The following is a 144179-nucleotide window of genomic DNA, read 5'->3' as shown; positions in this document are numbered from 1 at the left end:
CGTGTAAACCAACTTGGCAATAAACCCAACTCTGATGCTGATTTCCAAATACATTTACAGCCACTAAACTTACGTCCTGCCGTGTTCATCGGGAGCGAGCAGTACGGCGTTTGAGACGTCCATGAGCTGGCTCTCCTCTTTCTTAAGCTGAGCCAGGAAATAAGAGGAGTTGTTCAGGTTCCAGTCTTGGTTCTGGGGGTCGACACACTCCTCTCTTCTTCCAAAGTTTCCCATGCTGGAAGGCTGGAGGCTGGTGTGCATGATGCCATCAGGGGACAAGGTATGCTGGTAGTCCATTGGGAGGGGGGAGTAGCTCATGTAGGACTGGGGGCTGGGGATCATCTCATCAGAATCATCACTGTTATAGCCTGGGAAACGGTGAGAGGATGTGGCATGTAAGGGCTGGTAATAGATGCAGTTATTATTCGACTTAGTTGAATATTCAATGCTGATTGGTCAACTTTAAACATTCGGAGGTCTGCTATTTTTCGCTAGACTGTTGCTAAGGAGGATTAAGTGACTATGTGCAGTCATATCAATCCACAAAGAGAAGTCGGGTCAATTTAAAATACATTTGTTTCCTCCGTCAGAAACACCTTGGAATTCTTCTCAATATTATTTTGTATTTGTGGAGAGCACAAACCTTTGGATTCATGGTTTAACTATCCCGCAGATGAAAAGAAGGGAAAAAGAGCGCAAGAGAAGGAAAGAGGTTAAATGACAGAGTGCTGGACATCAGAGAAATCAACAGAAGAAGGTAAACACTAAAGGGAATGGCAGAAGAAGACAGACAGGAACACTATGGGCTCTGGCAGTGTTAGAAGACGGGTTAATGGAAAAGAAAATGTGAACAGACTTGAACAGTTGCAGAAAAAGCTTGATCAGTTCTGCCATCATTTTATTTTATGTTCCTGTGCCGCAGCAGAATGGACTACTTCTTCATAGCGAAACAGTACGATCATTTTAAAATCAATCAAAGTAATTAGAAAATCAATATTGTAAGTAGCAGGGTAATAATAGCATGTTTATCAAGGTTTCCATGACTTACCAGTTGTAGAGGACAAAAGAGGTGGCGGGGAGTGGCAGATGCTGCCAGTCCTGAGGTCCTCCTCCAGCACCTCCACGATAATTGCCAGCTCCTCCAGGCTCTGTGTGGAGCCTTTTCTCTGCGAGTGGTATGCACAGTTATATAAACGGCTTCTTAAAACTGGCACGTGGTTTACAGCTTTCCATAAACCTGCTTCGTACACTCAACACTCACCTTGGCGGTTCGGCGTCCCCTGCGAGTTTTGACTCGTTGCTTGCCTCCTGTTGAAGAAAATGTCAAGTTCAGGATTGAGAGGACTTTACAATGTTTTCCATCAAAGAAGAGTGGAATATATTTGGCCTACCAAAGGTTTTTGTTCCTTCCTGTTGGTTTATTAGCCAAACTACCTATTCATACAGAATATACACATTTTGGTTTATACGTTCATAATTCCAGAGTTGATTTGATGTTTTTACTTTTTACTCACATCTGTAATTTCCTATTAAACCAAGATTAAAATAAATATATTTACTATATATATTTAAGTTAGACACCAAAAGTTGTTTTGGCTCCTGAAGAATTTATTCCCCACAAATGATTTCAAATTTCAAATTGTTTTCCAGTCCAGAAACGCGTAAGTTCCCTTTAGTCATCATTGAACCCCAACGGAGCTATGTGGCTTTATATGTTGAGATTTCTGTTTTCCTTTGAGCCCTTGCAACTTCTCACGGTTAGATTGAAGACGTTTAAACTGTCATTTGGCAGGTTATGATGTAATCAGCTGCTATTTAAAAATAGTACTAACCCTCAAACTTCTACTCCTATTGTGAATTTCAGCTTATTAAAAGCATTTTGGTGAACTTGGCACTGAAACTGTAAGCTGTTCCTATTCAAATTTGCACACATTTTGAGGCTTAAGCTTCCAGTTATTTAGCAATGACCAGCCATTTCAGTTTTTTCTAATTTAAATGTTACTCATAAGTATTTTTGGGAGAGAAACTCCCTCTGGAGCGAACTTTGGGATTTTAGCCTTTGCAGACCATTTACATGCACACAAACGTATAACACACATTAAGATCATTCAGACACATTTGCTCTCAGACATCTCACTATACCAAATCAAGCTATTTGCTAGCAGTGTAGATAAAGAAGGAACAAACAATCCCGACACCACACCTACAGTACATTACTAACTTTAATAGATCTGGTTTTTACTGACCTTTGACTGTTTTGCTGCATATCTCCTGTGTTCACACCAAAAGAAACAACAACAGTAGCATCAGTGGTAGTTTTATGATTCAGATTTTTGAGACACAAACATAGGAGTTCCCCGCTGACAGGTATGAAAGTACAGATTTTTAATAGGCAAAACGACATTGCCTGAGGTCAGGAGTTTGTTAACATCTCAAGTTATATCGCTCAGCATATTTAAGCAGATAAAAAAACAAAGATTTCCTTTAAGCAAAACTGGACTGTCGCTTATCATGTACATATAGTTTCTTGGTGGATATTCAATCACAAAAAGGCACATTTTATAATCCAAATAAAAATGTGTGATAAATAAATCAAAAACATTCATAAGCCCATGTCTTCTGTGTATCAAATGCAAATCGATTTTGGTGAAACTTTAAACCCAAAGTTCAAATGGCTGATTTGTAAGAATTGTAACTCATTCTCTGAAGAAGTTGTGGCAAAAAAAGGGAGACGGACAGAAAGAGAGACAACATATTTGGCTATAATGCTCATCAGAAGTAATAGGAACCATATCCAAATAGGCCACTTAAACATATCAAAAACGTCTTCAAATATGGGTTATTTTTGATGTAACTTTTGTATCTCTTTACACTTTATGTATATAAGACCTGCAGCAAACAATGAAGAAACCAACTTTAAAATGCATTACAGAATGAAATTAAGCTCAGCGCAAGTTCTTTCAGGAAGACTGGTATACATTCACTCCACAGCTGCTTATAATCAGCTCATCACAGGCTTTCTTTTCAACCCATTACATTTCACCGCAATCTCCAGCAGCCAATCATCGTGCGGCAGCCAAACTTTAAAATGGTTCTCCTCTCTCCTGCAGTCAGCTGTGATTTCAGGAGTTCATGCTGCCGACCTCCCCATCCACCTCCTTTCATCTTATCCAGTGCCAGGAGAGCTAATCCAAAGACCTCATCACACCTCCTCTTCATCCCATCTCCTCATCAAATCCAGATCTTCATCACCAGTGTCTAGACCCCGGGGGGGTTCCCTATATGCTCACGGCTGTATTTCCCCCTTTAGATATACGATTTCAGGATTGGGGTCTAATTGCCAAAGACTTAACATTTATCATAGCATGTGTCAATAAATGTTCTTTAAACAAAATGAAGTCTCTCCTGATTGAAATGTTATTTTAGTATTAATGATTGTCTAAATGTTTACTGAAAATCCCTATCTGGATGAATATCTTAACCAATATCAGTTTTTTATTTGTTTCACTGAGCTAAGTACACCTGGGCAAAACAAAAGATTACCTGTAAGTCTTTATCTTCCCAGCCTTGGTCTATGCGGATTTTTTTCAGTAGATCCCTTACTGGCATTTTGACACGGACCCCAAGGTAGACCTTGCCACCATCATAACTGGAACATTTTTCACCTGTTAAGGTAACAATGGATGATTAATTGCAGGATCCAACTATACATAATTGACAGACCAACATATTTAACACTTCAATTGGAGGTCATTATCAGACTATACACATGTATAGCATTTAGATCAGCATAGTTATTTTGCCGTCAGAAAAAATAATTATTAATATGAAACACACACTCTTTAAATACACTGTTTTCTCTGACTTGAGAGTAAACATAACAGATTTGGATTGAACAAGCTTTAACTAGCTTCAAATAGCTCTGATAGTACAACGTCATGTGGCACTGCCCAGTGCATATTTATTTCCTCGGCCTGTTACTGTCTGTTACCAAAAATGGCAAAAGCAGTCAGATACCTCAAAAGCCAACAGCTTTCCATCTGTGGTGGAAAGTAACTAATAGTAGTTAGTTAATAGTAGAATGTTGAGGCTTGTAGCCTACAAACTTGAGTATTTCCATTTTATGCAATTTGATTGACTACATAAAAGATGTTGTGAAAATGTATAAAACTTTAGACTACTTGACAGGTTGTTACTTTACAGCAGAGGTGGAACAAGTACCGAGATGTTGTACTTAAGTAAAAGTACAAAAGTATTAGCAACAAAATATACTTAAAAGTTAAATGAATAATTATGCATATTTGTTATAATTATTGATGCATTCATGTGTTTATCACAGCTGGTAAAGGTGCAGCTTATTAATGACTTTTTATACTGCAGGGTAGCTTGTGAATTTACTCCAGGTGTAACTAAAGTCTTATCTCAAGTAAAGTAAAAGTCTCTAAAAATTGAACTCAAGAACAGTAGCCTACTTGAGTAAATGTTTAGTTAGTTTACACACCTGCTTTACAGTTTATACATTTACATATTTCATACACTCAGTTAGCAGTTCATGCATCCTCACTTCATGAAGGTAATGACTGAATGTTCAGTATATGTTTTTAATTGCTTTTAGAATCAAAACCTACCATTTAGTGCCTCTCTAAAGTTGAGAATTAAAGGAATTGTTAGCATACCGTTTAGGAATAGGTCTACTGAGTTTAACAACCAGTTAAAACCGGCCAAAACCGGCTTACACTGAAACTGAACGAGTAAAGTTCTTTGTTAAATAAGTTGTTCTACCTTTTCGTTTACCGCCCACATCCTGGAAAGTCCTGCCGTGAACAGGTGAGTCTGGCTCGGGTATACCCGCCGCGGTTTCCCCTGGCGGAGGAGAGAGCCCTGCCCCAATGTCGGCTGTTTCATAACCCCTTTCTTCGAGCTCCTCTAGTTTGCACCGTCCTCCCATGTTGTACAACTACTGAAAATTAAATTAAAATGTCAGAAAACGTTATTGAGCTCAATGTAGTTCAAAAATACACATTAAAAAGCCTACCCAATTCCTGTGGCTGGACGAAGCTCGAACCGCTCACCGAGTTGACTGCACCTGTTTGTCAGGTAGACGCTCAGTCTGCCATCATAATAGGATGACGACCACGCCCACTGCCCGGGGGAAACGTGCTCTCCACTCCAACGCGACCTGTCAGAATCAGTTGGACATGTGGCTGCATCTCAGGTCTGTTAAATGGAATCGTTAGAGGTTTCTCAATACTCTAATTTCCCCTCCTCGACTCCTTTCCTCGACTCCTATCCTCGATACTTATTCCCGCCCACAGGAGATGCGAGCGACTGAGGAGGGGAACCGAGGAGAGAGGAGGGGAAGCAGCAGGCGGTTAGAGAAATGAGAACTCCTCTCCTCTGAGCAGTCATTTTAAAGAGACGTCCATCAATGATGACAGGAGGCACATCAGCCCTCTGTCTGATGGACAGATGTGTTCATGACGACTTATATATTTACTTTAAATTAATTGACAGTGCGGTATAATGAGACAATAACAGGCTGATGCTGACATATACACATACATATATTTATATAAATATATACCATTTCAGAATCAAACAAGTATGAGAGCACTCTCATAATAACGTAACACAATCAGAGACTGGATATATATATATCCCCCCTATGGTCGCTGAAATGGGGAATTGAAATTACGGGCCAAAAGTTGTATTTACAAGTATTAAAAGTAAGCATAGGACACCAAACCAACTGAGACCCGTCTGTCCGCCGCATCTACGCATTGTACAACACACACACCTACACACTGTACTGTACCACACACACACCTACACACTGTACCACACACACCTACAGCCAGGGGCGGACTGGGACTACAAATCAGCCCGGGACTCTCGACCGGCCCACTTCGATACCGCCGGCCCACCGCAGTGCTAGTGAATTACCGCAGAGGTAGACATTAAGGGTAAAATGCCACTGGCATTATATCATCACTGGCCCCACCATTGTAACCACTGGCCCGGAGCATTCGTCCAAAAAAAAAAATCGACTAATAATGAAGAAAATTAACACATTTGTTGCAATAGTAATGTATGCACAAACTACATTACTACTTGTACTACAACATTTGAATCATCAGTTCTTCCTCATATTCCTCAATTGTTCATATTTGGTTTATTAAAATAATGATATTGTGGTCATTGTTAAAAAATGTCTGCTATTATTATGAGTATTATTATTTGTATAATGCACTTTCTGCCTTCCTGTCATGAGGAGTTAGACAGTGGCGGCTGGTGAAAATATGTTTGGTGGGGCTGTTGATATAGTGAGTAAAACATTTTTTGGGGGAGGAAATGACCCCTTCAATTGGGACTTCTGGTGATGTAATGGCCCCATAAAATCGTGGTTCTAGGGCCAGGAACAACCAGGCTGAGTCGGGCTGAGTATGCTAAACTGACTGCGGTCAAGCCAGCCTCCACTCGGGAAAACCTAGTCAAGCCAGCCCTCACGTGATATTGCGGTGTGCGAATATCCTATGCATTACGGTAGAGTCAAAAAAAATCATCCCTCTGTGTTTAGATGAGAATAAAACAAAAACTGTCCAGTATCAAAGACTCATTTCACTTCAGGGTGATACCAGGAAATCCCATCTAGTCACTCAGAAAAAATCAAGACATTCTGATGTAGAGTTTCAAAATAAAAGACTTTTGAAATCTCTATTGTATGAGCTATCATCCCTGTTTTTAGATGAGAATAAAACAAAAACTGTCCAGTATCATAGATCCATCTCACTCCAGGGTGATAGCAGGACACCCCATCTAGTCACTCAGACAAAATCAGGACATTCTGATGTACAGTTTCAAAATAAAAGACCTTTGAAGTCTCATATATGAGCTATCATTCCTGTTTTTAGATGAGAATAAAAAAAAAACTGTCCAGTATCATAGATCCATCTCACTCCAGGGTGATAGCAGGACACCCCATCTAGTCACTCAGACAAAATCAGGACATTCTGATGTACAGTTTCAAAATAAAAGAACTTTGAAGTCTCATATATGAGCTATCATCCCTGTCCCCAAAGGTCTTTTATTTTGAGAATGTCCTGATTTTTTCTGAGTGACTACATGGGGGGTCCTGCTATCACCCTGGAGTGAGATGGATCTATGATACTGGACAGTTTTTGTTTTATTCTCATCTAAAAACAGGAATGATAGCTCATATATGAGACTTCAAAGGTCTTTTATTTTGAAACTGTACATCAGAATGTCCTGATTTTGTCTGAGTGACTAGATGGGGTGTCCTGCTATCAACCTGGAGTGAGATGGATCTATGATACTGGACAGTTTTTGTTTTATTCTCATCTAAAAACATGGATGATAACTCATACAATAGAGATTTCAAAGGTCTTTTATTTTGAAACTCTACATCAGAATGTCCTGATTTTTTCTGAGTGACTAGATGGGATGTCTGCTATCACCCTGAAGTGAAATGAGTCTTTGATACCGGACAGTTTTTGTTTTATTCTCATCTAAACACAGAGGGAGGATTTTTTTTTGGAGGCTGGCTTGACCGCAGTCTAAACTAGAGGGAGAATCGCTGTCAAGGGGGCTACAACTACAACAAGATGAACATATTTGACCGTGATTTAATTGTAATACACGTTTCAAAATGATGCCGAAGTAACAACATACTGATACCGGATAGTAAAAACCATGAATTAAGGCTTGGACAAGTCTGCAGACAGACGGCAGGCGAAAAACTTTTTAAAATGCGTGTTTTCTAATGGAGATTTGGCTAAGCTAACGTTGTAAGTGCTCCGACCGTCCACACTCACAACAACGGGCTATACAGACATAAATAAACCAGCGACTGTATTCGCCATGACACAGACAGTATGTGGTTTGTACTTGTTTAACTTTTGTCTAGTTTCTGAACAGATATGAAGAGCTGTGAGCTCTGAGTGCTAAGAGCTAAGAGCTAATGGCTGTGTTGTTTTTCTGGGGAGCTCATTGAATATGACGTCACGGCTCTGCCTACACTGCGTTACTATAGATACTACCCCAGTTCCTCACGAGTCGAAAAAACAACTCACGTCAACGCACGTAAGCAACGTGGGCACCAACGTGAGCGCTCCCGTGACCAAAATATTTGACGGCGCTGATTGGCTGAAATTATGTTTCGGCGGCAGAGTTTACTATTGAGACTTTTGCAACGTGCTGGTTGCTGCTGTTTGGCTCGGGGGCAGCGCCCCGTAATGATAAACTAATGCCAAGGGCAAGGCCAGGCAGGAAACATGTGACTTATCAGTAACTTTAGACATCGTAACACAATTTTAAACAAGATTTTATTGTAGATTATACATTTTACTGATACCAATTGTATGATATTTACCTTGTTCATTAAAAATAAAAAATATATATATTTTGAAATATAGGCCTATATATTTTGAAATATATATATTTTTTATTTAATATTTTTTTAAATGTTTTTTTTTGTATGTGGGAAGAGGTGGGGCGGCGCCCCTAGCGCCCCTATGGGCCGGCCGCCACTGGAGTTAGACATGTAATGGCTATGTAATTGATTTGATTAGAACCTTCATTATCCTAAACTGCTGGGACATTTCGCCAATACCTTTATATTGTCTACTCTTCACTTACTTGTCAGCATAGGTCGGCATTGATGTACAGAGCCGACAGAAGACCTTGTTTATATTGGCATCATATTGAGAGGTGCAGCCAGTGACGCGTCCTAAACCAGGAAGTAAGCTGCTGGTTCCCTCGACAAAAAGCAACGGGATTTCTCAAAAGGGTTTTGGAAAATAACTGGAAATAAGGTTTGTGGAAAACAAACCTGTTTGATAAATGCACGTTTTGTTCAGCCGGATAATCTCCACATGTCTACCCTACTTTTATAATGTTCAAATCATAAATCTAATCGATAGATTATAAAAGGGTTTTAGGACGCGTCACTGCACCACTAGAAGCCAACTCCATCAATCAAGCTGGCTGAAACTTTCTCTCCCTCTTCTTCTCATGCTCCCTGTCACTCTCCTTTAACTCCTCCGGTAACTTTCTTTTATTTGAAGATTGTTTTTTGCCCGGCGCTTGGCCGGTTACCGCTGGTATTAAAAACATTTTGGCGAATGGTTAGGTGGCGCGATAGTCTGTAGTGAATGAGCGCGCTCCCGCTCACGGGAGCCTGCTCGCGCTGCGCTCCGCAGCAAACAGCTGTTTGCTTTTCACCCAACAACGACAACCGACTCACGGAATTCTATGTTGTAGCGTTGATAAACGAAACAATTTAACTAAATTGCTTGTCAAAATACCAATACCACAGGACAATTATTTTAAAGCAATATTTTTAGTGGCCCGAGCGGGCAAGTGGAAAGTACGTTATGCTGGCCCGGGGTGTCTAAATAGTGCTTCCGGGCCAGCGGGCCATTTAAAATGTCGAGCCCTGCTGGTTACTGGCCGGCCCGCATCGTCCGACCGGCCCACTTCAGTACCGGCCCATCGGGATTCGTCCCGATGGCCAGTCCGCCCCTGCCTACAGCTCGTAAAGCATAATCAGGCTACAGCCGTTGTGTATTTTATTATGTGAAGCACTAAATGGTCTTGGAAAAATATCGACTCTTTGTTTGTCTACTTAACTACAGCATACAAATACAGAGAGTAATGTGGGCCTGTTATACTGAGTGATATATATTTTGCACACTGCTCTGCTTTCTGCACGGACCTCACAGCTGTTCTCTCTGAGGGGAAATTAGAGTATTGAGAAACCTCTCTAGTTTCTCTCCACCGGCTGCGGAAGCGAAATGCTTGATGGGAAACGACTCGCTGTTATCTCGGGCTGAGCGCTCATTTCTGTTTTTTACCACACGTGCTGGTGATGAAACTCTCCAATTGGCTTGGCAAAAGTTTGTTAGTTTTACGTCGCCACTTCCATTCACATTTTTCATCATTGTTCCACAATGTTTATCATCATGAAATTAATATCTATATATTTTATAGGCTACTATACTTTCACTGCTTACCGTTTTCATACTTTATATATCTTAGCATATTCATACACACTGTTCATACTGCTCACAGGCTGCTGTGTATATCTAGTATATTCATACCCCTCACTTTTTATTCATCATTCAATTCATTCTATATTTTATTCTGGAGATTGTGTACATTACTTTTCACTTTACTGCTTGTTGCACTCCTGGTTAGAAGCTAAACTGCATTTCGTAGTCTCAGTACCTGTAATATGTGCAATAACAATAAAGTTGAATCTACTCTTGAGCAGGAACAAATGTATTTTCTTTGTACATATCTGACATTAACGATTAAACACGTGTGCATTCTTTATAAATGCAAACCGAGTCAAGCCGATTCCGAAGGTGGCGGTATGCACCTTTAGAGATGTTTGCAATCCGCCAAAAAACCGAGAGAAGAAGAAGAAGAAGAAGAAGAAGAAGAAGAAGAAGCCGACTCCGAGCTTTCCGTCTTCAGGCAAGCTTTTTGAGACCTCCCACGGCTGCGATCGGCTAATCTCGTCTACTTTCGAGGCGAGCCGCAGCTCGTCTCAAACGAGCCTAATATCCAGGGCAGAGCCCTAAGAGGTTTCTCAATACTCAAATTTCCCCTCCTCGACTCCTCTCCTCGAGACTTGGTGCCGCCCACAGGAGATGCGAGCGGAGGACTGAGGAGGGGAACCGAGGAGAGAGGAGTGGAGGCAGCAGGCGGTTAGAGAAATGAGAACTCCTCTCCTCTGAGCGGTCATTTTAAAGAGACGTCCATTAATGATGACAGGAGGCACAGCAGCACTCTGATGGACAGATTTGTTCATGACGACTTATATGTATTTACTTTTAATGCATTGACAGTGCGGTATAATGAGACAATAACAGGCTACAGATGCGGACATATACACCACATATATTTATATAAATAAATATATACAATTTCAGAATCAAACAAGTATGAGAGCACTCTCATAATAACGTAACACAATCAGAGACCCCCTCTCTCTCTCTCTGGTCGCTCAAATGGGGATTTGAAATTACGGGCCAAAAGTTGTACAAGTATTAAAAGTAAGCATAGGACACCAAACCAACTGAGACCCGTCTGTCCGCCGCATCTACGCACTGTACAACACACACCTACACACTGTACCACACACACCTACTGCTCCTAAAGCATAATCAGGCTACAGCCGTTGTGTATTTTATTATGTGAAGCACTAAATGGTCTTAGAAAAAGATCGACTCTTTGTTTTTAGATATCTACTAAACTAAAGCATACAAATACAGAAAGTAATGTAGGCCTGTTATACTGAGTGATATATATTTTACACACTGTTCTGCTTTCTGCACAGACCTCACAGCTGTTCTCACTGTAAACATCGCGTTGCGATGAAAGCAGACAGTTACTAAAATTATATCCAAGGGATGCATGCAGAGCTGTCATTGGCTGAGATAAGTCCGGCCGTGCGTCACGCCTCCATCGTTCCCGGAAATGCATCCGCGGAGGAGCCGTGGAGGAACCATCAGTGTATCCTCGGTTATAGCTCCTCCAGAGAGCCTCCTTGATGCTCGATGCTCGGTCCTCAATGTGCATTTAGAGAAATGAGATGTCCTTCCACATGGCGCGCTGAAATTAATTTCCGGGTCACTACCGGAGGACCGAGGAGTCGAGGAAGGGAAATTTAAGAATTGAGAAGCCTCTAAGGAAACCACGAGAAGCAGGGAAATTAGTTCTAAGAGCAATAGAGAACCGCAGTGACGCGCCGTAAAACCCGGAAGTAAGTTAGCATTTTTAGCACTTCCGGTTCCTTCCTCAAAAAGCAATGCATTTTTTCCATAGGGTTTTGGAAAATAGCTCGAAATAAGGTCTGTGGTTGACACAAATTTAAGAGATAAATCACGTTTTGTTCTACGACATTAAATACATCAGCAGTGACCCCACTGGGGATTTTTGAAAAACGATGGTTGTTACCGAATGGCTGAATAGGACTACAGAAATTGTCGAGGCCATTGTACGTCATTACGCCGAACACGTAAACACTCCCGCTAAGTTTGTTTTCCCCTGTGTTCTGCTTGAAAGCAAGTACCTGCCTATCTTTAGTATCTGTATATCTATATCTGACCATTAGAATCTGTATTTTTGAAATTGTCGTTTTTAACACGGTAGTTTTACAAATGATTAATTAATTACCAGTGTTTTCCAATTTTACTCGGCAGTTCGTTTCGTTAGCTAACGTTAGCTAAAGCTAGCGCTACTAGTTAGCTACGCAATGGTTTGTTGCTTTGCTCCGGGTTGCAGCCAAAGGTCTTCGCATGAAACGTGCTTGTTCTATCGTTTCCCGGCCAATGTTTTCCAAAGGAGAGTCTGGATTCGTGCCATGAGGTAAGCTGACGTTATATTTTTGTCCATGTCACGGTGAAATTTAAATAATGGGTTGTGACTGTATCGCCATTTTAGAGATGGCGCTGCTGAAAAGACCGCAACATAAGTAAAGATAATGAATACATCCTCTTAAAACCTGTGTGGCTTATATGATAAGTCTATTTAGTATAAGCAGCATAACGTTTCACCATGTAACTAAAGATTGTAGTCAGGGAAATCAGTTTGACATATTGAACTAATAACAAATCACCTCTGGCTTGCAGAGAACTCTCTGCTCCATAGCTTCTCTTGGACGTAAAATCACATGTACATTTTACATTTATATTCAATTTAATATTCCATCCCTCACATAATTTTGTATATAATAACTTATATTTTGTTTTTCTTGTTATGCTGCTGCAACACAAACATTTCCCAAATTGGGATCAATACAGTAATATCTTATCTTAATTAATTAGGAAATATAACTATTATAATTAGTGTAGCAGCTGACACCTATTTTCAATATGGATTCATCTACCATTTATTTCTTTAGTTCAATTGTCATCTATAAAAATGTCAAAATAGTGAAAATGTTCACGAGACTTATCAAAGTGCAAGGTTATATCTTTAGATGTTTTGTTTTAGCCTATGTACTGTATGTCTTAATGCTCTTACAGTATATGTGACGGTGTGACTTCCATGAAACTAATATTTTATATCTTCCAAACAGACGAGCTGACAGGAAACCTAACACTCTAACAACCACAACATTGCAAAGGCGAGTAAATGTAAATTAAAAACAATTCACAATTTTTTTATTTCTTCTTCCTTGCAGTGAGGCGAAGCTGACCTTGCACTTGGTGCCAGTAAGGATTTTCCTCACGCAGGCTGAATGTTTCTCCTTCCTTACCGACACAGAAGCCCTTGATTTGCAATGCTTCACTAATTGTCATTTCCCTGGCTCCGTAAGGACACTTTACCTCCAGCAAAACGGAAGACCCTACCAGACCATCTGGAGATGCCCCCAACAATCCTGATAGGGAGAGCCACAAATCTGACTCATGGACCTGCATCTGGGTTGCAGTGGTGAATGCCCTGACGCCCTCACATACATTCATAGTCCCCCACTGTACAGACAAAACACCATCAAGGGCCTGTTGTTGCCCTAGCACCCTGGCAATAAAGGAAGCAGTCACACGCTTTGACCTCAGGACAGCTCCAAAGTTGCTGGCAGTCAACCTTCCTTTCCTGAACAAATGCCAGTTTGGGTTGGTTCGCTGACCAGTGGTAGCCACCTGAATTGCCCTCTGTTGCTCTTCAGACAATGCCATGCTTGCCACAATTGCCTCAGGTCCCTGATGCCCAACAGATTTGATAATTTCAGGAACTGTAAGTGTTTCCAAGCTGTAGTGTTCCTCTTCTGGCTCGGGGGAGAGAAGCCAAGAAATTCCTGAGAACCTGCCCCCAAGTCTGTCCCTCAGCCAGTCACGATCTTCGGAGGTGGGCTCTCTTGTCAGCGGGTTAAATTAGTTATTGGTTTCAACAGTCACATTAAAACAGTTACTAAATCAGCTTACTATCACCTAAAGAACATATCTAGGATTAAAAGACTAATGTCAAAGCAGGATTTGGAAAAACGTGTCCATGCTTTTATCTTCAGTAGACTGGACTACTGCAATGGTGTCTTCACAGGTCTCACTAAAAAATATATTAGAAAGCTGCAGCTGATTCAGAACACCGCTGCTCGAGTCCTTACCAACACTAAGAAAGTGGATCACATCGCTCCAGTTCTGAAGTCTTTACACTGGCTTCCTGTGTGTCAAAGAATAGATTTCAAAATACTGCTGCTGTTTATAAAGCACTGAATGGTTTAGGGCCAAAATGCATTTCTGACCTCCTGCTAAATGTTGAACCATCCAGATCTCTCAGGTCTTCAGGGACTGGTCAGCTTTCTGTCCCCAGAGTCAGAACTAAACATGGTATCGCAGCTTACAGTTATTATGCTCCAAATATCTGGAACAAACTCCCAGAAACCTGCAGGTCCGCTGCAACTCTTACTACTTTAAATCCAGGCTGAAGACTTTTCTTTTTGTCGCTGCTTTTAATTGAACTATTCATATCTTAGATTGCACTGTAACTTTTATCCATGTATTTTTTCTTTTAATGTTTATTTTATTAGCTTTTCTTTTTAATGACTGATTTTAAATGCCATTTTCTGTAAAGCACTTTGAATTTCCTTGTGTTGAAAAGTGCTATATAAATAAACTTGCCTTGCCTAATAAAGATTTCATGTGACATATACAATTGATTTGTTGATGGGAATTAATGTGAATAAATTAACTCTAGGTTAACGGTACTCTTGCTATCACTACTCACCGACACTATAAACCTTGTCCCTCATGCTAGCCCTGACAACACCGGTAAGCACACCTTCATCTAGGCTGCACTGTAACGTGTCCTGACTTGTAGTGGTTCTCTCCTCTATCTACACTCTTCTTGTCATCTTTGTAAAACGATATCAGACTGGTAATTGACACAGCCATGACTTCTAGTTAAATTCAGTGTTGCTAAAATGAAAAGCTTTGTTAAAATATGCAAGCACGCGAAAGTCAAATTCAGCTTTATTGTCAAAAATTCTACATGTGTTATATATCCAGAAATATCGTTTCCCACAGTGTGACATGTATACATAAAACAAAACAAAAAGGACCTAGATAAACGTGGTATACATTAAACAAAACGGGCCTAGATAACTGGGGTATACCGTTTAAAATGTTAATATATTTAAAGTGTTCAAAGTGCAGTTTTAGTGCAAGTCAGTTGAAACGATCTTAAGTTGGTGTGACGTTGAAGTCGTGCGACCCTGCTGCTGTACTGGCTTGTAGTTCGTTTATAGCATAACGTTAGCATTTTGCTTTTGGCGACTAGATTTATGATTCAAAAATTATAAAAGTAGAGTTGACATGTGGAGATCATCCGGCTGAACAAAACGTGATCCCTCTCTTAAATGTGTGTCAACCACAGACCTTATTTCGAGCTATTTTCCAAAATCCTATGGAGAATTTGCATTTTTTTTCCGCAAAGGAACCGGAAGAAATGTACTTCCGGGTTTTACGACGCGTCACTGCGGTTCTCTATGGGAAGTCCTTTCCTCCGGAGCGTCACGTGAAGCCACGTCCGTTTGTGATGACCCCGCTGTTTTCACAAACACTCCTGCAGCTGTTAGTACACATTTACTGACATAAACATTTGTATCATCTGTTGTAGACCCAAATACATTAAATACAATAAGAACTCATTCTCAAAAAAGATAAACGCAATTCTTAAAAGGTATAAACGAACAATAGTTAGATTAATATTGATTAGAGTGCACAAAAGAAATAAAATAATTGTGAGAAGAAAAAGAGATATGTTATCTATCAAAAACCAGTTAGATTAACATTCATTGGATATCACACTGTGTTTGTTTGTGTGAATAGTTAGCAAATTAACATGTTAAATAGCACTTAATGACTGACTGAATGGAAATGACAATAAATGAAAATGTAAAACGAAAAAAGCGATCATGAAAATGTTTCCAATAAATGAATAAAATGATTTTTGACCACTTTGTTGTTCAGATATATCACATATTTGTAACTAAATGATACATTAATTTAAACAAAACACAGTATAAACTGAGCTGTTAAACTGCTCTCATGTCAAGAAGCATCAGATCAGTGCATGCGGTGCATCTTCCAATCAGTGAGCAAGGCAAGGCAAGTTTATTTATATAGCACTTTTCAACACAAGGCAATTCAAAGTGCTTTACAAAAAATGAAAGACATTAAGAAAATGGCATTTAAAATCAGTCATTAAAAAGAAACGCTAATAAAATAAACATTAAAAGAAAAAATACATGGATAAAAGTTACAGTGCAGTCTAAGATATGAATAGTTCAATTAAAAGCAGCGACAAAAAGAAAAGTCTTCAGCCTGGATTTGAAAGTAGTGAGAGTTGCAGCAGACCAGCAGGTTTCTGGGAGTTTGTTCCAGATATTTGGAGCATAATAACTGAACGCTGCTTTACCATGTTTAGTTCTGACTCTGGGGACAGAAAGCTGACCAGTCCCTGAAGACCTGAGAGATCTGGATGGTTCATAATTTAGCAGTAGGTCAGAAATGTATTTTGGGCCTAAACCATTCAGTGCTTTATAAACCAGCAGCAGTATTTTGAAATCTATTATTTGACACACAGGAAGCCAGTGTAAAGACTTCAGAACAGGAGTGATGTGATCCACTTTCTTAGTGTTAGTGAGGAATTGAGCAGCGGCGTTCTGAATCAGCTGCAGCTTTCTAATAGATTTTTTAGTGAGACCTGTAAAGACACCATTACAGTAGTCGAGTCTACTGAAGATAAAAGCATGAACAAGTTTTTCCAAATCCTGCTTTGACATTAGTCTTTTAATCCTAGATATGTTCTTTAGGTGATAGTAAGCTGATTTAGTAACTGTTTTAATGTGACTGTTGAAACTCAGGTCAGAGTCCATGACTACACCTAGATTTCTGGCTTTATCTGTTGTTTTGAACATTGCAGACTGAAGCTCAGCGCTAACTTTTAAACGTTCTGCCTTGGCTCCAAAAACCATTCCCTCAGTTTTATCTTTGTTCAATTGGAGAAAGTTCTGACACATCCAGTCATTGATTTGTTCAATACACTTACTCAGTGTTTGAATTGGAGTATAGTCTCCTGGTGAAATTGTTAAATACATTTGTGTGTCATCTGCATAGCTATTGTAACTTATTTTGTTGTTCTTCATTTTCTGAGCCAGTGGTAGCATGTAGACGTTAAAGAGAAGCGGCCCCAAGATGGAGCCTTGAGGTACCCCACATGTCATATTTGTCAACTCAGATGTGTATTTACCTATAGAAACAAAGTTGCTTCTGTCCTTTAAGTAGGATTCAAATCAATTTAGAACTGTTTCCGAAAGTCCCACCCAGTTTTCCAGTCGGTCTAGTAATATGTTGTTACACAGTAAGGGGGCGGGGCGCGTATCTGAAGATTTCACCATCCTCCGGTGGTTACTCGATTATCGCTCCTCCATTAACGCTAACGGCAGAAACAAGCGCCATGGAACGCTACCAGTGGCGGAATTAGGATTGTAGGAGATCCGCGGCTTAGCCCAGGATTTGTTGGGGGGGGGGGGGGGGTGGACCGAACATCCTTTTGGATTGGAATACGTTATTTTAGTGTCTTAAAAGTAGACTGAGGTATGAAGGGTTAACGTTACATTTTAGGATAATTTTTAGCCATGTTCTGTATACATACTAACATATAAGGGTATACTTAGTGTGGTTTCTCCATGTTTACTAGCTATAACATTAACATTACTGTACATCACTCTCGCAGATATCACCATTAGATTCACAAACCGGAAACATCATCCATTTCTTCACTGCTGGTGATGAAATTGTTGTCAGCTGCTGATACTGCTGCTGCTGCAGCTTGTGGTGCCTGCTTCGAGGAAAATAACTTTCTAATATCCATAACTTTATAGGCTATTAGCTTAAAACTAGTCAGGCACTAGGAAGGATCACTTCTTATTCAGGGCAGGGAAGGCTACGCAGTACGCAGGCTAATTTCCCGCAGCGGCTGCCTCTCTGGTGGACTCCGGTACTGCACATTACTCAAGAGATGGGGCTTGAGCCCAAGTAGCCACCCCCTAGCGCCGCCACTGGACACTACTCAAGATGGCAAAGACAAATCAACTTCCGGTGATACCGAGGAGCGAGGAGCGAGGAAATGAAAGTAACCGACCTGAGATGCTGCCACAGCAACACAAGAGGAGGACCCAACCAGTGGTGTAAACTAAAGTAACTAGTATATTTACTCAAGTGCTATACTGGAGTACAATTTGAAAGACTTGTACTTTACTTAAGTTTTTCCTAATTTGTACTTCTACCCCACTACAATTCGGAGGTAAATAGTGTACTTTTACTCCACTACATTTATATAATAACTTTAGTTACTTTGCACATTTGGATTAATAATGCAAAATATAATCAAAACTAAAATAAGACTATAGTTACACCTGGAGTAAATTCACAAGCTACCCTGCAGTATACAAAGTCATTAAAACTAGCTGCACCTTTACCAGCTGTGATAACACTTGAATGCATCAATAATTACAATCAAAACATATAGTATTCTGAAATAGGCCAATCAGCCCAATGAGTACTTTATGTTTTGGTACTATAAGTACACTTCGATGATAATACCTTTGTAATTGGTACTTGGTACTTGTACTCTGGTAGTTCTAATTTTACTTAAGTACAAGATCTGGGTTCTTCAATTAACTAAGCACATTTACTCATGTACTGTACTTAAGTACAATGTTGAGGTACTTGAACTTTACTTTGTTTTATGCTACTTTATACTTCTACTCCACTAAACTTAAAAGGGAAATAATGTAATTTTACTAAACTACATTTATTTAAGCCTTAGCGACTTTTAACAAAATGCATCTTTAAAAATTAAACTAGTGGACTTACTATTTAAGTCGCAAAAGAGTAAAATTATTTAAATATTTATAAAAAATCAATAAGACTGTTTGTCTTGAACTGTAAAATGCTACTTGATGCAACAGTATTATCTAGAAATGTATAAATATAGTTACATACGACATAAAGGCAATTTTTCTGCACAATGATTACTTGTTATACTTTAAGTACATTTAGCTGATAATACTTTTGTACTTTTACTTAAGTAAGATTTTGAATGCAGGACTTTTACTTGTAATGACGTTTTTTGACACTAACGTATACTGGTACTTTTACTCAAGTAAAGCATCTGGATACTTCTCCCACCGTTGTTTATCTCCATCGCCAGGTGATACAGTGGTAATCTTCTAACGTACAATGATCTGTGCCCTTTACAGTTTATCTTTATTTCTTCTATCTTTTTTCACTGCTGAGTAATTTGGAAATCCTGAATATATCTTTCAAACACATATTGTTGATTATTTTGTATACCTCTGTGAAATGGCTCTTTCATAAGTTGATCAGGGACTGCAGTTTCTGACATGGTAGCTCCGACAGTTTGATGTCTGGGGATCGGCAAAGAGCCATTTGCCAGAATGTTCTCAACACAGAGTATCACCTGTGTGAAACTATGCAGTAAAAGTCAAATGTTGCATTTCAAATTGTAAAACTCTGTCATTATCTGGTGATGTATCTGTTCAAAGTCCTTGCTGTAATACAGATACAAGAGACACACATTGTCTGGGAAAATGCCATGAGTTCCAAACTGTTGATGGACTACCTTGAATAATTCCATCCCTCCTCATGCTGAACTCTTTATGATAAGAATGTCACCTTAGGCTGTCACGCATGTGTCTCTCAGGTACACTCCAACAACTTCATACTCAACATTTGCACGATCAGAGGTCAATATTTTGTCTTCTGGCTTTCTAAGTAGGTTCCCCAAACAGTAAGGGGCTTTAAAAGCTGATACATTGCCCATTGTCAGCATCTTAAAGGGTAGTAAATGACTAATCTCAGAGTTGAATAGTTTAACTGGAAACAGAGAAAAAATAGTCCCTCCGTAATTCACTTATTTCCCCACAGAATGAGCGGAATAATTCTGATAATAATGACCAAGTCCAATGCTTGGTTGAAATGACTGCCTCACCCCATCAGTCCGGTGGTCAGAAAGTTCCAGCCTGGCTGTGATTTATGCCCGACACGGTGCATTTACATGGAGCAGAGAAAACAGCGCTTCATCCAATTCAAAGCAAGTTGTCATTCCACTCACTGCAATTTTGCTTTTAGCGTCACACAAAATATTTCCAACTCAATCAAGCATCACATATATGTATATATTTTTCAATGCGCCGCTGATTTCCGATCTGTCTTTTTCAAGTATAGTTACATAGTATAGTTACATAGATACATTTTCATTATATATTTTACAACTGATTTAGATGTATGAAAAAATGAGTCAGGTAGAAAGTCCAAATATGTGGTAATATAATACATATTGCCATCAGTGTAATGTAACTAAGTCCATTTACTAAATTACTGTTACAAAATAGGTATGCACATGTTGCTACTTTATACTCCATTACATTTTTTTTTAACTTATTAGGTATCTATCAGATTTAGGGTTATTAATACAAAATATGAATCGACACACATTGTAATATAGGTTAAGCTACCCAGTGGTTTGTAAAGCAGTTCAAGGCAACCCCACTTGAACCAAGTGCAACAGTGAAGTGATTAACACATTAATCATTTAACACATTTAATAAAATAATAAAACTTATCTGATGCTAGAAATGTTGCACAACAATTACTTAAAGTATTTTTTAAAGCGTATTACTTTGTTACTTTAACTTGAGTATTTGTATTGCTACTTTTACTAAAGTAATTAATCTGAGTACTTAAATGTGTTCCTTTGTTAATTGCTACCCGATCAAATACAAAAAATGGTCTAGGTTTTGTTTGACTTATTAGTTAGTCCAACCAACTCTTGACCAAAGAAAAGTTCAGATGAAAATGTCATCTCTAGTCAATATCCCTTTTTATGACCAGTGCAGGGTGTTTGGATATGCGTGGGTCTCACATCAAGTGGGTAGTATTTATCTTTATTTTATTTATAAAGCACCATTCATGCAAGGATGCAGCCCTAATGCAGTAATGCAGTAATATTACGAATACATTAATAAGATAAGTCTTCAATTTATTTTCTGCTTTTCTAAGATCCAAAGGTAGGCTGGGGTCACAGTTTAGGGCCACGAAAACAGAACGCAGCCTCGTCATATTTCTTGTGTGACACATTAGGAACTTCAGAAGAAAAAAGCAGTGGAAGATCATAGTGTCTTGTTTGGATGTAACATGATATTCAGTTACTGATATATGAAAGTGCTAAAATATTTAAGGCTTTGTAGATTAGTCAAATTAATCAGAGGCCCTATTATGCCTTTTTAGGTTTTCACTTTCCTGCAGTGAGTAATATCAACACATTCTCACTCCCAACTCGGCCTATATTGACGTTATGTCAGGGTCCCCGTCATCACTTTCCAACGCAAGGGGGGCCGTTTAGCGTCGAGTTTCAACTATCAGGGAGTCCCATTGACTTGCATAGAGCTCCCTGAACGTTGGTATAGATCAGGGGTTCCCAAAGTGGGGGTCGTGACCCCCCGGGGGGTCGCAAGACCCCGAGTGGGGGTCGCGAGATGATTACAAAATAAAAATGGAAAATTAAAAAAAAAAAAAAAAAAAGATTTTTGCATTGTTTCTCAAATTTTTTCATACCAAGGACCACTTAACCAATAAAAAACACTCATGGACCACCTAACTCCACAAATATCCAAAAACAATAGGCCTGCTTACCCATTCCAACAGTATATAACAAATTACAGCCTAATAATGACAGTAGTGATAGTAGTAGTAATAGTATTAGTAGTAGTGATAGTAGTGAGACAATAATGACACTCCCGCGAGAATGCGGTCGCCAGTCTCTGGCACTGTTATTTTGGGGGTCGCGGGCTGAAAAGTTTGGGAACCCCTGGTATAGATGAGTTGGGATCGCGGCAAAATGCTCTCCACAGATCCATTCTCACAGCATTTATCAACCTTTTTCTTACTCAATTTCAAGCCACACGTATTGTTTTTACTTCTTTATTTTAATAATTAATAATAATTAATTGTATGATGTCGGACTTTTGTTGCTGTCAGTTAGGGGGAGAGTAGGGGCTCCGAGTACTGAAATCTGTATTGTTTCATCGTCTTTTCCTTCTAATTTTGTATTATTTTCTAAACCACACACTGTTATTTACTCAACAATAAGACACAATTATCCTTGCGTTTATTTATTTGTTTGATTAATAAACACAAGTTGGAGTCCGTCAGGACCGAGGGTCGGAGTAGCTCATAGTAGTTGCTTTAGAGAATTTTACACCCGGAAGTAAGTATTCTCTCCGCTTCACTTGACAAACCCAAACCCTGTGATAGTCCTCAAGCTCTGTGATTGGATGTTTGAGTGGCAGTGCGCCGGGGGTTACGCCGAGCGTCAAACAGCACTTTGAAATGGGATGGAACCACGGCAGACTGTCCGAAACTGGATTTGAACGGGTCCACCCCGTTAAAATAAGTGCTTCAACATAGTTAACATCGCAGGAAAGTTGATTGTCAAGTCCCAAAACAAATTATGCAATATATTAGACGTTAAGTACTTTGTCAGGCTTAATATTTATCTGTAGATACCCCCAAAGCTTTTTTCTTATTCAAAAGAAGACCTAAACCTAAAGTATTCTTTAATGTTTAAATAAAGCCTAATTAGTTTGTCTGTTTTGCACATCCTCCTATTAATATCTTTGGACATCCGGCACTAAACTGTTTTATTGTAGAGATCACTTACAGTATCTTATTGATATTTTCTATTCTATATTTCTATCATTGACCTTCTACTTTCCCCCTATGAAAGTATGTACTCTTAATATTTTTATGTTTTCATCAAATATAAGTTATCAACAAAAAATTTCAATAATGTGCTTTAACCGCTAGGCGGTTAAAGCACTGCTGTTTCCAGTTTAGTTTATGATGGATGTATTTTGTTATCCACACATATATTGTTTTTACATTTGTAAAACCAAACCGAGAGAAATGATGGTCTTAACATGACCCAGTGGTCTAGTTAATACAAAAATATATTATCAAACATAATATTAAAATGAACTCTTATTTTGAAAATACAGCTTCCTGTGTTTGTATGAGCTGCTCCGACCCTCGGTCCTGACCATGGATGTATAATAAGAGGTCCTGAACAGTCTATGGTCCTGACGGACTCCAAAGGTCCGACATTATACAATCAAACAAATAAATAAACACAAGGATAATTGTGTCTTACTGTTGAGTAAATAACAGTGTGTGGTTTAGAAAAGAATACAAAATTAGATGGAAAAAACGATGAAACAATACAGATGTCAGTATCCTGAGCCCCTACTCTCCCCCTAACTGACAGCAACAAAATACTGACATCATACAATTAATTATTATTAATTATTAAAATAAAGAAGTACAAACAATAAGTGTGGCTTGACAGTTATAGTCAGTTTTCTGGTGCGCACCAGACGACAGTTCATAGCCGCGGGAAGTCATTTTGCTCAGGGGGTGCTGCCAAAAGTAGGGAGGGGGTCCGCTTAAAAAAAAGAAGAAAAAAGGCGGTGCCGGTGTCGGTACCAGATGTGTTCGGGGTACCATATGTGTTCGGGGGCCGTCTCTTACCAATGACGTCACGCATTGCACGCATTGTGATTCGCTGTACGGTAATTTACCCAGGGGTGCTCGGGGGCAAATCACATCTACAGATCATGACGAACCGAATTGAATTATTCCTATGCTCCTAGCGTGTGAAAATGTTTGTGAAAAACATGTTAAAAAAACATGAAAACGGAGCAATGGCTATACGCCATTGGCTGTACGGCAACTCAAGAGGACCATCATACACGGTCAAATTCCGAACATTTAAACATAGCCTACACTTCATTCTTTACTTTGTCCGTTATTATATGTAGAAGATGAACTACCTCTCTGAAAGGTCCCAATGTGTTAATTTTGATGGGCTGTCTTCTGAGTGGTTAAACATCACTAAAGATTTTCTGACTTCTGACTGCTTTGGATATATAATTACACCACAATAAGGTTTTACTATCACAGTGCACTGAGATTTGCGACAAACTGTAAAGCACTTACATTACTGTACACTGTAAACCAAGGCGGTTTTGCCATCACTTACTGTACTGAGGCTCAGTCACTGGTACATTTTCATTTACAAAGCCATGTTGGATAAAGTACCATCTTATATCTGCTCCCTGATCTCTCGGCAAATTGAAAGTACTTATTGCCTGAGATCTCATGCTGTGGTTTTATTAAATGTGCCAAGTGCTAGGACTGTCTTAGGGAAGAAAGCTTTTAGATGTGCAGCTCCACTAACTTGGAACAGTCTGCAAAAAGAATGTAAAATTACCAAGCTGGTACCACTACATGTTTTTAAAGCTCGGTTGGATGCTCCACAGTCAGATGCTGTTGGTACCTGTACATGTGGATAGATATGTAAATTGTAATCCCTGTATTTTTTGCTGTATGATGTCCTTTTGTTGTTCTGTTGTTTAAGTTTTTATGTCTTCATGTGGAACCTACTGCTGCAGGTCTCCCTTGAAAAATAGATCATTGATCTCAATGGGATTTTACCTGTATAAATAAAGGTTTTGAATTGAATGTCGAGCATTAACTGCAAGTCACTCAAATGCATAAACTGGAGAATAATTATGTTACAAGTGTTACAGAAAACATATCCAAGTGTAACAAACATCCAGTATTAACCTTACTGTTTTTTTACTAACAGTAACCAACTAATAATTTTCATGAAGTGCATATTTATTCCAAACTCACAATATATATATTATATATATATGTAATAAAACATAATGCACAATGGTACACAGTATCCAAACTCTTTAGGCACTGGTCAGAGGCATTCATGTAAAGCAGATCACCAGAATCCAATACTGGTAAAAACGTTGCAGAGATCAAATGTTTCCTTGTCTGAAAGGAGAAACCTAATTTTAAAACAACATTTTCAGTGTGTGACTTGAAAGATAAGTTCTGATCAATAATAAAACCTAGATATGTGTATGTAGTGACCCTTTCAATGTCAATGTCAGTCCCTTGAACAGTACAAATGTTGGGGAGAAAATAAGTTAACTTTTTGCGATTTGAGAATATCATGAGTTTGGAGTTGTCTGCATTTAATACTAACTTGAGTTGAGATAAATGGGATGGAATAACATCAAAGGCAGACTGGAGGAAATCAAGACTTGCTCTATAGAAGAGGATCAACAATAAATAACAGTATCATCTGCATAGAAATAGAAAGCAGCATTTGAAAGATTATTCGAGATTATTTACATACAGTATATGGTGAAATTATTGGTCCTAATATGGAACCTTGGCGCACACCCTTTCAAATCAAATCAATCAAATCAAGTTTTATTTATATAGCACATTTATAAACGATTTTTGGTCGAGCCAAAGTGCTGTACAAATAATAAAAATACCCTACAGTAAAGACATTTTACAGCTAATACAACAGCAATTTGTTCAGAATATCAGTATGAGAAGAAAACGACACCCTTTGTCCTTAGACCCTCACATCGTACAAGGAAAAACTTCAAGAGAAAACCCACAGTTTAAAGGGAAAAATGGGAGAAACCTCGGGGAGAGCAACAGAGGAGGGATCCCTCTCCCAGGACGGACAGACGTGCAATAGATGCCGTGTGTAAATCGAAGAGATAATACATTTGCAACATAGGTAGACCGTATGTTAGGAAATGCATGCTTCTATAATAATAGGATGAATCCACGAAGATGTCAACAATCCTGTGGGAGCCTTCAGGGAGGCAGCACGACGAGACCCAGGCAGGACCGCAGAGACAGGTTCAGCCACGACCCGAAGTCCACGACTTAATCCAGAACTCAGGATAGAGGATCCAGGATGCGGGACCACAGCAAGAGGATCAGCCTCGACTCAAGATCACATCAAGACACAAAAGAAGAAAAATTTGGCTGGGTTAATCGGAACATGAGAATACACAGATTCAGACAGACAGAAGGAAGAACAAGCACTCCCTTTGGAGTGATTTTTTAAAATATTGAAGTTAAATGCATCAATCTGGTGCACTTTGAGAGCAAAATGAAGAGATATATGGATACCTCTCAACATCCATATGAAACAACTGTAAACAGATTTACTTTGTCTTTATGGATTCGATTGTGGACTTGATTGTGATTGCTGCACATTATCCCTTACTTAATAAATACTTTTTTTGATAATCTATTATATAGAAAAGTATATCATATTGATATATAATATATAATTTATTGATAATATATAATATAATCAAATATAACAATCAAAACGAAATAAGTAGTATTAAGTATTAGGGCTAAGAAAATATTGTACATGTGAAATAGTTGTATGTATTGATTTAAATTGACATGCATACGCTAAGAAAAATAGTCCGTTGTTACTGTTTGAACTAACGTACCAACGGCACTGAACATATTACATATTACCTACCATATTACGTTATATACTTCTTACCTTCGATTTCTCTTGTTCTTCTCCTCATTCGTCTTTGTTTTTCTTCAAGTTTTATTGTATTTCTTCAAGTTTTTATCTTGTTGGTCGAATGCACTTAAGCGTCAGCTAAATACAATGTAATGTAATGATCAAAAAAACCCTCTATACTAGTCTAGACAGCGTGGGTAAATTACCGTACAGCCAATCACAATGCGTGACGTCATTACGTCGTGACGTCGTGACGTCACTGGTAAGAGACGGACCCCGAACACATATGGTACCCCGAACACATCTGGTACCGACACCGGCCCGGCCTGGCTGTTAGCGATACGAGCAGCATAAATTGTTTATTAAAGGCGAGACACGGCAGGCAAAAACATCCTTTTTCATGCACTGGTACATTTTGAGATGTTGTGCTATTTTGATTCCGCATAACATGTTTTCTTTCAGGCTTTTGGAAGGAAAACGTACAAAATACACACTTAAGTGTTTATTTTACTATAGTTTGTCTATTTGCGTCTGTATATTTCTCCTAAATTCACCAAAAGTTAGCATTCTAACGTAACATAAACCGCGACATCTGTTTGCACCATGTCATCAGAGATATCGTTGGAAAGCTCCGTCTCTCCTGCACAAGCTCATCGGATCCAAATATGGTCATTTCCTTTGCATCAGCAACCAATCGTGAAAGTACAAAAGGGTCTTAAACCAAGAAACGAAATTTCATTGGCTGGTGTCAACTTCTGACAACGTGATTCGTTCAGATGCGTCACGTGGTGTGCTAAAACACTTCCTGGTTAGCTTTCCGCTAGAAATTTAAATCTCAAAATGGCAAAAGAACGGTGAAAAAACGTTCACAGAGAAGACAACAACAATTGTCGCTTGCACGAAGCAAGATTATACAAAAAACAAATGACCCCGAACATGAAATACATTCACGGAGAGCGTCAAGGCGCAAGCTGTCATCCAAAGAACAGGAGGGTTTAGCTAGCGCCACACTGCAATCTTTAAAGGTCGTTTTCTCAAAATGAGTTTTTTCTCCTACTCTCCGAAATGTCCACTTCAGTTGCACTTACATACACCAAGCCTTCCAGTTATATTCCTATCAACATTATGAAGGCTTTTACTAAAGGGTTTGTTCATATATCATTCATAGCCTGAATTATATAAGATTGTATACCTAAAAACATGGCGAAAATTGATATTTTAGGGCTGTTAACAGTATTTTCTGATTTATGGAGTGATAAAAAGAGATATCCAAAATCCCTTCTGTAAAAGCCTTGGATGATACTATGAATACAAAATGAAACAATAATTTTGAACCTGGCTTTATCCAAAGTTCAGATTTCTGTTCCTGAAATGTGTTAAAAATATGCGCATATTTAATGAGATAATGGCTCATTTGTATATTCAGAAAACTTGTAATACAAGAAACAATTGCCTTATTGTAGGTAATTAACTGGAGAAATGTCTAGCTGATATCTTTAAGTAAAAAAAAATTACCCTATTCACCTGGGGTGTCTCGTCTTAACTTTTATGCTTAATAAACCATTATAGACCTACATCACTTAGCAACAGCTGCACATTCCCACACGCTAACTATGGGTCTTACAAACCTACATAACATTACAAATAGTCAGAAAATATTATTTACAATATTAATAAAACTATGAATTCAATTTTAACTGATTGACAAGGCAAAACACTGCACAGCGGCAGCAGCATTAAAGGAAAATATCGTCTTACCTCATGTGTTGGGGCTTCACAAAACCCCAAATGTAGCCTTCCTCTCTGGGGTGGCACTAATGAAGACCCTCATTAGAGCAGATACATCCACATTGTCCAAAATGTTACTATGGACATGCATCAAAGTCAGATGTGGCAGTCTCTTCTGTGTCATATTACTCTAGTTGGAGTAGCTGGTCCACTCTTTTTATTGAGTGGTTTGTTGGAGAAAAAAATCCCAAATCCTTTTTTGCGCCATTCTAAAAAGTTGTCACTCTGCAGTGTGTGTGTCGCGTCAATTACGTCACTATCCCACGACCTACGACCTCGATGACTCGGATTTTATTTATTTGGAAAAGAAATTCAAGCCACCTGACTGATAAAAATATATACTATGACTATTATATGCTACTGTATACAGCAAATTTTATTTTAAGTAAAATCATAACTATTTTATGTAATTTAATCATTTTTATTTAGGTGGTCACTCAGTTTTTAAATGTACACCACTCGCCAACAGGGGGTGCTACAGCACCCCCAGCACCCCTACTTCCCGCGGCTATGCGACAGTTTGTTACATTGTTTCATTTTTCAGAAGGTTCGGTTTGCGTTCACACGGGCAAAACTCAAATGGACTATAAACTTTAAACACAAGTCATAAGGGGGTAAAAGCCATAGGTAAAAACGCAAAATCCCGCAATTTCTACCGGAGCCTCCGCCATGGAGCATCGGCATCGGCACTTTCGGGAGGTTATTCTCATGCTGCTGTTAATCTGGAGATCAACAGACACTATCGGCCCGCGCATATGATTATACAATCAGACAAAGTCCGTTAAAAAACATTATAACACGAGACGTTCTGCAGTCAGGAGGGGCGTTTCACCGACGACAGGTGTTCTTACTTTTATGTAGCTGACGGAGAATTTTTACTTTACACGAACCTGTTCAACACTTCATTCTGATTCACTCTTTAACTAAACAACCACGGATGTCTTGAAAGACTCTTTCGCTAAAGATATCCGCGTTCTTGTGACACGTAAATACTACGCTTCCTATGTTTTGGTGCGGACTGCGTTCACACTAGCAATTAACCGCTCCAGAGTTCACAAGCAAGCGTTCCGAAACCACCTATTTTAGCGGACCAGAGTCCGGTTGTTTAGTTCACTTCAGAGTTCTCGGATTGTGTTCACACCGACCCAAATGAACCACACCAGCTAAACGCACCAGGGTTCGATTCAACCGGACTATACAAGGCAGGTGTGAACGCGCCCGATACATTCTTAAAATACCTGAAGGAGTAAGGGTGTTTGGCAGGCTTTCTTTTATGGATTCCTATATTGTTGTTATTCTTTATGTTTTTAAATACATCATTCAGTAAGATGCAACATTGTTATAGACATAAAACAAATACAAATAAATACAAATTAAAGAGCAACTTGCAGGTTTTTTTTTTAACTTCATTTATGCTTAACCTTGCCTGAAAATTATGGGCTCAGAACATTCTCATAATACACACATGCACACAGAAGGATTCACACTTGTATTTCATGATCCGCAAAAGGATTCACACTTGTATGTTCGGATCCACACTTCAATGCACACACAAATGTGTTCCATTTCATATACATGTAAATAAAATCCTAATACAGAAAAAAGTTTTAAATGTGTATTTTTGATCCACACATATTTGTTTTCCGTTTGAAACCTCTGAACCTGCAAACACAAACCGCTTTCTGTGCATGGATCGCTGTGCATTCGTGTGTGGGGTTTTTGAGACTCCCCTGACAGTCAGCCGATTCGTACTTGTAATTTTTCTATCTATAGCCAATCAGATGTCTCCTCAATTCTAAGCCAATTACATGAGCGTGCCCCCACGAGGGTAGATTTATTGCGTTCATGACGTAGCGCTTCATGTACGCATTTTGCGCAGTCCGGAGCTGACAGGTCCATGGAGCCTGCAGGCGCTAATCTCAGGACACCTCCATTCTCAGTACATTGCCACTTTCCGAACAGGAAATGCACGCAAATACAAGCCTTTGTATTATTAAGGTACAGCTCCACTTTCCGAACCATTGATGAATGCTTGTGTACACAAAAAACGGCAGGCAAAACCGTTTTAAATGTGTGTTTCCTGTATGGCGAATACAGCTGCTTTATGTATGTCTGTATGAAGTGTTGTGAGTTTGGAGGGAGCAGCTACAGGTTAGCTTAGCCTAATCGATCAGCGCACTACGAAACCAGTGCTAGACAGTGAACTGTCAACGGGGGGAGCCCCACCGGTCATTATTAACAGGAAAGCTGGATCTGATTGATATGGACATAAACGCGAGTGAAGTATAACCGGACGCGAGAGAGAGATCAGATCAGCTGCTGAGTCTGACGGAGAGACGCAGCTCTGCATGATCACCTGATGCTCCGCCCTCTGTTTAGCAGCTGACCGGACTGCGCAAAATGCGTATATGAAGTGTCATGAAGGCAAGAAATCCTACCCACGTGGGGGCGCGCTCATGTGATTGGCTTAGACTATAGGAGACATCTGATTGGCTATATATGAGATAAATTACAAGTACGAATCGGGTGAGCGTCAGGGGAGTCTCAAAAAACCCACACACGAATGTACAGCGATCCGTGCACAGAAAGCAGTTTGTGTTTGCAGGTTCAAGGGATTTAAACGGAAAACAAATATGTGTGGATCAAAAATACATCTGTCAAACCTTTTCCTGTGTTTGGATTTTATTTACATGCATATGAAACGGAACACATTTGTGTGTGCATTGAAAAACACAAGTGTGGATCCGGAAATACAAGTGTGAATCCTTTTGCGGATCATGAAATACAAGTGTGAATCCTTTTGCGGATCATGAAATACAAGTGTGAATCCTTCTGTGTGCATGTGTGTATTATGAGACTGTTCTGAGCCCATAGAAAATTACAATTAAAAATGTTAATGCAGGATTTGATATGTTTTACAAGATATAAGGGCAGGAATTCAGAGGAAAAGGAGCCGTTTTGACCTCTGCTACTAAAAACTGCTTTTTTTAACGTCATACGTCAAACGTGTCATATTACGTCACATGGGGGAGTTAACTTTCTCGGACTCGTTCTCTGCCCAATCCGCGGTAGTAGTTTGTAGTTGGTTATTTTTTCGGTAATTTTACATTGCATTTCACCATTTGTAATCATGGTGAGCTTGTGTTTGTGATGGTTGCACAAACTCAAGCCTGTCAGGGCATCGAGTCCAGAGTTTCCCTCACGGGAAAAGGACCGGAGCTAGCGTTCGTTCCTGGGTGCGTTGTGCATCCACCTCCCTGCAGCGCATACTCTCCACAGCTTTATCAAGAAACCGTATTACATCTCTCTCTCCCCCCTTCGCTGCTCTCTCTCCCCTCCGGTACACGGCACCGTAAGACGTAGTGTGGAGTTGCATTAGGTAACGCTATGGTCGCTGTACTGCTCCAGCCGTCTCCTTTGTGTTTGTTTGTTTCCCCCCTGTCTGTGTTGTTTGTTTCTCCCTGTCTGTGTTGTTTGTGTGTGATGGTGGCTGTCACTCCTTGCTCCCGGCTCAACCTCCACTCACCTGCTGCAATCAGCTGTGCACCCTCCCCGACTACACAACTGCTTTCCATCAAGCAATTTACAACGGCATATCAACAGAGGCTCCACAACCTTTCTCCGCCAGATCGTCAAGTATCAGCCGTATCTCGCTTCTCCCCTCCGGTCAGCACCGTAGTGTGGAGTTGCATTAGGTAACGCGAGATACGGCTGATACTTACTAGTTTCTGTTATGGATCAGTATCAACAGTCCTGCCAGTAACGTTACTATATTATCAATACTACTTTAGTTATAGCATGATATATGATTGCTAACTTTACAATGTTGTGATGTGACTGACGTTAGCTAACATGCTAACGCCGCTCACTCACCAAGACAGCTGCTCTGTTTTCCACTGGTTCTCCACACACCAAAGCTCCATTTCTCTCCGATGGCCATTATTTTTTGTAATCCTTGGCTGCTCCTGGTCTCTTGGACGCCTAGCAGGCTCATAATTATAATCATATGCATTTGAATATATATTTTCAACCTCTTCTGTGTCAAAACTAGCATTCTGATCCATGTTTATTCATACGTTAGACCGGCCGCTCTCCCCCTTGTTTCCCCCATGTTACGTCACACGCGGGAGGTCACGTGCGGAGGCTTTTTTATGCGGAAGTGAAAATGTCTTACTAAAACAACGCCAGATGTCACTGTAGTGTATATTTCTGTATATTTTTTGGAAAATCTAGTGTATTCATCATTTCCCTACACATTTATTCACTGGTGTCTCTAACCTGCAAGTTGCTCTTTAAATAAAAAGCATAGCTCTCTGAGCAAGTATCAGTAAGTCTGAAGCCATTGCATACGTCAATGAAATGTATATTGCTCTTTTTGCAGCCTTGTGCCATTTCCCCTTAATTAACCCCTAAATGGATTCTGTATCCTCGGGGATACTGTCATTTGAAAGGCTGTGTCCATGTGTAAAATGGGTTTAATATGGGTGTAATATTCAAGATTCAAGGCTTTATTGTCATTTGTACATTTATAGTGTAGATATGTCAATTTAAAACTTAGGTTACAGGTTGGTGTTACATGGGTGTAATATGGGTCAAATAATAGGTGAAATAACACTGTAATAAGGTTGTAACATATGGGTGCAATAATGGTGTAACAATGGTGAAATAGAGGTGTATTAATGTGTAATGTGGGTGTAATAACAGTCTTATATGGGTGTATTAGGAGTATAAAAACAGTGTAATTATGGTTTAATATTGATGCTACATTGTTGTAATATGGGTCTAACAACAAATAATACTAGAAAATGCATTTCCTGCAGAAAATGCATACGAATGCTGTAAACAGTGAACATTTGTGGCTGAATTTAGCTGAGAATGCAGAAAAAGCTGAATATTTGATTAGTTAAATGGTCTCTGTAGCTGCTTTTAGCTATGAAAACCAAGTAAGTGTGTTGTTGAACTTAGCGGAGAAATGCATAAAAGTGAAATGATTTGAATCAAATTGTTACTGCTCAAATGCATTGCAATGACTTTGTTGAAAACTTCAATGTGAAATGTTAATCTTGAAGAGTAGGGAAAATAGTGAAGAAGGTTAATGTTTAAAATAAACATGTATAGCCTCAATGTCCTGAAATAGCTGAATAATTTAATAGTTTAATGGTTTCTGTGGCTGAAAGTAGGCTGAAGGAGTTAGATATTAAATGTAAGTAGTAGTAAATAATGTTTACAAACACCTGTGTGTGTAAGCCCAGAGACCAAAGGTTACCGTGGTGACAACGTTATCAAACACCTGTTTGTGAGCCCAGAGATCAAAGGTTTCCATGGAGATGTGCTGTGAAAGGAGTGCCTTTCCATTTTTGTGAAGGAGAAATAAACCTCTTACATTTATAACTATAGTTTAAAAACGATAGCTGCTTTTGGTAAAATGTCAACGTGTGTGTGTGTGTGTATGTGTGTGTGTGTGTGTGTGTGTGTGTGTGTGTGTGTGTGTGTGTGTGTGTGTGTGTGTGTGTGTGTGTGTGTGTGAGAGAGAGTGAGTGTGTGATTGTGTTGCGTTGTGTGTGTGTGTGTCAGTCTGTCTCTGTGTGTGTTTTTGTGTCTGTGTGTGTACCAGTCTGTCTGTGGGCGTGTCTGCTCTGTTTAGATCAGCGTTTCTCAAAGTGTGGGTCACGAAATACAAAAAAATAAATAAAAATGTTTTTCACACTGGTGGAATATCAAAACAACGGCCCGCCCGGGGTGCAAGAAGCATCAATGAAAGCGACCCTCTACCACACAAAACAACACCTGTAAATAAACCAATTTGTGTTCTTTGAAATTGAAAAGGATATTGTATTGTGTTTGTTACTTTCGTTGCAGTTGTATGTCTTAAGTGTAATTTGGCATGCTTTTATTTTGAAGGCGAGTTTACGCTGGTGACAGTTGTTGTTGCTATGGAAACAAGACCATTACTCTCTCGTTCAGTTACTATAGCTGGCCCTCTGTGAATTCATAGCTGGACGTCCAATCAGCTCCTGTCATCACCTCGCAGAGACAAGCTTCTTTAATTTAACACTTCACATTCAAACATAAACTGAATAGGCAGATTCAAAGGATTTATTTCTTTGGAAATGTTATTTTAAATACAATTTAATCAAGTTATTTTTGGTAAAACTAATGACAAATATTACTAAAAACATATTTAAAAAAAATATATAAAGCAAAATATAATTTGTTTTAATTTTTTTAAATATTATTTTGTAGAATATATTAGGCCCTCAGAGACAGGCTCGCCACTGGTAAAAATCTCTCATACACACATGTGAAACGCTCTCACAGATACACACAACAGCGTTGGAGTCGGGAAGAAAAGCAATGTGGAGCGAGAGAGAGAGAGAGAGCAAGAAAGAGAGCACATCTTTATCTATTTAATAAAGTTATAAAAAATAAAGTAAGAAATCATTCCAATGTGTACTATAGGACAGTAAAAAGTTTAAAAGGGGAGGGATTAGTCAATTATGCATAAATAAAAAGAAAGAATGCTAACTAGGTAACATAAGATAAGAATAAACCAGTTTAAATTATTTGTTGTGATCATATTCTAAAGATGTTTGGATCATTGAAAAGTATACAGCTCCCTTTCATCTGAGTGTTGAGAGCTGTATCCATAAATTCATGTTGGGCTCAAGGTAGGGCTGCTCGATTATGGCAAAAATCATAATCTCGATTATTTGGGTCAAAAATGTATATCACGATTATTAAAAACGATTAACCATTTACTTTGAAAACATCAATTTATTGAAGAAAATAATTAGAAAAGTATGTTTTTAACAGTTGATTACCCTGAACTTTAAGTATAATTCAACTGAAAAAAATTAAATTGTTTTATTTCGATTATGTTGTTTTCATAATCGTTGCAAGCCAAAATCGTAATTGCAATTCAAATATGATTAATTTAGCAGCCCTAGCTCAAAGTGCACTAGATTGATGCATTTAACTTCCACATTTAAAAAACATCTTCCTGGGGGTGCATACCCCCGGACCCTAGACTAGAGGATGTGACGTCTACCACCAAATAAAGCAGGTTAAAATAATTAAATTGAATACATTTTATTTTAGTAAACACTGAAAACGGGTCCCACAGACCCAAACAGCAAACAAGGGTTAAAGGTAGCATATAATAATGTTAAAATGTGCTAAATATATACACTGCAAAAAAACAAAAAAGAGGAGTAAAAGTAGCTCACGACTTGTTTTATTTTTTGAAAGTAGCTCTCATCCTAAAAAAGGTTGGAGACCCCTGTTATAGAACGATACATTTGACAATTTTAAGCTTGGCCTACCATTTTATTGGAGCGATGAGGAACAGGTGGGGCTTAAAAAGGCACACCTGTTCAAAGTGGGGAATGACAGAAAAAGTTTGAGAACCACTGGTTTAGAGGATGTCACTCAGGTTTGTGGCCCCAATCCGCCCAGCAACACCATGGTAACCAACTGCAGAACTGAGTCCCATTAAGAATGCATTGAGGATTATATCTGACAACTTTGCCACCTGTTCAAAACAAGAGCATCATGGAACCCCAATGAACTGATATATGTTTTTTTTTGGGGTCTTGTGTGTAAAATATGGGAGCAGTTTGTTTAAAGTTTACTTCTCTCTGTTCTGAAGAAAGAACTGGACACATTTAACATGGGAGTCTACTGGGAGCTAGGTGGACTTTTTCATGAGTTTTTGTCTCTTCATGCCCTCAAGAGGCATTTTTTTCTTAATCTTTTTTAATTTCCCCCTACATTTGTCATGAAAAATGATGTCCAAGAAGTGTAGGGTTTGGGAATTATGGTAGGTTTAAAACATTTCTTTGGGCGAATTTCAAGAACTCCTCCAATCTGTTTTGAGATCAAAGCACTCTAGATTTAACGACCTGCTCAATACACACTAATGTTGATTTGACTGCATTATTATTGTTTACGCAGTATCAGATACTACCTTTGGACACCTTTGTGACAAAAAAACACAAACAAATGTCATCTCCACTTTCAGAGGAAGGGTCAGAGGAACTCAAATAAATGCTGGACTCCAGGGAGCATTCAGTGTCAGAACCCCCCTCGATCCTTGTTTCTTCTTCAGATGAGTCCTGCAGCTCGCTGGCAGATGAAGGCTGCAAGATTATTTCTGATCACTCTCGGGGTCCTGGCCTGGTAGTCACACGGCTCCATAATATGACTGGCAAAAACGTAAGAATTTCATGCATCGGCCTACAGTGAGAAAATGGTTTAATGTGGAATAGAGTAGAAATATCAAATATCACTACTTTTTTTTTTTTTAAATGAAATGCTGACATTACAAAATGCATGGTTTTATACTGCAATGGCAGTGAGATCAAACAATGTGGTCTGAATGGAAGTCAATGAGGCATTTTTGAGAAAAATTAAATAATTAAAATAATGAAACAGGCATTTAAAGGGTTAAAATCCTGAAAATTATTGATTGTTTGGTAGTTTTGAGTACGTTAGAAGTTGTTTAAGTGATTAATGGAAAAATAAGTAAAAATACATTTTGATATATGATGATTTAAGAGCAGTTTTTTGGGGAGTGTACATTTTTGCCACGAAGGTGTCCAGAGGGTGCAAAATGCATCACAAGAGTATACAAAACTTGTAAGAGTAAACGACATTGGATTTAAAAAATGTGACTCAAAAGAAGACTTCTTGCAAAAATCCATGTCAAAAGCTGGAACACAGCTGAAATGATTACCAAATAAATAAATAAAAGTCAGGAAAAGTGTACAAAAATGCCCGAGGAGGGCACAAGGGTTAAATAAAAAGGTACATTTACAAGAAACACCCAAAAACTAATAAATAATATAAGTCAATATACAGACTCCCTTGTTGCAGTCAGTATTTGCTGTGATCTCCAAATACCCATTATAACGTAAGGCAAGGATTGAAATTATATGCACTACAGTCACTACGTGTTTAAGCTCCTTAAGGCTTAAGGCTGGAGACCGAGATCAAAACTCTAAACACTTTGTCAATGCTTCCTGTGATATTTTGAAAAGTGTTCAACTTCACCCCCTGTGTTCCTGTTTTTACTTCCTGTCTCTGTGTTTTCCCTCCCTTTTGATTACCTGATTCCATTGACCTGGTGCCTTTGTGTTTTTCCTTCCCTTCCCTTCTGCGTATTATCCTTGTGATTAATTCAGCCTGTATTTAAGTTCTGGTTTTCTGTTGGTGTTTGTAGGATCCTTGATTTTCTTCCATGGGAGAGGTCCAGTCTGGTCTGGTCCGGATGGGTCTGTTTGTTGTACCTTGGAGAATTCTGTTCTGCTTGCAATATCCTAACTGGGAATATAAAATATTTTCCCGTAAAACCGTTGTTCGTCCTGCTCTGCTCGCCTATGACACACTTAATTGTTTGGTATTGAAGTGCTTAAGTTGTAGGCGGTGATGCTGGGCCCAGTAATCTTATAATTATGAGGCCACAATTTATGTGGGACAAAAGATAATTATTTTCTTAAAGTGCACAATTAAACATTATATGAAATACTTTGTTACATCATTTGTTTCAATAACCAATTTACAATGTGTTATTACATTTCAATAACTAAAATAAAAAACACGTTGACACCACTTTGGTTCAAATTAAAGCCAAGTTTTTTCTGCCACACTATTACAATTGGTAGACTCTAGTTTCCTAGGAGGGCCACTCGCGGTTCCAGTTCAGTGTTACAGGGACACTGGGCCCTGTTGGCCCCCCTAGAACTGCACATGCTCCAATGGCTGTATAACTAAACTTCAACTTCCCTTGCATCATCTTTTTTCATCAGGATCCAGTTTAAGATATACTGTATATGTTTTTTAGGAGCAGAGCACACAGTTTATGTCTAGCCCTCTAGCACCACTTAGTGTTTAGTTGCCTTCTAACATGGTCTTTGTTTGCATGATTCGTAGTAATGACAGTTTACCACTAGGTGGCAGTAGTGTATAAGAATGAACCCCATCTCTCCAGCTGTGTGCTGGCTCCTCTGACAGTTTGTTCCTCTGCTTTTTGGTTAGGTGAAACTTCAGGACACATTGTGTGTGTGCGTGTGTTTATGTGTGTGTGTGTGTGTGTGTGTGTGTGTGTGTGTGTGTGTGTGTGTGTGTGTGTGTGTGTGTGTGTGTGTGTGTGTGTGTGTGTGTGTGTGTGTGTGTGTGTGTGTGGGTCAATAATGTGGCATTTTAGGCAGATTTACTAAAGGTGGGCAGCTGCTGCTCTGGTGAAAGATCAGGCTGAATTTACAATGGGCCTTAATGGAGACATGTGGAAAGTCTTTGTCATGAATAATGATGTCCAAGGTGTGTATGGTTTGGGAATTATGGCAGGTTTTAAAAAAAGTGTGTGTGTGTGTGTGTGTGTGTGTGTGTGTGTGTGTGTGTGTGTGTGTGTGTGTGTGTGTGTGTGTGTGTGTGTGTGTGTGTGTGTATGAAGCCAGGGTTGACTTTGTTTCCTACTGTAGAAACTGTGCAAGTCCCCACATGTGTAGAGGTGGAGGTAGCTCATTAGAGGAGTTTCAGTGCAGCATGAATACTTTCACTGCAGCTCACGGCGATGCTTTTGAGTCAAAGGCGGTTAAAAGATACTTCACTGTGATAGAGGAGAACTCACACAGTGCTGCACCCTTAGTAACTGGATCCATTGCTGATGGGATCAAAGAATATTATCACAAAACATCAGTGAAAATATAATATTTAGTTATTAATTATTGCCATTGCCAAAACTGCTATGCAACTTCTAAACTTTAAATATTGTCTAAAAGTATAAAGCATAGAGCATTCAGAGTGTCTGCATATACACACTTTTGTGGGGAAACCTGATCATTTCCTTATATAAGTCCTTGTTGTTTGTATTAAAATAATATTAATAGATCATTTGGGGTACCCATAAAATTTTTGCGGAATTAACCTTTGTTTGACACACAAAATGAAGTGACTGGTGCAACCAAGTATTTGTTGTGTTTGCATTAGTAGCTTAGTCAAGGGCTTTCTGTTAGTCTTTTGTTGAGAAAAACTTATAGATTTGGTCAAGGTTTTGTGTAATACTTTTTTGGCACAATATCCTTGTCCCTTTTTCCCCGTTAGAGTTTTTTGGTATTTTTTTCCCTCAATTTATTGGTTTTCTTGTTAATGTCGCTGTTCTCCCCTTGATACACCTCTGGATTTTAACATGAAACACAGCTTTTTGCACGTGGCAAAAGTCTAATAAATTAATGATAAACCATCCACCATTGAGTCACTCTGAAAAAAAGACTTTTACGCATAATTAAAACCTGTTTAATGTTTGATCCGTCTGTTAAAACGTACCCAACCTGCAAATAATGTATAACCTTTTATATGGTTGTTTTGTTATGAGTGCTCATAAAAGTCAGTTTTCCCGAGGTTCAGTTTTCCTCTTTAAGACAAGTGGAACGAGTTTACGCAGTGTGCCGACAGCCTGTCTGTCTGCCCCGTTCATGAGAGAGGTGATTTGGCCAGTTCTGAGGGAAGCTGATGTTTAACTAAGATAAACTGTAAAAGCACCTGGCACAGTTACCCATGCCCCTGCTCAGAAACTGAAAAGGGAAGTTCCCTAACTTCCTGAATATGGCTGCCATGCTGAGCAAAGTCTTCAAGAGATCAGAAAATGGGCAAAGAATTCATGTTTTATTTTTTATTTAAATGAATACTTTTGACCACAATCCCTACATTCCACGGAGCCCCGCCCCTTACTTTCCTTTAGTATAAATGTTTAATCAACCAACCCAATTTTTCTTTCATGTGCAATTGTTATTTTTTAGAGCAGTGAACCCCAGCAGTGTTTTTATGAACAGTATTTACAGTAGGCTACAGTTTTTCTTTTTACTTTTTGCAACAGGATGGGAGTTCATTAGTTTCTTGTCTCGACTAGGATCACACTAGTTGAGAATCCTTCACTCATGTGAAAGTAGCAATACAGCAGAGTAAATAGTATACCATGAAATTCTTAGAATACAATTTTTACGGGTAAACATTTTTAGAAAAGTATTTTGAGTAAAATCGTGGTTAGAAGACAGCAGTCGCAAGAAAAAAAAGCTTGTATAAATACGATACTGCAGATCCACAGATGTCGCTCCAAGTCAATGTTCTAAACCCAAAATACTGTCAATAAATACTTAATGTGTGCACATGTAAAAATGTGTCTTTTGACTGTGTATATACATACATATTGCACACATATTTCTTTCTATATACATTGTTTTTATATTCGGGATCGTGGGAAACAGTATTTCGACCTCTCTGTCTGTACACACTAACTGGAAGATTGACATTACAGTTGACTTTTTGACTTTGACTTTTAACATCATCCTCCTATCATGCTAACAGAAACGCACATGCAACGTGGCTAAGGTTGTGAAATCGGTGAGATTAACGCATCCTACACACGGTTCCACGCTTCCCATTCACTTTGAATGGGGTGACGTCACGCTTTGCTGAACTGAATTGTGGTTCCGTTGCTTCGTTTTGCCTCCGTTGTTTGCGCTGAAAGTTGAGAAAAGTTAAACTTTTTCAAGCATTGATGGAAGCGCCAGCCAATTAAATCATATGCCAGTACAAGCAATAGCCAATCAAACCACCTGCTTGTGTGTCCGGGGCGGGAGATTAATGTGATTGGTTGTTGGTTGTGCCAGACACGGAACCGTGTGTACTTTACGTAAGGGACCAAAATATACTTAATAGAGAACCGCAGTGGCGCGTCGTAAAACCCGGAAGTAAGTTAGCATTTTTAGCACTTCCGGTTCCTTCCTCAAAAAGCAATGCATTTTTTCCATAGGGTTTTGGAAAATAGCTCGAAATAAGGTCTGTGGTTGACACAAATTTAAGAGATAAATCACGTTTTGTTCTACGACATTAAATACATCAGCAGTGACCCCACTGGGGATTTTTTAAGAGTTTACGTGTCTGAAAAACGACGGTTGTTACCGAGTGGCTGAATAGGACTACAGAAATTGTCGAGGCCGTTGTACGTCATTACGCCGAACACGTAAACACTCCTGCTAAGTTTGTTTTCCCCTGTGTTCTGCTTGAAAGCAAGTACCTGCCTATCTTTAGTATCTGTATATCTATATCTGCCATTAGAATCTGTATTTTTGAAATTGTCGTTTTTAACAACGTAGTTTTACAAATGATAGAATAATTAATTACCATTGTTTTCCAATTTTACTCGGCAGTTCGTTTCGTTAGCTAACGTTAGCTAAAGCTAGCGCTACTAGTTAGCTACGCAATGGTTTGTTGCTTTGCTCCGGGTTGCAGCCACAGGTCTTCGCATGAAACGTGCTTGTTCTATCGTTTCCCGGCCAATGTTTTCCAAAGGAGAGTCTGGATTCGTGCCATGAGGTAAGCTGACGTTACCTTTTTTTCCATGTCACGGTGAAATATAAATGATGGGTAGTGACTGTATCGCCGTTTTAGAGATGGCGCTGCTGAAAAGACTGCAACATAAGTAAAGATAATGAATACATCCTATTAAAACCTGTGTGGCTTATATGATAAGTCTAATTAGTACAAGCAGCATAACGTTTCACCATGTAACGAAAGATTGTAGTCAGGGAAATCAGTTTGACATATTGAACTAATAACAAATCACCTCTGGCTGGCAGAGAACTCTCTGCTCCATAGCTTCGCTTGGACGTAAAATCACATGTACATTTTACATTTATATTCAATTTAATATTGCATCCCTCACATACTTTTGTATATATAATAACTTATATTTTGTTTTTCTTATTATGCTGCTGCAACACAAAAATTACCCAAATTGGGATCAATACAGCAGTGGCGAACCGTCGGGGCCTTCAAGGTATTCAGAGAATACCCTGATAACTCAGATAAAAAAAATACATTTATCGATTTAATTATATAAATACAATTTAATAAAATGTAATAAAATGTAATAAAATGTAAATACATTTTATAAATGACAATCGTATCTGTGTTGTTGATCTGTAATAAACAGTGTTACGTTGATTTGTTTGTCCTTCTCGGACCTTGCACTACGCATTTTAGAAAATAAATGCAACCAATCAGATCTGTTTCTGCGTCTGTGGGTATTCTGTATCCTTGATAGAAGGCCCTGGTCGTTGAAATGAATGAGAGCGAACACTCTGATTGACAATTTGATCAACCAATCATATATTGATTTGTAGCCAATGGGCGTATTCTTTCGGAGTTTCCCACGGTGCAGGGTATGCTAGAAGGCCCGTTAGTTCTGACAGTTGCGAGACACAGGATATAGATGGGACGTAACAATTCATTTTCTGTTTTATTCGTTTTAACGTTGACATGGCAACAGGTGAAGAAGATGTTGTTGCGGAATTATTGTCGGTTCCTTTTTCAAGACGACAATTCACTGAAAAGACGGACATTGTAAAAAAAGGGCGCCCAACGCCTGAAAATCTGGAGCTGAATCAAGTTGCTAAAGGCTATGTTCGCCATTTCCAGGCTAGCAACTGGGAAAGATACCCGTGGCTTACGGGTTCAGTTAGTCACAAAAGGCTCTACTGCTGGGAGTGCTTGCTTTTTGGGACCGAAAAGGGGGCATGGAATTGGAAAGGCTACGATAATCTGAGCTGTTTAACCAAGGCTGCACAAAAACACCAAAACACAGTAGGGCATTTTAAGGCAACGGTCACCATGAAGACTTTTGGAGACACAAGGATTGATCTACAGCTGGACGAACAGAGACGTAGAGAAACGATCATTCACAACGAAAAGGTGAACAAAAATCGGGAGATTTTGAAACGTCTGATCCACTGTGTGATTTTCCTTGGGAAACAGGAGTTACCTTTCAGGGGCCATGATGAGAGCAGAGAATCAGCCAATCGAGGTAATTACCTGGAGCTGCTTACATTCATAGCAGAATATGATCCAGACTTGCACTAGCCTACCATTTGTCCACTTCTCTGTGTTCATTGGAACCTTGAGTCAAATACAGAACGACTTGATAAGTGCTGTGGCCGAAGTGATGGGTGAGACCATCAAAGAGGAAATAATTAAAGCACCCTTCGTAGCTTTAATGCTGGATGAAACAACAGATGTCAGCAATGCTGCACAGTTATCGTTTGTTCTTCGGTTTGTAACAGACAGTGGCGTAAAAGAGAGGTTCATCAAATTTGAGGATGTGACAGGGAAGAAACGGGCAGAGGATGTAGCAGCCATGGCCCTCGGTTTCTTTGAGGAACATGGATGCATGGACAAACTTGTAGCCCAGTGCTATGACGTTGCTGCCGTTATGGCATCGGGGCTGAACGAAGTCCAAGCCAAGGTCAAGGAAAAGATCCCACAGGCACTTTTCATACACTGTTATGCACATGCCCTTAATTTGGTTTTTATTAAAAATTCATTCAAAAGGACAGGAGGATGGATTTCGTCTTGAAGTGATGATGACCATTGGTGAGTGAGACTACTTTTTATTCGCTGGTTATGCATCTCGTTGAGCTGGTTGCATTTTGTTTCCACACACTTTTTGATGAATGGTTCGTTAATGTCTGTCTTGAGTGTAGTACGCGTTGTTGTGCATTTAAATCTGACAAGAGCGGCTGCGGCGGCTGCTGCTGCGGCGTGCGTGGTGGGGGGCGGGGGGGCGTTTGTGTCTACAGAAGGTCCAGTTGTGATAGACACGCTTCGCCACTGCAATACAGTAATATCTTATCTTAATTAATTAAGAAATATAACTATTATAATTAGTGTAGCAGCTGACACCTATTTTCAATATGTATTAATCTACCATTTATTTCTTTAGTTCAATTTTCATCTATAAAAATGTCAAAATAGTGAAAATGTTCACGAGACTTATCAAAGTGCAAGGTTATATCTTTAGATGTTTTGTTTTAGCCTATGTACTGTATGTCTTAATGCTCTTACAGTATATGTGACGGTGTGACTTCCATGAAACTAATATTTTATATCTTCCCAACAGACGAGCTGACAGGAAACCTAACACTCTAACAACCACAACATTGCAAAGGCGAGTAAATGTAAATTAAAAACAATTCACAATTTTTTTATTTCTTCTTCCTTGCAGTGAGGTGAAGCTGACCTTGCACTTAGTGCCAGTAAGGATGTTCCTCACGCAGGCTGAATGTTTCTCCTTCCTTACTGAAACAGAAGCCCTTGATTTGCAATGCTTCACTAATTGTCATTTCCCTGGCTCCGTAGGGACACTTTACCTCCAGCACAGCGGAAGACCCTACCAGACCATCTGGAGATGCCCCCAACAATCCTGATAGGGAAAGCCACAAATCTGACTCATGGACCTGCATCTGGGTTGCAGTGGTGAATGCCCTGACGCCCTCACATTCATTCATAGTCCCCCACTGTACATACAAAACACCATCAAGGGCCTGTTGTTGCCCTAGCACCCTGGCAATAAAGGAAGCAGTCACACGCTTTGACCTCAGGACAGCTCCAAAGTTGCTGGCAGTCAACCTTCCTTTCCTGAACAAATGCCAGTTTGGGTTGGTTCGCTGACCAGTGGTAGCCACCTGAATTGCCCTCTGTTGCTCTTCAGACAATGCCATTCTTGCCACAATTGCCTCAGGTCCCTGATGCATAACAGATTTGATCATTTCAGGAACAGTAAGTGTTTCCAAGCTGTAGTGTTCCTCTTCTGGCTCGGGGGAGAGAAGCCAAGAAATTCCTGAAAACCTGCCCCCGAGTCTGTCCCTCAGCCAGTCACGATCTTCGGAGGTGGGCTCTCTTGTCAGCGGGTTAAATTAGTTATTGGTTTCAACAGTCACATTAAAACAGTTACTAAATCAGCTTACTATCACCTAAAGAACATATCTAGGATTAAAAGACTAATGTCACAGCAGGATTTGGAAAAACGTGTCCATGCTTTTATCTTCAGTAGACTGGACTACTGCAATGGTGTCTTCACAGGTCTCACTAAAAAATATATTAGAAAGCTGCAGCTGATTCAGAACACCGCTGCTCGAGTCCTCACCAACACTAAGAAACATCACATCGCTCCATTTCTGAAGTTTTTACACTGGCTTCCTGTGTGTCAAAGAATAGATTTCAAAATACTGCTGCTGTTTATAAAGCACTGAATGGTTCAGGACCAAAATGCATTTCTGACCTCCTGCTAAATTATGAACCATCCAGATCTCTCAGGTCTTCAGGGACTGGTCAGCTTTCTGTCCCCAGAGTCAGAACTAAACATGGTAAAGCAGCGTTCAGTTATTATGCTCCAAATATCTGGAACAAACTTCCAGAAACCTGCAGGTCCGCTGCAACTCTTACTACTTTTAAATCCAGGCTGAAGACTTTTAATTTTGTCGCTGCTTTTAATTGAACTATTCATATCTTAGACTGCACTGTAACTTTTATCCATGTATTTTTTCTTTTAATGTTTATTTTATTAGCTTTTCTTTTTAATGACTGATTTTAAATGCCATTTTCTTAATGTCTTTCATTTTTTGTAAAGCACTTTGAATTGCCTTGTGTTGAAAAGTGCTATATAAATAAACTTGCCTTGCCTTGCCTAATAAAGATTTCATGTGACACATACGATTGATTTATTGATGGGAATTAATGTGAATAAATTAACTCTAGGTTAACGGTACTCTTGCTATCACTACTCACCGACACTATAAACCTTGTCCCTCATGCTAGCCCTGACAACACCGGTAAGCACACCTTCATCTAGGCTGCTCTGTTACGTGTTCTGACTTGTAGTGGTTCTCTCCTCTATCTACACTCTTCTTGTCATCTTTGTAAAACGATATCAGACTGGTAATTGACACAGCCTTGACTTCTAGTTAAATTCAGTGTGGCTAAAATGAAAAGCTTTGTTAAAATATGCAAGCGCGCGAAAGTCAAATTCAGCTTTATTGTCAAAAATTCTACATGTGTTATACATCCAGAAATATCGAAATATCGTTTCCCACAGTGTGACATGTATACATAAAACAAAACAAAAAGGGCCTAGATAAACGTGGTATACATTAAACAAAACAAAAAGGGCCTAGATAACCGGGGTATACAGTTTAAAATGTTAATATATTTAAAGTGTTCAAAGTGCAGTTTCAGTGCAAGTCAGTTGAAACGATCTTAAGTTGGCGTGACGTTGAAGTTGTGCGACCCTGCTGCTGTACTGGCTTGTAGTTCGTTTATGTTTATAGTATAACGTTAGCATTTTGCTTTTGGCGACTAGATTTATGATTCAAAAATTATAAAAGTAGGGTTAACATGTGGAGATTATCCGGCTGAACAAAACGTGATCCCTCTCTTAAATGTGTGTCAACCACAGACCTTATTTCGAGCTATTTTCCAAAATCCTATGGAGAATTTGCATTGGTTTTTCACGAAGTAACCGGAAGAAGTTTACTTCCGGGTTTTACGACGCGTCACTGCGGTTCTCTATAAGGCCACACCCCCAATCTGCAGCGCCATCGCCGATCTTGGCTCCATCAAATTTATAGAAAGACGGAAAATAACTCTGGGTTTGGCTGTGACTTTTAGACCCTTATGATTTAAATAAGTACTGTAAAAGTGTTCCTACTCGTTAGTTTATTTAGCTCCAAAGAAATTCTTCTCTCTTTCCAAATGTAAGTCACTGGGGAAAAGTATTTTTGGGCCCAACGATGTCACAAACTAACGCAGAAGTTTTAGTACCGCCGTTTGGCGTTAATGTGACTCAGTGATGTATCATCACAGGATTTGTAGTCTACTTGTTGGACCATGCCAAGGTGACGGTTGCTCAATTATTTAATTTTGAAGAGGGCTTTTTTATTTGAGATATCTTTAACGTCATCTGCTTATAGCAAAATAGACATTTTACTTAATCATTTATTGGGTAAATTGCTCTCTTTGTCGGCATTTTCAATCAAAACAGAAAAAAGTCTATGAATGATTGAGGTAATTGAGCAACGAGATTTTAATATATTACTTAACATAAGTCATTCCACTGCACCTGAGGTAAATATTAATCTAAATCAACTCAGAGAACTATTGATCTTAATCAACTCAGAGAACTTCCCAGAAGTGTTTCCTATGTTTTAAAGAACGTAAAGCCTCAACACTGCACTGCTACAAACATTGGCGGTTTTCTGTCTTTACTAAGTAATGTGAACTTGCGTGTGACAACAGAATATTATCTGCTGGATAATCCTTCGTGCTTTCTCACTGTTTGACCATTTAATCAATGGGAGCAGCTGTGCAAGCACTATTTCCTTTCTAAATGTTTGTTTCAGGCGCTCTGAGATCAAGACTGGATTCTCTGCACAGGTGAAGGGCAAGCCAGCACTGTGAACCCACTCTCTGTGTGTGTGTGTGTGTGTGTGTGTGTGTGTGTGTGTGTGTGTGTGTGTGTGTGTGTGTGTGTGTGTGTGTGTGTGTGTGTGTGTGTGTGTGTGTGTGTGTGTGTGTGTGTGTGTGTGTGTGTGTGTGTGGGTGTGCATGCCAGGCTGATTGGTCTTGACCTGTGTGAACTTGCCAAGCCTTAAAGGGCCTGAAACACGCCCAGACCTGCAGAGCAAATAAATCTGCTCCAGGGGCTATGGCTCCACTTTCACCTTTCACTCACTGATTTGCAATCTCTCTTTCTCACACACACACACACACACACACACACACACACACACACACACACACACACACACACACACACACACACACACACACACACACACACACACACACACACACACACACACACACACCCACACACACACACACACACACACACACACACACACACATTTTTTTAAACCTGCCATAATTCCCAAACTATACACACCGTGGACATCATTTTTCATGACAAAAACTTTCCACATGTCTCCATTAAGGCCCATTGTGAATTCAGCCTGATCTTTCATCAGAGCAGCAGCTGCCCACCTTTAGTAAATCTGCCTAAAATGCCACATTATTGACCCGGAATTACACAAACAGCAGACTCAGACGCTCGTCAGGGTCCTGACATGCTGCACGCATTGACATTTTACCGACATCAGCTACCATTTTTAAACTATAGTTAGAAATGTAAGAGGTTTATCTCTTTCACTGCACATCTGAATGGTAACCTTTGATCTCTGCCCACAGGTGTTTGATAACGTCGTCACCATGGTAACCTTTGATTACATTACATTGCATTTAGCTGATGCTTTTATCCAAAGCGACTTACAATAAGTGCATTCGACCAAGAAGATACCAACTTGAAGAAAACAGAATCATATAAGTACATCAGGTTTCATAGAGCCAAAACATATCAAGTGCTACTCAACTAGGTTTAGATAAGCCATTCCTTTATTAGTATATAAGTGCTTTGTTAGTCATTTTATTGCTCTGAGTGGAGTCGAGAGAGATGAGTATTTAGTCTCCCCCGGAAGATGTGTAAGCTTTCTGCTGTCCTGATGTCAATGGGGAGCTCATTCCACCATGTTGGAGCCAGGATAGCAAACCCACGTGTTTTTGCTGATGGGAACTTGGGTCCCCCTTGCAGTGCGGGTGCAGAGAGCCGTTTGAAGTGCACATGCTGGGGTGTATGGTTTAACCATGTCCTGGATGTAGGAATGGCCAGATCCATTCACAGCATGGTACGCTCGTAAAGACTATCTGCAGCAGTGGGTTGTTGCAGCGATGTTTGCAGTGAAGGACAGATTGTTATCTAGGGTCACATCCAGATTCCTTGCAGTCTGAGTCAGGGAAACAACAGAGGTGCCGATGTTGATTGTTAGGTCAAGAGTGGGACACTCTTTTCTTGGAAGAAAAAGCAGTTCAGTCTTGTCAAGGATGAGCTTGAGGTGGTGAGCAGACATCCACCGAGAGATGTCTGCTAGACAAGCAGAGATGCGTGTGACAACCTGGGTTTCAGAGCGGGGAAAGGACAGAATTAATTGGGTGTTGTCAGCGTAGCAATGGTATGAAAAACCAAGCGGGCTAATGACTGATCCGAGCGAGTTTGTGTACAGAGAGACGAGGAGGGGACCAAGGACAGAGCCATGAGGGACCCCTGTAGTTAACTGACAAGGGTCGGACTCGGACCCTCTCCAAGTTACCCTGTATGTACGGTCTTTGAGGTATGAGGTGAGGAGGGAAAGTGCAGAGCCTGAAACTCCAAGTTCTTGGAGAGTGCGAAGGAGGATCTGATGATTCACTGTGTCGAATGCAGCAGACAGGTCCAGAAGGATGATGACAGAGGAGAGGGAGGCTGCTTTAGCCGTGTGCAGTTCCTCAGAGACAGCAAGGAGGGCAGTTTCTGTTGAGTGACCTGCCTTGAAACCAGACTGGTGCGGATCCAGAAGGTTGTTCTGATGGAGTTAACAGGAGAGTTGTTTAAAGACAGCGCGTTCAAGTGTTTTAGACAGGAATGGGAGGAGAGAGACAGGCCTGTAGTTTATAACATTAGACGGGTTGAGAGTGGGTTTCTTTAGGAGAGGGTTTACTTTTGCCTCCTTGAGACTGTTTGGAAAGGGACCAGAAGTTAGAGAAGTGTTGATGAAATGGGTGAGAAATGGTAGAATATCAGGAGCGATAGTCTGAAAGAGGTTTGAGGGGATAGGGTCCAGAGGACAGGTGGTAGGGCGGGCAGAGGTAATGAGGGCAAGAACCTCACTTGGAGAGAGAGGGGAGAAGGAGGTCAGTGTGTGGGTGAAAGGAGGGTCAGAAAGGTGAGTCAGAAAAAGAAGAGCGAATATCATCAACCTTTTTTTCAAAGTAGTTAACAAAGTCGCTTGGAAGAAGGGAGGAGGGGGAAGGGGTTCTGGGGGGGTCCAGGAGGGTGGATAAGATAGAAAATAGTTTGTTGGGATTGGAATAGGAAGATTGGATCTTATCTTGAAAGAAAGTGCTTTTTTCCTGAGAGATTGAAGATGAGAAAGAGGATAGGAGAGATTGATAGAGTAGGAGGTTGTCAGGGTGTTTGGATGGTGGATTTCCACCATTTCTGCTGCAGAAGGATGGTTCTATTAGCACGCAGTGCGTCATTAAGCCAGCGAGCAGGAGGGGACTGACGAGCCTGCCGAGATGTGATCATCTCATCTTGAAGCAGAGGCTAGTCAGTATTGGCATATCCAGCCATGCAGTGGGGTGGTTTGTGAACTACCTGGCTGAAATGATGGGCTCACTTCTGAGTGGTTAAACACTACAAATGGTGTACTTTGTTTTAGGTCCACTTTTATTCTCCATCTATATCAACAGTTTAGGTGAAAATGTCAATGGAGCAACCTTAAATTTTTATGCGGACGATACCGTGATGTATTGTGCAGGTCCCTCCATAAAGGAGGCTGTTGTTAAATTACAGGCTGTTTTTAAAATTATTCAGACTCAGCTCTCTGAACGAAAGCATCTTTTAAATGTTGGTAAAACGGGGGGTTACGTATTGTAACCATGGTTATATAAGCACAGGCGGAGCCCTCTGGACTCTATGGGTACTACTCTCTATCATGCTGTGCGTGCTTTCACCTACTGAGTTACGCAAACGTAGCGGGCCAATCGGGGCGAGCCTACCTGAATGCACGCGCAGGCCCACAGTATATAAGGCGGCTAAGCCCTCCGCCTGCCATCCTACACCCCCTTCAGCGAGCGGCCTAGGAAAGACAGGGCCCCCAGGTAGAAGGCTCCGCCTTTGCTTATATAACCAGGGTTACAATACGTAACCCCCCGTTATATTTCAAAGCCCCCCCCCGGTCATGCGTTGCCCCGGCAAGCACAGACAACAAGAAGGAGCCAGACATGTCCAGGAGATAACATTTTATTAAGGGGCCTGGCGTAGACCAAGATGCCGCCCTGCACATATCTTCTACATTCAAGCCGCTGAATAAGGCTGTTGACATAGCCACAGCCCGTGTAGAATGTACACGGACCCCAGTGGGGAGGGCTCTCCCTGCCCGTCCATAGTCATGTATAATGCATTCGCATAGCCATCCTGTTAGGCGCTTCTTGGAGAGAGTTTTTCCAGCCACACCATCATTTCTGACACTTGTGCAAATCCAAAATAGCTAAGAATGTACATTTAAGGCAAAATGTGGCTAGCTTACCTCTGCTGTATAGACAGGCCACAGGGTGCACGTCTTCTTAGCCTCCTGCAAGTAAGGATGGGTATTGTTTGGATTGTATATATATCGATACCAATACTGGTTGTCGATACAGGTCGATACTCTTATCGATACTACTCTCTATAATTTTGTGCAAATAACAAAGACATTTAATGTCTCCCGGGCTGCATGTTTCTCATTAAATCATAATGTAACACAAATAAATGATAACAGCACGGTTTAGCCAGTGTATTGGTCGGTTCTGACCAATTAGATACCAGTACAAATTAAGTACTTGCTCTGGATACCCCATCCTTACCTGCAAGTCCATATATTTCATGAAGTCTATTGTGAACTTATGCTGGTGGTTGCTAGTATTTATTTGAACTGTACTGATGTAACTATACAAATCTCTGCCACCAAACGAACTTCAAGCCTTGAAGCTTTCAAACAAAACTTAATTGACAGTTGTCAATAGCCATACAAGTCCATAGGGTCGACAAGCCGTTTCATTTTGCAATTCACACGTAAAGCAGGTTGTGGCTTGATGATTGGAATTTACAGTGAGAGACCATAATACATGAGCTAACATCGCAGACCATTTACAATACAGATGGAGTTGGAATTAAACATTTTTTCATTTAAAATTTGAAAGTGTATGCCTAGCTTATTTTATCTGACTTTACATGTGTATTCTTTTAAATGTTAAAGCTAGATTGGGTACCCTTGCAATTCACTATGGTCTGTCGGGGTTGCTAACTGATTTAGCGACTTTTGACGCTAGTGCTGCTAGCTACTTTGGTGAAGAGTTGTCTACTTAAACTAGGTTTTTCTGTTGGATAATTTCAAATCTACCCTAATCTTGCAGGTTTGTTCAACCTTACCAACCCCTGCTTTGAGTAAATATTTTCCCTTTGTGGCTGTCAAGTTAACGCGTTAATAATGCACTAACGCAAAAAAAATTACGCCACTAATTATTTTAACGCGATTAACGCATGTGTATTTTTTGTCCTCGGCCGCCCCGTGGTTTCAGAGCGCATCGAGTTTAAAATACCATCTACAAGCTGATGCTGACAGCCCCGCTCCTGCCGTCCTCTTGCGGCAGACCACACTTCCACGCTCACCGGCAGGCCCTGACTGGCCATCGGGAGGACCGGGAGGGCGTGTGTATGTGTGGCGCGAGCGAGCAAGAGAGAGACCTTACCTGTATTGTTGTTGTTAGCATCTGGTACTAGCTAGCAGCGCTAACGGATATAAGGAGCTGTTTCAATGAAAACAGAGGAGCGATATTTCGCCGACAACTGCGCCGAGCACTTGACTTTATGCAGGTAGCCAGACAATGGGAAATTGTACGAAAAGTCAGCACACTCAGCGCGGATAGTGCGCGCAACATAATTGCAGCGTCCAGGCAGCTCCCGTTCGAGCATATGCCTGGAGTTGCACATAGCTCCAACGATCCATCACACACACACACACACACACACACACACACACACACACACACACACACACACACACACACACACACACACACACACACACACACACACACACACACACACACACACACACACACACACACACACACACACACACACACACACACACACACACACACACACACACACACACACACTTTGTATTGTATTATTGTATGAGAGAGGTTCCAGGTTGAATTGAGGCGAATGTTCAGAGGTTGTTGTGTTTAATATTCATGAGAATATTTTTCATTGATCGAATGATAATAAACAAACATTTTCATAAAGCATATCTGTCCACTCATATGTTGATAAGAGTATTAAAAACTTGAAAAATATTCCTCTAAGGTACATTTAGAACAGATACAAAATGTGCGATTAATTTGCGATTAATCGCGGTTAACTATGGACAATCATGCAATTAATCGTGATTAAATATTTTAATCGACTGACAGCCCTAGTTTTAATCTGATGTTCAAAGAACCTTTTTAGGATGTTTATTTTTTCAAATAAGGTTCCTATAAGGTTTAAGGTTAACTAAGACATAACGTTTTAACTGCAACATTCAGAGGATGTTTTGAGGATGTTATTAAGGCCTGAGATGAAAGAAAGTGTTTTTATAAAATGTTCCTTTAATGTGATATGTTAACAAAGGTGGAACTTTTTGCCTGCAATATTCTAAGGATGTGTTTTGGACGTTGTTGGGTAAAACATTAAAGATGTTCTTTATAAAACGTTCCCTGAATGTTACATGATAACAAATGAAGAACATTCTCCAAGAACATTCTGAAAATGTTTTCAGGATGTTATTCTTTTTTTATAAAACGTTCCTGTTATGGCAAATATTAACACGGTCATGGTCAACGTCAAATTGATTTCTATAGCGCTTGAAAAAACAAACCTGTTTCATCTGTTTGAAAAGGATGTTTTAAAAAAAATCTGATCACCATATTTTCCTTTTGAAAAAAACAAACAAGCACGTAATTCATGATAAGCTGTAAGCAGATATTGCATGTGGCATGTGAGTTCCCAGCTATAAATGTTTGTTACCATTCGTTGTTCTAAGAATGTTTTCAGAGGGGGACGTTTTATTTTGGTTCCCAGAATGTTCTTCTGAAAGGTAGGATAACGTTCTTTAAAACATTCTGGAAATGTTTGGTGATAATCTTCTTAAGATGTTTTTGATAAGTAAGTAAGTAAAACTTTATTTATATAGCACCCTTCTCAACACGGATGTACAAAGTGCTTTACAGCACAGTACACAGGACACAATACAAAGTACAACTATAAAAGGCATAAAACAGCAGCAGGTAATACATAGGATAAAACATACGATAAAACACCAATAAAAAAGACGGCCACTTACTCACCTCCTCCCAAAGACCCAAAGGCCTGTCGGAACAGGTGGGTCTTTAACTGCCCCTTAAAAATGTCTATTGAGGCCGAGGTTTTTATTATCTGGGGGAGTTTGTTCCAAAACCTTGGGGCCACCACCTCAAAGGCACGATCCCCCTTAGTCTTTAGCCTGGTTCGGGGCACCCTTAAGAGGCATTGTTCAGAGGACCTCAGGGCCCGGTATGTGGTGAGAGGGTGGATCAGGTCATTGATGTAGGCTTGGGCTTGGCCATGGACAGCTCTATATGTGAAGACCAGTACCTTGAATTGGGTTCTGAGATGGACAGGGAGCCAGTGCAGGGCAGAAAGAATCGGAGTGATGTGGCATGTTTTTTTGGATCGAGTCAGTAATCTGGCTGCAGCATTTTGGACCTGTTGTAACCGGTTTATACAGTAGATGTTTTGTTGAGGCAGGAGAACCGAGCATTACAATAATCAACCCGGGATGAAATAAAGGCATGGATAGCCATCTCCAGTTCTGCATTGGATAGAAAGTCCCTGAGCTTGGCAATGTTCCTGAGATGGAAAAAACAGGTACGGGTAAGAAGTTGTATGTGTTTGTCTAGTACAGGGGTCTCCAACCTTTTTCTAACCGGGAGCTACTTTTAAAAAAAGAAAGTGCCAAGAGCTACTCATGTTATTTCATATAGATTTCAGTGCACATATCACATTCGTGACTCAAGAGCAGAAACATTAACATGAATAAACTTGACTTTCTCATGAAGAGAAAAAAAGACAAATAATCACCATGCAATACTGAGTTCTGCTTTAACATCAATAACTACAGTAAACAGTTTTACAGATAAGAGTGCAAAGTTCCTAATTGTAATAATAACATTTCTAGCTCTATAATTTAAATTATTTCAAGCATTTCACAAATTTGTTTCACATGTAAAAGGGGAATATGGCTTGTGCTTTTCTCAACTTGCATCAAGCAAACATATGTCTTCAAACATTCAGTCTGTCACTGCATTGTTGTCTTTCTCCTGACTCAGCTAATGTGACACCTGGCACTGCATAGCATCCACCAGAGCACTGTACTGGGGTGTGTATCCTGACAAATTCACTCTGATTGAGTCATTGAGGTGTTCATCAGTAAGTCTTGTCCTGAATTTGGATTTGATAAAGTTCATATCAGAGAATGCTGATTCACAGCGATATGTTGACCCAAATAAGCAGGACAGTTTCAGTGCAGCAGTTTGAATGTTTTTGAATTTCTCTGGGTCCAATAGCTTCCAGAAATCTTTGTCCATCTGATGTGCTTTCAGCTGAATGTCATTCTGGAGATTGATTATCTCCAGCTCCAACTCTGAAGCACTGAGACTGAAAAGGCTGGCCAGTTGCTCAGACATGTCAGTAACATCCACGATGTTGAATGGGTTAGCAAGGAAACTTGCACAGGGCTCAAGCTGTTTAAAGTCAAGAAACCTGTCCTCAAATTCCTGCCCAAGCTTAGTTAAGCAGTCACAGTACTTTGATAAGTCAAGAAAGCCAGCAGCAGCTTTATTCTCCTGCAGTACTTTTTGAACAGAGGGGAAATGATGCAATTTATTTCCCTTTACTTGCTGGAGATATAGACACAGATTTGCTTTAAAGGCCTTTACAGCACTAATCATGTCACATACTGTTTTGCCATTGCCTTGTAGCTGGAGGTTAAGCTGGTTTAATTTTCCTGTCAGATCAGTCAAAAAGGCCAGGTCAAGTACCCAACCAGCATCAGATAAGATGGAGGTGTCCTCCCCCCTCTCTTCCATGAAGAGCTTTACCTCATTCAGCAAGGAGAGGAAGCGCTGTAGGATTTCCCCTCTACTCAACCACCTCACCTCAGCATGGAGAAGGAGATCTCCATATTCAGCTGTCAGTTCCTCAAGAAAAACTTTGAAGCTCCTGTGTTGCTTTGCCTTCGCTCGGATAGAGTTTATTATTTGTATCACAGGTTTCATGACGTGATTGAAGTCCATAACTTTGGCACAAAGTGCTTCTTGGTGAATGATGCAATAGTAACTCAGGAAACGTGGGAAATATGGATCTGACTTACAATTTGCGATAAAACCGTTGTGGCGACCTCTCATAGCCGGGGCTCCATCAGTTGTTATGGATACAAGCTTCTCCATTTGCATGCCTTTATTTATGAAATAATTCTTAATAGAATTATACACGTCCACACCTCTTGTTGTTGTTTTGAGTGGAAGCAGTGTCAGAAATTCCTCTTTCGCCGTAAAATCCTCAAACACCATCCGGATGAACACAGACAGCTGAGCTGTGTCGCTCGCATCCACCGACTCGTCGCACTGTATGGAGAACCACTTGCACCTGACCATGTCCCGCTCCAACTGTCCCATGGCATCCACTGACAGCGCCGACACTCTCCTCGCCACAGTGTTGTTTCCCAGTTGCACATCGTCAATGGCAGACATTATCTCCGACTTGCTCTTGTGGTCTCTGAACAAAGTCTCTGCCATAACAGACATCGCTCCCTTAAGAACACCGCCATCAGTGAAAGCTTTTTTGTTCTTTGCCAAATACTGAGCGACTCGGAACGATGCTTCTGTAGCTAGGCTAGCTTTCTTGGCAGGCTTCGTGAACAATGACTGCTGCCTTTGTAGCGTAGCTTTTAATTGTTGTACCTTCTCAACGCGAAGGCAACTGCCGGCGGGATACTCCTTTGAAAAGTTTTCGTGAAGTTTTGTGAAGTGCCGCTCGACATTTCCCTTCTTCCCCACCGCAACACTCGAGCCACAAATTAAACACACACACTTGTCTTTGATGCTCGTAAATAAAAATTCATGTTCCCACTCGTCATGAAAGTAGTATATTTTAGATTTCTTCTTTGACGGACCTTCCTCAGTTGTCATGACTGCATCTTACATCTCTTTTTCTCTATCTTTCTTACTCTCAAAATATACTACATAAATAAATATGTCTCAACATGTCAACTGCACTTTAGCGCCCTCTGGTGAGCTACTCGGAAAACCTCCGCGAGCTACTGGTAGCTCGCGATCGACGTGTTGGCAACCCCTGGTCTAGTAGCATAGACTGATCGAAAATTACACCAAGGTTTTTTATGTTTGCCCTTATGTTACCACTGAATGAACCCAGGTGGCTTGCTACCTTACGGCCCGTCTACACTACAGGCATCAAAAAATCTTGAAGCTGGGCGTGTCTGAAGCTTGGCGATTTTTTGCGAGCAACGCGACCAACAACCAATCACATGAATCTCCCGCCCCCGACATACAAAGCAATAGCAATGTTAAAACGAAGTAAACTGGATATAAACTCTCCAAACAGGCGAAAAACCTACCAGTTTCACCCACTGTCTCTGCCACCTCCCTCCATGCCTGGTTCCTCCGGTTTGTATCCCGGTAAATAGTTCTGGTCGTAAAGAACCGGGTGATTTGCTACCGTAATATCTCGTTTGGAATATGAGGAAATTAACTGCGGTCTGGCTCTCCCAGCTTGCACGCGGTTTGATTGGCTGCGCTTGCACTGGCGGGATTTGCATAAACAGGATTTGATTGGCTGATGCTAAGCATCGAGCCTCAAAAGTTGAACATTGTTCAACTTTTGATGCCGATAGATGCTCGTGATGCTTGCAAAGCCATGCCATGCTCCCCACAATGCAGTTCGGCGAAGATTAAAAATCTTCTACGTCACCCCATTCAAGTGAATGGACGAAGCGTTGAAAGCATTTTTCGATGCCTGTAGTGTAGACGGGCCGTTAGAGGTGATGTTATCAACCGCTAAGATCAAGACTTCCGTTTTTGATGCATTGAGCTGTAGGAAGTTGCTTGACATCCACTCCTCAATTGCAGACAGACATGTGATGAGGGTGTTTACTTTTTCCATTTTGACAGGTTTGAAGGAGAAGTATATCTGGATATCATCTGCGTAGCAGTGATACGAGACACCCTCAAATTGGCTAATTAAGCGGCCCAATGGGAGCATGTACAGGGCAAAAAGAAGGGGGGCTAAAACAGAACCCTGGGGCAGGCCGCAGGATAGGGGAGTGCTATGTGATGAGAACGGGCCCACCGCCACAGAGAAACTTCTCCCACTGAGGTACGAGGCAAACCACTGGAGGGCAGACCCTGAGCTGCCTACCCACTCCCTGAGTCTATCTAGCATGATGGCGTGGTCCACTGTGTCAAACGCTGCACTCAGGTCCAACAACACCAGAACCACGCAATCGCCTTCATCCGATGCCATCATGAGGTCATTGGAGACCCTGAGGAGAGCTGATTCTGTGGAGAGGTGTTTTCTGAAACCTGATTGGAATTTGTCATGGATTTTATTGTCATTCAGAAATGTATTGAGTTGATTAGCAACAACTTTTTCAAAAACTTTTGACACAAATGGGAGCTTTGAGATCGGCCTGTAATTATTCGGGAGGGAGGGATCTAGATTGTTTTTTTTGAGAAGGGGCTGAACAACCGCCTGCTTAAAAAATGATGGGACGGAGCCAGAGACAATGGAGATGTTTATAATGTGGAGCAAGGGTGGAGCGACACATGAAAACACTTATTTTAGCATGGACGTTGGTAAAGCATCCAGAGGGCTTGAGGAAGATTTCATAGTTCTCACTACAGTGGTCAGGTCGGCTATGGTGATGCAGGAGAAATTACTCAGCGTGGCCTGCCTAACTGGACAGATAGGGAGAGGGGAGTGGGAGGGGGTGGTGCTCGACCTCACATCAGCTACCTTGTTTATAAAGAAGGTGAGAAAACGGTCGCAGTCGTCGTTTGAATAAATAGGAACTGAAAGGGTGGACAGGTTTACAATGGTATTTATGGTTTTAAATAGTACTCTGGGTTTGTGCTTACTAGAGGAGATGAGATTAGAAAAATAAGTAGCCCGGGCATCTTTTACCAAATTGTTGTAATCACAGTAAAGGTCCTTCAGATGGAGGCGGTGTACCTGGAGATTTGTGGTTTTCCACAGCCGCTCAACTTTGCGACAAAGCCGTTTCAGTATACGGGTGTCCTCTGTTAACCAGGGGGATGTGTTTACGGCTAGGGAGCTGCGTGTCACCATGGGAGCGACGTCATCTAAAATGGCGGAGCAGTGTGTATTGAAAGCGTTGACTAGACAATCAACATCATCAACATGCGACACCAAAACATTGTTGTCAAAAGCTGTTACAAATTTCTCAACCGCAGCGCCATTTAAAATACGCAAGGTTTTTACAAGCTTCCCCTGAACATAAGCGTTATCTAACGATAGCGATAGCGAGTGAAGACGATTAGCAGCCAACATAGGCGCAGCCATCATGCTCTGACACTCAGAGAAACCAGTCAGCTGTCCCAACTGCGGGTACAATATCAGTAAATATCCGTACAATGATAAACTTCTTAAGATGTTTATGATAACCTTCTTAAGATGTTTTTGATAACATTGTTAGAACATTATGCCCTACTGTTCTTAAAACGTTTTCAGCGGGACGTTTTATTTTGGTTCCCAGAATGTTCTTCTGAAAGGTAGGATAACTTTCTCTAAAAACATTCTTAACATTTTTGGTGATAACTTTCTTAAGATGTATGAGCGCATTGAGACAATGAATAGGACGTATAAAAACAAATGTATGCATGCCAATATTCACTCACATGCACTTATAATCACACTAAGGTATTTAGGCCCACAGTATTCATAATTTCATGTGTAAAATATCAGAAAATAATCACACTTTTTTCTGACTATAAAGGTTGTGTCTTGTATGTAGGTTCTAACTGTTCGATAAGCTATCTGCGTATTAACAGTAACCGCTATTTATGCATATTGGATACAAATCGTTATTGCACCCTTTAGATTTGAGACCGAAAGACATATAGAGGAACGGACCGACTGTCACTGCCCGTCCCTGAAACCCCTGTTAGTGTTTGTTTGTATGTGTTTGTTTCTACTGTGTGTGTGTCTCTCTCTCTGCCTGCTGGTCTGCTTGACACGGCTGGGAGCAATCTCCAATCAACCACACCTGCAACCTGCTCATCAGCCACACTATGAAATCCTGCAGCCTGCACTCATTCAAGGGATGGGAATTTGAAAGCAAATGTATATTCGAATATTCGACCCCCCAAAAAACGGTTAACCGGTTAACCGAAATGTACATATCCTATAAAAAGAAAATTGGGTAAAAAAAAAGATGTAAAAAAAAATGTTTTCCAACACATTTTTTTCAATAATTTATGGAAATAAATACATACATGTTCAAATAAGTGTAGAAACCAAGTTGAATTTGTCAAATGTATTGAACTGGTGATCACAGTTTGACAGCTATAGGCCTACAGCTTTCATGTGCGGAGGCGATTCACAATCAGCCCAGCTGATTCACAATCAGCCCAGCTGTAGAGAAGACCCTCTCAGCTGGAACGGAGGAAGGTATAGGTATAAGGTATAGCAAGGTATAGTATATATAGTGGTGATTGACATTATTCCCCCACGGATCTATGGGTTGGGGTATTGTTCTGCACGGACAATTTAGTGAACCGGACTTCCTGTTTCCGCCGGTCTTCCCTTCCCGGGCAACCGAGCATGGCAAGTAACGCCGTTTTTTTCCAACTGCCGGAGTTTTGGGAGACATCTGTGGCTGCATTGTTCGCTCAGGCGGAGGCTCAGTTCGCCCTAGGCGGAGTGACTGACGACGCAGCACGCTATTTTCACGTTGTTTCGGCGCTGGGGAGCTCCACTGCGACCCGGACGGTGGGCTTTATTACATCTCCTCCTGCCCAGGATAAATATGCAGCGTTCAAGGCTTTCCTGCTAAAGACTTTCGAGCTGTCACGGTCGGAACGGGCCCGACGCCTGCTCGCTATTCATAGCCTGGGGGACAACAAGCCATTCGACCACATGGAGATGATGCTCACCCTGCTGGGTGCGGAAGAACCACATTTTTTGTCCATAGAACTGTTTCTTCGGCACATGCCGCTGCATGTACAGACAGCACTCGCTAATACGGCTATTACTGAGCCCCGCGCTTTGGCTGAAGAAGCCGACCGGTTCTTCCTGGCAACACAGCGTTTTGCCCCGGAGGTGCTGGCTCCGACACGCAGCGGCACCTTCCAGGTACAGGCATGCCACCTAGCATAAGGTCCTGGGCCAACGTCAGCAACTCCAGCCCTGGCCTATGTTATTACCATGCACGCTACGGGGCGAAAGCGAAGATGTGCCGTCCCCTCTGCACCTACAAGGTAACGGGAAACGCCAAGGCCTGCGCTCGGTAGTGGCCGCGAGCGTGGGCACATCCAACCAGCTCCTGTTCATCAGGGACACCTTCTCTGGTCGCAGACTCCTTTGTGACACAGGAGCCCAGCGGAGCATCCTGCCGGCTACCGTGGAGGACGCCGCCGGTGAAGGCCACGGCCCACCTTTAACGTCCGCTAACGACACCCCTATTCGCACATATGGCACAAAGACAGTGGACCTGTGCTTCGAGGGTCAGCGGTTTAAGTGGGATTTCGTCACGGCTGACATCTCCTTCGCCCTCCTTGCGGCGAGGCCTCATTCAACGGGCTCTCCAGCTCACTCTCACAGGGCGACAAGTTCCAGCACCTTCTCAGTGAGTTTCCCGACTTGACGCAGTCCACCTTTTTCGCTGCCACTACCAAACACGGGGTAGAGCACCACATTGACACTGACGGCCCCTCTGTCTACGCTAGGGCCCGGTGGCTCAACCCTGACATGCTGGCAGTCGCCAAGTCGGAGTTCGTCATCATGGAGCGTCTGGGCATCATCCGCCGCTCAGACAGCCCTTGGGCTTTGCCACTTCACATGGTCCCTAAATCAGCCGGTGGCTGGCGACCGTGTGGTGACTACCGCCGCCTTAACGACGCCACTACGCCAGACCGCTACCCGGTCCCTCACATCCAGGACTTCTCTGCACACCTGGCGGGCAAGCTGGTTTTCTCCAAGGTGGATCTGGTGCGGGGCTACCACCAGGTGCCGGTGCACCCCTCGGACGTCCCCAAAACTGCGGTAATTACGCTGTTTGGGCTTTTCGAGTTCCTGCGTATGCCGTTTGGACTTAAGAACGCAGCTCAGTCCTTTCAGCGGCTGATGGATTCAGCGCTCAGAGATATGTCATTCATCTTCGTCTATTTAGACGACATCCTGGTTGCCAGCTCCTCCTCCGAAGAGCACCAGGCAAATCTCCGGGTCCTTTTCGCGAGGCTCAACCAACACGGCCTGATTATCAACCCGGCGAAGTGTCAGTTCGGGTTGTCCTCCATCCATTTCCTCGGGCACCTCATCAGCAAGGATGGGGCCGCCCCCCTCCTGTCGAAAGTTGAGGCCGTGTCTGCCTTTCCACGACCGCCTACAGCTCAGGCGCTCCAAGAATTCCTCGGGATGGTGACGTTTTATCACCGGTTAATCCGCCGGGCGGCCCACACCATGCGCCCGCTGTACGAGGCCCTCAAGGACAAGTCCCCCGGCCGGGCCATAGACTGGATGGCTGAAAGGTAGGTCGCTTTCAACGCCACTAAAGCCGCCCTGAGCGAAGCCGCCATGTTTGCTCACCCGTCACACAGGGCCCCCATCGCTATCACCACCGACGCGTCAGACTACGCAGTGGGCACGGTGCATGAACAGTGGGTCGACGGCGCCTGGCAACCGCTCGCTTTTTTCAGCCGCCAGTTGACTCCCAGGGAGCGCAAGTACAGCGCTTTCGACAGAGAACTCCTTGGTCTCTATTTGGCGGTTCGTCACTTCCGTTTCCTGCTGGAAGGCCGGGAGTTTGTGGCGTTCGTGGATCACAAGCCACTAACGTGGTCGCGAACTGCCTCTCCAGAGCGGTCATCGGAGCTGTGCAGCTGGGCCTCGATTACCTCCGCTGACCACGGGGTCCAGACCCTCAAGGCCTCGGTCACGGATTATCCCTGGAGGAGGTCACGGTCGGTGACTCTGGCGCAAAGCTGTGGTGTGACGTCTCCATGGACCAGCCTCGACCGCTGGTCCCTGCGGACTGGCGCCAACTCGTTTTTGAGGCGGTTCATAATCTTTCCCACCCCGGTAGGAAGCCGTCCGTGAAGTTGTTGTCACAGAAGTTCGTGTGGCAGGGGCTTAAGAAGGATGTGAGGTCCTGGGTCGACTCTTGCGTAGCCTGTCAATGGGCCAAAGTCCACCGCCATACTAGGGCCCCTTTTGAACTTTTTGCGGTTCCTGAGAGGAGGTTTGACCATGTCAATGTCGACCTTGTGGGTCCGCTTTATATATTCAAATTTCTTTATTAGGATAAACCCCTTGAGGTGAATCACCTCGTTTTCAAGGGGGTCCCAAGAAAACAAATAACAAACAAGTACAACATACAAACAACATTCACACACATACATCGGAAGAAATAACCAAGAAATTACAAACATTCAGCCTAAGCATACAGCACATGGTAATACATTATAGGCGGTTACATTGAATGCATATCATTGGGTAGAGTAAAGTAGAGTAGCTGTACTATATATACAAAATCATAACAATAAAGACTTAGAAATAAAGACTTAGAAATGGGCAATAGGTGGGTCATCTCATGAGGAGATGGTGAAATAAGATGGAGCCTCAACAACCCTTAAACAATAAATAAAGTACTTCAGGTCATACAAAAACATTCAACCTTGAGGTGAGACGACAATGCACGCTTGAACAAAGTCAGAGTAGGGAGAGATCTGATGGTAGCAGGTAAGTTATTCCAATCAGCAGGAGCTTTAAATTTGAAGGCTCTTTTGCCAATGTCCTTTTTAACTAGAGGAACGGTGAAGAAGAGCTGAGAGGTATGTCTAACTTGGTGGGTTGATGTAAAACGAAAGAGATACTGTTTCAAATATGGGGGATAATTAAAGTTGAAACTTTTATAAATGAACTCAAGCCAGTGCTTATGTCTTCTCAAATCAGGAGAAGGGAGATTGAGGTTTAGGTACAGTGCACAGTGGTGTGTATGGAAATCACAACCGAGAATAAATCTACACATTCTATTGTAAGCAATGTTTAGCGGGGCTAGAACAGATTTCGGAGCATTGAGATAAACAACGTCACAATAGTCTAATAAGGGAAATAGCAGTTGGGTAGCAAGTTTTTTCCTAACTTTTAAGGTAAAACAGTGCCGAGAGCGGTAAAGAGTACCGAGACCAAAGTTTACTTTATGCAGTATATGATCAATATGAGGTTTGAATGAAAGGTTAGAGTCAAGCCATACCCCTAAATATTTAAAACTGTCAACTCTATGCAGAATTGTACCATCATTGCAAGAAATATCACATGAGCCAGTCAAAGATTTGAGTTTGTGTCGGGTACCAAAGATCATAGAGAAGGATTTAGTTTTGTTCAAAAGTAACTTGTTCTGGAATAGCCAGTCTTGCAGGAGGGTGAAATCTGACTGGAGTGAAACTTGAATTTGAGAGAGATTTGGTTTTGATGTGTAATCCCCTCTCACGGTTTCACCTACCTGTTTACGATGGTGGACAGGACGACCCGCTGGCCCGAGGCCGTTCCCCTCGCCTCGACGTCAGCTTCCGACGTCGCCCGCGCTTTCATCGGCACGTGGGTGGCGCGCTTTGGGACCCCGTCTAATCTCTCCTCTGAGCGCGGTTCTCAGTTTACCTCGGAGCTGTGGAACGCTGTTGCTGTGGGTTTGGGGGTCAAGCTGCACCGCACCACCGCATATCACCCCCAGGCTAACGGATTGTGTGAGCGGTTTCACCGGTCCATGAAGGCGTCACTGCGTGCCGGCTTGACAGACGGCAACTGGGTGGATAAGCTCCCGTGGGTTATGCTCGGCCTCAGGTGTGCCCCCAAAGAAGACCTGCAGTCCTCGTCGGCGGAGCTCGTCTATGGCCAGACGCTACGGATCACCGGGGAATTCATTCCCACCACCACTGTGCCCTGGTCTGTGGCCGGGCAGCGCTCCTCCCTGCTGGAGACCGCCGGGATATTCGCGCCCGTCCCAACGTCGCAGCACAGCAACCCAGCTTTCCGGGTATCCCCCGGATTACGGTCGGCGGATTTCGTTTTTATTCGCCACAACGCCCACTGCAGTCCCCTGCAGCCCCCTTACGACGGTCCATTCAGCGTCATACGTCATGGGGACAAGAGCCTGGTGGTGGACGTTGGTGGCAGGCCTGAGACTGTGTCCGTTGATCCGATTAAGCCTGCTCACGTGGACGTTTCCAGGCTTTTAGAGTTGGCTCTACCCCCACGTCGGGGCCGCCCTCCCATGGCCCGCCCCCCGCCCCATGTGGGGATGCCCTCGCCCTCGTTGGTGCCCCTGCCCCTGCCCCTGCCCTCGCCTTTCGGCCCCGCCCTCCTCGGCCCCTGTGGTCCGTACGCGCCGGGGTCGGGTGGTACTTCCTCCCAGGCACGAGGATTTTGACTATGGGTGATACTGGGGGGCTTGTGTGGTGATTGACATTATTCCCCCACGTATCTATGGGTTGGGGTATTGTTCTGCACGGACATTTTAGTGAACCGGACTTCCTGTTTACGCCGCTCTTCGATTCACGGGCATGAAGTTGTTTACATGTGTTTTCAGATGCTAAATAAAAGTCTAGCTTGTACCTTCGATACCCCGCCTCCGACTCCCGTCTCTCGGCACTACAATATATAAGTTTAATTTGGCATAGTTTGACCTCTACACCGCACTCACTAACCTGGTCGAAATATTTCCACACATTACTCCTTTTCGACGCCATGTCTGTTGTGTAGGACTCTTCTTAGAGTATAAATAATTACCGGACTATGACTGGTAAAATATGTTGAATACCGGCAAAACTAAATCTCTCCTGTCAAAATGTCTATGTACTTTGCCGCCACACACGGTTGCCAAGCAGCGCTTATTGTTGTTTAGGCTGGCCACTCATGTGTCACGAGTGTTGACAGGGGGCGGGGGAGCACGCTCATGAACTGTTAGCGCCGGAACCTCGCAATGGCTGCGGAGCGCATTTGCGCCACATTTGGGCCTAAGATGAGGTTTGAGTCTGCCTGATCTACGTGTAGGGAGGGGCAGCAGCCATATCATTGGCTAGAACTAGCTAGATCTGATGGATTTGGACATAAACACGAGTGAAGTGTAACCGGACGCGAAAGAGAGAGATCAGCACCTGAAGCTCTGCGCGCTGTGAGGGACCGGTGAGCAGAGCAAAACACACCTTTAGACGTCACCTACAACATTTAGCTATGGCATGGTCGTATATATACACATTTAATTATTCAATTTGATAATATGTAATCAACTTAGGCATCCCCCCCAAAACTTTTTAACAAAAATTCATTAAAATATTCATAACTCATATTCGAATACATGAATAATTATTCGAATACCTGAATAATTTTGAATATTCGATTAATCGTTCCCATCCCTAACTCATTCCTTGCCGGATTGTTGCGTGCCACTCTAGCTTTTTACCAGATATTCTTTGACAACTTTGCCTGCTTTTGCCTCACACTCATTTTTAATGTCTCTCCCAGGAGGAATCCAAGGCCTTCCACACTTCCCACTGCTGCCATAACCAACCTCCACTCCCAGCTCCCCTTTTCTAATAAACAAATGTTACTTTCACCAGCTGATTCCGATTCATCCTTTTACTTGTGTTAATAGTCAAATTCCAATAGTTAAGTAAACTATCAAAGTCATCCTAATGACCACAGTGGTCAGTCCACTTACCCAGGAATTTTGAGTTGAACAATTATAGGAATATTAGGTCTTTATGTTCTAATAATGTACAAATATTTTAGTAAATTGTTACCACAGAACATTTGCATAATGTTTTAAACATAAAGCATGTTATCCTTCTCTAATAATAATAACATTCTGGCAACATAAACAAATCTAACTTGCATTTTAAGAACAGTAGGGAATAATGTTCTAACAATGTCATCAAAAACATTTTAAGAATGTTTTTAGAGAACGTTATCCTACCTTTCAGAAGAACATTCTGGGAACCAAAATAAAAGCTTCTGTTGAAAATGTTTTAAGAATAGTAGGGCATAATGTTCTAACAATGTTATCAAAAACATTTTAGGAAGGTTATCACCAAACATTTTAAGAGAATGTTTTTAGAGAATGTTATCCTACCTTTCAGAAGACCATTCTGGGAACCAAACAAAAACTTCCCGCTGAAAACGTTTTAAGAATAGGAGGGCATAATGTTCTAACAATGTTATCACCAAACATTTTAAGAATGTTTTTAGAGAGCGTTATCCTACCTTTCAGAAGAACGCTCTGGGAACCAAAATAAAACTTCCCGCTGAAAAAAATCCTAGAGCAATGAATGTAACATTCTCAGAATGTTTTTAGAACCAAACATTTCTAGCTGGGTATTTGTTGAAAGGGAATTCATCCATCTAAGGAATACACTGGTGACACCTTTTTTTAAGTCAGGTCCTCAAAGTGTTGCGGCACTTGAAAATGAAATTAGGCTCAGATAGGAATCTGTCTTTGTCTGGGTCAGCAGTAAAGCTATTGTTATATACATCAGCCCAATTCAGTCAGCCCGAGTTCTCCCCTCTTTGCATCAACTACTGTATCAACATTATGCCACACTTTGCATCACTCACTGCACACATTCAAAACCCAGCAGCAGACAAAAGCCAAGTCATATGCTTTTGTGGAGTTATGCCTGTTGGCTGTGCCACGAAACCTGGTGTGGAGACTAAGTCTGGCCTTTTTTCTCAGAGAACTGAGAATGATGCTCAGGCAGCACAAGGGAGATGTGTGAGGGATATGGCTGAATGGAGTTAACCCGCATTTCATGTCAAGGTAAACATATATTTAAGGCACCCACTAACCTTTCTAATTGAAATCTTTAGCAAATACCACCAACCTTATGACATGCATTGTGTTATTTCTTGTCATAATGAACTGTGAATGGCAATTTCTAAATAGAAATATGGACATGTTTACAACACTAGCTCAAACTGTTTGTCACCCACAAAGGAATAATTAACTATCCTTTTGAATCCTGAAATCAATAGCATCTGAATGAAAAGAAAGGAAATCAGTGTTTCATGCAGTGAAACATGCAGAAGAGTTTCTGCTGGGTTTTTTGTACGTTGCTGGTCAGTGAACCTTGATGTACATGCAGGTGTCCCTCCCCCCCCCCCCCCCCCCAAAGGCTAGTTTCAGTCTCAGACTTAGCCAATGATTGAATTTAGTCTCCAGATTTTTAAGTTTTTTCATTATTCTAATCTTATTTTGGCGGCAACATTTGTTTTTTATCTTGAGAAAATGTTTTAGGCGAATGAGAGGTAACACTTTCTATGAAATCTATAATGCATTATAATCTGCTTAAAGCACTATATCATTATAGTTTCAAGTACATACATATCCATAATGCTTTATGCAAATTTGGTGGTGGAAACATATTTATAAACCTTCTGAAAGAAGAAAATGCTACCAAGCAGCACACTGAAAAAGCTGAAACCGTTGACTTCAATTACATATACAGATTTCACATAACTGTATTACGTAAGTTGAAAGCAATGATATCAATTTTAAATAAAACATATTAAGTTCAACTAACTATCTTCATTTGTATCTTTGAAATTAAATAAATAAAACATTTTTTAACTGTCTAAAAAGTCTTCAGGTGTCAAAAAGAGGAAGTTAACCACAAATTAAACAACACAACTGCCTGCTGTATCAGAACCATACCCACCCGAGCACACTGTGCAAGATCAAAAAAAAAAATGCAATTTGCACCTGTCTGAAACTGCTTTTAACTCAGTGTATGAAAATATGGCAAACATAATATTTTCACTTTCAGCAAAATTAGTACATTTTAAAGGAAATAAAAACTTTACATTATTATTCTCTTACACTTCTGGTGTGAATCTCATGCTTTTTATTTATCTGCTCAAACAAAACAAATAAATAATCAAATAACCTAAGATTGCGACTTTAATATTTCATACCAACCGTAATAATTATCTGCTAAATGTGAAATATTTGAATTTTGTCGCTTTTGATACGTATAAAGAGTTAAGTGCTTTGTGTGTCATTGCTTTATGTAGATTTATGTGACCACAGTCATTTTGGAATATAAACATAATTAGTGCAAACAAATGAGACAGTTGGCAAGAAGCCTGTTAGTTTGCACCTGTGCAATATACTCCTCACTGTGGAGCGAGCCGGGGAATTCAGGGGAAAACATTACTGCGTTTTTTTTGGACAAGATAGCGGACCGTTTTCCAAAGAAAGCAATACTCATTGTCATGTGGGGGAAGGGCAGTTTACCTTGGACTGCTTCTTAAATCAGGCACGCAAATCAGCTAATGTTTGAGAGTCACATATATTGAGTCAACAATAGTGACACAGAATAGAAATATGATGCTTTTGCAGAGGTTTAAAGCACTTTATTGTGAATAAGCACATTGTTAGAAGTTTAAGCAGGGCTGGATTTAGCCTTATGATGTGGTTGTAGAATAACATGTCGAGGGGGCATTTTGTTAGAGACAATATTGTTTTAGATATCGTTTTACTATGTGTGCAAAACTGTTTTTTACCTGTCTTCTTTTCCGTTCACTGGTCTATAGGACAAACACTATTTTGTTTATTATTTTAAGACACATTTAGAAAGTTTATTGGAAGTGTATTTTATCTCAATATTTACAGCCTGTATTGTAGTAGTCTGATTGAGATGAACAACTGTATATGCACTTTATTAATTATACACACACAAATTCAATTTATTGTAAACTAATTTAATCTCAGAAGATACTTCATCATCATCATCACATCACCTTTTTGTCATTCAGATTTTTTATTCCACATCACAGCAGTATTATTTTTCTGGTTTGGTCTATAGCAGGTTGGATTCTACGGAGCCCCCTAGGGGACATGGAGAAGAAAAAAAAAAAAAAAAAGAAAAAAAAAGAAGAAGTTTTGCGAGATATCGCAAAACCCCGTTGCAGTTTGTAGACGATCCCTAAGCACTCCTCTCCCTCCTCAAGCTGCAGATTGTGACCAATTCTTGATGTTTAGCTCGGATGACGGCGCGTATCGAACTGTTCTGATAAAAACGACTCTGTAGCTCGTTGTCTACCTTGCTATGATTGTAAAGTCATGTTGTTTGTATTTTTACAACGTTATGTTCATGAGTTATTGATCCGCGAAATTCGAATCTGTCAATAACTCAGCTCAGAGGGACGTGCATGTCCCCTCGCTCTGAGTGTTCTCTTGAGGTGTCTTCAGTTATGTGAAACCCTTTATATATACAGTCTATGTGTGAAACCCGTGCCTATTGCCAAGCACTGATGTTATATCTTTATATTTAAGGCCAAGCTCAAAGTAAAATCAATGAACCGCTCCATTGTTGTGGTTTCTGTGTTGCCGTAGCAGCCGAACTGACCAGGAAGCACATTGAACTAAATGCAAAGTTTTGTGAGATCTCGCAAAGGGGTTTTGCGAGATCTCGCAAAAGTATTGCGAGATCTCGCAAAGTTTTTGCGATATCTCGCAAAGGTTTTGCGATATCTCATTTTTTTTTATTTCTATTTTTACTTCTCCATGTCCCCTAGGGGGCTCCGTAGGATTCAGTTTTGTTGCTTCTGTTTCTCAGTGCAACATGCAAGGGATTTAAACAATCTATCAATTTCTTAGTAAATTCTATTTATTTTCTTAAAGAGTCTTTATTAGGCTTTTTTGGGGTGTTCCCCCAAGGCTAAAATCCCATAGTGAAATCACTATGTAATACTCTGTTGGCTAGCGCTCCAACACATATTTTTGATAGGCTAAGGGGTGGGAGATATCTAAGAGGTTGACCAATTACAACAGATCCGGCCAGCTGGCCAATCAGAACAGATTGATTGATTGATTGAAAAGTTTATTAACAGCTTGTATATTGGGTACAGTACAGTACAGCTCAAAACATACAATTGTTAAGGGGATGCAGACCAGAGAAAGACTTTCGTCTTGTTTACATCAGGGTCCCCCATTTCCAATTCATCCTATCATTTAAGACATACAAGACATATTTGACATACAGATGGCTTATTTACAATTTACATACAGGTGTTTTTTTACATACAGATGGCTTACTTACAAATTTCATTTTAGATTTCGTTCTAATACATCTTCACCGGACATTTAAGACATACCAAGTCTACAGATATACAGTTAGTAACAGAGTCTAAAATGCGAGTATATACATAGATGGGGGGGAAGCTGTCCATTGTACGACAGGTTGAGATTTGTACCATTACCGGAGCCAGTTTTGCAATGCTCTCCCCCGAAGGTGCTCTTTAAGAGAGGTTTTGAAGGTAAGTATAGTTTTACTTTCCTTTACAGTATTGGGAAGAGCGTTCCACCTTGATGTGGCATAATTGCGAAACGTGTATTCCCCTTTTTTTGTGCCAAATCTGGGTTTTACATGATTTGTGGAGCTCCCTCTGGTGTTAGGATCATGATATTCCTTGACCTTTGGGAATAATTTTGACATGTACATGGGTACCATAGAGGTGTATTGGATCTTGTAGACCAGGCCCATTGCAAGTAGCTGTACTCTGTCGTCTACTCTAAGCCATCCTAGGTTGTCAAAGTGGGCAGAGGTGAGGTGGTTTCTAGATGAAAGGTCAAGCAGTAGTCTGACCAGTTTATTTTGTGATGTTTGAAGTTTTATTTTTAGCGCCTTGGAGGTGCTATGGTACCATGACGTGCAAGCATAGTCATAGTACCCTTGAATGAGTGCTCCTGCCAGAGTTTTCAGGGTGTTTTTGTTTACCAGAGAGGAGATCCGGTATAGGAATCTAGTTCTTTGATTGACTTTTTTTATTACATTGGATGCCATTTTGTCACAGGAGAGGTTTGCCTCAAGAATAGATCCTAGGTATGTAATTTCCTTCTTACTTGTGACAATAATATCACCCACTGCAACTGTGAAGTCGTCGGATTTGCTGAGATTATGTTTAGAACCGAAGAGAATGGACTCTGTTTTACCCAGGTGTAATGATCATTTATTATCGGCGAGCCAAGTGCAGATTCTGCCGAGGTCGGAGCTGAGGGTTTTTTCAACCTGCAATCTGCTCCTGTCAGAGACCAGCAGGGCTGAGTCGTCCGCGAACAGGAACAAGTTGCATTCACATGCTGATGACATGTCATTTGCATAAATTAGGAACAGTAACGGACCTAATATGCTTCCTTGTGGAACACCACAGCTCACTGGGAGGGGGGGGGACAGAGTACCGTTTACCTCCACCATCTGTTCTCTCCCCTCCAGGTAGGATTGCATCCAGCTCACTGATAGTTTATCAAAACCAATTGCTTTTAGCTTGTCAATCAGAATGGGGTGATTGACAGTGTCGAAAGCCTTTTGCAGGTCCAGCATCACCATGCCGCAGTATTTGCCCTCGTCCACCTCTTGTTTGATGTGGTCGTTTAAATAAAGAAGGCATGTGTCAGTGGAGTGGGATGTTCTAAAGCCAGATTGAAATTCATAGATTAGTTTCTTGTCCGCGAGGTACTTTTCAACCTGTTCATATACAATTTTTCCATGACTTTCGAGATGGAGGTAAGTATAGAAACAGAGCGGTAGTTGCCTGGGTCCAATTTGCTGCTCTTTTTGTGCAGGGGGGTTACTCTTGCAATTTTGAAGTCTTTGGGTACTTTTCCCTGTTTTATGGAGAGGTTAATTATGTGAGCTATGACTGGTGAGATGGCGGTTGCTGTGTCTCTGAGGAATTTGGAGGGGATATTGTCGTGGCCAGTGGCCTTGTTAGGTTGGAGGGCGCTCAGTTTAATGAGTACCTCTGCTGATGTTACCCTTGCTAGACTGAAATCATCTTTGCGTACCCCTAGGTTTTTGTAGTAGGTCATGATGTGATCTACTCCAAAAAGCCCTGAGTGGGAGGGTAATTTATTTACAAGAGTTGTGGCTATGTTTGTGGAAAAAATGTTCAAGTACTTGGCCACGTCCAGTTTGTCTGTGATGAGCCTGTTATCTGTCTTTATGTTTAAGTTCGAAAATCTCGTTTAGAGTTTTTTACTGCAGCCAAGCTGGTTATTGAGTAATTTCCAAAGTTCACAGGGTTTATTTTTGTTTTCCTCAGTTTTGACATTGATGAAATTCTTTTTGGCAGTTTTGATCATGGAGCTTACGTCATTTCTTAGTCTGTTTCTTTCAATTTTTAGTTCAGTCACGTGGGCCAGGAGTTACTGCTCGTGGTTTTGGAAATCATTGACTGACTTTTATGAAACTCAGAGCATTTTTTGTCTCTGGTTTTCATGGCGGTTAGTATGCCGGAGTGCATCCACGGCTCTGCGCGATTTTTTACCCTGGTTGTTCTTAGGAGGGCCAAATCATTGAGTATTGCAGAGAATTTATTTTTGAAACCAAGCCATGTTTCTTCAACTTGCGTACCACCGAGCTCATCTGACCAGTCCAGGCTCTCCAGTTCTAGGTTAAAGGCCTCGCTAGAGTAGTTTTTGAGGTCTCTAGATATGACTGTTTTGTGACAGCCGGCCTTTTGTTTTAGCCTTTTGCGGGTACAGAATATCATATAATGATCACTTAAACCACATGCTATAACCCCTTTACTGGAGATCTTGGACTTGTTAGAGGTCAGAATGAGATCAATGGTAGTCTGTGTTGTTTCACATACCCGGGTGGGTTGGGTGATTAGCTGGCTGAAGCCGTGCATATCACAAATCCTACTGAAGGACTTGAAGACGGACGTGTCTTTACGTTGCATATCCGTGTTCCAGTCTCCAATAATAATTGTCTCTACATCCCCCACCTCAGCCAAACACCCATCTAACGTATCATAAAAGTCACTCTGTTCCGGTGGTCTATAGATTGTCCCGACTATTACAGATTTAGCATTGTCAAAACGAATTTCAACCCACACAGATTCAATATTTTCATGATGCAGGTCAGTACGGTTTTTGAAATTGGTGTCTTTATGTATGTACATGCAGACACCACCTCCATTCACGTTCCTGTCCCTTCTCACTAAAAGATAATCTTCAAATTCAATCTCTGAATCTGTAATGGAATTGTCCAATTTGGTCTCAGAAAAGCATAATATGCTTGCCTTACCGTTCATGAATAGCTGCCTGAGTTCAGCCAGTTTGTGTCTCAGGCTGTTAGTGTTCAGATGAAAAATATGTAGTCCATTTTTGTTGCTTAAATGCACAATGTCGTCAGCTTGGAGATATTTGTCTTTGTCCGTTACAGCAACCGGCTTGCGGCCTGCCGTGTTGCTTGGAGCGGTGGGGTGGTGGGGGGAGGGAGGCTCCGTTGTAGCTTTAGCCGTTGATATGCTAGCAGGGTGGCTAACAACATGGCGGATATTTGTTCCCTCGGATCTCGGTTCACTTCCTCTCGTCACTGCCTCATGCGTGTCTGTCTGCCGAGGCATCCCCGGGGGAATGTCGAAGTCTCCGTTGATTCCTCGGTCTCCGCTGTCTCCACGGTCTCTGTTGTCGTCGCGTAATTGTTGCTGCAGTGGAAGAGATGCTAGTTGGGATGCTAGTTGTGATGCTAGCTCCTCGAGCCTGCAGGACTGGCTTCTTGTCTGCACCGGGCCCGGATTCAGATGGATGTCTCCCGCTAACAATAAGACCCAGACGATCATACTTCTTCGGTCTAGTTTGCCTGACGGGGGTAAGTACTTTCGCGTCGGGTTTGCAGTTAATAATGCATGAATGCTTGCACTTCCAAAAGCGAGGTGTTTCTTTTCCCAGCCGTTGAGAAGGTAAAAGTCATTGTGTATCATTTTATCCCTGCTTTTATTACTCTCCTTCTCTAAGTGATGTTGCCTCATTGATGAGTTGAGGTAGGAGTCCATAATCCATATTGTCATGAGGATGAAATATGTAAAAAATCGTGAGGAATAACCTCCAAAGCGGGAGCTCTCGAAAATGCGACCACTCATAGCGAAAACCGGATGTCGCTCCGGATGACTGAGCTCTGGTTTTAGACAGAGGGTGACAAGAGGTGCTGCAGCAGAGGCAGTATGAGTAAAATAAAGACCTTTCGAAACTTTAAAACATGTAAACATGTTGCACAAAATACAATTATCAATCTTGAAAATGAGCGTAAAAGGTCCCCTTTAAAACATTACAATGGCTGTCCCAAAGTTGTGTGCTTGGATTGTACTAGCTTGTTTCAAAATATGTGTCTTTATAGCCTTGTCTCTGTAATAAAAACTCACAATGGAACTATGTCAGAGATGGAGAAAGGTCTATCTCCACTTTTAATCCTTTAACCAAAACTTGGACTTGTTTTTATTTCTTCAAACCAACAACACTTAAAGGTGGGGTAGGTAAGTTTGAGAAACCGGCTCGAGATACACTTTTTGTTATATTCCATGGAATGCTCTTAACATCCCGATAGCAATGAATATCTTAAGTGCTTTGACAAATAATCCATTAAAAAATGTCATCTGTGGAAGCCGTAATACTGTAAAAAGCACGACCAATCCGCCGGCCCGGCTAAAATAACTTGATGGCCTACCTGCCTGTTAGCCTTCCATCTGTGCACAAACTTATCTCGTGCCCTCATTGGTCATGTGCGCGTTCATGTGTGTTGGAGGAGGGGCTCTGTAAGGAAGTGGCATATTTTTTCTGGCTGTGTATTTTCAAATTCTAGCACACTCGAGCTGGTTTCTCCAAAATGACCTACCCCATCTTTAAGATGCAGCCAATCGCAGGCTCAAATGACAGAATAGTGTCTTGGTTGATACTTGTTTGCCCTTACCTTAACCTGAACCTCAACCAGCCATCTTTAGCTATTCCTCTAACCTGACTTCAACTAGTTCTGTCTGCTACATCTAGCCATATCCTAACCACAAACCACAAACCCAAAGCCCCAAGTGCAAAATGACATGTAACATAATGCAGTTTTCCGAAACAGTAAATCACAGGACTATATCAATATTTTATACAGACATGTAGATGATTTATGAACTTTAGGAAGATGTTGACTGATAACGTTTGACTCATCACACTGGTGAATTAAAGCCTGTTTAATTGTATTCCTCAATACCCATGCCTAAACAGGTCAGTGTAGGCAACATCTCGTGTTTTAAATACCAATGTATCATATCACTCCCATATTGGCTTATCTTCTCAAGTGAATGCTGGATAAAGTGTTTCCTGAACAAGTCCCAACTTACCTATGAAAAAGAATTCCTTTTCATTTTTAGTGGGAGTATAATTTGTCTTTGTGTTGCAACACATACTTAACTGTATTGAACTAATAACTATGGTTCTGAACATTCCGTTTTGTAAACCAGTGTGTTCATTTGACCTTTAGGCCTAAAAGTGACTTGTATACAAGACTGTTGGATTACATGTGGACCTGTTGAATGCAATAATATACTGTACAGTATGTCTCTATCTTGATTGACAGGTCTGTGTTGCTTCAACTAATAAAGCGTACCCTGCTTTATCATCTATTTTACTAATCAGTAAAAGCCAAAATCATTTAAAAAATGTACATTGAGTTTTGTTCAAGAACAGTTGAAGACATAAGACAAATCCTAAGTTAAATAATAGGTCAAGTGACTTCTATAGAATCATACTTCTTGTTTCTTTGACAACCAGGGGGCTGCTGGCCATTTGAAAGAATCAATTTGTGCATTGACCCAAAGTTTGGTTCTTCAGCTTTAGGCAAATCTTTTCTTAAATCTTCGCAAAATATAAACATAGAGAAAATGAAAAAAAGTAAATCCCAATAGCTGTATCATGTAAAAAACTATTGAGTTCATTAACTTATTATGAACATTTAGTCTCTTGTTTATAAATGTTATCAACTGCTTTTCTTATTTGTTTTTCTAGGACAAACAGACAAATAAACATTTGGTTCATTTTGGTTTGAGAAGGAAGGCTGGAAAGGAAGTCAGTAACTCACAAAAACATTATTTGCATGAGCAGTATTTTAATAGATATTTGTCTATATAATATAATATATATATAATTGTTTGTCATACAGTTTTTAATGTATTCATGCCATTACGTTTATTTTGGCATTACCTTTTTAAAAAAATAAAACGTTAAAAAAATAAAGTTTTGCCTCTTAGTTATGGTTCAACCTAAATAGTATCAACACTGAAACTAAATGCATGAGGGAGATTTGTGGTTGGAGAGCTGCAACATCTCAGGGGGATTGTTAGCTGGCTTCAGTCTGGTATAAAGCACGTCAGTCAACCCGCCACTTTGATATTCTTCATTTTAACTATATGATAATCCAGAAAGGCAGAATGCACTGGGAGAAATGTAAGTACAACACTTAATTGCTGTTTTATTGCGTTAAGGAATTTCCTGCTAATTTTGTGCATTTTTCTTCATTATCTTATATAAAATACATATTGATTTGAATAATGCTTTTAAATGTGCTTAGATTTCATTTGAAGGAGAGTTTTAAACATTTGAAATACTTAATTGTTCAAATTGTGTTTTCATTTTTGTGTACATCATATATAACTTAATATTATGTTGAATATAACAAAATCTACTTCGATATTCTTGCAATACATAAAACCTGTTTGCATGGATTGTAATTGTCTTCTCACTGTGTCATTATAGAATATCGTGTTCAATACTGTACTGGCTGGGGGTTGTTGTTGCTGTTGTTGTTGTTGTTGTTGTAAAAAGCATTATATATGTAGTTTAACCTGTTTGACTTTCCGCTACTGCATTTGTTAGCTTGTCAGATATGTAAAACGCAACCTTACTCAGATGTGCACAGTCCTTTTGGCTCAGTTCTTTACGAGGTTGTTTATTTTTTTTTAGAGAACTTCGAAAAGCAGGAAAGAACATGCCAGCTTTTCCTGTGATCAGTGTCAGGATCAGTGTTGCAGCTGTTGTGTCGGACTCTTTGGAAAGAGGAAGGTGGTCATCTGGATGTTGGCTGCGTGTTGCTATTAGGCTGTAATCTTGATATGCAAAATGGCAGCAGTCGTCCACCGCAGTAAAACATTGCACATCTGTGGAGCTTCCTCTTTTCTGTTGGTTGACACCCCATGTATGTGCCATGGTGATTCTTTTTTCTTTCTCTGAAGAAAATGACAACAACATATTTTTTGCATTAGAGATTAAGTTAAATATTCATAATGTAACATTTAATCTGTTAAACCCGAGAGACCCCGGTACCGGGGCACTGCCGCAACATCTTGCAGGAAACAGTGTCTGAGGGCATGTTCATTTAATAAACTATGAATGTTTTATATCCATGTAACGGGGAAAAACTCATCTAACTGATCATTTCAAAAAAACAAAAAAAAAAAAAAACACAATGCTAACGCTGAGCCTCTGATTTAGCAATGAGCGAAAAATGCTAACAGATGACTGCACCAAAATTCACTCACAAAACCTTATTATTTATCTTTGATGCACATCCAACCCATCATTTCACATCGTTAGGTGATAGAGAATCGAAGGGTACCTTCATTATCACTCAATTATACGAACTCGCGGAGATAATAACAAGAAAACATCAAAACATGTGGCGCTAGGTAGCTAAAAACGCTAACATGGCTCACCTGTGTCGTAGTCTGGTCAAAAGTGGTCTTCAATGGCATTAAAACGATAAAAACGCTGCTGAAGTTAATCCATAGGTTAATCCAATGTGTCTGTGTCCCTTTGAAATGATTTCTGATAATCCATAAGCAATAAACCTGCGTTTCCGTTTCTAAAAGTCAGACCTAGAGACAGCTTCACTCTGGTGCAAAACTGCATGCGCGAAGCCCACACCTTTTTGTTTTAGACTGTGTGTGAGTGGGGTGACTCCCCTTCGATTATATTGGCTCTAACGGTCAGAAAGAGATGTCAATCACCAAAATCGACCAATGGGTTCCAGAGAAACGGTAAAACCCCCATTTCCACCCAAATCACCTCAGAGGTGGAGTTTTTTTTGCTAAACCTCTCTAAAAAGTTCAAATGTCACTTGTTTTGCATCAATCTTGAAACAGGGTACTTATTATATGTTGTACTTTGGATTACTAAAGCTTGTAGTCTACCTTACCATCATTCAAGGGTAGTTTTCACTATAAGTAAAAAAATATTTTTGGACGGACACTATAAATGTTCAATCTAAATTGTTTTTTAAATAAGAAACATCCAAATTGATTCTGACTTTTCTACATCCAACTCACAGGTTTATCATTACTTTGAGAAAAAAGATTATTAATTTAACCCTTTTAGAAGGGAAGATATGGTCATTTGTTCTGGGAATGTCATTTTCGAGCCTGAGACTTGAAAAACAGGCTCAGGGCTAAACAGGTTAAAGTTTATTTCGTTGATTTGTTTTAAACCCTTTTTGAATATAAGTTGAACTTTTTATATTCGAGTAGGCCTACTTCCAGTTGTAGTGATCACTCTTCAACCTTCTTAGTTTTGATACATTTTCTCATTTACAGGCTTTATCCAAATGTGTAACTAGGATTAACAAAATACATACAGTAGTTGCTTGTCAGCATAATCATTGAACTCAGGTTAAATAATGACTTATAGGCTACACAAACGTCAGCCCTTTGCCATTGATGTTCTCAAATAGTAATTTGTAACTGTTGCCTTATGACAGCTTTATATCTCAACCACCAGCAACACCTAGGCTGTATTTTCACAATGGCCATGTCGAAGAAAGCAGGACAATAAAAATAGAAAAAGATTCAATCTGGTCAAGATAGTGAACAGTTGAAAATTGAATCCAGGGCACTTTTTTAAAAGCATGGGCAAATAGAAGGCATAATTGTATGCTAAACTAAATAATGTATGGTTTAAATATATTTCAATGGAAACATTTGGGTCTGTACTTTGGCTACACACTTAATCATAGAGTCCCAAGTGACAAACAAGGTTTAAGATGCAAACGTTGGCATGTAAGCTAGCTATACTGGGTAACAACATCTCGTTAGCTACACACATTGGTGGGGCCTGGTTTATGTGGCTACACACTCAATCATAGAGTCCCAAGTGACGTGCAATGTTTAATATGCAAACGTTAGCATGTAAGCTAGTTATATTACTAGCTAAGAGCATCTGGTCCACTACACACTTTGTAAATCTTTTGTAAAAAGTGAAGCATACTTTTTGAAGATACAAAAAATGAAGCATAACTCGCTCAGCCAAGCTAGAGTAAGATGTACTGTAGGATGTCTTTTTTTTATCACTCTTACTATATTACAGGATAACTGGTAAAGATGCTGAATTTATAACTTTGATCAGATAGCTTTAGCCTTAGATAGGACAATATCATTCATGTAGCAATATGCTATATTCATGAACTAGCTAGCTACAGTGTGTATCATCTGCTAGCCACAGCTTTCATTGACCTCACACAACCCAGTCTCACGGCATTTCGTGTTATAGTCACGACATTTAATCTATTGATTCGTCTTCACCAACACCATTTTCCCCTTTTTTTCGTGTCACACAGAACGATTTTAAAAGCAATGTATTTGTATTGGTAGTGTGTTTCGTGCCTGCAACACGTCTTTTTGTCCGGTCGGGTCTTGGAAGACCGGAAGTTGTGTGGTTCATAAATCATCTTCTTACTCAATATCAAGCCACGATTATTGTTTTTATTTCAAATGTTATAATGTCGGACTTTTTTTGTCGTCTGTGAGGAAAAGAAATGGGGCTCAGAGCCTCAAAATAGTGAAATCTGTATTTTTTAAAATCTTTATTTCCTTCTAATTTGTTATTTTTTCGAAATAACACACTCTTATTTACTCAACAATAACACACAATTATCCTTGTTTTTATTTATTTGTTTGATTCCATAATCTAGGGCTTTTTTGGCATCAGTCAGGAACTGAATTTCAAAATAAAAATAACCGGAAACAGACGTAGGCCTATATGGGACATTTCAAGCATCGTTGCGATACACAGCCACTGAACTGATTACCCAAGATCCTCAGCTATGGTTTAAGCTCGATGATTGGATGTTTTAGCCGCAATGCACGTTGGGATATGGTGATAATGCAATATGAAATCCGAAAAACATTTCGGAGTTTAGGATGGCCAAAGACACCACACCAGTGGCGAGCCGTCAGGGCACTCTAGCCCTCTGTGAGGGCCTAAGATATTCTAAAAAATAATATTTGAAAACATTAAAAAGAAAAACATTTTTGTTAAATGTTTCATTAGTTTGACCTAAATAACTTGATTTAATTGTATTTAAAATAACATATCCATAGAAATAAATCCTTAGAATCTGCCTGTTCAGTTTCTGTTGGAATGTGAAGGGTTACATGCCGTCTCTGTGAGTTACTGTGAAGACGGGAGAGCTTGTTGGTCCCTCTGTAGATTTACAGAGTGCCAGCTATAGTAACTCAACGAGAGAGTAATGTAAAATGACAGTACAATTGACCAATCATATCTTCCCTCTAAATGGGTGGGCTTTATTTTGGCGGACTTTATGACAAGTCCCGCCCACTGTGAAGTCTATGGTTGCAGTCGGATAGTTTAAAAATAAGCTCCTAAGTTCTAACCCTATCTCCTATTCCTTGACCTCTGAGTGAAACGTCACGGGGTTAAGGGATAGTGGATAGGAGAATTCAAAAGGACTTATGAGAAGAGACTGCGGTACTTTCGAGAATCCGAATGGACTTTCACTATCCGACATGTTTATGATGCGCCAGCGGACGTCATTGTGTGCGCAACGCTGGCTCCTAAAAATTAAGTTCCCACAGAACTAAACTGCATTCTCAATTACATTTAGCTAGAAACGTATTTTCTCCCACGTTACGTTCATTATGAACGTATCTCAAATACGTTTATTTTCTACATATCTTCTAGAAACATATTTTATCTTTGACATTTATTGTCTTGCTTATAATAATGATAATAGTCATTTATAAATATCATTTTAGAGCAACATGCTTCAACATAGTTAACATTGCAGGAAAGCAATATATTAGACGTTAAGTACTTTGTCAGGCTTAATATATCTATCTGTAGATAGATACCCCCAATGCTTTTTTCTTATTTGAAAGAACACCTTAAAAAGGTGAATTCGTTTTTCAGTTTTGCACATCCTCCTATTAATATTTTTGTACATCCAGCACTAAACTGTTTTATTGTAGAGATCACTTATAGTATCTTCTTGATTTTGTATATTCTATATTTCTATCATTGACCTTCTACTTTCCCCCTGAAGTATGTACTCTTAATATTTTTTTCATCAAATAACATTATTCAACAAAAATAACATTATTCAACAAAAATAATTCAATAACATGCTTTAACCACTAGGTACACACAGCATACTAATAACTTTGTACTATTAGTGTAGGACACTTATGTATAACATCTGAAGCTGTGTAGTTTACAAGTTTTATTCATGTTTTTCCATAATTTTACAGGATATTGCTATACTATTTCTCATGTTTTACTTCTACACATTAACATCTGATTTGTAAAACATCTCAGACAGAATTATATCCGTCATTTAATGGTAAGCTATTGAAATTGTGATTCCATAGATGTGTCTCCCATCACCCAAATCCCCTGACTATTCTCTCAACTCAGTATTTACATTCTTATATTCAAAGAAAATCAGTAATATCTTTAAAAACCACAAGTCCTTTTCTATCAGCTGTGCACCGTTATGGTGTAAATATAACCTATCTACCAATTGGATCAAATATAAAAGTCAGCCGAATTACTATTGATACTGGAAGGTGACGTATTTTGTGAAAAGACATGCAAGATGTTGCTTGATTGTTGATATATTTATGATCCACGTCATATATTCAGTTTTGGCGGCAGTTCTTCAAGTTTGTCCAGAAGTCTTCTCATCAGGGCTCTAAAGAACTACGGCAGATGTGTAATATTTAATGCAGCCGAACCGTGCATTACAATGCCGTTATGTGATGACTTCCAAAGAGAAAAGCAAGAACACTCGGGATAAAGTATTATTATTTTTTTTTAAATGTTTTCGGATATCATATCGCATTAACATCATATTCCAACATGCATTGCGGCTAAAACATCCAATCAACGAGCTTCAAGCTGAGGATCTTGGGTAATCTGTTCAGTGGGTGGTTTGTTGTGTGTATCACTTGAAATGTCCCTTATAGGCCTACGTCCGTTTCCGGTGACTTTATTTACGGCTAAAAAGCATGCTAAAAAGCCCAAGATTATAGAATTAAACGAATAAATAAAAACAAGGATAATTGTGTGTTATTGTTGAGTAAATGACAGTGTGTTATTTAGAAAAGAATAACAAATTAGAAGGAAAAAAAGATTTTACAAAATACAGATTTCAGTATTTTGAGGCTCCATTTCTTTTCCTCACAGACGGCAAAAAAAGTCCGACATTATACGATTTAAAATAAAAACAAATCAATAAAAAGATAAAACACTGGCATGTAATTTACGTTAGAATAAATATATGAGAGTAAAATCTACGTCACTTTACAGCCCCGCCCACTTTTGGGGAAACCGACGCTGTCATTTGAACGGCGATCAAGTCACAGAGATCTTCTTTTACTGTCCTTTCTTCCTAGAGGAAGTACAGAAACACCTAACTCTGGATTTGTTTTAATGTTTGAGGTGCAATAAACGACACAGCAGCTTTTTGGCATAATAAAACTATTATTTTCTGCCTCGCTCATGAGAGTAACAGCTGGCGAAATTACAGCCTCGCCTACTGATTTCAAATGTGTGCTCTAAAATGATATTTATAAATGACTATTATCATTATCATAAGCAAGACAATAAATGGCAAAGATATCTAGAAAATAAACGTATTTGAGATACGTTCTTAACGAACGTAACGTGGGGGAAAATACGTTTCTAGCTAATCGTAATTGAGAATGCAGTTTAGTTCTGTGGGAACGTAATTTTTAGGAGACAGGGTTGGTGTGCATCTGCTGTGAAACTATATGGAAACTATTGTTCTATACAACGGACTACATGGATGTTTAATAAGAACGAGGGACTACTGTAAACTCATCTAGACACTCTGCACCGTGCTCTGATGCTGTTGTTTTATGCTTTATGAACGTGGACAACAGAGAAACATATTCTTCATGACCAAAGTTGTAATTCAAATAAAAAAGGAAAGTGAAATTTATGCTCGTTACCCTCTCCCTCCGGTCCACATTAATACAAATGATCCCAATACGTATGATTGTATGAAAATATCTTAAAATAAATACAAATGTATTTATTATAAACGTTAGTCCTTAACATCTATCACTGTGTATATCACCATTCAAACATCTTTTAAAAGTTGAACAAACCCCACACAGCTCAGTGAAATGTTGACTTTATTTGATAATTTCAGTAAAAACTAATGTTCATATTTCTCTTTTTGATTATAATACTGATGAACGTTCAAAACAAAGCACTTTGGCAAGTTACCACATACGTTTTAAAATGCTTAATAAGCACCTTAACTTTCATGATATAACTTTTCCGTCATAATCGTTTGTTTCCGTGAACGGCCGACTGTTGTGTGACGGCAAATGCTGCGGTTGCAAGGCATTGTGGGGTAGCATTTTCTCCTCTCCTTTCGGTTAGGGAGGTCCAGTGGTTCCTAAGCTAACGGAGGTTATAAAGGAAGTTTGAAACCTCCTTTCCTATCATTCTAGAGAATTTGAACGGCACTTATCATGGCTGCCACTGAGGGACTTCCGGGTCATTTCACTCCGTTAGGAAGGTTCCTAAGCTAAATGGACTATTCGACTTCAGCCAAAATAAGTGGTGCAGTGACGCGTCCTAAAACCCGGAAATAAGCTGCTCTCGGATTCCCTCGACAAAAAAGCAATGGGATTTCTCCATAGGATTTTGGAAAATAGCTGGAAATATGGTCTGTGGAAAACGAACCTGTTAGATAAATACACGTTTTGTTCAGCCTGATAATATCCACATGTCTACCCTACTTGTATTATTTTCAAATCATAAATCTAATCGATAGATTACATGCTGGCTATTGTGTTTTGCTAAATGTTCTATGGGTCATCCCACAATTAGAAGTTGCCAGTATTAAACACATTGGTGTTATCAAATGTAAAACATTGTATGAATGGGTGAAAATCGCTTGTGTCCATAATGGGCAGCATTAATATATACCCACATGACAGCTCATTGTTACTTTGTAATTCTACTCCACTACAATTCAGAGGTTAACCTGGTATTTTTACTCCACTACATTTATTTTAGTTACTTTGCAGATTCTGATTAATGATGTGAAATATAAACCCTTAAATCAGACTTTAGTTACACCTGAGTAAAATTCAGGGAAGGTGATTGTCAAGTGCCAACAATCAGGAGAGATATTTGGAGCTCGAGAAGACTAAACATTTATCTGCAGATCCCTATAAAGTGTATTCATTACTCGTTATTCTCTACTAATAGTTCATTAAAGACTGTATATAATGGCTATTTTGCACATCCATTTCAAGATTTCAAAAATGTTCTAAAGTTTATCGACATATCATACTCAACTATGGTGAATGAATGAAAAACTTGGGTCGCAGGTTCCTCAACAGTGCATTACATGACATCTATCAATATGTGTGTATACCTCCACCATTAAACTGTCATATTCTGCACATTTCTTATTCTATCTACATACATAAGAGTATAATTCATGTGTATAATATCAGTTCAATCAGGAGAGACGTGATGTATGGAATACATGTTTATTATCGGGTCACATTATATAAATGAAACATAATGATGACAGTTTATAACAAGTGAATGAAATGGTGTTTGGCGATTAGGCCCAGGTTTTGTAGGATGTCATTCGGGAAGGGAAGAACCGTTTCCGATGAACCCCCCTGGGTCTAGACACTGGTGGTGGTGATAAGTGGTTAGGTCCGGTTGGAAGGGAGAAGGTTGAGCTTGGCCCTGAGTTGGAAGCAGGAGGCGAAGGGGTGGAGGAGGGTTGCGCGTTGACACCTGGAAGACAGCTGATGGAAAAGGGGAGAGCATATATAGAGGGATTAACAGGTGCGATGATTAGGCTTGTGAATGGAGGGAAGTGATAGGTTAGCTGAGGAGTGGCACTCCCTATCCTTTAGTGAAGGGAGCGAGTATTGCCATGACGCGCAATACAAAGTGATAGGTCTTCCTGCCTGAACTTGCGCTGAGCTTCATTTCAATCAGGAGAGACGTGATGTATGGAATACATGTTTATTATCGGGTCACATTATATAAATGAAACATAATGAGGACAGTTTATAACAAGTGAATGAAATGGTGTTTGGCGATTAGGCCCAGGTTTTGTAGGATGTCATTCGGGAAGGGAAGAACCGTTTCCGATGAACCCCCAAAAGAAGTGAAAGTATGAAGTACTGAACGTGATGAAATCTTACCTTGTGGGATGCAGTGGAAATCTATGGATGAAAAGAGAGGTTAATACATGTGGGGATTTAGACATGCTGATGCCTCCTAGGCATCCTCCCTGGACGTACAGGGCTTCCTGGACGTACAGGGCGTCCCGGACATACAGGGCATCCCGGACGTACGGGGCATCCCGGACGTACGGGGCATCCCGGACATACGGGGCATCCTGGACATACAGGGCTTCCCGGACGTACGGGGCATCCTGGACGTACAGGGCATCCCGGACGTACAGGGCAACCTGACTTCGCAGGGACACAGTTTATACAGACCCGAAGGTTACAACCTGGACGTACAGGGTTAGACATGCAAGGATAAACATGAGCCGCGGGGCGAATATACGTGCCGACATGCTAAGAACCACCACCAGTTATATGCATACGTACCAATTTGAAGGTTGGAGAGACCTTTGGATAGCCAGCACGGGACTGAGGTTCGGACGAATGTAGGATGAGAAGCGGTTGTTGTAGGGAAGAGGAACAATTACCTTGATTGCGGCAGGTTTGCTGCACCTATCCTGAACGAGCCCTGAAATGCTCTTAAGACACCACCACCAGTTATATGCATGTTTACCAGAGGTAAGCAGGAGAGATCTTGGATAGCCGGCACAAGCCGATGCCCAGCGAAGAGGGAGATGTAGACAATGTAATGCGGCTGTTAGCTTGAGTACAATGATGCATGAATATCATACCCTGCTTAACATAAGCCATGTGAGCATGAAACCAATATATGAGTGCAATATGAGCAGCATGAAATAATATTGCTAGGTAAATACTGAGACATGACCCATGATATAGGCAGGGCTCAACGCTAATTTTTAAAAGTGGTTGTCAGGCTGGCAACCAGGCATCCGCTTTTGGTTGCCAAAACTGAAAATACGGTTGCCCTTTTTTAAGATACCTTATATTTTAAATAATTAAGATGCTATACAGTTATACATCAACTTAAGAATGAACATGTGACACAAGAATGTTCAAATGCTTTACAATAAGTAATTAACGCACTTATTTGAACCTAAGTGGTAGTAAACTTGTCCACCCTCAATTGCTGGTTTACAAAATACCAGTAGTGCTGCTGTTGTCCTGTTCTTCATAGATCCCTCACAAATGAATTGAGCAAGTCACTAGTTTCTTGATTATCCGTTGTCTCCCTTTCAAATGTGGGTTTTCTTGACCTTTGTGCTGACCCCCACCATAGACCCATTGGCCTTTCAGCATTGAAGTCTTGCATTGGCTAGACTAATACATTTCTAATGTTAAATAAATGAAAACCATCCACAGGTAAACATTTGATATTAATTATTGATGCTGTAAATTACCTTTGATATGTCTAACTATATTTAAAATGTGTTACCTTTTATAGAAGTGATTATAATTTAATGCAGCCATTTTTCTATGGTAAAGTTTCGTTTTGCACTTTTATTTTGTAGTAATAAGATCGGGACTCTTATTTTGAAGGAACTTTTACCGGAAGTGAATGGAAAACATTCCTCTTTGTTTTTCGTTCGGGTTTTACCTTACGCTCCATCAGTTGAATCACTTGAACATTCATTTGAGAAGTTGAGGTGTTGGCTGAACTTTTTATCACACAGTCAACCAACTTATTTTTGCTTCACCATTTGTTGTAAAACAAACGGCGCACCGCGCACGCGAGTAAACGTGCATCGCTTTCTGGCTCCGTAATCGCGCCAATGCACGTGCAATTTAAGTATCAGGTTCCGACTGGTCACAACAATTAAATATCACTCTTAAACAAATATGAAAATGTATCTATTTTGGGGTGCACGTTTTGCTGTCCTTATTTCTTATGTTAAAAACTGGTTGTCGCTGATGGCAACCAAAGTCCAAGAAGTGGTTGACATTTTTCTGAATGGTTCCCAATGGCAACCTGGCAACCGTTACTGTCGAGCCCTGATATAGGACTAGCTTAATTACGCCACGGTGAGACGTAGATACTGATGTGCTGGTTGGGTGATTAGACTGTCTTCTATCATCTTACATGAACATCTCTTTCTCCCTGAAAGAAACCCCCCAAAACCACGGATGGGCAGCATCCGTGGCTGTGTGAAGCATGAAACTGCGGTACTTACTGAGCATTGTGACGGGTAGTAGTTACCCGAACTGCATAACTCCATGCTGTAACGCGTTACACCCGACACTGCCTGGAACTCACCTTAACCCTAAACTAAAGGCAACGATATTCTCTCTTTTTTCCTCTCTCCTTTTTCTTCTTCTCTTTCTCTCTCTTCTTCTTCGTTCTTCTCTTCTTTTGCTTTTCTCTTTCTTCTTCTTTTCTCCTTCTTTCCTTTCTCTCTTTTCTTTCCTTACCTGTTTTAGCGGTGAGGCGCAGGGAAAGGAGGCGAGCCTGCTGTGCGCTGAACCTGCTAGTAGTGATGTTACGTATTGCGCCGAGGCTTCGGAGCGTGTGTCGAGTAATCCCCAATCTTTTAGTGAAGCATGTATCGAGGCTTGTATCATTTTGGGCCAGTGATGTCATCGATGACAAACGAACCTCGCTGCCTGTCGATACCACGTGACTGCTTCGGGAAGCGATTCATTTGAACCGTTGAGCCACAACGCTCATAATACCCATGGATGTATAACAAGAACCATATTGCCCCTCCTGTACCCGGGTCCGCTGGTGACACGATGGAATTAAAAGAGCTCAGTCCCTCACTTATATAGAAGTCGGAAAATGTCATAAGTATAAATAGATACAAGCATAAATAAATGTAGGAATAAAACATGAATAAATAAATGAATAAAGCAGATTAGATATATCCAGTGTCTTTGGGTAGATTCAGCGTGTGGGCTGTGGCTCAGCTGGAAAGCAGCCGACCCACGACCGCAGGGTTTGCTTATAGAAGCTAGAGCTAAATGAGATAATGCAGTTAATAAATGTATTCCTGATATGGTTTAGCCTTCTCAGGCTACAACATGGTTAAGTTTATGAACAATATTAAGGAATACGAATCCCTCTTTGCAATGTTTACCAGCCTCCTATAGGCTTTTCAATCACAATCGTTTAACTGGAATGAAAACAATATTGTTAACATGAAAATAGGATTTTATGTTCGTTGTTTAGAGTTATTCTAAGGCTTTACTCATTGGGAACTCGGTATGAGAGAGCACACTGTTGAGATTTCCAATTTGCCTGTTTTACACGCTTTGACCAACAGGGGGTTTATGTTCAAATGAAGCCCATGATGAAGCCTCATGAGATGAACCCTTTGCGAACCAATTGCTGGAAAGCTTCAAAGCTTCATAAGGCTTCATCTCGCCATCACTACCTGCTTGCCACATAACGGTACGTCTACACTACAGGCATCAAAAAATGCTTTCAACGCTTCGCCCATTCACTTGAATGGGGTGACGTAGAAGATTTTGAATCTTCGCCGAACTGCATTGTGGGGAGCATGGCATGGCTTTGCAAGCATCACGAGCATCTATCGGCATCAAAAGTTGAACAATGTTCAACTTTTGAGGCTCGATGCTTGGCATCAGCCAATCAAATTCCGTTTATGCAAATCCCGCCAGTGCAAGCTCAGCCAATCCAACCGCGTGCAAGCTGGGAGAGCCAGACCGCAGTTCATTTCCTCATATTCCAAACGAGATATTACGGTAGCAAATCACCCGGTTCTTTACGACCGGAACTATTTACCGGGATACAAACCGGAGGAACCAGGCATGGAGGGAGGTGGCAGAGACAGTGGGTGAAACTGATAGTTTTTTCGCCTGTTTGGAGAGTTTATATCCAGTTTACTTCGTTTTAACATTGCTATTGCTCTGTATGTGCTGCTACTGAGCCGGGAGGAGAAGTAGCTTCGATGAGATGTAGCTTGAGCCCTGCCTGCCTGCGAGAGGGGTTGTGGTTGAAGCCGGAAGTGGGTGAAGCTTCGCAAGCGATGAGGGCCCGTTCCGCGTGAAGGCCGGAAGCGCCGCATTTGAGCGGCCCTGATGCCAGTGATGTCCTCTCGAGAGACTGAAGGCGTGCGTCAATTGTTTGCCTGAAGTAGCCCATTTCCATGAAGCCGGAGGAACTTCCGTGGAGCCCAGTATCCTTGTCTTTTTCTTCCGCGTCCGGGTTTGCGGGGTGGCCGGCTAGAACCGCTAGCCAACTGGGGAACGCCCCCTGTAGCTTAATCCGCAAGACTGCGGAGCTGATGAATATATACCTGGAGCTGGGACGAAGCCCTGCTGCTGCTTGCGCGTTGACACCTGGAAGACAGCTGATGGAAAAGGGGAGAGCATATATAGAGGGATTAACAGGTGCGATGATTAGGCTTGTGAATGGAGGGAAGTGATAGGTTAGCTGAGGAGTGGCGCTCCCTATCCTTTAGTGAAGGGAGCGAGTATTGCCATGACGCGCAATACAAAGTGATAGGTCTTCCTGCCTGAACTTGCGCTGAGCTTCATTTAAAATAATTGCTTCAACATAGTTAACATTGCAGGAAAGCAATATATTAGACGTTAAGTACTTTGTCAGGCTTAATATTTATCTGTAGATACCCCCAAAGCTTTTTACATATTTAAAAGAAGACCTTAATCTAAAGTATTATTTAATGTTTAAATAAAGGTTGATTCGTTTTTCTGTTTTGCGCATCCTCCTATTAATATATTTGGACGTTCTGTACTAAACTGTTTTATTGTAGAGATCACTTATAGTATCTTCTTGATTTTTTTTATTCTATATTTCACCCATTGACCTTCTACTTTCCCCCTATGAAAGATTTGTATCGCATAAACACCATATCCCAACGTGCATTGCGGCTAAACAATCCAATCACTGAGCTTAAATCATAGCTGAGGATATTGGGTAATCAGTTCAGTGGTTGTGTATCTGTTTCCGGTTATTTTATTTTGAAATGTAGTTCCTGACGGACGCCAAAAAAGCCAGAGATTATGGAATTAAACAAACAAATAAAAACAAGGATAATTGTGTGTTATTGATGAGTAAATAACAGTGTGTTATTTAGAAAAGAATAACAAATTAGAAGGAAAAAAAGTTTTTTTAAAATACAGATTTCAGTATTCTGAGGCCCTGAGTCTGAGCCCCATTTATTTTCCTCACTGACGGCAAAAAAAAGTCCGACATTATACGATTTGAAATTAGAAACAATAATTGTGGCTTGATATTGAGTAAGAACAATAGACTGTATAAAGAACATGTGTTTATGAACCACACAGCTTCCGGTCTTCCAATACCCGACCGGACAAAAAGTCGTGTTGCAGGCATGAAACACACTACCAATAGAAATACATTCCTTTTAAAATCACAATGGTCACTCTGTAGAAGACTGCTTTTTTCTACATTTGCCCGAAATCAAGGACACATTGTTCTATTAACTGCTGAGAATATTTGAGCAATACATGTACCACTGTTGTTGTAAAATATGTATATGCTGAGCGGGAGCAGAGAAGACTTGCAGGTGCAGTAACAGTAAGCAAGTGGGGGCGGGGTTTGAGGAACTGTTAATTGTGCTTCCAGTCCTCTTTTAATGTTAAGCATCATAGACTTGTTTCCACTTAGCCTGCCTGACCTGTACAGGCATATTAATCAACTGCAGATAGCTCGTCTCAGGACACCCTCATCCAAATAACTGAGGTTAAGTAGAGTCAGCAGCCGTCTGGTGCAAAGGTCAACATCCTCTGTCATTTGGGAGTGATGGGACAGCAGTTCCAGTAGCAGGTGCAGTAACTGTCAGGAAATACTTAAGAGGAATGCTTTGGTAACAAACAGTCATTGGGTGAAAGTGAGCAGAGCTCCTCAAGATTTAAATTATACGATAATTGTCTTTCTCATCAGTCCAACTACTGACACAAACAGTGAAAATGTGCTAATGTACCACCAGCAACGAATATTATGAAACCTGTGTGGTTGTTAACTGTTAGAGGTACAAAGGTCCAGAACCGGATTTGTTATAAATTCCCAGATACTTTTTTAACAGCATTGTCATTTATTCAGAATATGTTTGCTAATGTTGGAATAGTAGGATGTGGCTAAAAAAATGATGTTCCAGAAATAATAAATTATCAAAATGTTTCAACTGATTTGATAGTAATATTAGCATGTTAGCAGCAAAGCGGTTTACTTTCCCAACTGTTTTTAATCATGTCCATACGACCACCAATATTATTCACAAATATGTTGAGGTTTAGGGAGAAAGTGAAGGTATTGTGCTAATTTAGGAACATGCTAATTTAGTCGACTCTTCGTCCACTGTGTATTTGACTTCAACAGAACTTTACCACACGGATTGTTGCAATCAGACAGAAAAAGGATACGCATTGCATTCAGCTAAAAACGTTATGGCTGTGTTAGCACTGTTATATCTTTTGCGCAATCCCTTTTGTGAAACAGACCTTGAGATTGGTTTCAAAGCGGTTGCATAAAATACACAACTCAAGGAGCGAGCACAATTAATTTATTTGTGAATTTGCCAACAATGTCGAATTTGTGATATCTCTAGCAGGCAGTTATTTTCCCTCATATTACGCAATGGCTTGTTAAGCTGTAGCTCAACTTTTCAGTTACAACACGGTTGGGGCACTACAACAACAAAACAACAATGGTAATTCAAATTGGAGTTAATCAAGAAAAAGAGTTATCAATCTATCATTACATTAGTGTCACCAGTCAAAACATCACACAAACACATCCCCCTTTGGTGGTGTCATAAAAACATCACATTATTTGTGCGAACACAACATTTAATTTGTACTTCCTTAACTGCAGTACAGGTTTACCACTGGCTTAACTGTACACTTGCCACCCATAACTAACATTTAACAAACTTACCATGCATTAAATGAAGATTATTTTGTTCATGTTCATGATCACACCAAAAACCATGGTGCACATAATTCAGGCCATATGGGAATTTCCTCTCCATTGTAGGTGTGTGTGTAGCATCAGGATGGCAATTTCATTGCAACATTGAAAGAGACATTGGCCGAAAGATGAAATATTGTAATAATCCTCTAGAAACCTGTTTTCAGACTATTTTACCCTTCTTTTAATTGATTCAGATTAAATGTTAATGTTCAAATTAATTCTATTAGAATAAGACTACATGCAGAATATGTATATATTAATGGTTTAACCATGTTTTACGTTCAGAACAGAAAGTCTGAAAGCCAACCAGTTTTGCTTGCAACTTGGTCTCTAAACCCAACCCACAAAAAAAAAAGAAATTCAAAATATAGAAATATCTCAACAACTATTGGATAGATTGCCATGACATTTCTATATAAAAAATGTATGAACCCGAGAGCTAGCATTAATACCTTGGTGATCCAGTAACGTTGTCTTTAGCACCACCATTATAGTGACTGAGTGGCATATCTTCACAACTGTTTGGAGGAAGTTCAAGACGAGTTCAAATGTAATGACTCGAGCCCGACTTAAGTCAAAGATGCTCAGAGCGTATTCAACTCATCTTTCTATCTCTCTGACATGTTGACACAGTTTTGCTTCTGACTGCTTCATAGAGGCATGGACAGAAACATTGAACAATTGAGTGGATTTTGTACAGATTTGAAGGGTCCGTATTATAGAAACAGCATGGTACAACTTTTACTTAATTGAAAGAAAACTTTTCAGACAATGACATGTAGCCGTTTTGTGTATTACCCTCTTTCACTTATTAACTGCATCCATTCCTCTCCATTGACATTGTCGCCTCTGGCCTGATAGTATTGTAGCTTTGAGTTTACTCAAGTGAGGCTCTCTGCTTCAGATCTGATTTCTCTTCAAGCTTATACTTGCACAAAGTTATGGGTTGTAAACATTTGTTCTGGGAGAGAATATGGCCTCAAGTCTCTGTCAGTGGCTCAGAAAACACTGAAACCTAATGACATATTATATAAATATTGAATCATCTATGTTACTGCATAAAAAAAGACTCCGATGAGTGCACTGGTTCATTTGAAATATTGTCGGTTTTTACATGTATTTCTTATTGAAATGGCAGGTGTTAAATAAAACAAAATAAAACGAAAGGGCAGTAGTATATCACAATCCGTTAGTGTTAATTTGAATGAGCAGGCAAATACAGTGGTGTAGGAATGAGTCTTTAAAACCGGAAATTAGTTAGCATTTTTAACTTCCCTTGTCTCGAAGTTAGCGTTTTTTTGGAAGATGTTTTGGATTAGATGCCTAGAATAAAGTTAACGCTAGTTTAAGATAATTTATCTATGCGTCATTAAAACGGTGGTTACTAACAAAGGACCAGAGATGGAGTACTCGAGTGCCGATTTTCGGGGCTCGTGACTTGACTCGGACTCGCGCACTGATTGACGCGACTCAGACTTGGACTCGTGAATTCTCGCCACGATGACTTGGACTCGGACTCGTAAATTTCCCCCCCCCACGATGACTCAGACTCGACTTGTACATTGAAGCTCTGACTGGGACTCGGACTCAAGCAAATTTTCTCTGGAGTCTGATGTCCTCTAGTGTGCACCTGCGAGGCGAGTTCACGGACTGGGCCCCGCTATTCCAGTCTAGAGATGTCTAGAGACACACCCCGCCCCCATCTGCTGTATGCTTTCACACATTCTGCTTCCATATTGGAAAAGAGCAGCGCAAAATGCTCGTTATGTGGAAACAATATTGAAGAGAAGGCTCCGTAACACATTACTCTAAGGATCGAGTTCAAACATAGGCTGTCTTGAACACTATCATCAGAGTAACGTGATCTAATAAATAAATAAAGATTCAGCCGATAACAGAAAGTACATGGCTACTTAACATGCAGAATGAGTTCATTTTGCATGCTAAGTAGCCATGTGCTTTCTGGGGCTAAATCTTTATCAGTAAACCGATTTAACCTGTAAAAGTTCCTTCAAAATAAGAGTCCCGATCTTATTACTATCAAAATAAAAGTGCAAAACGAAAACTTTACCATAGAAAAATATTGGCATACAAATATAATCACTTCTCTAAAAAGCAACTCATTTTAAATATAGTTTATTTATATATAATAATAATAATATTAATATTAGTAATAAGCTTTATATTTGTATAGCACCTATTACAAGAATTGTAGCCAAACTCGCTTAACAGCAGTTCAATAGACAGATTAGTTTAACATGACAGGATAAAAGCAATGTAGAGGAGCAGCTGCATTTCAACACATATATCCACAAAGATTAATACATGAAGACTTGTGACTCTGACTTGACTTGGACTCTTCTTAGGTGACTCAGACTTGGACTCGGACTCGATCACAGGTAATGATGACTCGGACTCGACTCGGACACTCCTTGGGTGACTCGGACTTGGACTCGGACTCGAACACAGGTAATGATGACTCGGACTCGACTCGGACACTCCTTGGGTGACTCGGACTTGGACTTGGACTCGACTACGACTCTCCCTTGGTGACTCGGACTCGGACTCGAAGAGTGGTGACTCGAGAGTGACTTGGACTCGTGAATTGGTGACTTGACTACAACACTGCAAAGGACTAACTACCCTACTACACGTCATTACCCAGACAAGTGACCACCTGTTGCTTAGCTTCAGAAATCCTAAAGTGGTGTTAATCTGTTGAGATTATCCCACTATTTTGCTCCCAAAATCAAATGGGATAGGAATTGCTTATGTTAAGGGAACCCTTGAAATAAGGCTAACTTCAGGGTCAACATACAAAAACACTCTATGCACCACTATATGGATGGCATTTATTAAGAAGTTGATGTGTTTTTTCTTCTCTAGCGCCACCTTCAGCAATGGCCAGGTCCAGACCGTACCAAGGGGTTCGAGTCAGAGACCCAGTCAAAGAGCTGCTGAGGAAGAAGAGGAGTCTGGATCCTCACAGCACCAAGACAGCCCCCGCAACCGCAGTGAGGGCACCACGGCATTCATTAACATGATTGTTGTTTTTTCAGGCACTTTGGAAGAGAGACACTTTTCTCCATCAGTTAAAATGTGTTGGTGACTTTTGAGGATCTGAATTCCCCACCCTATTTACACACTTAATATAACAAAGCAAAGTTTCCCTCGTGCTTTTGGAACATATGTTAATCACTCCAAACCTGGCAAATACTGAAACCACACAGTAGCAGCAGCAGTTACTGTATTGAGTAATGATTGCTCAGGATTATGAGTTGTCGGACTAATCCAACATTTCAAATATGTGTTTTGTGTTTTACTGGAATACTTGAAATAAAGATGCAGCAAATGTACTTTTAAATGTTTCAAATACAAAACATTTCCAGACAGGGCATTGACGGAGACAGGTTTTTCTCTGCCTAGTTTCCATGATCAATATACTTTATCACTTATGTGCAGAATGATGTCTAAATAACATGTTGCAATTGTAATTATTATGTTTTTATAAAATTTAAGATGGTTAATCACCATTAGTCTCCAGGCAGTAAATTATCTTCAAGGTTTCTGCAGCACTGAGGCCGATTGAGGATTCAAAAGAAATTAACTAGTGGTTGTAGAAGTCGCCATTGTCAAGAGCAAGCTGCAACACACTCTCCCTCTGGATGGGAGAGTAACTTTTACCATTAGAACATTATTAAACTAATCATAGCTGGAATATTAGAGAGGTGAAAGGGAGGGCCAAAGTGAGGCCATCAGGTTGTGAGCATTCAAGACTCAGGGCAAATCCCCAAGCAAAGTGGGGTGTGTGTGTGTGTGTGTGTGTGTGTGTGTGTGTGTGTGTGTGTGTGTGTGTGTGTGTGTGTGTGTGTGTGTGTGTGTGTGTGTGTGTGTGTGTGTGTGTGTGTGTGTGTGTGTGTGTGTGTGTGTGTGTGTGTGTGTGTGTGTGTGTGTGTGTGTGTGTGGGGGGGGTTGCCCTTATATAATCCAGGTGTTTTTCCATGACGGTTAAAGCCTTCCCTTGAATGGCTCCAGGGCTCGGCACACAGCCCTATGCAAAATGATTTGCAGCTTTGCCAAAGACCCTCCCACTTGCTATTTATTACATCTACTAGACAAGGAAAAGGCACACACACGAACAAACGCACACATTTACTCATACACACCATTTGACTGAAATAAATCATGAGTAGTTGTATGTTATCTTAGTTGCGAAATGTAATGAAACTTCTCTGCGTGGGAGCATTTCTGTGGAACATGAATGTTGATTTTGAAACTTACATTGGATAAGATCCAAGCATTCTTTAACCTAAGCGTACTCCAATTTTGCAACAAAAAGTGAATTCATATTTCGTGTGTACTTTTGACCTTAAAGGGTCCCTGGGTTTTTTAATGAATCCAATGTTGTTTATCACTGCCGTAATCATAGTTATCCTACCTAATTAGCAAAATGATGTGTACAATGTACAAAATCAAAGTAAAGAAAAGATTGAGAGTTTTACATGTTAAAATTATTTCTGGACAGGGTGACTTCTAGACAGTTCTGCTGGCTGCCTGGCAACATCACAGGATTACAAAATGTCTCTATATATGGTTGTTGTTGTTATTGCACTTACCTATAATTAGTAAAAAGTTAATTACCAAGCTTTTGAACTCCCGGCAGGATTTCTTTTAACCTTCGAACAGAGCCAGGAGCTGTTTTCCTTTGTCTTTATGCTATGCTAAACTAACGGTAAACTTTATATTTTGTATTTTTGGTAGGAAAACAAATAAGCATATTTAAAAAATGCAACATATTTCATTAAGTTAAATATTCATTATTAACAAAAAAACATCCAGATGAGAGTTGTGCAACTCTCACTCATGCTTTTAAAAGCAAAATTAACTGTGAAGTCTGCAAATTATCCAAAATAATGGGGGCACTCATTCTTAAAAAAATATGGTAATTGTGAATGTTTTAAAGTTGGCTAATGTATCATTACTGTGAACATCACAAATTAAAACTATATTCACTGCCATTGTATCAAATCGGAACCAGAAATCCCAGAAACAGATAAATGAAAAGCAGGACAAAAATCTCCATGGCAAACCAAGGTTGAATTCGCCTTTATCGTCTGACAGTTCACAAGTTTTTATCAGGAGTAATTTTTTTCCTCCAGATTTGCTCTGATGTGAAGAGCAGCAGGCTGACATAATGTACAAGGGATTATTGTTTAGCCACAGAGCTTTGGCTGGAGATCCTCCTATTTGCCATAGTGTCTTGTTTAAGTGCCTTCAGTTCACAGTTAAACAAATACACCCATCACTCAGGAAAAGGGGATTTTTTTTAAAATGTCAGCTTGTCTCCTGATGGTTGAATGACCATTAGCACTTAAACATTAGATGAGTCAACTCTAGGATGGATAAAGTGCTTTAAGAACATTTTTTCAAAAAAAATAATAATACAAGGACCTGTGGGTCCGTCACCGTAAAGAGTCCCCGGGGAAATTGCGAAGCCTGTTTTACCGTTCCGGGTGGGGTTATTGAGCAGGATGGAGGCAGGGGTGATTTTATATCGTGTACATTGATGTTGTTTGTTTGTCATATTTTTCATATATATTATATATATTTCATGAACACAAGTTAATTCCATTTTCTGATTTGGTCCAGAGGTATGGCAACATTACAACTCAAATCATCCATGCAAAGCAAAGTAAACAGCAACACTTTGAGCTCTTACCCCCCCTCAGAAATATTCCAAATCAAGAAAAAAACTGCTTTCAAAAATATAGAAATGAATGTATTCTGCAGACTTAACAGTGTCCATCCCCTCAAATAAATTGGAAAAAGATCTACAGATCACCCTGAACGCCGACTTCTGGTCTCAAATCTCCAGAAACATCTTCTCCATATCAACCAACACCAACATGCACCTCATACAATATAAGGTTATTCCCAGAGGGCACTACACAGGGGAAAGGATGTTTAAAATGGGTTTGGTAGATTCTGACATCTGTCCTCATTGCTCACTTAACACCACAGACACCTACAATAAATGTATGCCACATGGGAATGCACACCAGTTAAGCAATTCTGGCATAACATCACCGACAACCTCTCTCTTTTGCTGGACTGCCACATCCCTCTTCTTCCATCCCTTTGTTTACTAGGAGACATTTCCAATGTGAACATCAACATTACATTAAGTAGAATTCTCTCCATAGCCCTAATCATTGCAAAAAAAACTATCCTCATGAATTGGAAATCACGACACAAAAGCAATATCACAATTTGGAAAAACCTGCTTATAGCATACATTTCAATGCAAATATTATCGGCCGGCATAAAAAAACAAACCAATGATATTGATGCAATCTGGAACCCATTTATTAAAAAATGTAATTAATAATCCTCAGTCCGATTTCACCCACCACCTGTTTCTACTTCTTTAAGGTCATACTATTTATATGCCCTAACCCTATTATATTGTTACTCATTTCATTTTCATTTTGTCATTTATTACTCTCTTTTTTTCCAATCCCCCAGACGCACGCACACACACACACACACACACACACACACACACACACACACACACACACACACACACACACACACACACACAGTTTTTGTTTTCTGTTTTTGTCTCCATGTATATGTTATTGTTTGTCTTACTTATACTTGTAAATGCTCCTTATTAAAAGAAAAAAAAGAAGAACACATTTTCAATGACCACCTACTGTACCCCCACTACACATTTACATTACATACATGTATGTGCTTTAAGAACATTTTTTTTCTTTTTTGTTTTAATGATCTTTACTGTACATTCCGAAAGGATTTAATAAATCAAATGCAAAGCGGATGTTGTAGTCCCAAACGATAGCTGAGGATTATGGGTAGTGTAGTGTCTTCGGCCATCCTAAACTCCCCAAAAACTATTTGTTTCTCCGAATCGAAGGTTAAAAACACAAAAGTATTGTACACAATTTAAACCAATCAATGTTGTGTAATTAACAAGGATAAACTGATGTTTTTTAGTGGATGAGTAATGCAGATATATCACTGTGAAATCATTTGACAGTGAGGGGAATACTTCCGGTTTTATTATGAAAACTTCGAGACCGGAAATACTGTTTTCACCCCGTGAGGGTTGACGCTAACTTTACATGGACGCTGTGGGGAAAGACGTAGTATATTAACTTCCTCCTGGCGAGACCTCAAATCATCTTCGTAATATCTATCAAACTATAGATCAGGGGTCGGCAACCTTTTTGATTTGAAGTGCCATTTAAAAAAAAAAATTTTATCAGCGTGCCAACGATCGAGAATTATCAACGAGGGGGGGGGGTAGAGGAGCTTGACGCTCGTGAACCTGTCAGCGCAACTTACATGATGTCGAATTTAACAAACACATTTAAATAATTGGTTTAAACGGCATAATAATAAGGACGATCGTCCGTTCTGTGATTCTTCAGAACACACATGTTATGATATTAGGGTCATGCAGAGTGAGATGAGATCGCTGTCCCTTTAAGAGAGAGAGAAAGAGGGGTGTGGCTTGTGCATGTGTGCTTGTGGATGGTAGAGCGACAGTGAGGGAACGTGTGTTTGTTTCTGGAAGTGAAACGAGGCAGCAGAAAAGCAGAGGTCTGTGATGTATTTTGTGAAACAGAAGAACAGCTAAATAAATGCAACGGCCTCCTAAGAAGAGCTCGCCTCTCTCCAGTCATTTAAGCTAAAGTGGGTTATTGAACCTGAAGCTTGTTGCTTCTTCCCTCCTCGACTACGGTCTGGGAGCCGACAGGAAAGTTCAACACACAGATGGCCCTTTGTAGCATATTATTTCGATGAGAGATGAGCAGATCGCCACTGGGCTTTCAACTAAATACACAGCCACGCAAAAACTGCGGCATTTGTACAGCTCCTTATGGGTAGGCCTACTGCAATTAGTGAAGTGCTTTCCTCCGTGGTGAAACGATCAGCACTGCACCACGGAGGAAAGCGGCAGAAAGTCACCTGGAGATAAAGAGGGGCTGCGTTGCGTGCATGGCAGGTAACGGGGAGACGCGTTCAGGATCCGAAAATACAATTTAAATGTTTTGCACACTTATTCCTAATGTGCCACTGGTTACGGTGCCGCGTGCCAATGCTGGCACGCGTGCCAGTGGTTGCCGACCCCTGCTATAGATCCTACACATCCACTGGACGTGGATTCTAAAAGTACATTATACACTTCTCGCTAGAAATCAAATCAAAAAGCATTTTAATGGCCAAACTATTCTACAATTTAGGATTTGCCAGAGACGGTTATTTGTGAATATACGACCCCCCGGTGCGTTTGAAATTAACGGGAGCATTATGCCGCAAATTGTTGTTTCTTACACGACCACTAGAGGTGCTAAACTTTAAAAGGTGACTAAACTGTAGGTTGTAATAAGCTGCTGAACAATCGACCTATTTGGTCGTTTTTTGGAAGAGGACAGGCTGGTTTAAATTACGACAAAAACAATGTCAGTAAATACTCCACTCTTGAATGTCAGAATCTAAAAAGAGCGGTCTCAAAAAGCAGTTGCTTACAAGAGACTAAAAAACCCACTAAACATCATCACACCAAACATTAGCTGTCTTTGGCTTAGCGGTGTTAACGTGGAGTCATGCAACCGTGATTTGGTTTGTTGTATAGCCTAAAGACAGATTTGTACTTCTGGCGATAGCATTTATACTTCAAAAATCTGAAGATTCAAGATTCAAAGGATTTATTGTCATATGCACAGTAGCTACAGTGTAGATAAGGCAGTGGCGAGCCGTCAGGGCCATCTAAGCCCTCTGTGAGGGCCTAAGATATTCTACAAAATAATATAAAAAAACATTAAAATTTTTCTTTTTTTTTTTTTAATTAAAAATAATTTAATATATTTTTTACTTATATTTTTCATTAGTTTTACCAAAATGACTTGATTTAATTGTATTTAAAATAACATTTCCAAAGAAATAAATCCTTAGAATCTGCCTATTCAGTTTCTGTTGGAATGTGAAGGGTTAAATGAAAGAAGCTCGTCTTTAAAGAGAGGAGCTGTTGGACGTCCAGGGGGTCCAGCTATTAATTCACAGAGGGCCCAGATATAGTAACTGAATGAGAGAGTAATGTCAAATGACAGTACAATTGACCAATCATATCTTCCCTCTAAATGGGTGGGTGTATAGAGAGGCGAAGTCCCTCCCCTTCCGGGAGCCTCCATGGGACCCCGGAAGCGGAAAATTATACATTGAAGTCAATGGAGAGAGAAAAGTTATCTTTTGATCCCGTTTGAATTGTGAAACGAATGACACATTATGATTGTTTGTTAATCTTAAACAATCATTTCCATGTAAAAAAAGTCACAGTTTCTCGTAAAACTGTTGAAATTTAAGACTATGAAAACTACGCAACTAGAAAGACTACAAATCCCAAATGCATTCTGGGTCGCGTAAGTGATGTCATAGGCGATAATGCTCCAAGACTGGTTGCGACTCGCAAAGAAAAGAAGATCTCGCAATTAAAGCAAAGAAGAAGAAGAAGACTGATTTATTCCCTCCAATAAATATAAGAGATTGCTCCAATAAATTCACTTTTACAAGATGCCTGTGTGCTTTGTACCAGGTTGTAATCACAAAAGTGATCATACCACTTGCTCGTTCTACCGCTTCCCGTCTGATGAAAGGACCAGGAGTCGTTGGACCAAACATATCAGGTAATATACATGTTTTGCATGGAACATAGTCAAGTTAGCTACATAGCTAGTAGCGAGCATGTTAGTTAGCATTACATTACATTACTTAGCCTTGTCATTTGTATTAGCCTTAAAATTAAGTCAACCAAAATGTTAAACAGTAAGAGTAGTCATGATGGTAAGTATTTTGTGAAACATTTGAAGAGTAGCCTATCGCCCCCTCCACCAGGTGCTAAGGGGGTGGGAGGTAGGCTAACGCCACATTCGCATCAGCGATCTTTTGTACTTAATGCTATCTGCACAAATGGTTAACATTGAACATTAAAAGATCAGGCAGTTCAGGGAGAGTGGAAGGAAGGCAGGCAGGCAGGCAGCTTTGCATGACATTCTTCTGGACGTGTTTCATTGTGATGATAGTGAGAGTGAGTCAATCTGTTTGTTGGAAAGACAGTAGTTGAGTGATTACTGAGAGAAAATTATTAAAAGAGATAATTATTCAGTGTTGTTACTTTAAAGTGTTGTTACTGACCTTTTTCTCTTTTATTTTCTTTACCTCACCTGTAACTGCTGAGACCCTGAGGAACATGCACACTGGTCTGACCTGCTCTGGCAACCTGATTTCCACTGTACGTAATAGTATTTGGTTATGGTATATTATTTATATACATCAAAGGCACAATGCACCCCTCAGAGAGACACATGTATTGAGTGTGATATTTTGCATTGGTCATGTGAAATCATCTTTACACACTAGAAAACTGTAGGAGCGGCAACTTGTTTTGAAATTGAATTTTTAATATCCGATAATAAAGTTGATCTGTTTTCTTTATTCTTCTCTCTCCCCAGCTCCATCCATCACTATGCTCTGTTCCTGCAGGTCCTGCTTGCTAATCAATGCTCATATTTTTTTACACAATTACAAATAAAGTCAATGTACTGTATGACATGAAGTTGTGCTTCATTCTGAGTCAATAATAAATTCATTCTGCCTTCAGCTGCAAAATTATTGTGGACTGCACCGACATCCATGTAGCAGCCCCCCCCCCCCCCCAGTAAGATGAACCAAGCAAAGCAGACACTCAACATACAGCTGTACTCTTAAGTTTACATGAAGAATTTGTGAAATATTGGTAATAACAGGTTTAAATGATTATTAGTAATTAATTATATAATTTTCTCATCGTAGATGAGCAGACAGGGAGCAGATGAGAAAAGCAGAATATGCAGCTGCCATTTTCCACATGGAAAAGAGAAAGGGCCAAGTGTATTTGAGTGGACAAAAGAGAAATCCCAAATACGAAAAATAAAATTATACAATTTAGATATGTATACAAATAAATACATATCCTATATACACCATCATGTATAATGATGATGTATGATGTAGAAGGAAGTGTGGTAGATAACAATTAAATATAGAGTTACATACAGATCCATGTTACAGCAAAAGATGGAATAACTAAGAAGCACACAGTATAATAATAATTACACGCAACAATTAAATAACTGCTCAGCATCTCCACCACAATCCCAATCTGCTGTGTCCTGTGTTCCTCCCCTCTGCATAACACCCCATCACACATACGAAACACAACGCAGAGTCCGAGGGTGTTAAGAGTATGTTTATTTAAATGTCCTCCTCTCTACTGGCCAACACAGGGAGCATATGCTGGGTGTAGAATTGTTCCAGGAGGAGGAGATTTCCATGCCATGCAGGGTCTTTGGGGATGGGGATGATGATCCCCTCCTTCGTGGTCCACAGTAGCAGAGACTCCGGTCTGTGATTTGCAGCTGTTATATAATATACAACACATTTTTTTGAAAAACATTTGATCAAAAAATAAGGATTTGGTCAGGATCTAGAGTCAGTGTGTAGTTTATTAATTAATCAATGCTCTCTACATTAGGAAAACACATACCAGTGTACCAGAGGGAGTCACACACAGCTGTGCCTAGATAACCAAACAAATTGACAACAGGGATGCAAACTCATCAGGTATGAAAAAGGTGACAAGGATCCGAGCCCCCTGACCCCACAGAATATCGGCTTTAAAATGAGGAATAACAGAGGATTTTAGCAGTCAGAACAACTAAAGCAGCAGTGTTAATATTAACAGAAACGCCATAGAGTCACATCTAATAGAAATATATAAAAAGCATTTATTTTAATTGTGTAGCAGTCAGTTTATAATTTTGGCAGCACTGTTGAGCATTTTGAAAATGTATTTTCAGGCCTCTGTGCAAGGCTTAGTCTTTCTATCTTTATAGCCACTGGTGTAAAGTAACTAAGTTCATAAACTCAACAAGTACTATAATTGGGCACAATTTTTGAGATACTTGTACTTTACTTAAGTATTTCAATGTTTTGCTACTTTGTACTTCTACTCCACTACAGTTCAGAGGTAAATGGTGTACTTTTACTCCACTACATGTATTTAATCCCTTTAGTTACTTTACAGACGTGGATGAATGATGTGAAATATAATCAAGTCTTAAATCAGACTTTAGTTCCACCTGGAGTAAATCCACAAGCTACGCTGCAGTATACAGTCATTCAAACTAGCTGTACCTTTACCAGCTTTGATAACACTTTAATGATCAATCATTATAAAACATATCATATTATTCTGAAATGGACCAATCTGCAAAATGACTACTTTTACTGTCGCTACTTTCACTATATTTTGATAATAATACTTTTCTACTTTTACTTGAGGAACATTTGGAATGCAGGACTTTTACTGTAACAGAGTATTCCTACACTCTGATACTTCTAATTTTACTCAAGTAGCCTACACGATCTGAGTACTTCTACTTTTACTCAAGTACAAGATCTGAGTACTTCTACTTTTAATCAAGTACAATATATATCCTTATACCACCTCTGTTTATAGCCTATGAAAAAAACGATTAGAAAACGAAGGCTAAAGCTAACGTTAGCAGATAGTGACAATGTATGCTAGTTAGCTAGCTCAATGATAATATTGCGACGGAAAAAATTAACTTTTCAGTGCACATCTCGCTCTGCTGCTCCGACAGGGAGCTCTGCTCTGAACACCTGAACGGCCCATTCTAACAGCTGTTCACCAGCGGTCCAGTCTGTGCCACAGTGACTCCGAACCACACAGTTAATATTAACGAACGCACCGTAGGTAATGTAGCTGCTGAAGCTAGACCATCATCGCCGAGCAGCAGAGCCTTATTATACATCATGAGCAGAGCCGACAGGCAGGAAGACTCGACCACACAGCTCGCGCTTCATTACAATATATAAAAAAAGCTCGCGGCCGCACATTAATCCGGGTCCCAGACCCCCTCCCATACCCCAAAATATTTTTATTGCAGATCTACATTGATCACACAAACGACCTATTTTGGATTCAAAACGGCGAATTTCGCCGAAAGGTGACAAGTTTGCATAACCAAAATCCTTGAATCTACACACAGCAAATAAACTCAAATGACACAACGAGATGTAAAAAGGAAATCACACATATAGTCGATATAAAACTGGCCGCTTCAATCTGAAGAGCAACTAAAACAAAACACGGGAGTGTATCTTGTTCTTGTGAACACTAATGCTATCCACAGCATAAACAGAGACCAAAAAGTTCTTAAGGAGAAAACTAGTTGCTAAAACAAAACACGTTACTGTACCTGATTAGCTAATGTTAGCTAGCTGACATTAACCTTAAACATTGCACTCATATTACTCACTGAAACCTTGTAAAGCCGGTCCCGCATGCTGGCTCTTACAGAACCGACTAACTCCCCTTTCGTGTATGTACAGCTCTCAACATGCCCAGACTTGTAGTGATTTTCACCTCGTTTTATACTTTTTCGCCTCATTCTGAAAGAAACAGGTGAAATTTGCTAACGTGACAGCCATCTTTGTGATGGTGACGTGTATTGTGCGAGACCAGAGACCTGTAGTTCACTGAGCGGTTTCACACCAAAAAATGTGTAACTTCACAGTTTTACGACACATTTAAAAAATGTTGAATTGCAAAATGTTCTTTTCATTTGACAAACATCATATGTGTCATTCGTGGCACAATTCGAACGGGATCGAAAGATGACTTAATTTTCCGCTTCCGGGGTCCCATGGGTCGGAAGTAGATGGGCGGGACTTCGCCTCTCTATCGCGGACTTTATGACAAGTTCCGCCCACTGTGAAACTTTTCTTGTTTCCATAGCAACAACAACTTCCTGTCAACATTGTTAGCTCGCCTTCAAAATAAAAGCATGCCAAATTACACTTAAGACATACAACTGCAACGAAAGTAACAAACACAATGCAATATCCTTTTCAATTTCAAAGAACACAAATAGGGTTATTTACGGGTGTTGTTTTGTGTGGTAAAGGGTCGCTTTCATTGATGCGTTTTGCACCCCGGGCCGTTGTTTTGATATTCCGCTGAAGTATACGCTGTGACGTAATAACTCGAGGGAAGGGGTGGGGGTCAGAGATCCTAGGTATAAAAGTCACGGCTCGCCACTGAGATAAGGCAATACAAATCTTAAGTCCCAGGTTCCTCAAACAATGCAACATAAATATATATAAGACATAAAACAAGGAAACAAATAAAAAAACAATAACAAATAGTGCAATCAGGAACAGAGCAGAAAATAAATAGTGCAAGAGAATGTTGCAAGACTAATATTCAAATGATGCAGAATAAGTTAAATATATGAGTAAAAAAAAACGATGAGCTAAAGATATAATGTCAAATCAAATACTGTAAAGTGAAATAGAATACAGCTTATTGTAATAATAAATAAATATGTGCAATTCAAACAGATAAAGTTCTAATGAGATTTTCCTGCTGAATAAAATCTGTTATGTATCACAAACATGTTGCCTTAGCCACAAAGCTTATTTCCTTCAATATACCAAAACCCATCGGGAATTCCCATTGCTTTTCACCTCTTGCGAACACCTGCCTCATCACTGCACCACTCTATAACTCATGGCGACTTACCCGTATACCTGTGCCTTCATTTCAAGTCTTCCACAAGTTAATTGCTGTATAGCTGTGAGCAATAACAGTTACCATGTTAAATGATGTATTTCCTCATGATACGACTTTTGTAGCTGGTGTTGTCAGACACATTTTATTGCAACAGAGTTGGCAATATTCTATAAATCCAGTTTTCTCTTGCTCGCTTCTCCAATATTAAACACTTTGGCTTAAATAATTTGATGTGAGAACCTCTCACTAACTGTCCATGTGCTGTCAAAGCTGCAACACTAAGCAGCTCCTCAGTGCCTCTCTCTCAGGCATGTGACAGGACATGCCCTGCAGCCTCTGAACATGCGGCTGACAGCAGGCAGGTGGATTAAGTCGTTCACTGCTGCTCGTGTCAAGCAGCGGCCCGGAAACTGACAGTGTATCTGTTCTGACTGAAGATGCTGCTGCCTCGTTTTTTAGACTTTTATCTCACAACAAATTCTGCACTGTACTACTGCTTGTACTGCTTGTTATTCACTCACACTTGAACTGTCAATATAAATACAATAGATGCTTTGGACCAGATTTAGCTACTATTTACTACTATTTGCTACTACTGATTTCAGCCCCTGGTATCAATTTATATAGGACATATTGTGCACATTTTCCGGGTTGTATTTGTATTTTGTGTCTCTACTGTGACATGTTTTTATGCTTTAATGTTCAAAAAGCTCTCGTACTGCCTGTGCTGCAGCACCTCTTTTCACCCTTTGTCTGAAACCAGAACTCAGTCTGCACTGATTGGTCAGCTGGCCAGCTCTGTTGTGATTGGTCCACAGCTTAGAGGTGTGTCGAAAATGTCCCTCACCTTAGCCTATCACATACAATGTGTTAGAGCGCTAGCAAATAGATGTGCGAGTCTTGCATAGTGATGTCACTATGAAACATAATTAAATAAAGGATTCCAATGGAGGTGTTTTGTGCAGGGAGAGTGTGTGAGGGAGAGAAACTCCTGGAGGGAACACAGGGATGTTAGCCTTTGCAGACCATTTACATGCAAAAACCTATAAACACAAATCATCATAGGGCCCCTTTAAATTCAAGAATGAACTCTCACTCTCCTAATTCCTGGATTACATTAAATTAAACATAACAAAAAAAACACACACTAGTCAATATTACAACAATATGATCATGCCCAAATGTGCCTTGAGCCAGAATATTATGAAAGGCATCGTTTTGGTCTCCATCGAAAATGTTGGCTGCTGTGATTGATAGGTGGGTGCCCTCACAGATTGATAGCTGCTAACTGCTAGCTGGGCATTGGGGCATTGTATGAAGAATTGTAAAATGTGAAGCTATAAGAGAGGATCGTTTCTGGAAATGTAAGATTTACTTCACATATCATTATGAGAAGTCTTCCTTCCTTCATCTGCGGTTGCAGCCTGACTCCGCCCTCTCTCTTTGAACACATTGTTTTGGTGTAAGAAAACGTTTTCTATTGTGCCTTCAGGCAATACGGTGTCCACGAACACAATCGTATAATTATTCAATTGCAGTGTGTAGGTTTCAAGTGAACGCAAAAACCTGTATAACTGTTGTTCGGATCGAATGCATGAGCTTGAACATCACAGAAATTGCTCCCGTAGGCATGTCTACTGAAGTATGGAAGTGTATGTAAGACGCTTTGGATAAAAACGTCAGCTAAAGAAGAAAATTGTAAAAACATGCAGACCATCTCTATAACACACACAAACATACTTTAATTAATTATACTCAGCAGCTGCTCACACCTGGACTTAATCGGTAAAAGTATAAACACTTCATATTGATATATAAACATGAAACAGCAGTAAAATGTGGTTATGGTTCTCCTGCAAATTGTTGACTTACTGAACTTTTTTGTTCTTTTTAATTCAGGATGTGGTCACGCACAACATCCAGTCATCCTACACACAAGGTACATGTTCTTTCTAACAGTTGCATCTGACACATCTCTGTCTGACTTTGAAGACTCAATCTTTTGTTTCAAAATCAGGCCTGTTTGGTCCTGACGTTGCTGGCAGCTCCCCAGCAGAGACAGCGCCTGCAGTGGGAGATCTGCAGCAGTTTGCAGGATGGAGAGCTGCCCCACCTGCCCCCAGTGCTGGCCTGCATCCTGCTGTAGCACCCTGGGCTTCTTCTGACTTCAACCAGCAGGACCCTTCAGCCCAGACTCTGGCCTACGCACCGACCCCCACCCGCACTGCTGATGTGTACATGCAGACTCTATGTCCAAGCTATACCATGCTTACCTACACGCACACACCACTGCTCACTAACTTTGGGGTGAGTAGGATGAACCTTTGAATGTGTGCTCAAAGTTTGGTATATTTATTATGTCAAAACAGACTTTCTCCAAAATATGACTCAACCCATGTAGCTTGATCCTTGTTATCAACCAACATACAGACAAAGAGGCTTTGTTAGTTGGTAAGCTACATTTCCCAGCAGCTTCATTTAATTAAATAAATGTTACCTGTAACAAGCTTTATTGTCCATCCATGAAAGGTGGCAGCAAATGCTACATCATTACCTTTATTTTTTCTTGACTTAGAAAATAAAACACTTCACTGCATCCTGCAGTCTGTTGGTTCGCCAAAAGCTAAGCACCTGCAGCTCCCATTTGTGAGCATTGCCATTAGTAGCATCAGGGATGCAGGAATAATAATTAAGAAATTAACTAGCACTTTGGTCACTAGCACTTTGGTTAGCTCATAAATGTTTCTCCTTGTCAAGGTTACTTTAATGGATTTGTGTTAGAAGCCTGAATAAAGGTATGTGGTTAACATAAGCTTAAGTTATTCTCATGTTTAGTTTGAGATCAAATACATAAAATACGTAAATACCCTGATTTAGAATGTCTGAAGCTTTTAAGAGACATAAAAACAGCGGTTAAATGTGACAAGTCAACGTCATCATGCCGAACATGTGGAGATTATCCTGCCAAACTAAATAAAGAGTGAAAGTAAACTTTATAAGTATCATACACGTGTGTTTGCCACAGAGCTTATTTTTCTGCGATATTCCAAAATCCAATGGAAAAATCCCTTTGACTTTTTGTCGAGGGAGCCCTTTGTGACGCTAACTTCCAGGTCGGCCTACACAAAGATGTCATGCCAAATATGTCATGTATGCTTAACAGTGTTGGGTGTAACGCGTTACAAAAGTAACGGAGTTACAGTTATGTATTACTTTTTGCTGTAAGTAATGCAACGCATTACTAATGAAATTTGGCAATATACTACCCGTTATAATTCTCAGTAACGCAGTTACAACACATTTTAACCCGAAATTAAATGGTGTTTTGTTTTTTAAGAATTCACTTACACCGCGAGACATTCCGACACCAGAGAAATATTGTGCGGGTAGATTAGTAAACCAGAGGCCTGTGCTACGAAGCTGGATTTTCCTAACCTGGATATGTTTGAGTTAGCCGGTTGGATTAATCCAAAACATACGCGCTGTCGCTAAGCTGGCTATCAAGTGGATCGCTCAAGTCAGCCGTGTCCTATTTAGTTAGCTGAGCGTTAACATGAAAGGGGGGGTATTTGGAGCATTCGACCAATCACAAACATGGAGAAGCGTACTGACAGCGCAGCGTCATACTTCCTGAATGAAAAGTTAACTTTAATATTAGTAAAATATGAAGAAGTTAAACTTTAAACATCCAAGACTTAAACACTTTATCCAGGATAAAAGCCACATAGCTGCACCTGCAAGGTGAATACAGCTGGTAAAAGAAAAAGTGTTTGAATGCGTACATTAACAGGTTTATGATATCACTGCCCCGTCTAAGACACGATCTGACTTTAATTACATTTGACTCAAGTGTTTCATCAACTTAATGTGTGGCTTAAAATAATACTTCTGCATACAGTATGTGACAATGTGAGTGTTGCACGGACAGATACGGCTCAGCTGACTCAGATAAGGAAATATATAACACATTATGATGTGATATGAATGATAATGGGACACATCGACGTCTGCACTCACAGTGCCGCGGACTGTACTTAATGTTACTTTGATCCAGTTACTTGTGTTGTGGCAGATATTTAAGTAAGCTTTCTTAACGCTAATGTTATAATATTCAGATTGCTCTGAACATGGGAGGTGATATTCTATCAGCTCCGTAGTACAGGCCTCTGGTCTTTACCCTTCGGGCTCATCAAGATCCCTCCGCTTCGCATCGGGTTCCCTGATCAGCCTAAAGAAAAACATGTTTTCCAAAATAACTACGCATCTCTTGAATGACAATATGCCTGGCTGCGCTGCATCTCCAAGGTGTTCAATACATTATTGCGCAATCTATGCCTGAGCGTTCTGCGCGAGCCGAGATTATGTGTATGTGCGTAGTTGAACCTTTTAATATTAATAACTCGAACCCTGACCAAGCCGTGTAATAAAAGTTGTGAGTAGCCTTAATGGCCTACACAGTTGTTATGCTACACCACATCTTCACTGGATGTATAATGAGCAGCACTAAACTACATTTTAGCATTTAAAATACCTAGCCATTCTTTTGCAGTTATTTTGGTATAGTAGCCTAACTCGAAAGTAATATAAAAGTAGTGTAACTCATTACATTTCAGAGACAGTAATATTGTAATGTAATTTATTACTTAAAAAATACAGTAATATGTACTGTATTACATTTTGGAAGTAACTTGCCCAACACTGATGCTAAACCATGATATTTGTTTCTAACCCGAAGTATTTATATTGTGCCTAATCATGAAAAAGTACATTTTTTGTGCGTTTATTTTTGTCACGATCTGTCACACCAGTTTCCTGTTTTATTTTGAAAATTCTTCAAGAGTGAAAATTCTTCAAGACTGTTATGACTCTTTGTACTTCCTGTCTCTGTTTTCCCTCCTGTTTGATTACCTGATTCTGTTCACCTGGTGCCTTTATCTTTCCTCCCCAGCTTTCTTGTCATTGTGATTAGTCTATGTATTTAAGTTCTGAGTTCTGTTGGCGGTGGTTTGATCCTCGTATCTCTTATGTGGAAGTGGGTAATGTAGAGTTCTGTTAACTTGGTTTCGCCTGGTCTTGCCCTGCTTTACCTGAATAAAGGTATTTTCTGTTGAACGGTTGTCAGTCCCATTTGGGTCCATTCTGCTCTAAACCGTGACAAATTAGTTTGTATTTCAATTGAGAATATTAGCCTGGTTTAAAACAGTGACCAGGGGGAAAGTTATTTCACAAATGTAAAAGAAAAAAAAATAATTGTCACAAACGAAACGTAGCGAATTTCTTAGAACTGATCGATAAAGCACAAGCGTTAAAGATGTGACTCATTATCAGTTATTAAAACAATTAGCAAAAGCTTAAATAAGAAAAAGAAAAGCTGGATGATCGATCACACTTTTGTGCTTTTGGCATTGGTGGCTCAGTTAAAAAAGCTCTTGAATTCTCTAAAGGTTTTTGTCTCTGCTCGTTTTAGTTCCTTTGCATACATTAAAATGTTATTTGTTGTTTTTCAGCCCATATCTGTGGCCCCAACACAAGGCTCCCTCCCGCAGATGGAGCTCCCAGACTCGGCGCTGACCTACCTCCCCTGGGCCCAGCCCATCACCACCATATCTGCAATGCCCAGCTCTGGGGTCCAGTTTGCCTCTGGCTCCTCAGCCCTGCCTGGGTCCCCTCTGGTCCACATGCCGCTGTCCATGTCTCTGACCACCATGTTCCCTCAGCTGGAGGCTCAGGGTTTACATCCTCAGATACAGCCACAGATACTGGAGATACCCCAGCGCTCAGAACACCAACTGGACCCTGAGCCACAGGATGATGAAGGTCCAGGGGCGGAGTCAGAGTCACCAAGTCTTCTGGATAAACTTCTGGAGGAACAAAAGGGTGAAGGCGAAGAAGAGGACAAAGACTCGTACAGCAGCTCAATTTTCATTCCAAATGTCTGAAAATATGAACAATCTGTTGTCCATAGTGAGCAGCATCTTTGTCAACATTAAACAATATATATATATTTGTTTTTACAACTTAAGTAAGTGGGAAATTCCTCCCTGAATGCAATACAACGCAATATATTCTGTTCATTTGTAAAACTTTTAATATGCACCACGAAAAACATATCAAATGGTAAATGATATCAAACTAATGGAAGTTTTTTTAATGTTTTAAGATATTTTATAAATGCTGTGTAAGATGTAAATACTTTTCTTATTGATATTTGTTGGCAGCTGTTTCCTTTTTGTTTTTTTTGTTTCCTTTTCTGTTTACCTGTCATTGAAAACAGGAAAGATATGCTATTGTCACGGTTAATAGGAGTTATGTTGCAGTTTTCTAAGAAACAGTCACAGTGTTGTTCATCTTCTAAAAGCCTTTAGGTGTTTGCTTTACTGATACAATCTTTCAATAGCTGTTTCAGTTGGGAGCCCGGAGAATGTTTTTACTAGATGATGATTTGGACCAGAGGAAGAGCAGGGCTAATTCTTGTTCGAGCAAGTTGACCACAGAGGAAGAAAGATTAAATCGAAAGCACCATACCGACCATCAGTATTTGTCTGTACCATCAGAAGTATTAAACAGCAAAACATGGATTTTTTTTAACAGAAGGATATATAAAGTAATGAGAAAAATGATTAGGAGCAGGTTAGAAAGCACCATGGATTTGGGATTTCTGTAATGAAGAATAACAGATTTCAGCCTTCAATAGTCAATTTTGGAGTTAACAAAGATCACTGAACACAAGTTAAATTGAAACGGAATGACGCTGGATCTTTATGTCAAATGTCAAATAATATATTGCAGATTTATTCTTCGATTCACCCGAAAGCAATTTGCAACAAAGGTGCCATGCAAAAATGTAATTTCTATAAAAGAGATTCAGCACATTGTCTGGTGGGGAAGGATAAGACAGGGCAAATCAAACCATTATTATAGTAAAAAGCCAACCGACTGTTAAAATATAAGGAAGTGTTTCTGCATTTTTAAAGTTGTTGTTAAAGCACACATTTAAAAGGAAGTGTTAGTTCATTAGTTACAACAGAGTGCATTTTACATTTTACTATAGGGTGAGAATTATCGTCGTAGGCTTAAGAGTCTCGGGTTTTTCCCGAGGGGAAACTGACATTGTGAGAGGGGGTGCAATGCTCTGTGAAATTCCACACCTGGAAACACCTGAGATTGTATCACAGGGGGAACAAAATGTGCCGGGCCTGCTCCTGTGATGGGAACATGTGAAACATTTTTACCTTTGGCTCTGTTTTTTTCATGCAGAATTGTGAAAACAAAACACATGCCATGAGTTGGAATTAAAATGACGGACAAGTCAATTGAATTGTCATGCTTAATAGGTTTGCATGAATTCCGGGTTTCTGAGTTCATGATTTTATCTAAGAATGAACGTAACTCACTCAAGTTGTTTCTTTCGAACATTAATATGCAGTAAAATACCATGGCAACATGTGAAATGTCATTAAATCAAACTTGGTATCTAAAAATACGTTATGTATGTTAATTTTGATATTCCTGTAAGCTTTTTCAACACATCACTCATCATTTACTCAATCTCGGTAAAGTGAATGAAAGACGGAGCAGTTGGCCCTCGGCTGCTTCCCTGAAACTGTTTATGTTCACATCACCTTAGGGGTTTCAGTCATCAGGAAAGATAACCAGCTTGGCAAGATCATTTCATGTAGGACACTTAGCTTAGTTTGTTAATATTCTCAGTCAAGACTTTATTCTACCTATTTTTAGTGCGTTTGCTTATAGTTTATGCAAATTAAATCATGTCAGGCCTGCAGTTTCTTACGAAGGCCCCACGTGTTGATCACAGAGAGTCCCTTTAACCTGTTAAGTCCCATAGCCCCTGCCGGCGGGGGCTATCGGAACAATTTTCGCGAAACTGTGTCTCAGGGCTTCTTAACATTTAACAACCTATTAACCTGTTAAGCCCCGAGCCTGTTTTCCAGGTCTCAGGCTCGAAAATGACATTCCCAGAACAAATGACTATAACTTCACTTGACATTTGACCTTTTTAGATGAACCCACTTCTGGGGTCATTTGGGTGGATTCTCCATATCTGCGGCCCCCCTTGGTCGATTTTGAAGATTGACCTCTTTTTTTAACTGTCAGAGCAGTGGCGAGCCGTGACCTTTATACATAGGCCCTCTGACCCCCACCCCCTTTCCCTAAAAAAAAAAGAGTTATTACGTCACAGCGTATACTTCAGCTGAATATCAAAACAACGGCCCGGGGTGCAAAACGCATCAAGGACAGCGACCCTCTACCACACAAAACAACACAATTTATATAAACACCTATCATGACAGGGCACCCACAGCCAAGTAACAATTACAAATGAATTAAGTCGGCATGGCGGCCCACATTGAAAATGACTTAGGCCTACCTTTGATGATCAAATCCCTTAAACACAAAGTCCATCTTCCTGTCCTTTTGGATGAAGCACTTGATGGCGGGTCATGCAGCTGATCCTTTAACCCTCCAGTTTATCATTGTAACTCAATCTTGAAGATGACTCGGTTAATAATTTCGCAACGATTTCATCACTATCACTGAAGTGAGCCATCATGAACAAACTTATGCTAATCATAAATCTATCGATCATAAATCTATCAATTAGATTTATGATTCAAAAATTATAAAAGCAGGGTAGACATGTGGATATTATCCGGCTGAACAAAACGTGCATTTATCTAACAGGTTCGTTACACAGACCTTATTTCCAGCTATTTTCCAAAACCCTATGGAGAAATCCCATTGCTTTTTTGTCGAGGGAACCCGAGCGCAGCTTACTTCCGGGTTTTAGGACGCGTCACTGCACCACTTTATACACATGTATAAACCTCACAGCGGGCGAAACTTGTCATAAAGTTCGCGAAAATAAAGCCCACCCATTTAGAGGGAAAATATGATTGGTCAATTGTACTGTCATTTGACATTACTCTCTCGTTGAGTTACTATAGAGAGGCGAAGTCCCTCCCCTTCTGGTTGAGCTCCATGGGACCTTATTTCGGAAAAGTTATGCATTGAAGTCAATGGAGAGAGAAAGGTTATCTTTCGATCCCGTTTGAATTGTGCCACAAATTACACATACCGTATGATGTTTGTCAATTTAAAAGATAATTTTACAAGTAAAAAAAAAAAGAATGTGTCGTAAATCTGTGAAGTAACACTTTTTTTGAGTGAAACCGCTCAATGAACTACATCTCCCGTCTCGCACCACACACCAAGACGGCCGTAATGTTGGCACATTTCACTTCTTTCTATCAGAATGAGGCGAAAAGTATTAAAATAGGTTAAAATCACTACAAGTCTGGGCATGTTGAGAGCTGTACATACACAAAAGCGGAGTTAGTCGGTTCCGTAAGACTAGTCAGCATGCGGGACCGAGATTCTAGGATTTGTAGTCTTTCTAGTTTCATATTTTTCATAGTCTTATATTTCAACAGTTTTACGACAAACTGTGACTTTTTTGACATGGAAATTATTATTTAAGATTGACAAACATCATATGTGTATCTCGTGGCACAATTCAAACGGGATCGAAAGATAATCTTTCTCTCTCCATTGACTTCAATACAAACTTTTTGCAAAATAAGGTCCCATGAGCCCCACCGGAAGGGGAGGGACTTCGCCTCTCTATAGCGGGCCCTCTGTGAATTCATAGCTGGACCACCAATCAGTTCCTATCTTCACAGTGACTCGCAGAGACAAGCTTCTTTCTTTTAACCCTTCACATTCCAACAGAAACTGAACAGGGAGATTCAAAGGATTTATTTCTTTGGAAATGTTATTTTGAATACAATTAAATCAAGTTATTTTGGTAAAACTAATGAAAAAAAAAAAAATGGTATGTTTTTTTGAATATCTTAGGGCCTCAGAGAGGGCCTAGAGGGCCCTGAAGGCTCGCCACTGCGTCAGAGCCAATAGAATCGAGGGGAAGTTCCTAAATCCACCCACATGTTAAAAAATAAGGAGTGAGAGTAATGCGTAGCCAGAATACCAAAAACAGGAAGCTGTCATACAGAAAGTATGACATCTTCCTGTTTTGGGTATCATGCTATCATAGCAGCTAATATGAAATCCGTCGAATACCAGCTTACTAGCTAATATCTTGTTTGTGCAGATCAGACAAGTAATAAAGTATTTATATCTAGAGTTCTGTGCTAAGTGTGGTAGCATTTTTTCGCTTAGTGCTAATTTAGATACTTCTTGTGAGACTTGTGTTTTGTTTCGGTAAAAATGGTTCGTATCGTCAGTTAGCTGAGTTTCTTCCCGTTAAGTGAGTATGACACATTCATAGTTTATTAAATGTTAAGAAGCCTTGAGACCAGACCCGGGGGCGGGGGCCGGGTCTGCGGCTGCCCATCCAGGATTTGGGCCTGCCCATCCAGGATTTGGGCCCTCTGTTTTAATCAGGGCTGAATACAACATTGTAATTGTTTTATTATTATGTTTATTGTTGTTATTTGTAGGGCTTTGTCCTAATATTTATTTTTGTTTTAAACTATGTTGAAAGATTAGTTAAATATCTTTTTTTTTATTTTGCTATGAAATTCTGAATGAAAGGCTGCGCGCGAGACTGGTTTTTCGCTGGGTTGAGTCGTGTGGGTGTTTGAGTGAGATGCGGCACAGCAGCCTGTCAGTTTACTCTTGCTAGGTTAGTTTGGCTATTATCATTTATATTTATCTGCAACAATGGATAGCAGGAAGTGGTTCACGAAAGGAATATGGCAACTCAGCGCCAGATGCAGGCACATTAGAAGACATCAGTTACGTTACCAACGAGCTAGCGCCAGCCAGGGACAAGGGAGGCTGGCAATCAATTATATTTTGAAGAGAAATTGACTCTCAAGCCGGCTCTCTCACAAACTCCTGCTCTGTGCACAAGCAGACCGCTGCACACTCTCTGCTTCGCTCAATCTCTCTCTCTCCCTTTCTCTCCATCGCTCAACCTCACTCCACCTCTCCACCCTGTGTGCGCTCCTCAAGTTTGCCCGCGTGCTTGCCCAAGTTGGCACGCGTTACAAATGTGCCACAAAACCAACCAATGGATGTAGCCTATAATAAGACCGTCAACAGCCTTATGGCACCCCAAAACTCCTCTGTTTCCGTAACAACAATTCACGAGCGCCTCCCTCACCCAACTTTACAATGTTGCGATGTGACCGACATTAGCAAGCATTAACTGTAGCTAACGCCGGTCACTCACCAAGACAGCTGCCCAGTCCTCCACTGGTTCTCCTCACACCACAGCTTCATTTCTCGCCGATGGCCGTTATTTCTTCTGATCCTTGGCTGCTCCTGGTCTCTTGGACGGATAGCAGGCTCATAATTATAATCATATGCATTTGAATATATATTTTCAACCTCTTCTGTGTCAAAACTAGCATTGTGATTCATGTTTATTCATACGTTAGACCGGCCATGTTACGTCACACGTGGGAGGACACGTGGGGAGGCTTTTTTTTTGCGGAAGTAAAAATGTCTTATACAAAACGACACAAGATGTCACTGTAGTGTATATTTCTGTGTATATATTTTTTTTAAATCTAGTGTATACATCATTTTCCTACACATTTATTCACTGGTGTTTCTAACCTGCAAGTTGCTCTTTAAGATGATCTGTGGAGATGCATCAATCTGTTACACTTTAATAGGAAAACAGGCTAATTTCACGAAAACTAAGCAATTGAAAATTACAAAAAACGATATTAAAAAGGCAAACAATAAAGCTCTTCTATGTCAATAAATGCAAAAGATGCATCATTTTCTCAACAATGTTTAATCTACATTTTTCATCTTCCTCAGACGTCACTCATTGGTTGACAGCCCAATGATGATTTTGACTTTATTACCCCAAAAACACAAGCCACAGCTTTGCTATCATTGCAGTTTAGTTGTGTTTATATCCTACATTGGATTTTTAAGCATATAATGCTTCACCGAACACAGGAGGGGGCTTGGCTGTCTACAAATAAAGATGGCTCATTTTGATTCTCCCCAAATATAGTGAGGCTGAACCTGAACTTTGAATTCTCTGCTCCCATCATAATCTTGGCGATCTTGTTAAAATTGTGAATGCAGAATTAGAAATACTATGTAACTGGTTTGCAGTTAATAAATTATCCCTTAATGTGGCCAAAACAAATTACATGTTATTCAACACAAAGTCTGAGAGTAGACATGACTGCATTATACGGATTTGCAATACCGAGATAGAAAAAGTTTGTGCATGTACATTTTTAGGACTGCTTGTTGACAAAAAACTCAATTGGAAGCACCATATAAATTATGTACAGACTAAACTGTCAAAAACAATAGGTATTTTGTATCATACTAAGGACATTCTTGAAGAAAAATACTCTTTATAACAGTCTATTTCTCCTTCATTTCTATACGCTTTTGACGCAATAATGCAGATGTTGTATTAGGATGATGCACGGGAGGGCTACTTTCCATAAGCTATGCTTCAGCCCTCCCGCTTCTACTAATTTTGTTCATCTTTGTGTGTATGAATTATACTTTTTTAGTTTTTTGGATGAATAAAAAAATAAAATATATTTACTTTCAGCTTGGGGGCCCCCTAGTTGCCACGGGGGCCCTATACATCTGCATAGTCCGCCTATAGGAAGAAACGGCCCCGGCGGACGACCCGGAGGCAAGGCAGAGTCCAAGGTGGGGTCTCGGACGGATGGCCCGGGGGCAAGGCAGAGTCCATGGTGGAGTGAAGGCCACAGCGGGCGAACTCAGGGGGCTGAGCATGAGGGCGAAGGCAGCGGCAGGAAGAGTCAGGGTGCCGGGCTTGAGGGCGAAGAACGCGGCTCTCAGGGGGCCGGGCTCAAGGGCGAAGACCAGACAGCTCTGGAGGCCGGGCAGGACCCTGTGTCGGCTGAACAGGAACCGGAGACGGTGGGACAGGCTTCGGCAGGATCCCCCACGGAAGAGGACCAGGAGTTGGCAGGACCCCAGGCGAGACAGGTGATGGCGGGGCCTCCAACGGAACAGGACAAGGGGTTGGCAGGACCCCCGGCAGGAGCAGGACATAGGATTGTTAGGACCCCCGGGAGGAGAGCAGTCGGCGGGACCTCCAACGGGACAGGACATGGAGCTGGCAGGACTCCCAGCAGAACCTCCAACGGCACAGGACATAGGGTTGGCAGGACCCCCGGCAGAAGAGTAGTCGGTGGGACCCCCAACGGGACGGGACATGGGATTGGCAGGACCCCCGGCAGGAGAGTAGTCGGCGGGACCTCCAACAGCACAGGACACAGGGTTGGCAGGACCCCCGGCAGAAGAGCAGTCGGCGGGAACCCCAACAGGACAGGTCATAGGGTTGGCAGGACCCCCGGCAGGAGAGTAGTCGGCGGGACCTCCAACGGGACTGGACATGGAGCTGGCAGGACCCCCAGCGGAAACCTCCATCGGCACAGGACACAGGGTTGGCAGGACCCCCGGCAGAAGAATCGTCGGCGGGGCCTCCAACGGCACATAGGGTTGGCAGGACCCCCGGCAGAAGAGTCGTCGGCGGGGCCCCCAACGGGACAGGACACAGGGTTGGCAGGACCCCCGGCAGAAGAGTAGTCGGCGGGACCCCCAACGGGACAGGACATAGGGTTGGCAGGACCCCCGGCAGAAGAGTAGTAGGCGGGACCCCCAACGGGACAGGACAAGGAGTTGGCAGGACCCCCCGCGGAACCTCCAGCGGCACTTGAGTAGGGACTTGAGTAGGGACTTGAGATGGAACTCGAGAGGGAACTCGAGAGGGAACTCGAGAGGGGGCTTGAGAGGGGACTCGAGAGTGGACTCGAGAGGTTACTCGAGAGGTGACTTGAGAGTGGATTCGAGAGGTGACTTGAAAGGAGGCTTGAGAGGGAACTCGAGAGGACAGTTGAGAGGGGACTCGAGAGGGAACTCGAGAGTGGACTCGAGAGGGTACTCGAGAGGTGACTTGAGAGTGGACTCGAGAGGTGACTTGAAAGGAGGCTTGAGAGGGAACTCGAGAGGAGACTTGAGAGGGAACTCGTGAGGAGACTCGAGAGGACACTCGAGAGGGAACTCGAGAGGTGACTTGAAAGGAGGCTTGAGAGGGAACTCGAGAGGACACTTGAGAGGGGACTCGAGAGGGAACTCGAGAGTGGACTCGAGAGGGTACTCGAGAGGTGACTTGAGAGTGGACTCGAGAGGTGACTTGAAAGGAGGCTTGAGAGGGAACTCGAGAGGAGACTTGAGAGGGAACTCGTGAGGAGACTCGAGAGGACACTCGAGAGGGAACTCGAGAGGTGACTTGAAATGAGGCTTGAGAGGGAACTCGAGAGGACACTCGAGAGGGAACTCGAGAGGTGACTTGAAAGGAGGCTTGAGAGGGAACTCGAGAGGAGACTTGAGAGGGGACTCGAGAGGGAACTCGAGAGGACACTTGAGAGGATACTTGAGACGGTCGGTTCGCCAACAGAACACAGGGGGCTGGAGTCGGCCGGAATGCCGACAGGACACGGGGAGCTGGCGTCAGCCGGTACGCCGACAGGACACGGGGAGCTGGCGTCGGCCGGAGACGAGGGGCTGATGTCAAAACCATGGCTGCTGGGGCCAGGACTGAGGCTGGAACCATGGCTGCTGGGGCCAGAACTGGGGCCGGAACCATGGCTGCTGGGGCCAGAACTGGGGCTGGAACCATGGCTGCTGGGGCCAGAACTGGGGCCGGAACCATGGCTGCTGGGGCCAGAACTGCGGCTGGAACCATGGCTGCTGGGGCCTGTACTGGAGACGGAACCATGGCTGCTGGGGCCAGAACTGGGGCTGGAACCATGGCTGCTGGGGCCAGAACTGGGGCTGGAACCATGGCTGCTGGGGCCTGTGCTGGAGCCCAAAGCATGGCTGCTGGGGCCTGTACTGGAGCCCAAAGCTTGGCTTCTGGGGCTAGGGCTGCTAGCCTTGACCTGCGACTCCTACTCTTAGGAGCTTTTTGGAGGCTCCGTGGACCTCCAAAAGCCAGACGAGTTCCAGAGAATGGCTCCTGGACAGGAGAAGGAACTGGGGAAGAAGCAGAGGCGGACTCCAGACGGAACACACCGAGGCGTACGGCGCCAGGTTGGGAGTTGGGAGGCAGGGAGCTAGCATGCCTGGGGCTAGCAGGCCGGGAATCACACACCGAGAGGAAGTCCAAAATCCAGCCAGGTAAGAATTTCACTAAACCTGGCTTCTCCATAGCGATCTGGTGTGCCTCAGCCAGAGCAGCCTCTCGCTGCTGAACTCCAGACGCTCCCCTCCACTTATCAGAGCGGCCAGCCAAAGAAAAGGAAAAACTGAGTAATTCCAATTCAAAAGGATCTGCTGGGCCCATCCTTGGTGAGTTCCTTCTGTCAGGGTTGAGAGAGGCAAGCAGGACCCAAATGCAGATTAACAGAAAATACCTTTATTTCAATGCTAAAATGTATAAACAAACAGAACACTTCCCTGTGACACAGTCAAGAAACACAAGGAACTCACAAAGACTAACAGAAAACACAGAACCTAAACGCAGACAGGACTAATCAAACAAACAAGAGACAGGTGAGGAGGGAGGAGAAAACACAGGGGCACCAGGTGAACACAATCGGGTAATCAGGGAGGGAAAACAAACAGAAAGCAACAGGCAAGACAGGGGGTGAACACTTTTCAAAAATAAAACAGGAAACCAAAGACAGAAAAAGACAAAACAAAACACAACACAGACAGATCGTGACAGCCGGGTCTGCTTGAGACACAGGCCGTTTCTCAATCACGAGTACACATGCTGCAGAGCAACTGTTTCAAGTATACTACGTCATCGAGTGACCCGAAGGACTGTTTAAATGCATGTTAAATGCCCAGCATTCTGCGCCACTCTATGACGTAGTATACTTGAAATAGTTGCTCTGCAGCATGTGTACTCGTGATTGAGAAACGGCCACAGTTTTGTGAAAAAAAGGCCCGTAGTCCCCGCCGGCAGGGGCTATGGGGCTTAACAGGTTAATGTGTCATACCCACTTAACGGGAAGAAACTCAGCTAACTGACGACATGAACCATTTTTACCTAAACATAACGCAAGTTTAACGCCAAGCTTCTGAATCAGCACTAAGCGAAAGGGTGCTAACACGCTTAAAGGGGAACTATCATGCAAAATGGACTTTTGTACGTCTTTTATACATGAATATGTGTCCCCGGTGTTCCAGGGAACTCACCAAGTGTCAGAAAACACAACCCCCTCTATTTTCCTCCATACCCAAATCTCTAAAAAAGGGGCTGCAATTGATCTGATACACACTTATTACATGGCCACATTCTCAACAAAGTAACGACATGACTCCCAATATTAATTGAAATGCTTTTATGGATTTAGAAAATGATTTTATTGATTTAAAAAATAGTTGTATGTATTGATTTAAATTTACATGCATCCGCTAAGAAAAATAGTCCGTTGTTACTGTTTGAGCTAACGTGGCAACGGCAGGAACTGCTTCGATAGTGTTTTTGAGGAGCTTTTTGATTACAGATTTGAAAACATCGTTGCTTGCTTTAAAAGTAGCACAATTCATTATGTCAAACCTTGGAAAGTATCTAGATATCCCTGCCCTAATGCCAAAGTAACTGGCAACTGAATATGTGTCGCCGTTTGATGTCTATGGACCGCTGCGTAAAAAGGAGGGTTTCTGCCTCATTAATTCTCTTCTTATTTCTATAAGAATAAAACACGGAGGACGGTGATCTCTTTTTCTCCCCCTCTTCTCCCCGCTGCAGCCTAGCAGCTGATCTCAGAGCACGCTCCCCTCTCCTGCAGGGGGGCGTGGTCAGCTGCAGGTCACAGAATCAGCCCCCTGCAAAAACAGGGCTGGAAAGAGCCAATAGAGCGAAATGAGGCATGGCTAAAATGCAGGATCTGTTTGGTATTTTGAAAAGAAAAAAAAAAATTATATACTTTATATAGGTATGACCCTACAATAAATTGTTAAAATATAGCATGATAAGTCCCCTTTAAAGATAACACACCACTTCACTTTACGGGGCCAAAAAGGCAAATACATCTTACCTTTGCTGTTTTCTGATCAAAAGTTGTGTTCAAGGGCATTACAACGTATATAAACGCTGCTGAAGGTTAATCCAATGTCTCTGTCTCACTTTGAAATCATTACTGATAATCCATCATAACATTTATGTCAATAAATGTAGTTTCTATAGAACGTAAGTAGTATTATTCATCCCACTTTCGTCTCATTAGTATGCATAAAAAAGTGACAGGTCACACCTCCCCCCATTATGCAAATGAGCTAAGTCCCGCCTCCCCTTTGATCGAGGTGTGAGATCTCAAGTAGGTGTGATATCCCAAGTAGGTGTGAGATCCGTCGATAGGAGGGGGTTGATGTGTATTCACAGATGTGAAAAGCCCCTACTGTTGCGCCTTAGGGTGGATCATAAAAAATGTTTCAATCACATTAGTATGCATAAAAAGTGAGAGCTGGGCCCGCCCCCAAGTCTATTAAAACAAAATGCCGCTTCCATCACATTAGTATGCATAAAAGTGACAGAAGGGCCCGCCCCAATTATGTGATGTCAGAAGACCGAGGGGGTGGAGTGAGATAAAAAAAAAAAGAACCCCGTGCAGATAAAAAGCCAGTCATTTCCAATCATCAAGTCATCTCTCCAAAAAGAAAAAACGGCCAAGAGACGCCACGATATGGGTTTAATCAGCGAGACGCCTGTGTCAACTTACCGCCATCCGTCCGGAGCGCCAATCAAGAAACGGATGCAGTATCTGTGCCGGGTTCAAACACCTCCGGTCGAAGATCTGGAAGAGAAATGGCTTCTGGAAAATGAACATGTTTGGGGATACGTATTCAACTATATGGCGAATGAACTGCATTTCTACAATCTGAAGAATGGAGAAACGTATGGACCCCACAGTGTTAAAGCGACGTTGACCTCAACAGATTGGGCTGTGCTAACTCTGGTGTCTTCCAGAGATCTCCACGCAACCATTGTATCGGAAGAAGTAGTGCATCAAGAAAATACTGTGAAACCAGCGGTGTACAAGATATGTGCAACAAAAAGCAAAGAAACGCAAACAAAAAGCGAGATCAAAGAAGAGTTTTCACCATTACCCCTCAATGTGGAGGAAGAAGAAGGAAATATCCCCCCGCCGCCAGAAGTGAAAAGAGTCCTGACAAGCAGTGCTTGAATTGGAATAAAAAAGGTGCCAGTACTCTAAATCAGCAACAAGTATTTGGCACAAAGTCATAGTATATCCTATAATGCTGGTGGGTTTGTCTCTTTACTGTATATTTTAGAAAGGCTCATTGTACTTAAACAAAATGACTCAGGGTGCATCTGATATTAGAGGGGGTGCAGTGGTAAAGTGCTATTTTTATAAGTGGGGAGTGGACCTGACACCCTCTAGTCTAGGGGGGTCCGGGGGCATGTACCCCCGGGAACATTTTTTTTTAAATATTGAAGTTAGATGCATCAATCTGGTGCACTTTGAGAGCAAAATGAAGAGATATATGGATACCTCTCAACATCCATAATGAAACAACTGTAAACAGATTTACTTTTTCTTTATGGATATAAAAGAAAGTAAAGCTTGACTCCTACTGGCTGGTTAAATGACTCCTCGTCCCTGAAGCCACTACCAGTTTTTTGTGCCATTTTGCTGGATTTATTTGTCAATAGCGTTGCTGCACAAAGTGATAGCCCTCTAGTTTAAATCTACTACCCAAAAAGAAACATATGGAGATGGGTTACTATTTAAAAAAAATTGCAAATCTATTTGGGAACAGTGGGGCCAGGGCTCAAATCCTATAGGGGGGTCCGGGGGCATGCTCCTCCGGTAAGATTTTTTTTTAAATGTTGGACTTAAATGCATCAATCTGGTGCATTTTGAGGGGGAAATAAAGAGACTACACCCATATGAAACAAAAATGTATACATTTAAATAATCATAAAATCATAAGTACATGGCCATAACCAATAACATACAATATCCAATATGAAAAAACATTGAAACTGTCTGGGCTCCTGAATCGGCCTCTCCTGTCTCCCTCCTCTCCCCCCTGCTCCTCTTTGAGGCAACAGCAAAGACTAGTTTTAGCTCTCAACAAGTTTATCTTACCTTTTTTCACCTAGTTAACATTTTGTTTGTATTATTCATGCATATTTTACTAATCACTACCCCTTCAAATGGAAATATGTGTTTACATAAATGGTGACCGAACCGTTTGAGACCGACTGAGATAACTTAAACTAAGTTAACTATCTAAAGACTCAGAGAGTAATTTACCTCACCAGAGCTGTGGTTATCAGCCTCTCAGTCTGACAGCAAAGGACTCTCCCTCCACCTTGTTGTTGAAACAGCTCCTTATATCCGTTAGCGCAGCTAGCTAGCACCAGATGCTAACAACAATACACGTAACCGGTGCGCGCGCTTTCTCGCTCGCTTTCTCGCTCGCTCGCGCCACACATACACCAACACACACCCTCCCGAGCTTGAATGACACACAGAGACCAATCGAGGGCATTAGTATGATCTGTATGAAAGTGGCAATGTCGGCAGGCCACGTCATGTAGACAGCCAGTCACCCTCTGTGAGGCAGAGTCAGACCCACATTTGCGCTGCGTTTACAATATATACGTATATTGCCGGCGGCTGAGTACCGGCATTTTACTGAGTACCGCCACCTTGCCGGTACTCAGTAAGAAGTGCCGGTACCACATGGGTAAAAATCAGAAGTGCCGGTACTGCGTACCGGTGAGTACCGGCCCAATTCAAGCACTGCTGACAAGCACCGTCTGGGAAACTAAAAGCGGACCATCTGGGCGATGGTATTACCGCGCAAGCCGTTTGCTGACGCAGGGGGGAGGGGTTCTCTCTAAAACACAGTGTCCTGCCATCTCTCTCTGTTTCTGCTGATGTGTAAAATATACAAAATAACGTTTTATATACTTACTCTCTTGTTAAAAGGTGATGAAGTTTGTAGCGTAAGCCAGCCATCAGTGTTCTAGTTTTAAGGATCGAAGGATCCAATGTATTTTTAAATGGAGCAGAAATAGAACTAGTCTCCCAGTGCAAGTATCTTGAACAGAGAGTGTCATATTGGACTCGCACTTGACTTTTTAAGAAACATATCCAGAAAGTATCCAATACCATTAAATTCAACTTGCAACATTTTAAACAAATTAGACCTTTTTCTTAACTGTCAATGCTGCAAAGTCATACCTCCACTGTATGATTCTATCCCACATTGAATACTGTTTTACAAACTGGTCGTTTGCTTGTGCCACACACCTGAAACCCATAGAACAGCTGTTCAAGAGAGCAATCCAGGTGTTTGACAGAAAGCCACAGTCATACCACCACTGTACCATCCTTGAATATGCTGCTCATGCTCTTTCTGCATATCATGTATTTATTTTTGCTTTATGTATATATATAAATGTCATGTTCTTATATGCTGTATGTGACGGGACTATAGATGGAAATTAGCTCTGAGCTAAAATCCGGCTCATTTACACTTGTAAGCGTTATATTTGTTTTAAAGTGTTCATCAATGTGCACTACGGTAGCCCTGAAGAAAATTAAACATTAAAATATGTTATCGATGTCCCCATTCCCAGTTTGTTTTGGGAATAATTGCGATGTTTTCTATGTTTTTGGTAGCTCTTAACAAAACAGAATTTTTGTAAAAGACTGCGACTCTAAAAGGCAAGTTTGTGATTTTAACACTGTTTCGATGAAACAATACATTATACAATATATTACAACTTTTTGCCATATTTTTAACACAATCTTTTTTTTTGGTTTTAGGGCTTCAAGATATTTTGCATGTCATGCATAAACACGGTGTCATCTTTTCCTTGAAACTGACGTGCTGCCGTTTTACAAAACAAGTTATTTTTCTGCTTTTTCATCCTCTGAATTTTCCTCCCCCGTCCCTCTTCCTTCAGCCAGCACAACAAGAATCAAGGTGGATCTGTGAAATGAAACACCTCTTCCCAAAGCGTGACTTCCCTATTGAGAGCATGCGTCTAGGGCAGTAGGGTCTAAACCAATTGGCCAGATAAACTAACATGCAGAACGTACGGTATGTTTGAAGACTAACCATTTATCCAGTTCAAGCTGTCTTTAAGATGTGACATTGCGCTCTGACTATTTCCCGTAAAATGGTGACAAACTATTACTTATTCTTAAATTTGACCTCTTGCTGCTTGGTTGAAAATTATAGTTGAAAAATAACTTTAAAAAAAAAAGACTCAAACAGCGAGGGACATTATACTGGTGAAAAAAACTCTCAATTCTACAGATGACTCCCCCCCCTCCCCACTCAACACAATAAGTCCCTCCCTCCACTCAGCAAAGCATCTAAAACTAAGGACCCCACTAAGACGACAGTTTGAAAACTAGCTATGGATCTGAGAAAAACCAAGTCTCCCCCCGTCAGTTGCAGCCAGGAACAAACTCCTGGACTACCATCATCACCACCATTCTGGACACCCGAATCTTGCAGTACTACTGCTGCTTATTTTGCTCCTTGGGCCAAGACGTCTCTGTTTATGGACACAGTGAAATCGGTGTTGGTTGATATTGTGGAGGGGGTGATACATCGGTACAGAGAAGAAATATGCAACGGATGCCGAGTCAGTCACCCCGGCCAGAGGCAACACAATTGTCTGAATGACATGCCCGATTTTTTCTTCAGAAACAATTACAACGCGTTAATGAAAAGACTCTGGCTCACCAACTTCATTACTGAGATCGACCAGACTCTTATTGATAAAGACATTTTCACGGATGATTGGAGGATCCAAGGCGCTTCGGAGGCTTTTCTGCACAATCTCAAAAATTGTAGACGCCTCAAGGAGAGACTTGAAAAGATCTATGCCCTGTTGGATGGAGAAGAAGAAGACTAATAACCTGCGGTTGGTTGAAGCCAGGGATTTTTTCTTTTTCGATACATTTACTTTTTCTTTAAAGTAAAATAAAAATGGGGAACTACTATGCAAAACGCTCTGTATATATTGATCAGAATGTAGTCAATACCCTTTGAATAAGTGTGGTGATGAGGACGATTGAAAACAGAGTGAATAGTGATCCCCGTGTAAACAGAATGGCTGAAGTTTGTAAACTAGAAGACATTTTGGATATCGTTCGTTCTGGCAGTACTATTCCTGGTCATTGGGAAACGATTGTAAACTAAACATTTAAAGTGGTCCTGGAATCTTCATTTTCCGAAACATTCTGTAACATTACCGAAGAAATGAAACAAACATCAAAACTGTATCATGTGCTCTCTTTGTATGCTCTGTTTGTAGATGTAATGCATCTTTGTGTCAAAAACAGCATACACATGAATATTTTGACTGAAGTGAAAAAACTCCATCATGATATTTCCAGTAATCTGGGGAATTCTAAGCTGGAGACGGTCCTGGGGATGTTACAATCAGTATAACTATTGATTTTGTGTGTGAAAATGTTTAAATGTAAATAGGACATTTTTTTTTTTAAATAAAAAAAAGTGTTTTTTTACATTTTAAAAACTGTTGTCTTCATTATAGCAAGGGGAGCGTGTCTGATACATGTGTATTACAGTCCTTCACATACACTGTTGTCTTCATTATAACAAGGGGAGGGTAACATTGAAGATGTATGATACATGTGTATTGAAACGTGCGTATTATACCCCCACAGAAACACAGAAACATGGAAACACAGAAACACAGAAACACAGAAAACACTGAAACCACTGAAACACTGAAAAAACACAGAAACACTGAAACACCGACACACAGAAACACCGAAACACAGGGACACAGAACTACAGAAACACAGAAACACAGAACCACTGAGACACAGAAACACAGAAACACAGAAACACAGAAACATGGAAACACAGAAACACAGAAAACACAGAAACACAGAAACACAAAAACACAAAAACACAAAAACACAAAAACACAGACACACCGAGACACAGAACCACAGAAACACAGAAACACAGAAACACAAAAAACAGGCTTGTGTGCTAGTATGGTTTTTGTGTTTTCAGTGTTTTCTGTGTTTCTGTGGTTCTGTGTTTCTGTGTTTTTGTGTTTCTGTGTTTCTGTGTTTCTGTGTTTTCTGTGTTTTCTGTGTTTTCTGTGGTTCTGTGGTTCTGTGTTTCTGTGTTTTCTGTGTTTCTGTGTGTCGGTGTTTCAGTGTTTCTGTGTTTTCGGTGTTTTCTGTGGTTCTGTGTTTCTGTGTTTTCTGTGTTTCTGTGTGTCGGTGTTTCTGTGTTTTTGTGTTTCTGTGTTTCTGTGTTTTCTTTGTGTCTGTGCTTTTGTGTTTCTGTGTTTCTGTGTTTTTGTGTTTCTGTGTTTCTGTGGTTCTGTGGTTCTGTGTCTCGGTGTGTCAGTGTTTCAGTGTTTTTGTGTTTCTGTGTTTCTGTGTTTCTGTGTTTCTCTGTTTTTTTGTGTTGCAGTGTTTCTGTGGTTCTGTGTCTCGGTGTGTCGGTGTTTCAGTGTTTTTGTGTTTTTGTGTTTTTGTGTTTCTGTGTTTCTGTGTTTTCTGTGTTTCTGTGTTTCCATGTTTCTGTGTTTCTGTAGTTCTGTGTCTCTGTGTTTCGGTGTTTCTGTGTATCGGTGTTTCAGTGTTTCTGTGTTTTTTCAGTGTTTCAGTGGTTTCAGTGTTTTCTGTGTTTCTGTGTTTCCATGTTTCTGTGTTTCTGTGGGGGTATAATACGCACGTTTCAATACACATGTATCATACATCTTCACTGTTACCCTCCCCTTGTTATAATGAAGACAACAGTGCATGTGAAGGACTGTAATACACATGTATCAGACACGCTCCCCTTGCTATAATGAAGACAACAGTTTTTAAAATGTAAAAAAACACTTTTTTTTCTTTTTTTTTTTTAAATGTCCTATTTACATTTAAACATTTTCACACACAAAATCAATAGTTATACTGATTGTAACATCCCCAGGACCGTCTCCAGCTTAGAATTCCCCAGATTACTGGAAATATCATGATGGAGTTTTTTCACTTCAGTCAAAATATTCAAGTGTATGCTGTTTTTGACACAAAGATGCATTACATCTACAAACAGAGCATACAATGAGAGCACATGATACACTTTTGATGTTTGTTTAATTTCTTCGGTAATGTTACAGAATGTTTCGGAAAATGAAGATTCCAGGACCACTTTAAATGTTTAGTTTACAATCGTTTCCCAATGACCAGGAATAGTACTGCCAGAACGAACGATATCCAAAATGTCTTCTAGTTTACAAACTTCAGCCATTCTGTTTACACGGGGATCACTATTCACTCTGTTTTCAATCGTCCTCATCAACACACTTATTAAAAGGGTATTGACTACATTCTGATCAATATATACCGAGCGTTTTGCATAGTAGTTCCCCATTTTTATTTTATTTTAAAGAAAAAGTCAATGTATCGAAAAAGAAAAAATCCCTGGCTTCAACCAACCGTAGGTTATTAGTCTTCTTCTTCTCCCTCCAACTCGGCATGGATCTTTTCAAGTCTCTCCTTGAGGCGTCTACAATTTTTGAGATTGTGCAGAAAAGCCTCCGAAGCACCTTGGATCCTCCAATCATCCGTGAAAATGTCTTTATCAATAAGAGTCTGGTCGATCTCAGTAATGAAGTTGGTGAGCCAGAGTCTTTTCATTAACGCGTTGTAATTGTTTCTGAAGAAAAAATCGGGCATGTCATTCAGACAATCGTGTTGCCTCTGGCCGGGGTGACTGACTCGGCATCCGTTGCATATTTCTTCTCTGTACCGATGTATCACCCCCTCCACAATATCAACCAACACCGATTTCACTGTGTCCATAAACAAAGACGTCTTGGCCCAAGGAGCAAAATAAGCAGCAGTAGTACTGCAAGATTCGGGTGTCCAGAATGGTGGTGATGATGGTAGTCCAGGAGTTTGTTCCTGGCTGCAACTGACGGGGGGAGACTTGGTTTTTCTCAGATCCATAGCTAGTTTTCAAACTGTCGTCTTAGTGGGGTCCTTAGTTTTAGATGCTTTGCTGAGTGGAAGGAGGGACTTATTGACACTCCCTGTTCAAGATACTTCAACTGGGAGACTAGTTCTATTTCTGCTCCATTTAAAAATACATTGGATCCTTCGATTTTGATTGATCGTTTACTGAACATCGTCGTTGAGAGTTTTTTCACCAGTATAATGTCCCTCGCTGTTTGAGTCTTTTTTTTAAAGTTATTTTTTCATCTATCATTTTCAACCAAGCAGCAAGAGGTCAAATTTAAGAATAAGTAATAGTTTGTCACGATTTTACAGGGGATAGTCAGAGCGCAATGTCACATCTTAAAGACAGCTTGAACTGGATAAATGGTTAGTCTTCAAACATACCATACGTTCTGCATGTTAGTATATCTGGCCAATTGGTTTAGACCCTACTGCCCTAGACGTATGCTCTCAATAGGGAAGTCACGCTTTGGGAAGAGGTGTTTCATTTCACAGATCCACCTTGATTCTTGTTGTGCTGGCTGAAGGAAGAGGGACGGGGGAGGAAAATTCAGAGGATGAAGAAGCAGAAAAATAACTTGTTTTGTAAAACGGGCAGCACGTCAGTTTCAAGGAAAAGATGACACCGTGTTTATGCATGACATGCAAAATATCTTGAAGCCCTACAACCAAAAAAAAAGATTGTGTTAAAAATATGGCAAAAAGTCGTAATATTGTATAATTATTGTTTCATCGAAACAGTGTTAAAATCACAAACTTGCCTTTTAGAGTCGCAGTCTTTTACAAAAATTCTGTTTTGTTAAGAGCTACCAAAAACATAGTAAACATCGCAATTATTCCCAAAACAAACTGGGAATGGGGACATCGATAACATATTTTAATGTTTAATTTTCTTCAGGGCTACCGTAGTGCACATTGATGAACACTTTAAAACAAAAATAATGCTTACAAGTGTAAATGAGCTGGATTTGAGCTCTGAGCTAATTTCCATCTATAGTCCCGTCACATACAGCATATAAGAACATAACATTTATATATATATATACAGCAAAAATAAATACATGATATGCAGAAAGAGCATGAGCAGCATATTCAAGGATGGTACAGTGGTGGTATGACTGTGGCTTTCTGTCAAACACCTGGATTGCTCTCTTGAACAGCTGTTCTATGGGTTTCAGGTGTGTGGCACAAGCAAACGACCAGTTTGTAAAACAGTATTCAATGTGGGATAGAATCATACAGTGGAGGTATGACTTTGCAGCATTGACAGTTAAGAAAAAGGTCTAATTTGTTTAAAATGTTGCAAGTTGAATTTAATGGTATTGGATACTTTCTGGATATGTTTCTTAAAAAGTCAAGTGCGAGTCCAATATGACACTCTCTGTTCAAGATACTTGCACTGGGAGACTAGTTCTATTTCTGCTCCATTTAAAAATACATTGGATCCTTCGATCCTTAAAACTAGAACACTGATGGCTGGCTTACGCTACAAACTTCATCACCTTTTAACAAGAGTGTAAGTATATAAAACGTTATTTTGTATATTTTACACACCAGCAGAAACAGAGAGAGATGGCAGGACACTGTGTTTTAGAGAGAACCCCTCCCCCCTGCGTCAGCAAACGGCTTGCGCGGTAATACCATCGCCCAGATGGTCCGCTTTTAGTTTCCCAGACGGTGCTTGTCAGGACTCTTTTCAATTCTGGCGGCGGGGGGATATTTCCTTCTTCTTCCTCCACATTGAGGGGTAACGGTGAAAACTCTTCTTTGATCTCGCTTTTTGTTTGCGTTTCTTTGCTTTTTGTTGCACATATCTTGTACACCGCTGGTTCCACAGTGTTTTCTTGATGCACTACTTCTTCCGATACAATGGTTGCGTGGAGATCTCTGGAAGACACCAGAGTTAACACAGCCCAATCTGTTGAGGTCAACGTCGCTTTAACACTGTGGGGTCAATACGTTTCTCCATTCTTCAGATTGTAGAAATGCAGTTCATTCGCCATATAGTTGAATACGTATCCCCAAACATGTTCATTTTCCAGAAGCCATTTCTCTTCAAGATCTTCGACCAGAGGTGTTTGAACCCGGCACAGATACTGCATCTGTTTCTTGATTGGCGCTCCGGACGGATGGCGGTAAGTTGTCACAGGCGTCTCGCTGATTAAACCCATATCGAGGTGTCTCTTGGCCATTTTTTCTTTTTGGAGAGATGACTTGATGATTGGAAATGACTGGCTTTTTATCTGCACGGGGTTCTTTTTTTTTTTTATCTCACTCCACCCCCTCGGTCTTCTGACATCACATAATTGGGGCGGGCCCTTCTGTCACTTTTATGCATACTAATGTGATGGAAGCGGCATTTTGTTTTAATAAACTTGGGGGCGGGCCCACCTGTCACTTTTTATGCATACTAATGTGATTGAAACATTTTTTATGATACACCCTAAGGCGCAACAGTGGGGGCTTTTCACAACTGTGAATACACATCAACCCCCTCCTATCGACGGATCTCACACCTACTTGGAATATCACACCTACTTGAGATCTAACACCTCGATCAAAGCTCATTTGCATAATGGGGGGAGGTGTGACCTTTCACTTTTTTATGCATACTAATGAGACGAAAGCGGGATGAATAATACTACTAACGTAACCCAGCTTCCAGTTTTGGGCATGCTGGCTGCGCATCACTCTCATTCACCAATGGTAATGTTTAGATGGATTTAAGTGCACCCCCTCGATTCTATTGGCTCTAACAGTTCAAAACAGGTGTCAATCACCAAAATCGACCCATGGGTTCTAGAAATATGCAATACACCCAAATGACCCCAGAGGTGGTTTATTTTTTCCAAACCTCTCTAAAAAGGTCAAATTTCCCTTGTTTTGCATCAATCTTAATACAGGATACTTATTATATGTTATAGTTTGGATTCCTAAAGCTTTTTGTCTACTATCCCATCATTCAAGGGTGGTTTTCACTATAAGTTATGTTTTTTTTTTGGACATAAACTATAATTTACATGTTTTTACTATTTTCAATCTGAATTTAATTTAAAATAAAAACATCTATATTGATTCTGACTTTTCTGCATCCAACTCACAGGTGTATCATTGCTTTGAGAAGAAACATTATTAATTTACCCCTTTTAGAAGTGAAGATATAGTCATTTGTTCTGGGCATGTCATTTTTGAGCCTGAGACCTGAAAAACAGGCTTGGGGCTTAACAGGTTAATGGCTTTGCAAAAGGTTAGACTTTAATGGACCAAAAATATAGTATCCCAGTTCACCTCCAGGGCAATGCTATTGTGTCCTTGAGCAAGGCACCAAACCCCCAACAGCTTACTGGAGCCGGAATACCTGGCCCTTGGCTCTGATACCTCTCCGTAAAAACTGTACATGTGTGTATTTGTACTTTGTATTTATGTACTGACAGAGTAAAGATATTAATTTCCCCTTGTGATTAGTAAAATGGCCTCTTCTTCCACTTCTAAACAGTAATCAATTAAATAATTAAAGTTCTAAAGCTAAAGGGCCTCTTTAAAATCGGTGAGTTTTACTTTTTGCAATATGATTTTTAATATATTTTGTTATACATATTCCCATCCCAAACAAATGAACAGTTAGTCAACCAGCCATTATTGTGTTAAGGCTGCATCTTAGTTAGTTATTAAAACTCTGAGGATACAATACGACCAGTGGTTTTTGTCCGGATGCCATAGAAATCAAATGTATGATCTTGTAAATCACATTGTCAACGCTTCCTCACTTAAATGGCAAGAGTCTGTTTCCCTTTTGAAGTGGCTTGTGGTCTTTTATTGATTCAAACCCTGTGCCACAAAAACACATCAAACACTCTGCACTTTAAGAACGACAGTATACTCATATTAATTTTACAGGATGTAACCTGAGAGAATTTAAGAATGTCATTTCAGATTTTATCACAAATTTAAAACAAACCTTTTTACGAGCTCCGCCAGCAGCAACCGCCAAAGTTAAATCCATTGTTTACATTAAACAAAACAATAAAACCACAATAGTTGTATGGGATGATGGGGGGGACCCAGGATTTACCAAGAGAGATTCAAGTGTGTGCATGCGTGTGCGTGTGTGTGTGTGTGTGTGTGTGTGTGTGTGTGTGTGTGTGTGTGTGTGTGTGTGTGTGTTTTAGACACATAGGCATTTAAACCAAACCAAACCGGCTCTTACTGTAGTAGGACATTTTATTTTTACATTGTTTACATAAGTTAAAGGAATAGTCAAATAGATTGATTTATATCACTCATTTCTTTTAAATATGTAGCAACATTATGATAGCTGTAATTTGGCTAAGCTTATCATAGAGATTAGCAAGACAGGAAAACAGTTAGCCTAAAATATATACTTCCAAGCACCTCTTAGGCCCCACAATAACATATGATTTAACTCTGTAGAAAAACTGAAGCAGAAATGGCATATACTGTAAACCCATGAAAGAAATAATAGATGACCTAAAGAGATCCTTGGATGTGGACATCTCTAAGCGGTTGACCAATCACAACAGAGCCGGCCAGCTAACCAATCAAAGCGGACTGGGCTCTGGTTTCAGACAGAGTGAAAAGAGGTACAGGCAGTATGAGAAAAATAAATACCTTTTTGAACATTAAAGCATGGAGACATGTCACAGTAGAGACACAAAATACAAATATGAACCTGAAAATGAACATAACATATCCTATAATTCACAGCCACACTAATGCTAAACTAAGTTAACCAACTGCTGACCAACATGTTTCTTAAAATGCCAAAATTCTGCACATCTGGTAAGAAAACACATCAATCTTCTGCTATCATTATTGCTTTTGCTACTTGCACAAATAATTAATCTTGGTCTTCATTAGCCAGAAATAACAGACTTTTGCAGGAGTCACAACATCAATAACATAAGAGATACTTGGCAAATGCAGATTGAACAGAGAAAAATACCTTTATTTCAAGGTTTGTCGGTGACAAAAAACAGAACACTACCCTGAGAACAGAGTCTCAGACAAACGAGAAACCAACAATGACAGACACCAAAACAGAACTTAAATACACACAGGACTAATCAACGAAACAAGAGACAGGTGAGGAGGGAGGAGAAAACACAGGGGAACCAGGTGAACACAATCAAGTAAACAGGTAGAAGGGAACAGGTAGGAGGGAACACACACAGACAGGAAACCAAAGACAGATCTAAACAAGACAAAACACAACACAGACAGATCGTGACAAGTGCAGTCATGTCGAGGCCTGTTCTTCCTGCTCAGTGCTGGCACTTTATTTTAAGATTATCCCTTAAACAGTCCAAGACACCACACATCAAGATTGTTCAAATAAAACAAAGAGGGGGTCCAAAGGAGCCTGTATTTTTATTATATATATATGGGAATGCAGGTAGAATGTTAACAACAGGAATGTTGCGGTTAAATTGAGAAAATATGATGTCCCCCTTATATTATATTATTATATATATTAGTCATATTATATTGTAAAACTGTGTGAACTCTTGGAGTCTGTCTGACCATGATAAAATATATTTTTGTTTGCAGTTCTCTTTGCTTCTTTCTCAATGATCAGATTTTTGCTCTCGCTGCAGCTCTTCTCGTTTGCGCTCCCTCATTTTTTCTTTTCGATTTTGACACAAACGTCCCAGGTCGGCGGGACTTTCAGGGGTGCGTCCCCATTGGCTACTCATTTAAAGTAAATGTTGCATTTCATTTGGAAATCCAGGTCCCAGAGTCTGGAGGAAGAGTGGAGAGGCACACAATCCAAGTTGCTTGAAGTCCAGTTTGAAGTTTCCACAGTCAGTGATGATTTGGGGAGAATGTCACCTGCTGGTGTTGGTCAACTGTTTTTTCTCAAGTCCTAAGTAAACGCAGCAGTCTCGCAGGAGATTTTAGAGCACTTAATCTTTCCTTCTTCTGACAAGCTTTATGGAGATGCTGATTTCATTTTCCAGCAGGACTTGGCACCTGCCCACACTGCCAAAATTACTAAGACCTGGTTTACTAACCATGGAATTACTTTGCTTGATTGTCCAGCAAACTTGCCTGACCTGAATCCTGTATAGAGAATCTATGGTGGGGGGTATTGTCAAGAGGAAGATGAGAGACACCAGACCCAACAATGCAGACGAGCTGAAGGACGCTATCAAAGCAACGTGGGCTTCCATAATACATCAGCAGTGCCACAGGCTGATCGCTTCCATGCCATGCCGCATTGATGCAGTAATTCATCAAAAAGGAGGCCCAAGTACTGAGTCTACACATGAACATGAAAGGAGACCTTAAAGACAATTACAAAGTCAGCCTACTGTCACCTTAAGAATATTAGCTTTAAAATAGTATTAACTTAAAAGAGGCCCCATTTTGCTTTTTGGGGTTTTCCTTTTCCTGTAGTGTTAGGTTTTTGTGCATGTAAATGGTCCGCAAAGGCTCAAATCCTTGCGTCTTCCCTTTGTAACAACTGCGTTTTATTGGCTAGCGCTCCAACACATTTGGATGTGCTTTTTAATGAATTCAAGTGATTTTATAATGTGTTTTTGTTGCACTATATCTTAATGCTCTAATGTTTTCCTTTATTCGTTGATCACTCTGAATTGCCTTGTGTTGAGGCATAACTTAAAAAACAGAGACCACAATCAATTAAAAAACCTAAGCAGCAATTTATTTATATAAACAACGACTAATAGTGAAGACTAAGCTACTTCACAAACAGATCTACTTCTTGTCAGGTGTGTTCACCCTGCACTACCTTCTGTTTGATCTGTTAATGCACAGTGTGTGACCTGCCATCCCAGAATTTCTGTTATCAGGACTTCAGGGGCGTGTTTCTTTACAGGAAATATGAATGGACAGCTTTTGATTTACTCAATAAAGAAAAACCCTCTGATATGAATACACACAAGTGACAGGCTCACTTATCAGTTGTGAAATACAGAGTGATGTTATTTTAAACCTCTCACCATCAGCTTAGGCTTGATAACATTAGATTAAGGTCGCCAGAATTTAATGTGGTCTTCCTGAAACAACAATTGGAGGATTGTCCTTAGCCGGCACTCCCGACACTTTTGAACAGAAGAGCATTGATCCAGTTCCTTATTAATATGTACAAAGGCATAACTGCATCTAGACACAAAGGGTTTCATTCAGTAAATCCGATCATAAAAATTCAAAGGATTCTCATAAAGGTGAACACCTTGAACACTGTACCTACCATGTACAGCAAATTCAGTTCGAAAATAAGTATTCAAATTAGCTTTGCTCACAGTGGAAATTTAAAAATAAAACATCTCAAAATGTATACAGCTTAACAATAATGTCATATTTTTCTAAACCTTTGTCAACCTTTGTCACCGTAAGGAAATGTTGTCCTGCAGTTCCACAAAATGTGAGAAATCACACATACTACACGTAAAATTACATTTCCAAATGAACAAATCACTTATTTACATATACACATTTGCACACACACATATACACAGAAACACCAACTTACTGACAACCTATTGCACAACCCTCATGGCCCACATGTATATCTAATGTGCTCAGTGGTTTCCAACATGTCCACTAGATGCCACTAATTCCTACACACTGGACCTTTAGGTCTACTATATCATTAATGTCATGTCACTAAACTCATAAAATGTAGAATAATTCCACAATATATGTTGGTATTACATCTTCAAAAGTATTATGTTATTGTCACTGACAGTACAATAATATTTAAGTGGCAAAAACGAAAACATATTTTAAAACAATTTAATAAATTCCTTGGATACTACCTGTGTAGCACGAAACTAAGTGTGTATAGTTCAGGGTTGTTACGATTACCAGGTTAAAACAAAGGTAATCAGTAACCAAATCTGAGTATCAAAACATTAGAGTATTGTAACCGCATTCCTTTAGGATCCTATCAAATGTAATGCAAATAAATGCAAGAGAAAAGACATTTCAATAAGTGTTTTACTTTAGTGAATAACAACATTCCTATCATTAGAGCTATGACACACACACACACACACACACACACACACACACACACACACACACACACACACACACACACACACACACACACACACACACACACACACACACACACACACAGTGGTGTAAAGTAAGTAAGTACATTTACTCAAGTACTGTACTTGTATAAGCTTTGCCTAAGGTTCTCCATTTTACTTTGTACTTCTACCCCACTATATTTCAGAGGTAAATATTGTATGTTTACTCCACTACATTGATTTAATACCTTTAGTTACTTTGCATACATGGATTAACGATATAAAAGAGGTTCAATCCTTAAATAAGACTTTAGTGACACTTAGACTACATTCCCTATCCAGCAGTAAATAAATGAGTTCCACTTTGCAGCTTTGGTAAAACATTAATGCATCAATATTTATAATATATTATATTATACATTCTGAAATGTGCCAATCTGCCTAATCAGTACTTTTGGCACTTTAGTATGTTCTGATGCTCATACTTCTGAACTTTTACTTAAGTAAGATTTTGAATGCAGGACTTTGACTTGTAACAGAGTATTCCTACTCTCTTGTACTTCTACGTTTACTTAAGTAAAAGATCTGAGTACTTCTTCCACCTTTGCACACACACACAGCTCCTGCGGATTTGAAGGAAAACAATGCAGCGATGTCTTGACTGAAGAGCTAAGCTGAGTGGGCGTTTCTTCACATTGCTCAGGTGCTGCCAAGCCTCAGCAGGGGGATTTCCACAAGTGCTGGCTCAACAGGAGCATGATGGGAGCTTACAAACAGGATCCTGTAATACACACTGTATACACAAAGACACACACCAGTCCTTCAGAGTTTCAATGTGACACACTGCATCCAATTTGAGAAATGTGAGATGCGCTGTGGACGGAAAATAAACCCTTTTGCAATGTCCTATTTTTCCATTTGTTTGTTCAGTTCAGATTTGGCAGACTTTGCTCTAAATGTGGGCACATGAGCCCGTCTGGCACCAGGGTCAAGTGCGCATTTGGCACAAATAGTTTAAACTTATCATGTTTCAGATTTCATAACTTGATTCAACTTGCCATTTTAATGATAGAAGACGCCAGCGGGAAAATATTTCACATTCTTGTGCTGCTTCTTTATCGATCTAATAATGATTGATGATATAAAAAACAGGCCCACAGACAAGTTTAAGAGTTGAACGTGCCAGGAGAAGAATTCGGAGGAAGTTTACTCCTAAAGGTTATCTTACTTTATTTATATCTGTCTTATAACCTGTTATCATGAGATCTCAACATTTGGGCGATGATGTGTTATCTAAATTATCTAAAGATAATGTGAAATCCTGTTGGATTCTCAACTTGTTTTAATGCAAAACAGCAGACATTGGTTGTGTTAAACTAAATGAAACAATTTCTCAACAGGGATGTATTTAAAAAAATAATGCTGCACCTATCACAGAGAATCCTGTTTAATTTAGATCCAAAGGATTCTTCTGGTAGTCTCCATTATATTCCGGATGGAAGAGGAAGCAGTGGCACCAAATGCTGCTGGAATGAAGGTATCAGCCGAGTAACAATAAGAAATCAGGTTTTAATGGCTGCACAGCACTTGCATGAATATGATTGGATGTTACAGGTCAGCTGACCCCTACCATCATCTGCTGTACTTCCTGTGGTTATGCAAACACTTTTCTGAGATTTCAGGCGCTTGCTTTGCAATTACCTCCAAAGAAGGATAATCTACGGTGAATTCTATAACACATAGGTTTGAGCAAGCTCTCTGATTGTTCAATAGGCGTGTTTGATTCCATGATCAAACAACGATCAAATAGAACGTGCCAAATCACAAAGTATCCAGTGGCCTACACACGCCACTAGCCTACCGAAACTACTTCCATGAGCCTACATCGTGTGGTTTCCATAGCGACGTTTAGCAACACACAGCCGTTACACTGTTATACATTGTCTTTCGTTGGAAATCGGTAGCTACAAAATGTCAGATTTGAAAGTTAATTTTTATTAACGAGTCATCGCTTCGCAGCTACTGGGCTCCATCTCTAGACAACAGAAAGATGTGGAGCAACGCGCTTTTTGCCGGTCCGGGACACGCAATGAAACGGCCACTGGAGGAAAGCTCTTCCTATACACAAGTTATTGAGCCGTTTCCGCTCTACATCCTGAACTCCTCCCTTCGATGCAATGCACTTCCGTTTTGGCGGACTGGGTTTGTTTTGCTAGCTAGCTCCGTTGTGCCGACAAAGCACTGATATCGCAGAGACAAAGAGGATATAACAATTACAACATGAAGAAAAGTTGTTCGGGAACTACGTGTGCGGTAGTTGGTTGCAATCACTCGAGAAAGCACCTGAACGAGTGGTTAGATAGAGAGTGCTACGACCACAAACCAGCACCCAGCACACAGCCATGTTGTTCATTAAATACAGATAAACACAACAAATACTGCATGCATTGTATTTTTTAATATTATATATGAATATTTTCATAGTGATGTAATTGTGTGGGCTGCTTTTATATTTTAATTTGTAATACCTGTTAGGATTAAACATGTGATCTTTCTTGTTGAAGCCATTTCTTTAGTTTCCTCTCAACAATTAATTAATTCAGTGTTATTTATGTACAGTATGAGCTTAATATGAATGATGAACTGTGTTAAAAGAAATTGTAGCACTCTAAGGAACATATGAAATGCAATAATGCAATAACAGTGCAATAATGAAATTAAATTACATCAAACTTTATTTTCACTCAAACAGTACAGGCACATATGATATATTGCACAGCATAAAGAGATCATGTAAATTGTGCATTATGTAAACAACAGACAACTGTTGGCTCCTGTGGGCATGACCTAAATAAGGCAGTTTATTTTGGTTTTAAAATGCTGAGATATTTACTGCAGAACTGTAACCTTCCCTCAACAAAATCGTCAACAATTTTCGGGAGCATGTGGGCAAAGTAGAATGTGCGCAGCCTTATGATATGCCTTCAGACTGTCCATTGCTTTTCCATCTATTGCCATGGATTGAACGAAGTAGGAGCAAATTTTGCTGTACGTTATGCTGGGCCACGTCGTCATGTTATCCTCCCAGTTTTGCACTGAATTCGGGTGGGGGAGAGTAACGCCATCTCCAGTCAAAGAAGTAGAATCGTGTTCCCAAGCTAGCATCACTGTTAGCATCGAAATCGCTGTGTTTACACCAGTGCCCGTCTGACTGTTTACACCGGTTTAC

At 40.6% G+C, this 144179-nt stretch overlaps 2 protein-coding genes and 1 long non-coding RNA gene across 8 annotated transcripts in view; 2 read left to right on the top strand and 1 right to left on the bottom strand.

The window, feature by feature from the left end:
- The window catches only part of LOC307036613 (uncharacterized protein), a 15738-nt gene extending 10548 nt beyond the window's left edge, over positions 1 to 5190 (bottom strand). The window contains exons 1-7 of one of the 2 annotated variants that reach the window (XM_079677084.1): positions 5036 to 5190; positions 4783 to 4960; positions 3544 to 3665; positions 2247 to 2271; positions 1262 to 1308; positions 1049 to 1166; positions 74 to 368 (exon numbers count right to left, since the gene is read on the bottom strand). In XM_079677084.1, the coding sequence (XP_079533210.1) occupies positions 74 to 368; positions 1049 to 1166; positions 1262 to 1308; positions 2247 to 2271; positions 3544 to 3665; positions 4783 to 4948 (773 nt within the window). In that variant the 5' untranslated portion in view covers positions 4949 to 4960; positions 5036 to 5190. The remainder of the gene's footprint in view (positions 1 to 73; positions 369 to 1048; positions 1167 to 1261; positions 1309 to 2246; positions 2272 to 3543; positions 3666 to 4782; positions 4961 to 5035) is intronic. The other variant, XM_079677085.1, reaches the window with a different exon arrangement.
- A 36036-nt stretch (positions 5191 to 41226) lies between these two features.
- On the top strand, positions 41227 to 115405 carry pou2af1 (POU class 2 homeobox associating factor 1). Of its 5 annotated transcripts, XM_079678291.1 has the most exons (6): positions 77294 to 77342; positions 77859 to 78090; positions 96144 to 96271; positions 109822 to 109861; positions 109940 to 110229; positions 113430 to 115405. In XM_079678291.1, exons 2-6 carry the CDS (start codon positions 78015 to 78017, stop codon positions 113859 to 113861), a joined length of 966 nt encoding a protein of 321 aa, XP_079534417.1. In that variant the 5' UTR covers positions 77294 to 77342; positions 77859 to 78014; the 3' UTR covers positions 113862 to 115405. The 5 variants fall into 5 exon arrangements, with proteins under 5 accessions (XP_079534421.1, XP_079534419.1, XP_079534418.1 ...); XM_079678295.1 differs by lacking the exons at positions 77294 to 77342; positions 77859 to 78090 and adding an exon at positions 41227 to 41643; XM_079678293.1 differs by lacking the exons at positions 77294 to 77342; positions 77859 to 78090 and adding an exon at positions 67754 to 67886.
- Positions 102199 to 103941, top strand: LOC307037429. Its single transcript, XR_013807677.1, has 2 exons — positions 102199 to 103575; positions 103796 to 103941. It is a non-coding gene; the product is annotated as an uncharacterized lncRNA (long non-coding RNA).
- Positions 115406 to 144179: the final 28774 nt, after the last annotated feature.

This window comes from Notothenia rossii, assembly GCF_949606895.1.
Source record: "Notothenia rossii genome assembly, chromosome: 4".
Taxonomy (NCBI): Eukaryota; Metazoa; Chordata; class Actinopteri; order Perciformes; family Nototheniidae; genus Notothenia; species Notothenia rossii.
Note: the sequence above shows the minus strand (reverse complement) of the source record. Positions and strands in the feature narration are given on the sequence as shown.

Coding starts and splice junctions, on each gene's coding strand:
- pou2af1 (XM_079678291.1), top strand. CDS start 78,015: ATGGCAGCAGTCGTCCACCGCAGTAAAACATTGCACATCTGTGGAGCT. Junction 96,272..109,821: donor AGACAGCCCCCGCAACCGCA/GTGAGGGCACCA, acceptor TTTTTAATTCAG/GATGTGGTCACGCACAACAT. Junction 109,862..109,939: donor CCAGTCATCCTACACACAAG/GTACATGTTCTT, acceptor TTTCAAAATCAG/GCCTGTTTGGTCCTGACGTT.